Source organism: Hippopotamus amphibius, chromosome 5 (genome assembly GCF_030028045.1).
Source record: "Hippopotamus amphibius kiboko isolate mHipAmp2 chromosome 5, mHipAmp2.hap2, whole genome shotgun sequence".
Lineage (NCBI taxonomy): Eukaryota > Metazoa > Chordata > Mammalia > Artiodactyla > Hippopotamidae > Hippopotamus > Hippopotamus amphibius.
In genome coordinates this window covers 132,167,399-132,298,624 of record NC_080190.1, presented here as the reverse complement: position 1 = coordinate 132,298,624, position 131,226 = coordinate 132,167,399, and the positions used below count along the sequence as shown (strand labels likewise).

The window sequence follows — 131,226 nt, the reverse complement described above, 5'->3', positions numbered from 1 at the left end:
CACTCTCAACTCCCTGTCTTTCTGAGTTTGTAATCAGACACACAGTAACAGTGACAATCATGGGACCTTGCATATTGCCCAAAGCGACAGTTTTACCAGGTGTCTCTGCTCTGTTTTGTTGGTTCTTTCTCCTCCTTTTTGCAAGTTGAGTGCAAAGGTTCCCATCTCTGCACTTTGCATGTTTGAATTGCTCAAGGAAACAGTACAAGAAGGTGATAGCAGTAAAGATTCAGGTTACACAGGCCTGGGGGGAATCCTGGCTGTGCCATTTAATATCATTGTGTCTTTGAAGAAGTTAAAGGTTAAAGCTTCTTAACCATTAGTTTCTCATTTGCAAAATGGGGTTGCTAATAATACCTACCTTGTGAGGTTGTAAGATAAATGTCTTTCAGTCTGCCATACTGTAAACAGCTTGAACGATGGCAGTTTTCACTGTCACACATCTTCCATTCTGCATCAGAGTTGGTTTTATATGTCTGTCTCCCCCAGTTAGAACGGAAACTCCTTACAATCAGGGGCCACTGCGTCTTTTTTCCTTTTTCTACTCACTGCAGTACAGTGCCTGGCATATATTGAAGCTTTTCATAGTGTTTCTTCTTGAATAGATCCTCCCAGTGGCACCGCGAAGTTGACAGGCCATATTACAGCAAACAAGGCCGGGGCATAAGTGACTTGTCCCAGTTAGTTCAGATGTGAAGTGTCTGGGCTAGGACTGGAGTCCAGATATGACTCATTTGCAACTTCTAGTATCCAAAACTGTATCCTATACACACAGCTCTTTCCATCCTCATGGACCATCCCCCACCACCTGCCACACCACACACACCACACACCACACACCACACACACCCCAGAGCACAAACACCCACACATCCCACACCACACCCTTCCCATAGACCACACACATCCCACACCACACACACACACCCCCCCCACACATCCCACACATCCCACCCCCACCACACCCCACACAGACCACATACACACCCCTCCACACAGCACACACATACAACATACACACACAGCAAACACAGTACACGTATATCCCAGGCACACACACCACATATGTACCCCCCCCCCCCATTCTTTATTTATACTCTTCTCTCTTCTCCCAGATTCAACCTTCCTCTTCACTTATTTCAGGTCTTCCCAGACGACTGGCCAGCAGCTCCCAAGCCTCCTAGGCTTCAGGGCCCGTTGAAGATGTCACCCCAGGACTCCCTCAGCTTGAGCCAGGCGTCCCGTGCAGGTTGCAGTCCGGTCTGAGAGGCATTTTGGTTCAGGGCTATGGCTCGAATCAGACAGATCTGGGTTTCAAGCTGGTTTCATTAACATGGATGTGTGACCAGGAGGAATTTGCTTATCCTCTCGGCCTCAGTTTTCCCATCTGTGACGTGGGGATAACAACATCACCTATTTCACAGGGTCGTGGTGAGAATAACCTGAGACCTGCAAACGTTCCCGCCCCAAGAGAACTCCCACTACTTCTGCTCCAGCACAGCATGGGCGCCTTCATTCCCTCACACCCCCTTCAGACACTACTGGGCGGCCAGGCTCCCTTGGGTGCCAGTATATAATTATGACTAAGACATTGTCCTGGTCCTCAGAGTCCTCGTGAATGGTACATTTGACTGTCCCCAAAAGCCAAAGAAGGTGGCATTAGAGAGAGGAAGAAAATGAACAAACTGTGGGAGGATTATACCTGGAAGGCGCTGGATTTGTTGCCATTAGGTAAAATTCAAATGAAAGAAAAATATCATTAAAATGATTGGATTCGATGAGGAAAAGTAAATTAGGCTATTTTTAAAAATTCCGTTTGAGGGAAGTAGGAGCATTGGAGAAAATCTGGCTTTTAAGCATCCTACATTTTTTCTCGATAATACACGAACTACTCAATACAGGGAATGAGGCAGATGGTTGTGAATTCACTTGGCAAAGGCCGTGGAGTTCCTGCTTGTACACAGGTGCTGTGGAGCATACATGGTGGGAGAAGCTGGTCTGCCTTTAAGGAGCTTATGGTATAGTTACGGCATATTGGCGGGAGGGGGGCATGGTGTGAATGAGGACAACTGCACAAAAACCTAGAATATGACACAGAAGATAAGAAGGGGCCACAGAGGCATGTGAAGTAAGGTGGATGGAGCTTGGATGGAAAAAATAATTCCTTGCTTGACTGGTGCAATCATGGAATGCTTCTTGGAGGAATTGGCATTGAGCTTGCTCTTGAAGACTACTCAAGATTTCCACAGGTAGGATTGCTTAAAAGAAAAAAATGGGGAGATTGGCCTATGTAAAGAAAATAACATGAGCAAGGGCAGAGAGGCAGGAAAGGAAAAAAATCTGTTTAGGAAAATAAGAGAAGTGAAATGTGACCAGGAGTTTCCTGGAAGGTGGTTAAGTGAGTGGTTAAATATATGAGACTTGGAGTCAGAAAAATGTAGTTTCACATTCTTACTTGTTAGGTGTCGTGGGTTGAATTGTGTTCCCCCAAAATCCATGTCCACCTCAAAATGCGACCTTATTTGGAAATAGAGTCTTTGTAAGTGTACTCATTTCAGGAGCTTCAGATGCAATCATTCTGGATTTATGGTGGGTCCTAAATCCAATGAGTGATTCCTTTATAAGAGAAAAGAGAGGGAGATTTGGACACAGAAGAGACACGTAGGGAAGAAGGCCATGTGAAGACAAAGGCAGAGATTGGAGTGACGCAGTTGCAAGCAAGCAATGCCAAGGAACGTCTGGGACCACCAGAAGCTGCAGAGGGAAGGAAGGATTCTCCCCTAAAGCCTTCTGAGGCGGTATGGCTCTGCTAACGTCATGATTTTAGACTTTTAGCCTCCAGAACTGCAAGAGAATACATTTCTGTTGTTTTAAGCCACCAAGTTTATGGTAACGTCAGCAACCCTAGGAAATGAAATACATTGGGTTATTTAGGGCAACTTAGCCTCTATAAGCCTCAATTTCTTCATCTGAGAAACCAGGATAATACTCATTTCAAAGGATTATCATGAGGATTAAATGTAAAGCGCTTTATTTATTGTCTGGCCAAGAGGTGGAGAGTGACTAACCAGGAAGATAAGAGGGGAGCAACTGTAGAATACGTCAATTTCCAGGCTGAGACGTTTGGACTTGGTTCAGAAGGCGATGCAGGTGTTGTATATTGCCAAACAGGGTGTGACAGATTGAGTGGTGCTGCTTCAGGACATGCCCTGGGAGAGCTGAACTGGCAGGAACCAGGAGGCACAAAACCACTCCCTCCCTGTGAGGAGACTGGTGAGGAAGCTGTGGGAACACCTGGCCTAGCATACTGAGTACTGTGTGCTGGGCAGAGGGAAGGAAGCCATCCAGCAGGAGAAGCATCGATGTGTCGCTTGGATCTACGAGTGCACATATCTGGCAGGGATATGCTCCCAGCGCAAACACAATCAGGCCTGATGCCTACAACAGCCAGACAGCAATGCAAATAAGAGAGAGAGAGGGAAAGAAAGACAGACAAGTGGGGCAGGCCCTTGGTTACAAGATTATACTGGAGTAAGGGTGTGGATTCCGACTTGGTCACTGTCTAGGAAACAGCCACGAAACAAGACCCAAAACCATCAGTAATTGTCCAGTTTAACTCCTGAAGCTCTGAGGAAGTAAATATTACACACCTGCTTGTCCTGTCATGTGATTAGGGAAAAGGATGCAAACCAAGAACTTGAGGTTTTTAGCAAAGGAGCGCTGTTGTACATGCACGTGACTGCATGAGTGTGTGTGTGCGCGTGCATGTACGTGTGTCTGTGTGTGTGTGTGTGTTGAGGGGCAGAGGTGGGAAGGACTCCAGTTAAAGAAGGAATACTGTAATTACAATAACTTCAAATGTCAACTACACTCTCATCTTGCTCCACTTTTCAGTATATTCCAAAAATGCGGCTGCTGTCAGTTGTCTTATCTACTTCAGCATCTACCTAGGAAACTGAGTATTCAAGAGGTGTGTGCCCTTTCAGAAACTCAAGATGAGTTGTAACATAAATTTGCTGAGATCATGGGCAAATTAGTCGAAACAAAAGTGAGCTTGCATCTTCTGTGGTGCTGATGTTTTTAACCGCTTGATCTGGAGTAGAGAAGCTATCTCTTACTGTTGGGCTTTCAGAAACATGGAAATTCAGGCGGCCTGAGATGTACTCGATCCAGCATCACCCAGAGGCCCCACGGTTGTTGTTTGACTTGCAGAAATCTGGCTGCCTTGTGGGTAATTTGAAACAGTTTTGGAGGGCACTTTCTTGAAGGGTATTTGTAATTTTAGCTACGTAGACATAACACATACACACCTTCCTACCTATATATGCATGTATATGTACACACACACACACAATGCACACCAGCCTCATTTGAAGACAAACAATAATTGTAATACCGATGGCAGATGTTTTAAAATAAATATCTGATAAGGGAATTATGGCCCTCATGTGAATATTGGCAGTAGGTACCTTATCAGGAGTACCACAGACACAAAGAAAGAGCATGTTGCGAATATCAGAAAATGGGCAAGACAAAGAGCTGTGAGGAGTGCAATTCAATAGCGGTCAGCTTTTATTTGATTAAACAACACAATCAGATATACTTGAAAGCAGTACTTTCTTTTTTTTGTAAACATCAGGCTGGACCAGGCAATGAGGTAGGAGTGGAAATCCTATTAACAAAATTCAGAGGAAATTGCCTGTGATTCATCTATTTGATTGTAAGATGGAGCTGGTGGCTGGCCGTAATGTGTTTCAATATTTGGAAACAGCTGTGTGAGGAGCTTGGATTATTTTGAAGAATGATTGGGCAAAAGTAGTTCTGAGCTGAGGTGGAAAAAAATAAGTGAAAACAGAGCCTCCAGATGTCTTTCAGACAAGACCTGCCACCCCATGAAAGTGCCAGCCAGGGAAGCAGGCCGGTGGCTGGGTGGTCACCCGTGTGCCCCTTCACCCAGCGCTGGGGGAGGGCACATTTTCACTGTCCTGTGTCCACTGTCGGAGTCATGGCCAAGACGATGTTGTCCATAAGGATGGCGGTAGCTAACTGTTATGATGTTGCTAACATTTGTTACTGGAGCACAGGGTGCTGGCTGGTGAGCCCCAGTCAACAACGGACCACAAGACAAAGTGAAATAGAGCAGTTTATTACTCACAGGTCCTGGAGGAAGCACAGTGTGCCTTGAGGGGCCACACAGGGAGGTCCAGGCAAGGTGCAGACAGAGTGGCAGGACCTGCGCACATGCCTTTATTGAGATCCCAGGGTGGAGGGCTTTGGAGTTCTTGGGACAAGGCCAGAAGGGTCAATTCAAACAAAAGAATGGGGGTTTTGATAAGCTTCACAGCGGTCTTATCTCAGGGGTGAGGTGGAGACTGTGCTCACAAGGACTGCTGGGAAAGTCATAGCCAGAACTTACATTTGCTTGTGACTCCATGGGCTGTTATCTAGGGCAAGTGCTTGCATGAGGGGGTCCGTGTCAGTTTAAGGCCTCCTGCAGGTCACTTGGCCAAATAAAATGGATGCAGAGGCAGCAATGCCCTGGGGTAGTGTAGCTTAGCTAAACTCTGGACACTAATGTTTGCTGAGCTCTCTTGGTCCCATGGCAGGACAGGAAGACCTGTTGACTCCAAAAGATGACTCCAGGTTAGAGCCTGAGAGGGCCTCAGATGGCAGAGCAATTGAGACTCTGACAGGCGCGATTTGCTCAGTGACCCAGTTGGGCCAGAACCCAGGATTCCTGATCCCAGTTCAAGGCTCTTTCCATAAGAGTAACTGCCCTGCCACCTGAGTGAAAAGCCTTAGATATCAGTCCTGGCTTTGTTAATTATTAGTGAGCCTTAAAATCCTCGTACATAAAATAAGAAAAATGATACCAGCCTCAGTGCTTTTAAGATGACAGAAGGAGATAAGTAAAGTGCTTTGCAAATCTCTTAAAGGGTCTTCAAATATCTACAGGATTATTAAAATGCTTTCACATGTGAGGTGGAATTAGGGATTGTTTGCCAATCAATGGCTTGGACAGTGTTTGAGGGACAATGACTGGTGTCAGTCTGACTGCCCGTGGAGAAGATCTTCCAGAGTAGTTGGGTCTCTTTGTGCCCACGCCCAGCGGATGCCCTGCTGGTGTGGACGCTCACCTACTTTGCTGACATATTGGACTGGCCTTGATCACTGTCCCTTAGAATGTCTAAAGTCAGTTAAAAAACATTAGCCGTTGGGGAAATGCCAATGCTATCTCTTCTGGCAGCAAAAGGAGGGAACTTGTAATTTGATTTTCTTTATTGTGTCTTTGAGAGTCTCTGTACAGACTGGGCAATGAGAAATGCTATCTTAGGTATTGAAGATGAGGACATTTGACTCGTAAAAAAATCAGATTGGTAGTGACCTTGTCCATTTCCCTGCTTTTAGGCGGAACAGGGCTCTACCTGACAGATAAATGAGACCCTAGCGTTTCACAGGGGCTTCAGGTTATAACTGTGAGTATAGGAAAGAAAGGAAGTGGATATGGAGCCCACCTCCTTTGTGACTGAGAAGGAAGATGCAGACTGTGCAGCTGTGAGAGAGGGTGGCTGAAAAGATGAGATGAACCGGAGAGGAGGGTGGGTTCCGAGTCCAGCTGCCTGGGTTTGAATCCTGGCTCCACCTGGGTAACTGGGGCAAGTAACATGCTTTCTCAGGCTCAGTTTTGTCATCTGAAGGAAGAAACTGAGTAAATGAATTAGGATTATCTACTTAGGTTTTTACAGGGAATCATGGGAAAGTGCATAAAAAGTGCAGCCCTGACACGTGATAAAAGCTTTTAGCGATGTTTAATTATTTCCTTTGTTTAAAGAAAACCCAAGAGCCTTCAGAGACTAGTCCTAGGAGGGAAATCTGGAAGCAGGGAGGGGCTCGCTAGCAAGAGACTGTCCTATGCTGTTATCCTCAGTTGTCGTCGCCCCCTTGGGAGTTAATACCATTCTGGTGGGTAATCCGGCCTGAATGCCCTGGCCAAAGGATGGACCCAACTCCCTGTCAAGGGAGTACCCCTTAGCGGCTGAGAACAGGCTAAATATTCAAAAAGACTTCATTAAGTTCTGAGGTTGCTAAGCAGCCCACGTTCTGCATGTAAACAGTACAGTCTATAAAGGCAGAGGGATTTAGCTCCCTGTCCCTGGGGATGTATGCAGGGGGCATATTGTCTCAGCCCTCTTGCCTGGACTTCTTGTTTCCAAGCTTCCAAGCCTGACTCCAAAAGAGGATTCCCTAAGTTCTCCCATTCAGGAACTACCTCCTAGATATCGTGACATCAAGTTCCAGAGAAGCAGATGCCTCCTCTGCTCTCTGCAGTTCAGTGTTTTCCCTCTTAATCCTAGTTTACTGAGTGAGATACAGGCATCTTCCTTCCCTAGATGCCTGGCCTGTGTTTCTTCCCCACGTTAGGTGAGATTCTTGCCCTACTGCAACATGAAGTTTTATCCTTGAAGGTCCAGCCTCAATGCCACATGCCAACCTTTCCCAATATGTGTTCTCTGGACCTCTTGCTCTCCGTGGTATTCAAATGAGTTACGGTGAAAAGGGAGAATTGCAAGGTCAAATGCATTCGGGGAAAATTAGGTTATGGAAAGTAAAATAGGCTTCTTTTTAAAAAAATTATAATAAAATATACAGAACATAAATTTACCATTCTATCCATTTTTAAGTGTAGATTTCAGTGGCATTAAGCATGTTCACATTGTTGTGTAATCATCACTGCTATTCATCCCCAGAACTTTTTTATCTTTTCCAACTATCCATTAAACACTAACACCCATTCCCATTCCCCCAAGCTCCTGGCAACCACCATTCTACTTTCTGTCTCTATGAATTTGATTACTCCAGGTACCTCAGATAAGTGGAATTATACAATATTTGTCCTTTTGTGACTGGCTTGTTTCACTTAGCATAATGTTTTTAGGATTCATTCACATTGTAGCATGTGTCAGAATCACATTCCTTTTTAAGGCTGAGTAATGTTCCATTGTATGTATCCACAAATATATTCCACATTTTGTTTATCGTGCATCTATCAACAGACACTTGGATTGCTGGTACCTTTTGATTATTATGAAAAATACTGTCATGAACATGGTTGTATAAATTTCTTTTACAGTCTCTGTTTTCAGTTCTTTTGAGAATATATCCAGAAGTGGAATTGTTGGATCTTTTAGTAATTCTATTTCTAATTTTTTGAGAAATCTCCATGCTATTTTCCACCGTGACTGCACCATTTTACATTCCCACCAGCAATGAATGTACAAGTGTTCTGATTTCTCCACATTCTTTCCAACATTTCCTATATTGTTTTTTTTTTTTTGATAATAACCAACCTACTGGGTGTGAAGCAGTACTATTTCATTGAGTTTTTTTTAATAAATAAATAAAATTTATAAAAAAAAAGAAAACTGATTTTGTATATTGATCTTGTTCCTAGAACTTTGCTGAACTCGTTTATTAGTTCTAATAGATTTTTGTGGATGTGTTAAGATTTTATATATGTATACAAGATCATGTTATCTGCAAATAGAAATAGTTTTACTTCTTTCTTTTTAATCTGGGTACCTTTTGTTTCTCTTTATTGACTAATTTCCTTGGCTAGAACCTCCGATAAAATGTTAAATAAAAGCAGCAAAATGTATTTATTTTGGTCCTGGTCCTGATCTTAGTGAGAGAGCTTTTAGTCTTTTACTGTTAAGTATGGTATTATTGTGGATTTTTTGGTGGGGATTGTCAAGTGGTTTTTTTTTTTTTTTTCAACTATTGAGATGACCATGTGGTTTTGGTCCTTTATTCTATTGGTATGGTATATTACATTGGTTGATTTTCTTTTTTTTTAACTTTTTATTTTACTTTGGAGTATAGTTGATTAATAATGTGTTAGTTTCAGATGTACAGCAAAGTGATTCAGTTATACATGTACATGTATCTATTCTTTTTCAAATTCTTTTCCTATTTAGGTTGTTACATAATATTGAGCAGAGTTCCCTGTGGTATACAGTAGGTCTTTGTTGGTTATCCATTTAAAATATAGCAGTGTATAAATGTCAATCCCAAACTCCCTAACTATCTCTTCCCCCAACCTTTCCCCCTGGTAACCCTAAGTCTGTGAGTCTGTTTCTGTTTTGTAAATAAGTTCATTTGTATATGTTGATTGATTTTCATACGCTGAGCCAAATTTGTGTTCCTGGGATAAATCCCACTTTGTCATGATGTATAATCCATTTTTTTTTCTTTATGTTCGTGGATTTGGTTTGCTAGTACTTTATTGAGGACTTTGTGTCTATATTCATAAGGGATATTGGGCTGTAGTTTTCTTTTTTTATAATTGTATTGTTCAGGTTTTGGGATCAGGGTAATACTGGCTTCATTGAGTGAATTGGAAAGTGTTCCCTTCTCTGTAACTTTTGGGAAGAGTTTGTGAAGGATTGGTGTTAATTTCTTTTTTAACATTTATTTATTTATTTAGGTGTTATTGTGGTTTTGATTTGCATTTCCCTAATGATTAATGATGCTGAGTGTCTTTTCATGTGCTTATTGGCCACTTATAGATTATCTTTGGAGGAATGTTATTCAAATCCTTTGCTGATTTTCTTTTTTGGCTGCAGCCCTGTGGCATGCGGGATCTTAGTTCCCTGATGAGGAATCGAACCTGTGCCCCCATAGTGGAAGCACAGAGTCTTAACCACTGGACTGCCAGGGAAGTCCCCTTTGCTGATTTTTTAATTGAGTTATTTTGTTGTGGAGCTGTAGGAGTTCTTTATATATCCTGGATATTAATCCTTCATTAGACATATGATTTGCAAATATTTTCTCCTATTCCGTGGGTTGTCTTTTTACTTTGCTTACAGTATCCTTTGATGCACAAACATTTTAAATTTTGATGAAGTCCAATTTATCTATTTTTTTCTTTTGCCCAGGCTTTTGGTGTCATATCCAAGAAATTGTTACCACATCAGTTTCATTTGCCTGACATGCAGCAAGCCAAATGCTGAGATGGAGAGGTTTGCCGCAGAGGAAGGGTTTATTCACAAGGCAGCCAAGTGAGGAGACAGGAGAACAAGTCTCAAATCCACCTCCCTGAAGGTGAGGGCCTTGAGATATTTATGGGGTAAGGAAGTGAGGTGGTCTGAGGAATGAGGAAAGATGACTGGAAGCAAGAAAAAGGTAAAGTAATTGGTGCAGGTGTATCTGAGTTACATGCTTCTTCATGGGATGCATGTTCAGAAAATGGCAGCATTAGCATAATCTAAGGGTGGAGTTTGGGGCCCTCAAATCTAAAGATCATCCATCGGACTCGCGCAGTCCCAGTTGGATTGTTGGTCATCTTGATCGGTTTGATCTGGGAAAGACTAGCTCCACGTTCCTGAAAAATGACTTAACCATTGCCCTTGAGACCCATACATCAGACGTGTTATCTCTAGGGGGCAGTTAAAGGAGTCTTATGATATATTGTCTAAGCTCCACAAAGATCAGAGGGTATGCAATTTGCAAGAACAATTAAGATGAGCCTGATTGGTGAAGGCAGGTTATAGAATATTATTTATTAGGCAAGTTATGGTTTAAGAGATCTAATTGATGACTTCCTTCTGTTTCAAAATCCTTGCTAAATCCAATATTATGAAACTTTTCTTCTATGTTTTCGCCTAAGAATTTTATAGTTTTAACTCTTGTGTTTGGGTCTTTGATCTATTTTGAGTTAATTTTTTATGTGGTATAAGGTAAGGATACAACTTTATTTTTTTTGAGTGTGGGAAATAGGTTTCTTGCATCACCTAGAGTTCATTAGTTGCAAGCAACAGAAACTGAGACAGGCTAATCACTGGAATAATTCTAGATAGTTCATAGGAATTAAGGGAAGCTCTGAATGGTAAAATCTCTGGAAGTATGGAATATGGCAACAATTTAGGAACTCATGGACTTTCTAATGATGCTGTGATCTGAGAGACTTAGTTCCAAAAATGTTGTGTGTGTGTCCTGTGTTGGCTATCATATTTGGCTGGGAGGCCTGTAAGTGGATGTGTGTGTGTGTGTGCGTGTGTGTGCATGCGTGTGTATGTGTGTGTGTGTGTGTGTGTGTGTGTGTGTTGGAGGTGAGGCAGCATTGTTACTAAATTATTTCAACAAATAAGACCAGATGAAATGTAGGATTTGAGTGGGTGGGAAGGAGGGAGGGAAGGAGGGAATGATTCCCCAAAGGAAAATCAGAATGCAGTTACAAAAGGAAGCAGGAAGGGATACTGGGTAGGCCGAACAATAAATACTCACTACTTTTCCTCACTGAAAACTTTCTCAGATATTGATTGATAATGCATGGTGAATCTGGAGGAGGCAGGAATAGAGTATGCAATGTTTCCCATACCTATTTGTCCAAGATACTCTTAGGTGCATCTTATAGGATTGATGTTCTGTAGAATATGTTTCGAAAAATGCTCTCAAAAATGCTAATAAAAAGAACTCTGTACTTGTACAATAGCAAGTTCAGTCCTGGTTGACTCTTTTCTTCAGTGTGGAAATTAGACACAGCTTACCTAAAGAGTAAGGACACACGTCACATACATCCTAGCACTGAGCTGAAGTGGGTCTGGACTTCCCAAGTTCATGCTGAGAATCTAGGGGTCAAATTCAAGTAATCCTCTTTCATAAACACACAGATTTAATGATGACCTCACATAAGCCAAGCAAAAATATAGTTCACAATTTTTTTGGGGGGGGGGTACATATTATCTATGCGATGGGAATACATTTCTCTGTGACACTGGGATGTGAGAAATGATATGTTTATTTTTTGAGATAAAATTAAATATTAGTCCAGCCCTTTCTCAGCAAGGCTGCTCTTTTGGGGATACTCCTTTGGCTTATTTGTGACACCATGGGACCTATTCAAGTCCCAAACAGCTGGTCCCTGGGGAAAGGTTATCTTCATCACTGTTGTGCTTTCTGACTGGGTGCTGGTCCCCCACGTACTGGGTGCTGGTGCTCTGGGTGGGTTCCTGAGACTCCCCATAGTGCTCTTCTCCCCCAACCTCATTCTGGGCATGGGGCTCTCAGTATGGCTTCCCAAATCTCTCAGCATCCACCTCTGTAGGCATCCATGAAGCCAAACCCAAACTCAAGTCCTTTCGCACGTGGGGTGGCACAGTGGAAGGCTGGGGTAGCCCTGCAGAAGCCCCAACCCTTCCCCAGGATCTGGGATTCCAACCCCATTTGACACTGAGTCATTTCTTACTTGAAAGCATCAACACCGCCATCTCCTCCTCCTCTGGCACTCGGTGATCCAGCACTTGGGGTAAGGGGTGTGCAGCCCAGTAATCAACTTCAGTCTCCTGGGGGTTTTGAAGATCCCAGGGCTCTGTCTCCAGAGGTTCTTATTCAGTTCCAGAGCGGTGGGTCCCAGAGTAAACTCCCAGGAGAGTCTGATCCAGCAGGTCTTCTGACCATGCTTTATGAGCACTGGCCTGAACCTGGGAACAAAGGCCTGACAAGGCTCCTGGGGGTAGAAAGAGCTCAGTCTTTTGAGCTGCCATAGCTGGTCTCCCAGCTTCCAAAAATGGACAGAATGCTTCCAAAGTGGACAGAATGCTTCCAAAGTAGCAACACAAAACCAATATGGTTCAATTTCCATATTCTCATTAAATTTGCCATGACTCACCTCTGTAGAGCTGTATTATGGAAATGCCTGCAAACACAGAGAGTAGAGTCTGGCTACTGTGGCCTGGCAGGTATCGGCAGGACCTTGGCCACGTGCTTGGTTTGCTAGCTCTTGGAGTCTGACAGGCTGCAGGCTTGAAGTGATAGGGAGCAGATCAACATGGGGGCTGGGCGGGGGCCTGTGTTCATGGGCATGGCTTGTCTTCCCCAGGGCACAGCTGTAAATCCGTTATTGATTTGGGGATGTTTTGTAACTTTCAGAATGGTGCCTTTTTATTTTGTTGCCAGCCCTCCCTCTTCTTGCTTCTCCAAATTCCATTCAGGCATTTTTATTTCTCTTATTTCACAAATCCTGATGTTTGAGAAATGAATGGCTGTCTACCAGGACTGCAGCAACCCCTTCAGCTCAGGGAAGGGGGAATGATTACTTTTGAAGTCCAAAACTTAAGGCCAGGTGTTGTGGTGATTCGGGGTCCTCTGAGGACGGGTTTCAGAAGGGAGCAATCAGGGCATTGCTGAGAGCCTCTCAAGGTTTGGATCAGCTTTGCATCCCAGAGGGTCAGGTTTGAGGATGAATGACCCACATGCTACATGCAATAAGCAGCGACCAATGAGAATGGGCAGTGGGAATGCTCCTGGTACTGAGGATGGTGTTTTCTAGAATGTGAACCAGGAGACAGGGCACTGGAGGTCCGGGACCAGCTTCAGTTCTTCCACAAATGTCTGGTCAGCTTTATGTCTCAGGGTATTTTCCTCTAGAAAGTGAGGGGGGTTGGGCTAAATCTATTAATTCAAAAATAAACATTTACTGACCTTTCATGATGCACCAGGCTGTGTGCTAGAAGGATGTGACATTAAATAAAGCCTGATGCGTGCCCTTGTGATGATGCTTTCCAAGGTCTCCTGACACTCCTGCTTTCTTTGAGTCTATAAAGGATGCTTACTCATGGCAGCTCTTGAACACTGTGCTTTCACACACAGTATCACAACTGCGCTGTGAGATGCGTCATCCTTCCCACTGCACGGGGGTCAAGTGACTTGTCAGGATAGACAGCTATGAAGCAGCAGAACTGGATTCGAATCCCGATTTTCTGATTCCCAGTCCTGCGTTCTCTGCTCTGTAGCTTGCTGTATGTGACTCTGCTCCCTCTTTCCAGATTTTTTCCACAGAGTGAAATCATAGCTATCATTTGCCAAGCACTTACTTTGGGTCCTGCTACACACATCATCTCATGCAAATCTCATAGCTATGTCATTAGGTACTATTATTACTGTCATTGTACAGATGAGGAAACCGGGGCTCACAGAGGTTGAGTGCCTAGCACAGAGTCATACAGCTTGTCAATGGCATTTGATCCCAGGTCTGTCTGGGGCTGCTATGGTCTTCTGGGATCACTGAGAGAGAGGACTGGGAGGACGCTGGACCCTGTTCTCTCCTGGAGAGCTGAAGATTGTGCTTTTGTGTCCTCCTTGGCTCCCTCTGGAGGAAATTGGGGGAACCAGAGGTCTCGGGGGAGCTGGTTGTGAAGAGGCCTTGGTCAGTGCCTCGCCCTGGGCTGAAGGTCCTGAGTTTGGGGCCTTCATGAGGAATATGACAGACTTCTAAGCCTCCAGAGACATCCCAGGTCTCAGACCCAGAAGCCACAATAGGAGTCAGCATTTTCCAGAAGAGATGATGTGGACTGGCTGGGGAAGATCCTTCTGGGGGCTGAGGCCTCCCTTTCCCCCAGTGCCTGCCATCCTGGGCTCCCTCCTCCCATCCTCAAGACCCCCATAGGCCTTTCTTCTTCCTACAGCTGCCTGTGGTGCTCCCTTCGCTTGAAGGCTCTGAGGACAAATTAACCTCTGGCTGGCGAGTGCCCTCACACAAGGCTTCTGCTTAGCCTCATGCCATTGTGGGAAGGCTGAAAAATAGTGGGGTGCACCCCAATATGCAGATAGGGAGTGTCGGTTTAAAGGGGATGGAACTAGCTCAACTCACTAACCACCAGCAAAGGGAGCAGAGCCTGAAGCCTGGACTTGATTCCCGAGGGCAGGGTGCAGAGCTGGCCCCAAAACATGGGGTAACCGTGGCTCACATCTTATTTTGTTTTTAGGCACTTTATCTCATCTACAATCACCCCGGGAGGCAAGTAGTCCTGTCACCACTCTACAAATGAGGAGCCTCAAGCTTGAAGAGGTTAAGTAACTTGCCCAAGGCCACTGGGCTAGAGGGCCACAGGGGAGGATTCCAACTCAGGACCTTCTGGATCCCTCCAGTGTGTCCCACTGTCCTCTCTCCCTTTACTGCCACATGTGATTTTCCTGACTTTAAGGTTCAAAGCAAGGAGGAGTAAACTGGAGGTGAGTGAAGCCCGGGTGGGTCCTTACCGTGGATGGCTGGTAATTGGAGAACTAATTGCCAGTTGATAGCTGACCCTCCAGGTCCTGGATTTTAATTATCATGTAAGCAGCCATGATAAGCTTAGACTCACTGGTTAGCAACAGGAAGTGTGTAGGATTGGCAGAGGCTTCCCAAGGACCTTTAAGGTAACCAGCAGCTCAAGTGGAGTAAGCAGAGCAGCCTAGAGATGAATCTGCAAGCTGCAGGGCCCCAGGAGAGGGGCTCTGACGACTGGTGAAGTCACCGTTGGGTGACAGATGCTAATGGACAAAGGTCACGGCCTCCGTGGAGATGGGCATGAGGACTGCATCTGTGAGTCACCACGGAGAGACTCACAGGCTTGTCGCTTGGTTCACAGGGACCCGAACCAAGCTGAGGCCAGACCCGCCCTCCTATACAATACATGATTAATTATGAGAAAAGCTTCTTACAAATGTGAGGCTGCAAGCTGGGTTTACAATTAGCATGAAGAGAAGGTGCTTCACATTCAATTAATTTTTATCTGAACTGCCTGATCCCCTGCGGCAAAGCTCGGCTCCCGCTGCTGTAAGGCTTATATTCTCTGCCAGGGCCGGAGGGAGCTGAAGCTCGGGGTCCTTCCACACCGGAGCCAGTATTTGTGACACGTGCAAACCGAGCAGATGGGGGAATAATGAGCTTCACTGTCCTCTTTCCCACCCCCTGGAGATCTGAGGAGGTAAAATCGAACCTGTTCTTTTGGAATTTAAAAGAGAAGTCAGGTGGCACAGTGTTTTTCCTCAAGAGAGCATACTTTTTTTTAGCATTTCCCAGCATCCAGAGATGACGCCGACCCTGCACTGGCAGAGGGGGATGGGCAGGAACACAAGCCGTGGGTTCCTGATGTTTTCTGTGACGCCCCAGCTTCCACACGCCTGTGTCTTGATTTTCCCCTTCCCGGCGCCACACGAGGGTCAGCGCACACGAGGGAGGTGGGTGAGGCTTGCTCTGGGCTGTGCAGCCAAGCACAGGCTCTGGGGAGAAGTGCTGCATCTTGGGGCATAATTGGATCACTGGAGTGAGCAGGGAATGCTAATGTGAACCCCCCGCCCCCACTCCACCCCGCGCTGGTCTCCTGATCGGAGGGCCCAGTCCTACCACATGCGGGAGGACCGGGTGGTCACAGGAACCCAGAAGCTCTGGCTCTTGTTGAAAGCAGGGCGGAAGGGGGGAGGGGCGGGGAGAGGAGGGGGAAGGCGGCGCGTGGCGGGGGGGGGGGGGGTGGGCGGGGCGGAGGGCGGAGCGCGGAGGCCAATGGAATTATTCACCAGAGAGAAAAGTCCCAGGCGGCTGGTTGGGATGGCACTAGAACCGGATGGGAGGATTTGGGGTCCCTTTATTCAACCTTCAAATAAGGCCGGGGTACGGTGGAATGCCACATCCTGGGAAGCCCGGAAGTTTGGAGTTTCAGGAAGAAGGGTTCAGAACTCTTACCTCCTAATCAGATTGACTCAGAAAGCTTGAGTCAGACAGACCTGGTTCCACCTCCTCCCTATTGAGTCATCTTGGGGAGGTTATTTAACCTAATTCTTACCCTTATAACATGAGGCTAATAAATATCTCCCTGTTTGGGCTGATGTGAGGATCAAATGGAAAAATACCAGCATACCCGGGGGGCTACTGCAGGGGTGTCCTGAGCCCTCCAGCCTGAGACACTCACCTTTTCCTTGATATCTTGAAAGTCTTACCTGAGGCCCACTCCACACACTGTGGCTGGTCCCATCTCTCCTCCTTCAGGGCTCTCAGAATTCTTGGGGGGTGAATATTGTTTTCCTCCTGATGACTTCTCACTTTGATTTCCTGCCTCTGCAGAATTTTCAAGCCCCTTCTGTATCTTTCCTGCTGTAACTGCCCTCGTGTGACTCACTGCCCTCTCTGTCCCTTTTATTTACTAGGAAAAGTATCATTAGCCAAGGTGGTTGTGTTTACTGAAGATCTGGGTCTAGTTGGGGGTGGTTCAAGAAGGTTTACAGCATAGACCAGAGAACAACCTAAAGCTGAGTGCTAGGTATTACCCTTCTAATGTCTCTCAGCCATGCCACAGGCTGCCTCACTGGTCATCTGTATCAGTTAGCTATTGCTACATAACAAGTTACCCTCAATTTTTGGTGACAGTTTTGTGCATTAGCAATTGAGGATCAGCAATGTGGTTCTTTTGGTTTCAGCTGGACCCGAATATTGATTGTCAGTTAGCTGTGGTCAGTTTGCTGATCTTGGCTGAACTCTCACATGTCCAGGGTCTTGGCTGGGATGTGTAGGCTCTACTTCATGTGGTCTCTCAACGTGCAGCAGTTAAGCCCAGGCTGTTCATGTGCCAAGTGAATGGTAGCATGCAAGGTCTCTGAGATGTAGGCTTAGAATTGGCACTCCACTACCTTTACTGCATTCTGTTGGCCAAAGCAACTCATAGAATCAGCACAGATTCAAGAGGAGAGGAAAAGGAATCTCCTTTTGGGTGCAAGAGCTTCAAGGCCACATGGCAAAGGTGTGGATACAGGGCAGAATGAAGTACTGTATCCATGTTTTGTAACCTATGGCTCCATCTTTTCCCCTCAGGGTCCCTCCTATTATCTTATTGTTGGATCTTCAGTCTCTCCTCCTGGACGGTCTGGATCTCTTTCCAAAGAGATCTCTTCTCCCCCGTCTGCGTTCCCCAACTCTTCTTCCTATTTGAAGAAGACTTCAACTTCTTGTAACTTTGTTATGCAGAATGTTTATTTTTCTTTGTCGATAATGTTTTCCTTTCCAATCATGTTCTCAGCAAAAATGGTCTTACGTGTGTTGATTAAAGTATACCAGTGGTTCTCAACCTGGGCATCCAAGTCACCTGCAAAACTTTAAAAAATTACTGATGCCTGGGTCCCACCCCCAGGTCTGGGGTAGGTTTTGGACGTTGGTATTTAAAAAAAATCTCTCCAGGTGGTTCTAATATGTAGCTAAGGTAGAAAATCACTGAAATAAACAAAAGCACCATGTATCTCTGTGATGAATTTTGCTCTTCCTTTAAAATATGGACATCTTAGAAGCTTCACATTACTGCTTAGCATCCAGTGCATGGCAGGTATTCACTAAATACAAGCTGTCACCACTGTTACTGTTGCCATCAAAGATAGGACAGTGTGGGGGTAAGGAATGTTGGCTTTGAGGTCAGACCATTTCACCTTTCTCTGCTGCAGTTTCCTCATCTGTAAAATGAGGATAATCAAAATTCTTACTTCATAAATATCTGCTTACCTCATAGGATTGTTGTGGGGATTAAATGTCTTAATGACTGAATTTAGACACACAGTAAATGTTCAATAAATGGTGGGTACTCTGTAATTATTGTTTTATTCTTTTAGCTCCCCATTTTGGTTTTTTTTGCCAAGCTCAGTTTTCTTTTTCTTTGGACCAATTTCCAAATCAAATATGATGACAGTGGCTGGGGACAGGCGGTGGTGCAGTTACACTGGAGCATGCTGGGGTTGAAGGATGAAGAAGAGAGACATTTCCATTGTTCGGGGGAGCCCTCAGCTCTGCCAAGCCTAGATTAGTCAGAGCGTTAAGAAGATTCTCTGGCGAACTTGGGCATCTTCTTTCTTTTTCAAGCTGAAGTTTTCTTAAGCCTAAACATTCACTATAATGAAGGCAGCTTCCAGCTTATGCAATTACTTGAGTAGTGCATAATTGGCACATTTAGCTCAGTTCAGATGTCTTGGGGATAACAGTTGTGAACAAGGATGCAACAATCTACCAGGAGCCTGGACAGGGCCTGAGTGCCAGCCTGGCTGGTGGGGTGCAATCAGCACACTGAGGGGGTGGTGGGTAGGACAGAGGACTTCTTGGAATCATAGAGAGAGTCAGCAGGGCCCTCTGATGTCTAGACCCATGTACAAGGAAACAGAGTCCTAGAAGAATTAAGCATATCCAAAATCACATAACTGTGACTGGTAGAGCTCAGACTAGGGGAATCATGGGGATTTTAACTGTCATTGTGTCCTTCCTTGTGCCAGGCTTGTGTTGGGTCTCTATCTTTACTACCTCAGTTATATTTCACAATTCTGGGAAGTAGGGATTATTGGCTCCATTTTGTAGATGAGAAAACTGAAGCTTCAAGTTATGATGTTGCAGCAACTGAATAAAGACTGAGGTCATCACATAGCAAGCCTGTGATACCACAAAGATTATTTAAGGCATTGGAATGATTAAAAAAAAAACTCCTATAAAACTTCTATTCACCTGGAAACAGATTGCTCACCCATCTGCAGATGCAGAATGAAATTATCTCCATGGTATGATTGTAGGACAATCATAAGTTAAAAAAGAAGTCCTTTCCAAAAACTGAAAATCAGAAAACCCAAATCTCACTTCAGTTTCCTCTCACCTTGCTCATTGATATGTGAAAATAAATTAAAGCTCAACTTAAGGCTTTGCTTTCTGATACAATGAAATCATTCTTGAAAGAAGCTAAAACTCAGTGTGACCTGAAAGAGGCAACGTAGTATAAGGTAATGAGCACTGTGATCTCATTTTAAAGAACCAATTTGTGTTAAATCTTGGCCAGCCCGGGACAAGTCACATATATGGAAAATTCTGGACGAAAGGGCATGGACAGGATCTTATTTGTTGGAAAAAAAGAGTCCAAATTATAAAATATTTAGGAAATATACAATTTTGTTATTATTTATAAACCAATGTATGTGATATTTTTATAAAATAAAATGGGGAAAAAAGAAAAGATAACTCTCAACAGCCCTATTAATGTCTCATAGGCATAAAAAAATTACAAAATTAGGATGTAGTAGAATGGTTAAATTTTTAGATTTGGGAGTTACACTTCCTGGTTTCGTATCCTAGCTGTATCACCTTATTAGTTGTGTTACTTTGTGTAAGTTTACTTAACTTCTCTGGGCCTGTTTTCTTATCTAGAAAATAGTGATGATATGTATCTGCTTCACGGTGTTATTTTAAGATCTGAACGGATTAATGTATCATCTTCTTCCCAGTGCAGGATTCTCTTGATAGAAATCCTCTCTGAATTACTACCTTATTGCTAGTAATATGTTTTTGGGACTAAGATAACCACTTTCCTGGTTTCTGGTCATTATCTTTGCATTGGAATGTCTGGGATTACCTCTTGTCAACTTTAATTTACCACTTGCCCATGGTTGCCTTGGCTTAGAGCGACTGCTCTTGCATTGCTTTTCAAATTAGTCATGATTTGCAGAGCTTTGGCAAATGTTCACTGGCCCACTATTTGCAGCAAGAGGCACTGTGGAGGGGAAGGCAGTTTCTCCTGTGTCACTCCCACCAGAAGGTGGCCATGGCAGATCCGCTTGTGCTGGACGTGGCTGTTGGGTCACATCCCACGGATGGGCGTGTTATTTTCATGTCTGCACCCAGCATACTCACGGCTCAGCCAAACACTCAGCCTCTTACCTACTCCTGGTCCTCCTGGAGGTCAGACAATGGACTAAAGCAGGAATAAGGTTATCTGGGGGCCACAGGGAGAAGAAAGAGATAGACTGCTTCCGTAGCCTAAATACCAACACAAACTTTTTTTTTAAATTAATTTTTATTGGAGTATAGTTGATTTATGATGTTGTGTTAGTTTCAGCTGTACAGCAAAGTGAATCTGTTATATGTATGCCTATATCCACTCTTTTTTAGATTCTTTTCTCATATAGGTCATTACAGAACACTGAGTAGAGCTCCCTGTGCTATGCAGTAGGTCCTTATTAGTTACCTGTTTTATACGTAGTAGTGTGTATATGCCAATCCCAGTCTCCCAACTAATCCTCCCCCATCCCCCTTGGTTCAGCACAAATTTTAAAAGCAAACAGCACAAATGATTCTACTACAATCCTCCTGTTATGTGACTCCAACTCAATGTTTCCACCCTCGAAACACCCAGCCACAAACAAGGGTGGTTCTGACCATGAGCCGAAGACACGGTTTGCGAGATAAAGTCCTGATATGGGTCATCCAGGCTTTACAAGGGGCCGGCAAGAGATCAAAGAGCAGCCTTGCCACCAGCTGCCTGCCTCTCAGTGAGCGTCTCTTTAGAATAGTTCTGTCACAAACTATGAGCAACCGTTAGTCTAAGTTTGGGGTTGGCAGAGATACGAGGCCACACAGATAGCCTGGGTGAGAGCCTTTCCAGGGCCTCAGTAAGAATCTACGACAACTGACAATTGTCAAGAGGGTGTAATGGATTGTCACCAAAGGCGTCCCCAGATCTCTTTAGAAGAGGAGGTGTGGGTTCCAGGCTACAGGCTTGGATGTTTATCTGAGTGAGTATTCCTCCCCACAAGTCCCCTAACCAGAGATGAAATAAGGGAACAACATGTAATATTACACACCATCACAGGTTTCTTCTGTCACAGGCATTTTTCTGATCTTCTTTCTTCCCTAACCTCTTGGGCAGCAGGAAGAGAAATCACAAGTCATATGGAAGCTGAAGCCCTGTGTTCAAATTTAGATTCTTCCATTAACTGATGGATGCTGAGGCAATTTACTTAACTGAAGAGTTTCTTCAACTGTGAAACAGGGATATAACAATATTTACATTGGAGGTTCTAAAAATAGCATCTTAGATAAATAGTGCCTATTTTATGAATTGATGGGTTATTTTTCTCATTAAAGAAAAAATAAAATTGTACACTGAAATTGATATGATGATGCTTTCATCAGGCAAGTGGCCTCTTGTGTCTGGCATTATGACCTAGATACTTCCTTCTTCGCTTCATGATGAATCTTGATCAAGTGTGTGTGTGTGTGTGTGTGTGTGAGAGAGAGAGAGAGATTGTGACAGTTAAGGGACAACTTGGCTGGGCCATGCTGCCCAGATATGTTGTCAAACATATGTGCTTCTGTGAAAGTGTTTTTAAATGTGATTAAAATTGAAATTGGTGTGCTTGAGTAAAGTAGATTGCTCTCCCTAGTGTGGTAAGCCTTGCCCAATCAGCTGAAGGCCTGAATAGAACAAGACTGATTTCCCCTGGACAAGAATTCTGTCAGTCGATGGCCTTTGGACTTGAACTGCAACACTGGCTCTTCCTGGTTCTCCAGGCTGCTGGCCCACCCTGCAGATTTTGGATTTGCCAGCCTCCATAATTGCACGAGCCAATTCCTTGCAAGAAATCTCTTTCTATTGGTTCTGCTTCCCTGGAGAACCCTGACGAATTCTGGTGAGACAATTAGAGTATCAGTGTTCTCTGCTGCCTTGTATCAGCTGAGGGACTTCACTTGACAACCTGCTCATAGCACTTTTTTCATAAAGATTCTGCATTTTAGAAATCCAGTAGTCTTTTTGTCTTGTGCCTGCTTTTCACTGTTTCCTTATTTGGGATAAAGTAAAAGCATGAAGCAGGGAATAGCATGGCCATTATTAGATTGTACTATGTTCAAGGGAATCTTAACTCAAACTAAGACCAAAGACACACATCCACTCCTCTTCTGAAGACGAAATAAAAGACAATACAAGCCAGTTTCCATCAATGTAGCTTTAATATAAGGACCTACAAGGCAAGGGTCATTTTAATAATTATAATATGAGAGTAATAACTATAGCTGCCACTTAGGAGCCCTTACCAATTATTGGGCATATGCAGGACTTTACGTATATTATTTCCTTAAGCATGATAGTAGATTTGGGAGGCCTCCCCAAATGTACCGGGGAATCACTGCAGGCTCCTAAGTTGTAGCGTTTAATTTCTCCCTAGAAATGATACATTTTGAAAGGGCTCTCTCTAGATCATTTTCTACCTTATCCTTTCCAGTTCAGTTTTATCTATCTTCAACTCTTCATGTGGTAGAGTAAATATGTACGGTGGAGGTTGTGTCATCTAGACCCAACGGCAGAAAAGCCAGAATTTTCAGAGAATATGTTTAGTCTGGATAATCAAGCGTTCTGGTTATACAGATTTCACATAACCATATGCAGCTGAACAGTTGTCAGATAAATTTAATTCAATAAAATATACTGTATTTAATGCTCCGCCTCTGGAATAGAATTGCATTTTGATGGGTCATAAACCTCTTTAGGATATTGCGCTGCCTTTGGGTCATCTTCACAGTCATCAGTTCTCACTGTACTGTGTCACTACCTTCTAATCAATAGGATGCTAAATGAATGAGCCTTTATTGTATTTCCTGCCACAGGAGAAAAGGGGCTGCATTTGTCTGTAAAAATATCATTTGTGGTCTATTTAAAAGTGATATAAGGTGATGGGAAAAAGGAGCTGTGAAATATACTTTCTCTTTACTCACTGCCCGCCAGCACCTGCCGGGCTTTCTGGATGTTTTTGTCCTGGATTTGCTGGCAGAGGCATAAGTTGTCTTCTGAACTCACTTGCCTTCTGCAACAGATATTCACCCTTTCCCTGATGGTGCTGTTGCCCTTATTTTGATGGGTAGGATTTTCACCCAGGGAATGCTCTGTGCCTGATGCCTGCAGTGACACCAATCACTGGTGTCCACAACGTGCTGCCCATGGCCTGCCAAACCCAGACAGTGGAGGAAGGGTTGTGCAGGCAGACTTCCCTAAGTTAGAGGACAAATGAAGTCACCTGCCGGCTGTGTGACCCTGAGAGAATAACTTGACCTCTCTGAACCTCATTTTTCTTATCCATAAAATTGGGGTGATAATGCCCGTGCCATGGGAGAGGGGGAGGACTTTGAAGATTCAATGAAGTAATTAACATAAAATGCTTAGTACGTGGTCTGGAATGATCATTCATGAATGGCAGTGAGTCTAATTGCTTGTAACCCCCCATCAGTTCAGATTTCACTGACCATTGGCGACATAGAATCTCAGATCACGCTGTGAAAAGCTAAAGACATCCCTAAGATGTCTGCAAATTCCTGAGGCTTAATCTCAACTGGACAATCTGCCCCTTCCCACTATACCGGCTTTGCTTCCAGGTCACCAGCTCTTGTGTCTACAAGTGCTACACCTTTTTCACTCTGCACCCTCTGGCCACAAATCCTAGCTCAGGGAGAGCCTTTACATCCTTTAGACGCTAACAAAGGAGAACAGTTCTTACATTTCAATACTAATATTGTAGTACTTTGACCTTCAAATTTACCTTCCAATTCAGGAGTCTTCATTTACTTTTTCTGAAAGACCAGATTCAGAATTTGAAATTGGAGGATCAGCACATGGGGTTACGGTGGAACGGTCTCTTCTCTGGCAGCTTTCCAATGAGAATGTGTTCACCAGCTGTCTCTAAAGCAATAAATGCCTTGATTGTTTGAACAAAAAAAATCACTACTTACCTATTATTGGCCCAGATCCTTTGCTCAAAACAAGAACAAGAAGGTAGGGAAAGTCAGGATGTGTGTGTAACTTGAATTTTCTCGTTTTAAAGTTTTCTAATAGAACATGTCAAAATAAACAAAGTAGAGAGAATAATGTAATAAACTCCAATTTGCACTCATTGGCCAATTGCTTTGGCAATTATTGGCTCATGCCCAGTTTTGTTTCATTTCTGCTGCCCTGTGCCATACTGCCCTCCGCCACAGCCAGAATGGAGTCTTCTGAAGCAAATACAAGGGAGCAAACCACTTCATCCATAACTCTTTTTATATGCATTAGCTAAATGAGAACTCTTTAAGAACTGAAATGAGGTAACCATTTTCACATCTAAAAATGGACAACAGTGGAATTTCCCTGTTTATATAATTGAAAAAAAAAGAATTGGTTTGGGGAATCCCACTACTGGGCATATATGCAGAGAGAACCGTAATTCAAAAAAACACATGCACCCCAATGTTCATAGAAGCACTGTTTACAATAGCCAGGACATGGAAGCAACCTAAATGTCCATCAATGGAGGAATGGATAAAGAAGATGTGGTACGTATACACAATGGAATATTATTCAGTCATAAAAAGAAATGAAATTAGGTCATTTTAGAGATGTGGATGGACCTAGAGAGTGTCATACAGAGTGAAGTAAGTCAGAAAGGGAAAAGCAAATATTGTATAATAATGCATATATGTGGAATCTAGAAAAAGGTTATAGATGATCTTATTTACAAAGCAGAAATAGAGACACAGGCAGAGAGAACAAATGTATGGATACCAAGGGGGAAAGGGTGGGGTGGGAGGAACGGAATGACTGGGATTGACACATATACATTATTGATACTACGTATAAAATAGACAACTGATGGGAACATGCTGTATAGCACAGGGAACTCTACCTAATGCACTGCGGCAACCTACGTCGGAGGGAAGTGCACAGGGGAGGGGCTATCTGCATGTGCGTGGCTGATTCATTTTGTTGTGCAGTGGAGGCTAACACAACATTGTAAAGCAACCATACTCCAAAAAAAATTAATAAAAAAAATAAAAGAATTGATTTGGGGAATTCCCTGGCAGTCCAGCGGTTAGGACTCTGCACTCTCACTGCCAAGGGCTTGGGTTTGGTTCCTGGTTGGGGAACTAAAATCCCACAAGCGTCACACAGTGCGGCCCGCCCCCCCCCCCCCCCCCCCCACAGAAAAGAATTGGTTTGTTTCAATCAGGTCCAAATGAGGTCCATACCTTCTCTCAAATTTCTTTTAATCTATAATCTTTTAATCTTTTTTTCCATTTCAATTTATACATGGAAGAAAGGGTTGTCTGTCCTGTAGTTTCTCACATTTTGTATTTTGCAGCCCTGAGTGTCCTTTCATCTGTAACTTGTTCCTCTGACCAACTTTTCCTGTAGACTAATTCTTTAGACCTACAGTTCAGAATGGAAGGTTTGGTTCCACTTAGGTATAGTTTTCCATCAAGAATTCTTCATAGGTGATATTGCACACTTCTCTCAGGAGGCAAGTAGTGCGACCAGTTGTCTGTTTGTTGTAGTTTATCATCTTTGATTAGATCCAATTTTTCAGTAGGAATTGCAAGATGGTAATATTCTAATGCTATCATTTCTTCATTTTTTCGCTGGAAGACTTCTAGAAAGAGAAACTTTTCCTTAAAACTATTTGGTTTCCCTGAGATACAGTTTGTATAGCAAGGGCAGGTTAAATCCTTGATTCTTACATGTGTTCAGAGTAATGAATTGGTTCTCGGGCACGCTCCAAAGGTGATCAAAGTGTTTATGTTGTCAAGTATAATTACAGCCTCATGGATTTTTAACATATTTGATGCGTTTTAGTTCACTGCAGTCATTATTCTTGTTGGTTTTCAAAAATTTCCATGTTTTGCCTCTGAGAGCCTCTTTGTTTGCTTCTGAATCCTTTGATACAACCCCAGTATTTTTTGATAACTTCCTTGCTGTCCATTATGACAAATGTTCTCGGCATATTTTGTACATTTCCTGCTCCAGACCTAGAATCAGCAGTTTCTCCAAAGCGTCTTAGTTCCTTTTGTGAAACACGGTATTTACAGATCACAAGCTGGCTCTACGGCTGCCCATTGCTTATGAGTTGGCCATTGTTTCTAGGCTGTTCAGTGGACAGACGATAAAAAATATTTAGGAGAAAATACATCATGAGTTCCTGCTAATATTTTGAATTTGAACTTAGCGGTGCAGGACTTTTATTTAACTCCTTGATTTTGTATTTGTATATTTTCACTCTTCTGTCTAAAATCTTGGTTCCAAGCAATATTAACATAATTACTTTTGGCTTTACTCTCTCTGTTTCAGAATGATGATATTAATGTCATTGCTAGCAGAATGATTTTTGAAAACAGTGTAAGATTTTTAAAGTGATTTTTTTCCCTTAGGATCTAACCCACTAGGGTTCACAGTGATATTGCTGTTTTTAAATTACTTGGATTAGTTCCTCTCAGGTTATGCTTCCGACTCAATACACAGCGAAGTTCATTTGTTTCATTTGCTTTCCATTTTTAGGAATAGCTTTCTTTTCATTTTGACTTAAAGTTGTTTTGTAGTTATATAAAGAATTTACATGGTTCCAATCTCAAATCTGTACAATCAGTTATATTCAGAGACGTTCTAGCTTCTGTTCTTTTTTTTTTTTCTTCTGTACATTTGTGTGTTTTTAATGAGCATGTAACAGACTATTTAGCAGCTGTTTTTTTTTTGGGGGGGGGTACACCAAGTTCAATCATCTGTTTTTATACACATATCCCCATATTCCCTCCCTTCCTTGACTCCCCCCCCTCGAGTCCCCCCCACCCTCCCCGCCCCAGTCCTCTAAGGCATCTTCCATCCTCAAGTTGGACTCCCTTTGTTATACAACACCTTCCCACTGACTATCTTAGCTTCTGTTCTTGTTGTCTCCATTTTGATCCCTTGCTTCCCCTAAGGTAACTATTAAACAAATGTGGTTTATCCTTCTATTTTCTGAAGTGTAAGCAAATGCACACATGTGTTTATATATGTACATAATTTTATATACATACAAATACATAAATTTTATCTTCCCCTCCTTCATTATTAGATAAATGGTAGCATCCTATAATATACTTTTTCCAATCTTGCTTTTTTCACTTAATAGTTATCCTAGAGATTGCTCCATAATGCTATTTAGAAATCATCCTTGGGACTTCCCTGGTGGCGCAGTGGTTAAGACTCTGCCTGCTAATGGGCACGGGTTCAATCCCTGGTCTGGGAAGATCCCACATGCCTCGGAGCAACTAAGCCCATGCGCCACAACTACTGAGCCTGTGCTCTAGAGCCCGTGAGCCACAACTACTGAGCCTGCCTGCTGCAACTACTGAAGCCCGCACGCCTAGAGCCCGTGCTCCACAACAAGAGAAGCCACCGTAATGAGAAGCCCACACACTTCAATGAAGAGTAGCCCTTGCTCGCTGCAACTAGAGAAAGCCTGTGCACAGCAAGGAAGACCCAACACAGTCAAAAAACAAATAAATTAATTTAAAAAAAAAAGAAAAGAAATCATTCTTGTTCCTTTTAACTGCAATCTGTTCATTGAGTGGATGCACCACATTTTATTCAACCAGAAACTGATTGTGGATATTTTGGTTGCTTCTAGTTTTTTTTGTTTTTGGTAATAACTAGTGCTGCAATAAACAACTTTGTACATACATGTATGGATAATTTTTCCAGCGTATCTGTGGGATATGTTCCTAGAAGTGAGATTTCTAAGACAAAGGGGGAGTGTAATTTTGCTAATATTGCCAAATTCCCATCCACAGGGTTGTATTACCATTTCACATTCCTGCTAGCAATGTATAAGAGTAGCTCTTTCTCCATAGCCTCTCCAACAGGACATGTATTTTAGGTTTTTATTATTCTGATAGTTAAGAAATAGTCTTTGATGTACATTTTTCGTATTTTTAGTGAGGTACAGTGTTTTTCTCATATGTTTTAGAGCCATTTGCATTTTTTCCCTATAAAATAGCATTCATATTGCTTGTCCATTTGTCTACTTTTTTGCTCGTTTTTGTTTCTATATTTAGAAGCTCTTACATATTAAATATTTCAAGCCTTTCTCTGTTATAGGTTGCATATGTTTTTTTTGCTAGTTTATCATATCTTTGTACTTTGTTCTTGGTGTTCGTTTCCATGCAAAATTTTAAAAATTTAATATTTTTAAGTTTATTAGTTTTTTCATTGTTGCTTCTGGATTTTGAGTTAGGAAAGTTTTTCCATTTCCTGATTGTAGAGGAATTCACGCATGTTTCCTTCTGGCACTTATATGTTTCCTTTAAAAATATTAAATCTGTGATCTGCTTGAAATTTATCCTGGTGTGGTGTGAAGATTCAATCTTTCCCATATTCATTCAGGTTTTTGATCAGGACTGGTTAGCAGCAGCCAGGCAAAGACTCAGCTGGTTAGAAGCTGGTTAGAGTCTGGAAGTGGTTGTTCTAAGTTGTTGATTGGAGGCAGCTATAGATCATTTTTTCAGCTCATGAACTTCTGTGGTTCAAAGTCAGAACTCATAAACTTCTATAGTTAAGAGGCAGAACTCACCAACTTCTGTGGTTAAGAGAGCAAAAATTCCTCAGAATAGTCTACCACAAATGGGTGATATTAAGTGTAACTTGCATGGTGCCTCTTCAGACTTGATCATGTAGAGTCTTGGAAAAAAACCCCAAGAACCCAACCAGTACAAAAGTAAAAGAGAAGTTACCACCTTCCTCAACTTCAGGAGAACCTTAGTGAGCCCAGGAGGCTTCTGAAATGGACAGCATGGCATTTGGACAGAGCAGTCTGGATGCATTTGTATAAATATGTCCTGGAGGGACTATAGAAGTAGCTGAATAAATAGGGCTGGTTTAACATTGCCTGCTTGAACATTAGTGAGTTTGCCCGAAGCAAAAATTTTAATTTTGATGTAAGTTCTCCAGAATTTTTTTTAAGACTATGTAAAACAGAGTTGGTTGTATACTGAGGCCTCTTCTGATTGGTAGAGTCACTCAAGGCCAAGTGAGGAGAGAAAGGTGGGGTCACAGTGTCCAAGGTAGAAGCTGTGCCTAGGACATCTCTAGAAATCAGGATCACTGTTCACAGTGACAAAGATCTTGAGTCAGTACATCTGAGTTCAGATCCTAGCTCTGTAACCTACCAACTGTGCGTCCTTTAGTAAGGTATTTGACTTTTCTGAACTTGTTTCCTCAAATGTAAGTGGGGTTAGAGATCATGACCTACCTTTCAGACTTGTGTACTTTAGAGATAATACAAGCCAAGCACTTTGCCTAGTGCCTGGCACAGAACAGACACTTGTTAAATAGACGTCACCAAAGTAACTGTTTAGAAGTAATTCAGGAAGAGAAAGACAGATACCATATGATATCACTTATATGTGGAATCTAAAATATGACCCAAATAAACTTATCTGTGAAACAGAAACAGACTTACAGACATAGAGAACAGACTTGTGGTTGCCAAGGGAGAAGTGGGGTGGGGGAGGGATGGACTGGGAGTTTGGGGGAAAAAAGAGAAGGCATAAACAAACAAATAGAAGAAAAACAAAGTAACTGCTTAATGATCAGACTAAATAGTTAAGCAGGAATTGGGGACCATCCCTAAATTCAGTAGATGAACATGTCAAATGGTAAAAACAATTTCTGGAACAATCAGTTGGGCTACATTTGAAAACAGTGCAAGGTCCCTGCTGGGGAGAGTTGTAGGCTCCACAGAATATGAAGACACTGCTGCAGGGTTATAAAGTCAGGGAAACTCTATAGTCAGCTACCAATAGAAATCAGAGTTCCCACAGCACATCCAGAAGTCATTTGGTGAGAAATATGTCCAAACTGTGTTCACTGGAATGTCTAGTGACTCACTTCAAGCTTTCTCACTGATGTTTGCTGTGTTTTAGCTTTTTAAATAGAAACTTATGTGAGGATTTGAGCTTAACTTTCTGTGGCTTCCTTTGTATTTGGTTTGCTGTATTAATGACACCAGTTTTAGTTTCCTAACAGGCTTTTTGATACCACGAGATAGGGTGATCAAGCCTCCTAGGCTTGTGACAGATGAGGCTAATTGCTGTTGGTTTCTGGTCCGAGTGAGGTTGGGAGGCCGATGGCAGAACACTCTCAAGGCAGGTGAAGTAGAGTTGAAAGGCTCTTTAGAAAAGTAATTAATGGAAGATGTTGGGATCTCCTCTTTCTATCTTCAACATATTCTTAAATATCTTGGTACCATTTTTAGGCAGAGTTCAGAGCTCCCTACAGACACCCCTAATGCACTTTAGTTTTTCACCCCCTTAATTGGGCCACTGCAGTTACAAGCACAAACAGATTCGGGGTTGCGGTATGGAGGGTTTAGTTTAAGATTTCCAAATCCATATTGGTGATAAATACAAAAGTCAAAGAATGGCATTGGAATTGAGATTCAGATCCCAATTTGCTAGTCTCCCAAATCTGTTGTCTGAAATACTCTGACTGAAAGAATAGTAGACTTGTTTAGTAGGGAGCTAAATAAATATAGGGAGAAATAAGTTCTCATTGCCTGCGTCAGGCTCAGGAAACGTGTCATTGACACTGAGACCCCGGGACTGGCTCCCTATTAATTTCCCCTCCATTCTTTCCCTCATGATCAACAAAGAAAAGGACCAAAGGGTCCTGTATTCCAAAGACAGAAGAAAATTAATTTTCAAAGTCCAAGGTCCGTGTTAAATTGCAGAAGGAAGGTCAGCATGTTGGCATTGTTGTACTGGGAGCCACACAATACCTCAGTTATGGAGAGAATGTTCTGTCACTGAGGGGAGGGTACGTGTAGAAGGCCCACTGAGTCAGGGGGATTGGGTTACTGCTGGGGGCAGGGCGTACCTGGCCTCATGACTAATTCTTTGAACAAAATTGGCTGCGAGGCCTGAGTGGTCTGAGCTGAGCTCCAGTAAATCTAACCACTTCCTCATTAGCTCTGAGAGAGGGTGACCTTCCTCCAGCCCAGCTGAGAAAGCAGCTGGATCCAAGCCAGCCAGGTGATGCTCTTGCTCCATGACAAGGGAGGTTGGGGGGACATCTAAGAGGATACTGGTTGGGAAAGAGATCTGGACATAAGCGCTCTATGGGATAAAGTAGTCGGTGTTATCAGTGAATGGAAATAACATCCGGGCAGTTTTCACAGTCGGGGCAGGATTCCCAGTGAAGTAACTCTCAGAAAAGTCGGAGTGGAGGGACTGCCAGTGAGAATGTTATTGGGGTGGAAGTGTTGATGTTTTGACTGTGGCTCTGTGAGCTGATGCATCTGCCTAGCAGACCTGAGCCGCCCATCTGACTGCCACCCCTGGTAGGTAAGTAGAACCGCACAGCAGACGCGTTCTAAAGCAGCTCAGCCCAGGGTAGCTGTGAAAAGCTTTTTCTTTTCTTTTCTTTTTTTTTTAATTCACACCTGGATTCAAGCTTTAGCGAGTCTATTTTTATCTTCTTTGTTCCTACTTTCCTTGTTTGTAAAGTAATAAAAATAATGACCCCAGAGGGCTGTTGTGAGGATTAAATGAGATAATATACCGAGACCAGTTAGGAAAGCGCCAGGCATAGGGCAGACGTTAGATCGGTGCGCCTCAACCTCAGCTGTGCCTTTGGTACCAAAGAGAACCTAGAAATGGTTGCTGGCAGGTCAAAAACACCAATCCTATGAGAATCGCTATGACTCCATGCGGCCAGGGCTAAGAACTTCGGTACTAAAAGTTTCTTACTGGTCTTCAGGAAACTCGGGGATAGAGAAGAGTGGTGGATTTTGGTTAACTTTTAGTCAAGTCCTGTCTTGTTAACTATTAGTTTTCTTTTGTATGAAGTGGTAACTTAGAGAGAGAACAGCCTCTCACCTCCGTCTTGTAAATGTTTGGATATAGTCCTGGTTCTAGGCAATGCCCTCTGTTTCTCATGCTTAGGGAGCAGCATTGGGAAGATGCGGGAGGAAAAACAGTCCCTCTGGAGCCCTGCCTCTGTGCCACACTGCTCAAGCTCATCAGGTTTAAACTAGGGGCAGGGGCGGGGTCAGAGGAACCCCAGCAATTTAATTAAAGATGCTCTGGGGGGCCTCCCTCATGCTCTGTGAGGGACACCTGGCATTTCCTGAGTGTTCGTTGGTGACCCCCCCAAATCTCTCCCCGGTGGCTCCCCTCCTCCTTCCTCTGCACTGTGGGCCGCCCCTGAGGACCGGCGTAGGCAGGGGGATTAAGTGGATCGCAGATGTGAGATTTCAGTTCCTGGATTTTCTCATGTAGCAACTGGAAAATTTCAGGCTTAAGGTAACAGCTTTTCCAGAAATTCTTCTGGGTTGTTACTGACACTAGGCTTAATATTACCCTGAGTGGGAAGACCAAAGGGAGAAAAAATTTCTCCTTTGTCTCCCGAGTTACTACGTTTGGTCGTGTAGAAAGAAAATTAGTCTTCCCTTTCCGGCGGGCAGTGAGTTCAAAGGGTTTCTCTAGTGTTAAACTACCTGACCTGAAACACTAGGAGAGAGACGGAGGGCCTGTGGTCACATCGCACCTTTTCCTTCCTTTTTTACTCAGGACGAAGATAATCTTCAAGTACTCAGATGTTCTTATTCACATTTTTAAAGGTAAAACAAAAAAGAAGGTCAAACAATAAGTAAAATAAGTAAAACAAATATATTTATTTGAGAATAAAATGATTAAAACCCCTCAATTGTGCCTGGACTGAGGTAACTGCAAATATTTAGACTGCAAATATTTAGACAAATACTGTGTCTTGTATTTCATATCAGGGTGCGTTTGATTGAAGGAATTACCCCTTCCTTTTTTTTTTTTTGTAACAGCTTTACTGAGATAAAATTAATATACATAAAATTCACCCATTTAAAGTATAGAATTTAATAGTTTTTAGTATATTTACAGAATTGTGCAACCATCACTGCAATGAACTTTAGAACATTTTTCATCACCACAAAAAGAAACCCCATTTCCTTTAACTAAAACCTTCCAACCCATCCCCCACTCCCTGACTTCAGGTGACCATTAATCTACTTTCTAGTCCTATGAACTTGTCTGTTTTGGACATTTCATATGAATAGAATCATACAGTACTTGGCCTTTTTTTGTCTGGCTCCTACTTCAGTCATTGTAGCACATGCCAGTGCTTCATTCCTTTTTATAGCTGAAAAATACTCTATTATGTGAATATACCACATTTTGTGTATCCATTTGTCAGTTGAATGGACGTTTGGTTGTTTTTACTTTTGGTTATTATGAATAGTGCCACCACGAACATTCACGTACAAGTTTTTGTGTACGTGTAGAAATGAAACATACCTGTTTTCATTTCTCTTAGATACATATCTAAAAGTGAAATTGCTAGGTCAAATGGTTTAAGTTTTTGAGGAAACATCCAGATTTTTTTTTTCCAAAGTGGCTGTATCATTTTACATTCCCACCAGAAGTGTATGCGTTCTCATTTCTCTACATCCTCTCCAGTATGTCCTTTTTATTATAGCTATCTTAATGGGTATAAAGTAGTTTCTTATTGTGGTTTTGATTTATATTTTGTTTATACTAATATGTTGACCACCTTTTCATATGCTTGTTAGCTATTTGTATACCTTCTGTAATAATGTCTCTTCTTGTCTTTTGTCCATTTTTGACTGGATTTTTATCTACTTTATTTTATTTTACTTTATTTTGTTTTGTTTTATTTTATTTTATACATCTTTGTTGGAGCATAATTGCTTTACAATGTTGTGTTACTTTCTGCTGTACAACAAAGTGAATCAGCTATATTTATACATATATCCCCATACCCCCTCCCTCTTGAGCCTCCTTCCCACCGTCCCATCCCACCCCTCTAGGTGATCACAAATCACCAAGCTGATCTCCCTGTGCTATGCAGCAGCTGCTCACTAGCTATCTATTTTACATTTGGTAGTGTATATATGTCAATGCTACTCTCTCACTATGTCCCAGCCTCCCTGCCGCCCCCCCCGCCCCCCGCCAAGTACCTTCTGTATGTCTGCCTCTTTATTCCTGCCCTGTCACTAGGTTCATCAGTACCATTTTTCTAGATTCCTTATATATGTGTTAGCATATATTATATGTTTTTCTCTTTATTTTTGAATAGTAAGAGGTTTTTTTAATGTGTTTTATTTTAGCTACAATTCCCTTCTCAGATATGCGATTTGCAATATTTTCTCCCATCCTGTGGGTTGCCTTTTCACTTTTTTAATAGTGTTCTTTGAAGCACAAATTCTTCGTCTTGATGAAACCTAATTTGTTTTCTCTATGGTTGTTTGTGCTTTTGCTGTTATATCTAAGAGACCATTGCCAAATCCAAGGATATACAGATTTACCACTGTTTTCTTCTAAGAGTTTTATAGAGTTCTTACACTTAGGTCTTTAATACATTCTTAGTTAATTTTTCTGTGTGGTGTGAGGTAGGAATGTGACTTCATTCCTTTACATGTGGATATGCAGTTGTTTCATTACCATTTGTTGAAAAGACTATTTTTCCCAGGAAATACTTCTTAAGGATGACATTTTCAGAGGCAACCCCAATGTTTTGTTGTCTAGTGAGAGACCGACAAGCAGAGAAGGGAAACCAATGTTTACTGAACCTCCAGGGTCCAAGTCACAGAGTCCTCCTAGGTAAGGTTGGTGATTCCCAGGCATATTTATTGCCAGTCTCCTATTTGTACCCTTGACAGGAATTACTAATCGGTCGCAGCACATTCGGTAAACCTTGATGACCACCAGGTCTAACAACCTCCTAGAATGATTGACGAGGTAAGCTAACCTGGGACTGACCCCAGGAGTCAGATGAGGCTACAAATGGGACTGCCAGGGACTGGCTTGAGAGGTAGAAGAAAAACTAGGATAGAGTATTGGTGAGCAAACCAAGGGTAAAGGATAATTCAGGGAGAGCTACTGATAGTGTCAGATGTTGTGAGAGGTCTGGTAAGGTGCAGCCTGGAGAGCGTCTCCAATTATCATGAGGAGGCTGTTATCACCTTGGTGAGTGCAGTTTCGGGGGGATAGAGGAAGTGGAAGCAAGATGCAATGGTCTGAGCAGTGAACCGGATGTGAGCAAAAAACCATGCTGGTGAAATCTGATAAGAGAGACAGAGATAGGGTTCAGAAAACCAACAAGATAATTGTAATTTCTTGGAATTAAGAAAAAAATCTGAGGTCAAATAAAATGTTCAGTAGACTATGAAAAAAAGCCTATGAGGCAAGATGAGCATCTTCGTGTCTGCCAGATTCAGTCTGCATGTACAACATCAACCCAGCTGCAGCAGGGTGTGAGACAGATCATGCAGAAATGGATCCTAAATGGTGGGGGGAAATTAATATTAAGTACAGGCCTTGCTAAAGAATGTTTACTGGCAGATAAAGCACAGAATCCCTAAGTTGTGTTTCTCAGAGAAGGGTCCATATGATTACCCACATAAAGAATCCAGAGGGCTTTAAAAATGTTGACCCCTGGAATTCACCCCAGACCTACTGAACCAGGATGTCATGATATCAGGCACAGCTTTAGTAAACTCTCCAGATTTAGAAAGCTCTAGAAGGCATATGTCCAACCTATGGCTGATGTGGATATTTACTAACCATTCCGGCCATTGGATTCTCTAGCAGTTTCCTGACATGGGTAACTAGAGCCAGATGAAGGACCTTGCCTATTAGGCAATTGCCTGGAGCAACCATCTATAGATGGAGTAAAAATATTCCTGAAATCGGGACTTCCCTGGTGGCATAGTGGTTAAGAATCCGCCTGCCAAGACAGGGGACACAGGCTCGATCCCTGGTCTGGGAAGATCCCACATGCTGCAGAGCAACTAAGCCCATGAGCCACAACTACTGAGCCTGTGCTTTAGAGCCCATGCTCCACAACAAGAGAAGCCACTGCAATGAGAAGCCTGCATAGTCTACAACCAGAGAAAGCCCGCACGCACACAGCAACAAACACCCAACACAGCCAATAAAAAAACAATATATATGTACATATATATATATTCCTGAAATAAACAACTGCAAACTGGATCCACTTCTGTTAAAATAGATAATGGGGGGTGGGGGGCAGGGCAGGGGGATCCCTTTATTAGCCTCACACTGCCTATTTATTTATTTATTTATTTGGCTGTATTGGGTCTTCGTTGTTGTGCACCGGCTTTCTCTAATCTTGGCGAGCAGGGGCTACTCTTTGTTGCTGTGCGCAGGCTTTTCATTGCAGTGGCTTCTCCTGTTGCGGAGCCCCAGCTCTAGGCACGTGGGCTTCAGGAGGTGTGGCACGAAGTCACAGTAGTTGTGGCTCGAGGGCTTAGAGTGCAGGCTCAGTAGTTGTGGCACATGGGCTTAGTTGCTCTGAAGCATGTGGGATCTTCCGGGACCAGGGATCGAACCTGTGTCCCCTGCATTGGCAAGCAGATTCTTAACCACTGTGCAACCAGGGAAGTCCCTCAGACTGTCTTTTTAAAAATATTTTTAGGATGAACACGGGTGACTCTTAGCTAAGATTTCTCAACTGCATTATGTATGATTCAGTGTTTCTTACTTGGCATTGGTGATTTATTTTATTATCTAGGTCTTAAATCATTTACTAATTCCTTAAAATGTTCTGGTTTGGAAAATTGCCCCAAACAACAACATCAACAACAACAAAAAAACCCCAAACGGAAACATGCCCACAGACAAGTTTCTGAGCTATAAAAGTGGGGCATGTATTGCTTACATTTATCAGAAAATGGACACTGTCCTGGCCAGTGAAAGGAGCTAGGGAAAATTCTGCTTCAGTCTAGAACATTCACTAGCTGAAAATTAGTTTCACCTCATCCCACTAAATAAATATGGAACAAAAGATGTAAAATATTGGTTTGAGGGGTACAAAATCATTCACTTGTCTGGGTTCCCATCAGCCTTGGTTGAGCCTACCTGCAATCATGACTATTTGGAATTATTGAATTAAACAGCTGAAAGGAGTTCAATACTAAGACGTATTTTCTGAGTGCTAATGGAAGACAAAGTTTCTGCCATCATTAAGTTAGCCTTAAGAGACAGATACTAAGTAATTCAAAAATATTATTGTTATGTATGTATGTATTATATAACTTCTGTTAGGTAAGGCTGTATGTTGATAGACCCATGATAAAATGTTCTCAAAATACATGATATGTAACGCAAAATCCAAGTTAAAGTGCAAGTGCATGAAAAATGGAAAAACTTAGCATTCATAGACTTTATTTACTTTGAATTTTAAATAATAGGAATATTAGAAATGTAACATACTTTGAATTTTAAGAATCATTCCAAATTTTCATAAAGTTTTTATCTGGGAGGCTATCCAAACTTTATTGCTGACTAGCACTGTCCATAAGTTAAATATTACTTATATATTTTCTAGGGCTAACGTTGGAGGAATGGTTAAGACATTATTATAGATGGAAGTGCTAATATGTTTTAATACCACAAAGCTGTTAGTCAGAAGTATTTTGCCAAATCTTTCCAATTGTTCTCGTGTTTCCATCATATAAATAATTTCTATCTGATAAAGGGAATTAGTAATCTTTATCAATTAGATTTTCCTTATTATTCCTATTATTACTGAGTGTTAAATTATTGAATTAGAAATGCCTCATTTTTGTGTGAAAATGGGTTCCTAAGATGCAATGGTGTTCACTCTGAAACACGGGGCAAAACATGCATGCTCTTAATCTTTGGATTTAGTCTAGAATTATAACATCCAGATAATTTTATAAATTATAAATGTATAATTTAATATATCAATGATGAAACACACAGCTCTGAGACCTTGCTAACCTGTTATCATGGAGAGCACAGGAAAAGCCTTTATAATTCAGAGATGCAGTCACTTGTTAATTTCTCTGATGGATGATTTTGGCCTTTTTAGAATTTAATCCATCTGATTCTCTGACTGGGAAGCTAGAGCCTAGAATGGGGATAAAATATATAGGAAAGTCCAGTTTAGGAACTTCTCCATCTCCCATCAGGAACGGCTTCACACAGAGAGATTTCTTCCTATAGATTTTCTATTACTTGGAGCCAGAAGGAAAATAATTTGGCAGATTCAACAGTTGTGGTGAATAGGTTGGGCTTTGAATCAAACAGACCAGGGCTGGAGTCCCGATTCTGTCATCACAGGCTGTGTGACTTGGGCAAGAGGAAAAACCCCTCTGTGCCTTTCTTCTTTGTGTGTAAGATAGAATCCACTTCAGGCCATGTTGTGAAGATTAAACAAGAAAACATATTTTTTAACTGATATGCCATGAACATAGCTGTATAATATTGCTAAGAAACAATGATTAAAAGTGATACATATATACGCATTCTTTTTTTTGTTTGTTTATATACACATTCTTTTAAAGAAAACTTTATAGATTTAAATGTACTTTTCGCATACATTATTAAAAAGTACCAAAAATTTCCAAAGAAGAAGCAAACTCCTTTCAGAGCAGTGCCATGAGATTCTTGTCATTGATTCAGGAAGTGAAACATACAGGTGGAAGTTATTTGATTTTGTGAGACAAGGTCGTTTTATTCAGCTCAGGGGAGGGCAGAGGTATTAAGAATGTGAGAGCTGCTTAGCCTCACTGATCTCATTTCCCTAAATGTAGTTATCTGGGCTGTGAGACAGAGGAAGAAGGATCCTTCTTGGGCCTACTTGTCCACTGAGTATGTGAACCACGGGCACACAACTAGGTGGTTTCACTTCAGGGTCCCCAAGGTAAGCGAGGCTTAGAGCAATCACTGTCTTTTCTAGGGGATCTGAGAAGGAAGAAGCCCATCTTTACAGTGGGCTGTGCTCTTGTACTTTAATTGTGCTAGATGCACACCTAGAGGCAGATGGAAAACACAACAAAGCTCAGGAGAAGCCCAGAAATAAATATCAGAATGAGTATCACATTTGACACAAAGGTGACCTTGATTCTCATTTTTAGTGTAGATTCCAAGAGTGACTGAGGGGTGGGAATCAGGAATCTGTCTAAAAGAGCCCTTAACTTAAGAAATTTGGGGCCATCGGCTTTCATTGTTTAATCAGAAACCTCATTTTGAGTGAAAAAAGTAGTAACTTGCTCTTAGGTAAATCCATTCTCGGAGTGGTGAGAAAAAGGACTTGGTTTGTGTTGTAGGGGGAAGCTACTGCTGGTTGTTTCATGCAGACTTTGAAGAGGACCCTTGGGTTTCAGAAGCAGGTGCAGCCAGGTTGCACCCTTGGTTGTACCTTCTGAGTCATTTCCCATGTCTCTGTAGCTGGTTATCAATGAACTGAGTCATTGCTCAGACATGGCACCCTGTGCCTGTCTGTGTTTAAGATGGAATCTACACAAATATTTGTCAAGTGAGTCTTCTGTGCTAAGGGTGCGGGAGCAGAATATGGATGAAACTCTCTGATGTCATGGATGTCACACTCCATAGATAGTTGAATACACAGAAAGTTTTTCCACTTTTTCTCCTTGTCTTCTAATTTACCTAACCTACATTCCAAAATTCAGAAACCTCTTCTGAGATGTATTAGAAGTGAATTAACTTCTTTTGGTACAAACGCATTTCTTTCCTGGAGTACAATACCTTTTACGACATCTGACGGTTCTTGAAAATCAATAAAACCACTCGGTTAATGTTTGACTGAAGGTGAAGGGAGAGGCGGGGAAGCAGAGCAGTGCAGACGGGTGTGTCTTCTGGGGAAGATACTCAAGTCCCAGCAACAGTCTCACCAGCCGAATGGAAGAAAATAACTTTTAACAACCATTTTGTTACTTACTTACAGAAAGGTAAGTTTTGACATGTCTTAACTACGTCAATAATGTATTTCTTTAAGAATGACAGAATAGATGGTGGAGGGGAATACTTAAATTGCTGGACAAATTTATTCCTTGAGGGGTGTTATGTAGCATATGCTGGGAAGGGAAGTTTACTTGGGAGGGAAATTTATTCCTAGTGTGATAAGTTTTGCTTACAGAGCATAATTTCTTTCACGGTTTCTTTAATTAGTCTATATTTTGTATAGATTCATTTGATGAAGTGGTTTGGATTGAATCAAGCTTGGTAGTGGAATTAAAGGAAAGAATAAGTTTTTGGATGTTTAAATGTGGATTACATCCATACTTTGTAATTAAAATATAAAAAAGTGCCTAGTCCTAAGATGCCCTGGGGCTTTTATACTCCAGAAATCAGGGCTGGAATCTCATTTGTACAAAGTGTCACCTCTCAGATGTGGTCTTCAAAAACTGAACATTCTCTTACTTCTCAGAGAGCGAGATTCAATTTAGGATTCTTAGGACTGCCTGGGACACAGCAGGGAAGGGGGAATGCATAGGAGGAAAAAAATCCCTTTCTTAAAAGAAATGGAATAAGAATTGAAAACAAGAGATTGGGAAAGCAAGGTTGGTGTGTGTGTTCAGATTCTGGTCCTTCTTTTGGCCACATTGGTGGATGTAACATCAGCTAATGAGTGATCATTTTGAGATGTCAAGACATGTACAGCTTATTGGTGTCTTCAAAGGTCCAGCCCCTGACTCTGCCTCAGTTTTTTCTTCATTGTGAGTGACTTTCTGGGAACAGATGTCTTCTGTGATGGGGGATGCCAAGCAGGAGATTGGAAGCGCAATGCATTCTCTACTATTTTCTTGTCTTTATTTTTCTTCAAAAACTTAGACAGCAAGAGAGGAATAATTTGAAAGAAGAAGAAAGCATATGTGTAGATGACATGGAAAATGAATGGCATTTAGCTCTCACCAGGAAACAAAATGAGTCTTAATGAGTGAGGGTTTATCGTGGACTATAGGGTATATAGTTTATGAGTCTTCAGGGTTGGGCAGATGGGTTAGGCCAGTTTCATCATTCACCAGCCAGTAGGCACTGAGCAGATTGCTTAAGCTCTCTGTACCTTAATTTTCTCATCTATAAAATGGAGATACTTGCCTAACCAAGTAGTAGTGAGAGTAAATTAGATCAGCATGTAGAGAACTCAATACATTGTTTGGCACACAATAGACATTCAGTGAATGTTAACTCTCCTTTCCATGAGAAAGTTCAAATAGGTGATGCAGGTCAAACTAAGAAGTTGCTGTTTCATTCTCTAGGGAAAAAAACCCAGCAGTAATGCTGTAATAACTACATTTTCCATTGTGCGAGGGAGAAACCAATTCTATGCCAAAGAAGTGGGGTCCAACAACATGAGAGGATGAGAAAACACTTGGGTTTTGCTTTTTTTTTAAAAGCCCCTCTGAAGTTTTCACGTATAAGTCTTCCGGTGAGTGGGTGTGGCATCTTTTGAAACTTGCTGAGATGTCCCCTGGGAAAAGTTATTGTCATTCAAGGTGAAGATTGCATTTCCGGTACCTCCTTCCTTCTTTTCTGAAAGGCAAAAGATATCCTAGCAGCAACTTGACTTCCTGTTCCTTTGTCAAAGGAACTCTCTGGAAAGGAGAGATTGCTCCCGCTTTTCTTCCAGGTCGAGAGAGAGGTGACTCTGAGAGAGAAGGAAATCTGAGCACCATTGTGTTCCTTTCTCCAATGGCTGACAAGTGCTTTCATAGCTGTTAGTTTACACAGGTAGAAATATACAGATTTATTTGTGGGCATAAAATTGTATTCCTTCAGAAATCCCTGGTGTCGAATTTAGAGAGGGCTAGTTGTTCTGTGCTCTCCTCAGTGATTAAACAAGGAAAGAGATCCAGAAGTTTGTTAGGGGAATATCTATCTACCTATTTGTAACTTGTGAGAACAAACATGAATGTTTATTTAGGTATAAGAAATATTAACTTAATAAAAGCAGATATTCACCCAGTGGTTGAAGTTTTAACTATACCTAAGATGATTTTTCACTTATGCATGTATAACAGACCAAGCTATCCTTGGTTCTTGTGTATGTGACACAAAGAAAATTTAATTTCTCTTGAAATATTCTGTAAGACTGACACTGAATTCTCTCCTCCGTGATATTCTAAATCAATGATTTCTTACCATATTTTAATTATTTTAAAACATTAGGACTTGTGTTTTTGAGTAAGAGACAAAGAGACATCAAAAGGGTAGATTTATGCCCTTAAAGAATTTTTAAATTAAGGATGACCACATCTTCCTCACGCCAAGGGTTCTGTGCTTGGTCTCTGCAGTCAGGCTGACACCCTTTCCTCAACCTTGCTGAGCTATTTCCTGCCTTGTAGGATGACAACAGGACCTGCATTATAGGATTGTTGTGAAACTTAAATGAAATAAGTCTTCCAAAGTACTTAGCTTAGTAGATGCTCACCAAATGCTAGTCTTTTTGTTTTTTTAAACTTTCAATTATAAAAAACTAGCTAATGAGTGAGATTTCATAGTGGTATGGCATCCTTTATGAAGACAGAATTAAATTTATTTTCTCCTCACTCTCTTGCCATCCCAGTTGTCAATTATGATTTAATTACAGAAATCAGAAGGTCAGCTTGCCACACTTGAGCTTGACTGCACGTGTTTATCATTAGAGTCCTTGCCTCAAGTTCCCCTCATAAATGAGCTAGTATTACAGCAAGTCTTTTGTCTGGTTTTAAATCTCAGTGTTTAAACCGTATGGGATGGGATCTAACTTAGATTTACCTCATACTGAATTTCTAAGCACAGAATGTGTAATTTTATTATCTTGACAAAATACTCATCTGCGTACTTTATAAGTACACAAAGAAACGTTGTATAGTGCATGAAGAAACACTTTGTCAAAAATAATTAAACCACTTTTTTTGAGAAATAGTGGTTTCTACCCTCCTTTTTAGGCCGGAAAAGACCCTGTGATGTTGTTCTCCTAGATATGGAGGAAAGAAAGTCCTCCCTCTGCCTGCCTGGTAGGATTTCTGGGGTGGAAACCTGTGCACCTCAGAGGTGCACTCAACACTGACATCCTTACTGCCAACCTGCTTGAGACATCAGAGAAGTACCATGGGGGGTGGGTAGCCATCTGTGTCCCCATATGGGGGCCTCCCTTCCCTCTGACCTCCTGCCCCAGCAACCCCTCCCCTTGCTCATGCTGGGGGAGTGCCGGCTGGGACGCCAGACAGCCGGGACTAAGAGTGAGCACACTTCTCAAAACATTCCTTAGAACTCATTATTATTTTCTTTAATAATTACACTTGTAATTTGTATTTAAGTCAATCATAGAAATTTAAAATATTTTAAGAGGAGCCATCTATCCTCTCATAAGGCTATTTACCTGATCATGAACCCATTGATTAAGTAAAAGAATCACCTTCAATTTTGCATATATGTAAATCCAAATTTTCATATGCTGAAAGACTGGCATATTTCTATTGCAAGGTTGAGTGAGAGAAAAAAGTGCCTACATTTATGTGTGCGTGGGGTTAGGGAGGGAGGGTGGTGGTGGGCAAGCCACCCTTCCTTTTCCTTCCTTGGTCCTTCCTTCCTCCCTTCTAATCACTCTGAAGCACGAGGCAGCAGCCCAGATTTTATGCCTGCCTGTTCGTTTCTAGCTTATTAACGGCCACTTTAATTGGGTCCTTAATTTGCCAAGAGTACAAATTGGCGAGATCCTCCTGTGATTTTTTCTAAACCTGAAGTGATTTAACTGGTGCCAGAGATTTGTGAGTGAGGACACAAAGATGGGCATGATTGCTCTGAGCATTACTTGATGAACAATGGTGTGAGCAAGCTTTTAATCTGATCTTGATTCGTATCTGGCCTTGCTGTGTAATTTATGCTGCTCTTAGCAGTATACAGTGCAGAGGGGAACTAAATGGCACACAGGCTGTTTGGTGCTGTTTGGTCCTGGTGGTGTTATGAATTCTAGACACATTCTTTCCTGTCCACATCACCTATGATATTGGACAACAAATTTTGCAGTCCTCTTCTTCTGTGCCTTCTTTGTTCTTTGGAAATGCGTGGTTCAACCTTAGAGCATGGTAAATTAATTCAAAGCCCTTAACTTTTTTTTTTTTAACAGAAAGGATGAGCGATGACGGACTCGATTTAGGGTTTGCCTATCACTTAGCTTTTTGTAAGGGGGGAAAATCAATGCTTGTGTATTGATTTACTCGCAAGTTTTGAGACCTGGGACCTAGAAATGTCCTGTCCTTACTCAGGTAAATGGGGAACTGACAGGAGTGTCTAAAAATGCCTGTTGGAGGCTCTGGAGCCCAGCAGGAGATTCGGTCAAGCTTGGAGTGGGCCCCCTGGGATGCCGTGGGCACTGCATGTAGAGTAATTGGCTAAAGCCCTGTCTGAGGCCACCTCTATCCTGGGATGGCAGTGCCTTTGTCAGTCAAAACTAGAGTTCCTTGACATATGAGTTTGCTAGGGCTGCTGTAGTAAAGTACCACAGGCGCAGTTGCTTAAGCAGCAGGAATGTATTGTCTCACTGTTCTGGAGGCTCGAAGTCCAAAATCAAGGTTTCTGCAGGGCTGGTTGCTCCTGAGGGCCATGGGGGTGGATTTGAGCCCTCTCCTTTGGCTTGTAGACGGCTGTCTTCCCCTGTGTCTTCTGTTGTCTTTCCTCTACCTGTGTCTCCGCATCCACACTCCCCCTTTTGATGAGGACACGGGTCATGTTGGGTTAGGGCCCACCCTGACGACGGCATTTTAACTTTGTTACCTCTGTAAAGATCCTGTCACCAGGTAAGACCACATTCTGAGGTACTTGGGAGTTAGGGCTCCAACATGAATTTTGAGGCAGGGGACACTGTTCAACCCATAGCACTTGGCTCGATTAAAAAATCAGAGACTCCTGAGGTGACGGTCAGAGAGGAAGTGAGAAGGAGAGAGGGTACAAATCAGAAATAGTTGTACCGTAGGAGCCAAAGCTCCTAGTCCGATGGTCCTCCGAGAAGGCAGACTCATGTCAGCATCTGAAGAAGAAGCGCAACTATGGAGTGAAAAAAACTTTTTAAAAAATTTTTGGAAAGATATGTAACAGATTCAGTGCTACCAGATGTCTTATTTGTGAAGATGTTTGTGCTTTCATAGAGAGAATAATAAATGAATAAGAGCATAGGTGTGTAATTAGCCAGGCAATGTGATCTTGGACAAGTCTCGTAACTTCTTTGACCCTTGCCTCTTGATTTTTGATCTTTAAGAGAGAAATTTTAACAGTACCTGCTTCATAGGGTTCTTATGAAAAATCAGTAAGCTAATTCATATGAAAGTCTCAGCATGTGTTGAGACAAAGGGCTTCTAGTAGGTGTTAGCTGCCTTTGTGTTGTTATCCTGGCTGGACACAGTTTCAGGATATGGAGGGGTTTTCTGGGCTATGGTGAGTTAAACGAAGCCACGAGCCCTAATCAGCAAGGCCAGCAGCTGTGAGTCCACACTTGTAAATGGTCCAAGGTTAAAGCAAGTGGTGGTGGCTTTTCAAAACTCCCCCTAAACCTTTGACCTCTGTTGCTAAGGATGTACGTGCCCTCTCAGATAGTTACCATAGAAACGGTCTGAATTTAGTCTTTGTACCTGAGGGAGACCCTGACAAATAGCAAAAATTCCCAGCAGATGGTTGGATCAACCGTTTCAGGTAGTTCAGATAAAGTGTCAGATAAATTATCTGGAAATCTACTCCAATCCTTTGCCAGGTAGGGTTTGTGAAATACTCTATCAAGTGTGTATGGCTTGGTGGTTTTAGGCAATTTCAGTTATAAACCATGATTTCCCTCTAGCATCATCTTGATCCAGGATATGATATTCATTGGTGAAGTGAAATCTGTAAAGAGAGGAAATACAGGCAAGACTTGTTTGAGAGGCTGAAGTCCTCTTCTGGCATAATCCTAGCGGTGGTGTAGTTTGCCTTGGATCATTCAGACGAAGGCTTTGCCTGGCCACTTCATTTGGCTGTGAGGGTTGCTGTGAAGCCTGCTTCTTGAGTACCCCATGGCCAGGGCCATCAAAAGCCAGGAATTGTGACAGGAGGTGTCCTGCAGGGCAATATTTAATTTCTGACCAAGCAGACTCGGGTGGTAGAAGGAATTTTATTTGACAGTGTTCAGAATATTAACTTATTGAGTCCCATAACTCTTAAAATAGCTACTATTATTATCCTTGCTTTAGAAATGAGTAGACACGAGTCCGTGGAGGAGCCAGGATCCAAACCAGCCCATCTAATGACCACATGGTGGGATAGATTTGTCCACAAAGAAGTCACGAGACCCTAGGCATGGGAGCAGAAAGCAATTACTTCTGTTTCCCACCAGAAACCCTTCCATGAGGGATGAAACTAAATGTAAATGACAGAATAAAGGATGAGTGTAATGCTACATTTACTTTTTAGGTTCCATTAAAACACCCTAGACAGTGGCCTGTATGAGCATCTGACTAAAATAAGGCTTTTATTTTATTTTTATTTGTTTTTCTATCATTCAACTTACATGTGTTTGGAAGACTGAAAGTGCTAAAAAATCATGTCAAGTGGAGCTGGTGTATATCAACCAGTTCTTAACCTATTTACTGAACAGAAATCTGCTTGTGTATTTAAAGAGTAATAATCCTTCTTGTCAACAATAAAAAAATTTATTGCTTTGCATCAAAGTAAATCTTTAGATCTCAAATTAGTTTTCTTTAACATTTTCTGTGTATTCTGAAAGCTCTGATAGATTGGACAAATTCATAGAACACCAGTGTTAGACAATCACAAACCTTTTAGAATTTAGCAAACATCTGCTGAGAGCTTAGTAAACACAAACCGTAGTATGAAGAGCTGTGAGAGCTTAAAAAAGTATAATTTTAAAATAAGGCCTCTATCTTCAAGGATTTTGTTTTCTAGTAGAGGCAGCAACACAGACATGTAAATAAGTGATAAAAAATAAAATGCAGGCAGGAGGGGCCTTGAGAGGAAGATGCTTCTGGCTGGAAATCAGGGAGATTTCATGAAGGATGTAGGTTCTAGCTCCATGAAGCAGACGCTGTACCCCTTATTTTGTTTTCCCAGTTCTTTGCACAGTATCTGGAATATAACAGAATTATTAAATTCAGTGATTTTAAAATAAATGGATAAGCTGGGCCTAGATGGTAGGGTATGAGAAGTAAAAGTAGAAGTGAGAAAGAATAATCTCAATCCAGCTTGATGCAGCAAATATCAATTGTCATTTACTCCGGGTGGGACCCTGTGCCCTGTGGGGAGAACAGCCAATGCGTGGAGACAGGGAAGCTCCTGGAGACAGGGAAGCTCGGTGCAAAGTCCAGAGGGTGCTCAGCATTACTGGGTGTGGTGGGTGTGGGAGATAAGGCTGGAAGAGCAGCTTGGGAGCAACATTCAAATGATCTTGAATGCTGAGTGGTTTGAGGAGAAAAATCCTCAGATGTGTCATTTATTAATCTGTATTTTTACTTCTTTTAGGCAAATATTGGTTGCTAGCTGATTATGTACATTTTGCTAATATAAAAATATAGTTAGACTTAAGAATACCAACTTATTCATTTAGATATATTTCATATCGCATTATGCTAGAACCTGGGATTGTTATTTGTTTCTGTGTGTTTCCAAACCACATACGCAGTCTAAAGCAGTAGAAAAATGTCTTGTTTGTGTTTGACAAGGAGCCAATTCTAAAATGATGTTTGGACACATAGACCAGACTACTTCTGTTGCAAAAGCTCATTTCTAAACATTCACAGAATTTACAGAATCTAACTGTCCTGAGGGGTTGTAGTCTTAGCTCTTCCTTAAAATAGCTGTAGATCCTTGGGACAAGTTGCTTCGTTTATGTAGTATGTACAAACAACATGTACATTTTATAATCTCTACACTTATATCTGCATCTCTTCAGCTATTACACAGTGTAGGCCCTCTGCTGTAGGGTATAGCAGAAGAAGCCTCCAAAGACTCTTTGGACTTTGGCATCTGGCAGATCTGGTTGGAAACATGGCAGTGTCACTTCCTAGCTATGTGTCTTTGGGCAAATGGCTTAACTTTGAACCTCAATTTCCTCATGTACAAGATAAGAGTAACATTTTCTAACTCATAGTGTCTGTGAGAAACTCATAAGAGCACTCATTTATTATTGAGCAATTGCTGTGTACTTTCCATCTGAGGAAACTGAGGCACAAAGAGATTAGGTAGTATACCTGTGACCACACAGCTAATGAAAGGCCAAGCTGAGCTTCCGGTCCAGACTGACTCAGAGTTTACCTTCTGCACCTCTCTCATCCTGCTGGAAAAGGCCCCTCCACTAATCTACCCGATAGATGATGCTTTCTAAACGCTCATTTCTATCTTTATCTCCCAGGGCATTTGTGAAACTAAAATGGGATAGTATTTTGATCTTTTTAAAGTTCAAATATAAGCTATCCAAAAGTAAGGAATTAAAAAATTTCAGGGTCTAAACTTTTAGAGCAGTTAGAATCTTATAACCATTTCCCCATGCTGATTATATTAATGATTACATTAATGATACAGAATGTATAAAATGTAGAAAACCTTAAAAAATAAAGAAAAAGATAAAGAGGTAAACCAAGTTTATCCACAATTCCTAGGGTCAATGAAATAATTGGAATTTTAGTGAAGTGAATACATTCTTCATTTCCTTGGTTTTTTGTTTCGTTTTGTTTTAGCAGTCCAATATTATGATAGGCAACAGCCCTGCTTTAGATAGGCCATGTGGAAAATTTATCTCAGATCTTAAAATCAGTTAGTCATGATGTGTCTTAGGGTGAAAGTTATAATTTGTGTGAAATGTGAAGGCACAAGGAAAATGGAAAAACAACATTGAACAGAATAGAAAAGGGGCAGAGTTTGAATTCTTACTGGGTTGCTTTTGAAGTAATAAGAAGTACACTTTTTCCTTAGCTGTACTGCATAGTTAACAGCAAGGTTTAGAAGAGCAAAGAGGCAGCTGGTGAGGTCTTTGAATGAAGGATTGTGAACATTCTTGGGTTCTTCCTGCTTGAAGAATCGCACATATTTGCAGCTTTGAATCAACACCACTAAAAATTTTAGTATCTAGTTCTTGCGGCATTTGCCAAAACATATCTTCTCCACCCATATAATGAATGAAATTGTACTTATTGCCTATCATTTGACTTTTAAATGAAGACTAATAAAGTGAAGCAGTCAGTAAAGATGGAATTAGCACAAGCTTGTTTCAGTTTGTTGACTTGTAATTGCTGTGGACGAGGTATCAGGAAGCTTCTGGAAGACCAGGCTGCTCCACAGAGGAGAGGCTGGCCTTCAGAGATGCCATTCTACTAGGTTTATAACTGAATATCATCCAATGATCCGTTATGCTTGCAGGAACACGGTTTTAACAGGATGGGAACTAATCAACTTATCTATGGTTTATTCATAGGAATTTGAATGAAGAAAACCACAGTGATGCAAGCCTGCCTGCACTGCTTGTGTCTCTTCACACTTTACTTGGTAAGAGAAGAGAATGTTCTTTATTTATTTAGTAGACTATTTCCAGTCATCCTTCTACCACGTACCAGGGAAGCAATGGCTATTGTCATTAAAAAAAAAGTCTATGAAAATTAACTCATTGTGAACAAAGGACACTTTGCCCTGATGGACTATTTTTGTTGAAATGGCTACAAGTCATATGTCTAACCTTCAACCAAGGAGGTGCTTTCTCCTCAGCTCTTAAAAGCCAGGGCCATTTCATGGGCAAGTTTTAAACAAATCCACCTACTTCTCTTTGGACCATTGTGTACAGCTCAGGGAATCTGCAAAGAAAGTATACTGATACATGTGTTAGTCTATGTCCCTTAATCTTGACTTTTTTTTTTCTTTTTTTTTAACTTTGACCACGAGAAATTACAACCGAAATTGAGGAGCATTTTCTCCGTTTTTGACCCTGCTCTGCTCTGTACTTTTCTTCCCATATATGGCGTGGAGTTTTCTGACCAAATTTGTGCTTAGTCACTTGTTGAGCTGACCCTATTGACTCAGGCTTCTAGAAGTTGGAGCTGGATGGAACCTGGGGATATCGGCCCTCACCCCCAGGTAGAGAGAGGGATGTTCTCTTCACTTTCCTCATGAGGCTCAAAAAGGTCATAACCTCCCCAAATCTGTTGTATTATGAAGCAAGATTATGGCGAAACGTTTGCTTTCTCCTTAGAAGGAAGCTACTAGATCCTCATACCTCTAATCTTGGTTCCTTTCTTCTAAAACCCAAATATAACATATCGAATTTCAAGTTCCAGAAAGCCCCTGAGAGCTCACACAGTTCAAAATATTTAAAGTGAAATACAGCCAAACTTGTAAACCTACCAGAGCTTTCCCCTTGGCGGGAAAATCTGCAATTCAAACCTTACGAGCAACGTGCACCCACACGGACCTGGGCTCGGAGCTTGTCGCTAGGACTGCCTAAGGACCGGGGCAAACATCCCTGCTCGACTTCTCTCCTCTTCCTACCCTCTCAAATGACCTTTGCTATCTATGGTATCACAGAATGGTGGTGAAGTCAGTGCCTAGTTCAAACTTAACAGTGCTATTGACTGGTGATAGGAACTTCCGTGAGTTAATAAGATCTGAACCTCAGTTTTATGCCCTGTGAAATGGGCCTAATAAGAATACTTGCCTTTTGTGGCAATTAAATGAGATAATACATTTATAAAGTCCTTGGATCAGTGACTGGCGCGGTCTAAAGACTTGATAAATATTAGCTATTATTACTATCACATTTAAAATATTCAGCCTCTACACTCAAAGGGACCCTGACCTCCATAAGGAGGACTCTGATTTAGTCATCTTTGTAGCCTCAGCACATAGCACAGTGCCAGGAACAAGGTAGAAATTAAATATATAATTACGGGATTTCTATTAGGAAACAACAAGATCTAAGAGAGAGAGAAGACTCTATCATGATAATTTGACATGAGCAGCTTCTTGTCTGAGAAGGGGACATGCATCTTTCTTCCTAGATAAAGGATGAAAATAAGTTTTCCTTTTCCCTTCTCTCATCCTATTGGGATTTCGACCTGGAGTAAGAAGTCCTGCTCAGACCAGTGCTGGCAACAAGGGAGAGCCAGGCGCACAGCTGTCTCTGGGTGAAGGAGGGAGGCTGCAACCTATGCACTGGGATTTCAGGGGCATTGGGATGGAACCATTTCTCTTCTGCCTCCACCTATCCTTATGCCCAGACTCTCTCCTGTGAAGGCTGGAAATTCAGTTGGAGCTTCTCTCCTTCAGCATAAGGCTTTATTCAGCAGGGGTAGCCATTTAAAGTGATCATCAGTCATTTATATTATGAGTGGATCTCCTGTTCTTTTCTGAGAACTGGTTCTCACAGGGGGTTAGAAACACTGCATGAATATATTGTAAGGGCACTGAAGAGAGGGTTTGGGAAAGAGTGCTGAGTAGGGAGGCAGGGAAATCAAAGAGAAGCCAGCTATTTAATGTTTTGTCTGGGACTATGCTTCTTCCAGAAGGAAGAAGAGCTTGACATACATCCTATATAACCAATGCTGAGAACACTTGCTGGAAAGGGCCACGAAGGTGGCCACGAGGCAGGCAGATCTGACAACTGCACATGTCCTTTGCTGGCCTGGAAGGCAGTGGTGCAACGTGGTGTAGAGTTGGGGCTTGGTGATCCAACAGAGCTGGCACCATCCCACCATGGCACCAATTATATGCGCCTCTGCTGTGGGCCTTCTCTGGAGGTCTGGAGATACTTCCCTGATATTGTTGAGGATCAGGAGAAATGACACTTGTGGAGGGTCTAGTTCTATAGCTGCCGTACATACTCAAAAATATCCGTTCCATTCTCTTCCTACTTTTCACCTCTTTATGCAAGATGGTGGGTTTTATTCCTCCAACTCTTTTCACAAGCTTCCACCATAGCATTCTTCCCAGTTCTGGCAGTATGGCTTGATGACTCACGATGTGCCAATGCATTTTGAAATCTTTATAGCTCAAATAGCCGGGTTAATGGTCAGGAGAGAGATTTGTTGCCCTGATACAAGAATCCAAAGCAACTTTGAACCTTGCAACTGAGACTTATCCGTTTTTTCTGATAGGTGAGCCAGCTTGTCTGCCTAGGAAGAATGCAGGCTTGTTTGTGAGATTTGCCTGACTAATGTAGTTTTCCTGTAGATGCCGTCACTGATGTGATCAGCTGAAAGATGGACTTCTTGCTGATATGAGCAGAAAGTTGATGAGGGCAGTTTGCTGTTAAGTAGTAGCCCCTCAAATGGCACTGCTCTCATCCTGTACTAACCATGGCACCCACATCTTGTGCCCTGCCTTACAGAGGAGCTGATGGAGCTGGAGGTGTGGAAGGGAGTGGAAGGGAGGAAGAGCCCCCGTAGGAAGATACACCTTGAAAGGAACTGATGAGCTAGAAGTCTGTATAATTATTGTGTCAGTTAAGAATGCTGTTAGCTCGAGGCAACTTCAGAGTGTCTCCGGTCAATAGGGGTTTATTTTTCTCAGACGAGAAGCCTGAAGTGGGCAGTCCTGGGCAGGTTTAGCAGTTCTGTGATGTTGTCAGAGATTTGGGCTTCTTTCTCTTTGCTCCACCATTATTTGAGCTGGCCTGTCTCCTTGTGGTTTCATGATGGCTGCCACAGCTACAGACACGGGGTCCATTGCCTGAGCAAGAACAGGGAAGGAGGAAGGGTGATGCCAGCCACATCTGTCTTTTTTCATCAGAAAAACAAAAGCTTGACCAGAACCACCCCCCCACCCCTACCCGGACCCAGCAGACTCCACCTTCTGTTTCACAAACCAGATCCAGGTCACTTGGCCACCTTCCTAGCTGCAAGGAAGTCTGCGAAAGAGATCACTTGTCTTCCCAAGGGAGAGAGGTTGGTGATGGCTGGGAATAGCTAACTCAAGGGCCTGCCACAACTCTGAGGGAGAGGAGACCAAATTCCAAAGTCCTCTGTGTTCCTGTTTGTTACTGATTTTTTTTGTTTGCTTGTTTGTTGAACAACACAGATCAACTTAATCAAGATTCAGTGAACCAAGGGATATAGTACAAGATCTTTTCCCCCATCATTTCATCTTAATTGTTTTGGGGTTATTCCCAGTGTTTCTATATGGTAAGAGTGTACTTGCTCCACATAAAGAAATTGAGAATAAATTCTTTTCTTGACAGTTCTTTCTTTTTTGGTTTTACCTGTCCAGTTCCCCAAACCATTAACTTCCCATATCATACTTCTGATTCTAACCTATCGCACCCCTGATTCCCACCACAAGTAGGGGACCTGAAGAACCACTCGGGAAGGAGGAGGGACTGGTATCGAGTGTGAGTGCTAGATCCCTCGTTCCTGAGGGTGCTCTTTGTGGCAGGTTTGTGGCTGGCTGTCCCTTCCTGTGTGCTGCCTGCTCCGCTCTGCCTCTCGATTCCCTTTAGTGATCAGTCGTGGTGGGAGATGAAGGGATGGCAGGAGCTACCGCTGATTGCACCCTCCTGCACATCCGCCATGCCACCAGCTTTCCCCCCAGGCTGTCTCAGCTGCTTTTACTCCCTCTGGTGGGGAGTGGGGGCAGTGGCTAAGAGGGCCAGGTCTGGAGTGGTCGGTTCTAATCCTGCTTCCCATACTACCTGGGCAAATTACTTACCCTCTCTACGTCCCAGTCTCATCACTGGTGAGACAGAGCTAGCCATAATAATCTATAATTGTTGTCGGGATTAAATGTGTTTAGGACAAAGCTCAGCATATACTAACTTAGCAAGTGTGAGCTCTTCTTGCTGTATGCCAGGCAAGCATTGTATTAAACACGTATACGTATTTTTTCCCCTTATAAATTCAATTGTCTTCAAGGTGCCTGAACTCTAGCATGCTGGGAATCTGCCATGGATTTCCTTATAAACTAATAGGAGTGGAATGGAGGGGTTTTAAGAGGCTGGTGTAAAACCATGTAGAATTTAATGGTACAGTGGCATTGTGGAAGGTCATGAGCTTTCCTTCAGGTAGAACCCAGTGTGAGTATCATGCCAACCATTACGGGTTTTACTCTGGGCAAGTAGCTAATCTCTGTGAGCCTCATTTCTAACACGGGAGTGTTAATTTCTCCCCACAGAGTGATTGCTGGAATGGTTAAATGAGAAAAGCAATGCTAGGCTCTTGGCAAATCATTTTGACATAGTAGAGCCTCAACAAATATTAGCCCCCTTCCTGTCTGTTTTGACTAGATTGCACATTGTTTTGAGCCAGGTTAAAATCTTAGGTTTCATATATCAGTCCTGGAACCATAAGAAAATCAACAAGTGACCCATGTATATTCATAGCAGATGGTGATGCTAATTTTCTATATTTTTTAACAGACAACTGGATATGGCCAAGAGGGAAAGTTTAGTGGACCCCTGAAACCCATGACATTTTCTGTTTTTGAAGGCCAAGAACCGACTCAAATCATATTCCAGGTAAGGGCCACTCTCGATCACTGTCATCTTGACTGTGCAGGCTCTCTCAGTGGACTTTTACTGCTTTATCTACTGTACACCCAGAAATAACATAGAGACATAGTAGAGCTCATGATCAAGAATGATCTCAGAAGCTAAGTTAAACACAGAGATAAGTGGCCTCAGTGTAATAAGACATTGTACCTGACATCCTCATTTGGACTTCCTCAGTGGTGTCTGGGGCAAGTACTCCCATCTCTGGGGTGGAGACCGTGGTGCCCGTAGGCTCTGCCTCTCCCCCAGAGTGGGAAGGGAACCAGTCTCTGGAGTGGGATGGCTGTCTGAGCAGCTGTCTGTTCAATGAGCTGGCTGCTTAAAGCATTTAAAGATGTGGGTTCTCTGGGTTAGCGCTGGAATGGCCTGCTTTCATCACCGCCTCCTCTGAGCCCATCCCTGGGCCCTCACCCATGGGTTGACCAAGGCACACTGGGAGGCAAATCATCTCGTTTAGTTAGTTAACTGAGGAAAGCATCAGATTGAAGGGGATGGGGGGCAAGAGACTTCAGCTTTAAGGGCACAGAAATAATCCTGGAAGTTTCATGGAGACAGGGAGAAAAAGATACCGTATTGACTGGAAATCCCCTGGGGAAGCCTGCTTGGCCTTGGAGTGGTTGAGGATGCTTTGAGGAGCCTCTGGGGGGTGCCCATGATCCCCCACCCCACGCGCTGGGGGAGAAACAGACAACTGCTAAACTACCATCGAAGGTGGATGCCTTCTGTTTAACTGCCAAGCTTCTGTTTCGTTGGACAGTTGCCATCCACAGAGGAGAGGCTGAAAGCTGCCTCATCCCACTTTCTCTCATTTGGTACCAAATTAGTGCGGAGGGGCTCCACAGTGTGAGCTGGCGGTGGTGCGCATGTATCTCTGTCCCCCTGCTGTGGGTGTTACGGAGGCTTTGACCTCTCCAGGCAGGGAAGTCAGGCACTGAAGGAGGAGCAGGTGCTTTGAGAGCTGGAGGCTGATAAGAGAAGTGTGTTCCAGCAGAGGCACCGCTTGCACGGCTGCCCTGTGCTGGGAGAGGGCGGGGCGTGCCCGGAGTCCTGGCAGAAGGCCAGCACGGCCAGGCAGCAGAAAGCCTAGAGAAGAAGGCAGGAGAGGAGGCTGCAGAGACAGGAAGGGCCCTGACTTCTAAGGCTCTTAGATTTTCTCTACAAAGCAGCGGACCTGAATCAAATTTCCATTCAGGGCTACAAACTGGAGGGGAGTGGGAAACCAGAGAGGATGCAAGGAACTGGCTGGGAGTCTACTGTGAGGGCTCGCATAAGAGATGATCTCGTTAACCAACATTCTCTCCTTTGTCAGGGGGCACTTAGTTATAGATTTCTCGCTTACATTTAAAAATTTCTGTTCATTTGTGTATTTTTATGCTTCATAAGCTGGTAAGAACGCTATGGGCTAGGCACACATTCATCTTTTTTTCTTTTTGAATTTGATATATTTTTATTTATATATTTTTTATTGGGGTGTAGTTGCTTTACAATGTTGTGTTAACTTCTGCTGTACAACAAAGTCAATCAGCTGTATGTATACATATATCCCCTCCATCTTGGACCTCCCTCCCGCCACCATCCCACCCATCTAGGTCATCACAGAGCACTGAGCTGAGCTCTGTGCGCTATATAGCAGGTTCCAACTAGATATCTGCTTTACGTATGGTACTGTATATATGTCATTCCCAATCTCCCAGTTCATCACACCCCTCTTCACCCAACCCCTGTGTCCACACGTCTGTTCTCTATGGCTGCGTCTATTCCTGTTCTGCAAATAAGTTAATCTGTACCATTTTTCTACATTCCACATATATGCATTATTATACTATATTTGTTTTTCTTTTTCTTACTTCACTCTGTATGACAGACTCTAGGTCCATCCACGTCTCTACAAATGACCCAGTTTCATTCCCGAAGTGCCTACTGTTACAAGGCGCCTATGCTGGGTACTGGGGATACAAGATGAACCCAACACCTTCCCTGCCCCCAGTGAGCTCATAGGGTAGTAGGAGACTAACAAGTAAGCAAACAATGTAGTGAAGGGTTCTGATTGGAGTCAGGTGGGCTGCAGAGGGGACCAAGGGCAGGTGGAGAAAGAGTGGTTGATTTTAAGTGTGGGTGGTAGTGGTTGAACAGAAAAGGTTTCATTGACCCCTAAAATGGGTATTTAAAGTTTAACAAGCACTCACAAACAGAAAGCAGGCCCTGAGTACAGTATGGGAAAAAGCATGGGAGTGTGCATTTAGCAAGAAGATGAAAGATAACAGGGGGTTTAGGGTGGGAGACAGTGTGCAGTCAAAGGTGAGGCTGCCAAGGTTGGGGGGTTGTGGGTGGGGGTCCAGACTGGCTCTTTAGCCTGTGGTAGGCTGCAGGACACCTTTGGAAGGTTAAAGAAGTTGTGAAGGAATTAGATTGTGCTTGTACAGACCTACTCTGTGATCACAGTGAGTATGTGAGGGTGAGCCTAGAGGTGGGAAGACTCTTGGGACACTGTTTGCCATAGACCAGTGGGAGGCAATGGAGGCCTGGTTTAAGTAAGCATAAAGGAGGTGTGGAGGGAAGGAGAGGGGTAGGAACAGTGTGAGGAAGTCACACCCGCTGGGATTGGAATGAGTGCAGGGGGCGAGAGAAGGTGTTTAGGGTAACTCTTAGGTCTCTGGCTTGCTTGACTGGCTGATTAGTGATGTCATTCAGAGAGAGAGAGAGAGAGAGAGGGAGAGAGAAGGAGGGGAGGGGAGGGGAGATTTATGGGATAGTTAGTAAATAAATTTTAGGCCTATTGAATCTGTTGGGTTAGCTAGGTGGAGATGTTTAGGAGGCGGTGGCCATGTAGGTCTGGAGATACAGCCTGGGGAGTCTTCCTCACACAGGTGTTAATCCAGTGCTTGGGTGTGAAAGCCCATTTGTAGTGAGTATCTCAACTGCCCACAAGGGCCAAGTAAGTGATGAATGATGGTATCTTGACATAAGAAAGGTGAAAGCAAAAAATAGATGTAGAAAAACCACCAACTGGGCAAATATGAAATTAAAAGTCTGATACTCTGCTTCAGCATGTGGGACACAGGGAACAGTGGGGACTGTGACAAACTGAGGGTGCATCAAAGGGCATAGGCTTAATTCAATACCAGACAATTTTACAAGTCAGAATTGGTGTACAGTTTACCGGATTTTATGATTTTTTTCCACAGAAGTCAGAAATTTTTATATTTAAAAATCATGTTATAATCTAAGCAAAATGTATTTGTAGGCCAGAGAGTCTGTGGTTACTTCTGCAATCTCTGTTTAGGGAGACAGGGCAGAATAGAGTAGATGTTCTGTAAGTACATGTCCATGTTCCACTGAACAGAATCAGAGCTGTACATAAAGGCAATCTCCAACTTACAAGTATCACAGACCTGGAAACTGCTTCATAGGATCCTTCCACAGTCTCTGAGGAGCCCAGCCAGTAAAATCATTCCTTGGATTACTCCATTTCTTTTTCTGTTCTTTTTCCATTAGCCATGCTACAAAGCTTATCTCTTCTTGGCAGGAAATGATAGCCCAGTTGTCATGGCTGAACATTTCCTGTTTATGGGTGTGTATGTTGGGATGGAGGAGTAGGCAATGAAGGGGATTTCCTTCTAGAATCTCTGAGTCTTTGTGCTAGAAAAGACCTTAGAGACTTTTTATACCAACTGCTTGTTTTACAGATTGGGAAACTGATGCTTAAATAAGTTAATAGCATAACTGATATTAGAACACCAATATTCTCATGTTCTGGTCAAGCATATCATGCTACCTAACACCATATACAAAAATTAACTCAAAATGGATTTAAGACCTAAATGTAAGACCGAAACCATAAATCTCCTAGAAGAAAATGTGGAACACTCTTTAATATAAATTGTAGCAATATTTTTTGGATCTTTCTCCTAAAGCAAAGGAAATAAAACCAAAAATTAACAAATGGAAACTAATTAAACTCAAAAGCAAAAGCACAGCAAAAGAAACCATTGACAAAATGAAAAGAAAACCTACTGAATGGGAGAAAATATTTGCAAATGATATGACTGATAAGGGGTTAATATCCAAATATATAAAGATCTCATAGAACTCAACATCAAAAAGCAAATAACCCAATTAAAATATGGGTAGAAGACCTGAACAGACATTTGTCCAAAGAGGACATGTAGAAGGCCAACAGTCACATGAAAAGATGTTCAACATTGTTAATCATCAGAGAAATGCAAAATAAAACCACAATGAGATATCACCTCACACCTGTCAGAATGGCTATCATCAATAAGAACACAAATAACAAATGTTGGTAAGGATGTGGTGAAAAGGGAACCCTTGTGCACTGTTGATGGGAATGTAAATTGGTGCAGCCACTGTGGAAAACAGTATGGTAGTTTCTCAAAAAACTAAAAATAGAACTACCATATGACCCAACGATTCCATTTCTGGATATATATCTGAAAAGAAATTGAAAACACTAATTTGAAAAGAGACATGTGCCCCAATATTCATAGTAGTATTATGAGGGTGAGTCAAAAATTATCCACACTCTGACTGTAGAATTTATTTTAGTTAACTTTTAGAAAAGACAAATACATCATTTTTTTGGACATAATCTCCTTGCTTTTCAATACACTTTGTCCATCAGTCAACAAGCTTTCATAGTCCCTCACTAAAAAATGTTTTAGGCTGAGCTGCAAGCCGTGAATGCACTGCTGTCTTCACTTCTTCATCAGAAGTGAATCTTCATCCTCGTAGGGCTGCTTTCAGGGGACCAACAGGTGAAAGTCCAATGGAGCAAAATCAGGACTATAGGGAAGAGGCTTTAACACCTCAAAATGAAGTTTTTGCAGAGTGTTAACAGTGTGGACAGAAGTGTGCAGATGTGTACACCCTCAGACCACAAGAAGTGAATCACTGCATGCTGCTCTTCTTTTGTGCAGATCACAAGTGGAACATCCATTTTTGCTCACACCACAGTTAGAAATGAACTGATGTAACACGTTCACACCTGCACAGCAGTGACTGGGGAGACAGTGCCTTGAATGGAAAGTGCTGATAAGACAGTGTGGCCAAGTTTTAATATAACTGGAGTGTGGATAATTTTTGACTCACCTTCATATTTGCAATTGCCAAGATACGGTAGCAGCTTAAGTGTCCATCAATGAATGAATGGATAAAGAAGAGGTGATACATATGTGTGTGTGCATATATATAGATATACATTATGCACACACACACAATGGACTACTACTCAGCCATAAAAAAGAATGGAATTTTGCCATTTGCAACAACATGGATGGAATTGGAGGGTATTATGCTAAGAGAAATAAGTCAGACATAAAAAGATAAATACTGTATGATATCACTTACATGTGGAATCTAAAAAATAAAACAAACTAGTGAATATAACAAAAAAGAAAAGACTTACATACACATAAAACAAACTAGTTTTTACCAATGGGGTGAGGGAAGGCAGGGAGGGGCAAGATAGCAGGTAGGGGATTAAGAGGTACAAACTATTATGCATAAAATAAATAAGCTACAAGGATGTATTGTACAACACAGGGAATATAGCCAGTATTTTGTAGTAACTATTAATGGAATAATGGAATATAACCTGGAAGATTCCACAGGAGTAATCAGAATATAATCTTTGAACATTGTGAATCACTATGTTGTACACCTATAATTTATGTAATATTGTACATCAGCTATACTTCAACTGAAAAAGGAAGGACAAAATGAAAAGTAGGTTACATAGCAAAAAATAAAATAAAATCTGCCCCCCCACCCCCCCAAAAAGCATACCATGCTCTCTCCATCTTTGTATGTGGAAATGATGTGGAAAACCCAGCCATGGTAAAATGTATTTTGAGCTCTTGATTACTGTGGTGGGAAGGAGTTGTCCCAGTTCCCTCATCTGTACCACTTGAAATATTCTTACCTGAAGTTGGGGAGGCGCAAAGCAAGCTTTTTGCCCCATGAGGTTTATCCTTCAGTTATTAACATATCTTACAAAAAAGAAAGAAGAAAGAGAGAGAGAGAGAAAGAGAGAGAGAGAAAGAAAGGAAGAGAAAAAGAAAGAGAAAGAGAAAAAGAAAGAGAGAGAGAAAGAAAGAAAGAGAGAAAGAAAGAAAGGAAGAGAAAGAAAAGAGAGAAAGAAAGAGAAAAAAGAACTAGACTTCTTTCACTGACGATTTTTGACTGTGCCCAGCTCTGTGCTCTCAGGGGCTTCCAGATCCAAGAGAGTATGATACATATCTCAGACAAGTAATTTTTTTCTTTTTTTGGTAATGCATGAGATATAGCTCACTTGTCATAAGGTCCACCCTTTTAAAAATTCCAGTTTTAATATGTCAGAAAAATGTGGAACCATCACCACTATCTAATCCCAGAACACTTTAACCAGCCCCAAAGAAATCTCGTACCCACTAGCAGTCACTCCCTACTCTCCTCTCCTCCCAGCCCCTGGCAAACACTAATCTACTTTCAGTGTCTATAGATTTGCCTTTATAGATATTTTGTGTAAATGGAATCATGTAACATGTGACCTTTTGTGTATAATCATCCATATTGCAGCAGGTATTAGTACTTTGTTCCTTTTCAATGGCTGATTAATATCCCATTGTATGAATATACTACATTTTGAATATCCATTAATCATCTGATGGACATTTATGGCTATTATAAATAATGCTGTTATGGACATTCATGTACAATATTTTTGTGAGGACATATGTTTACCATTTCTTGGACATATACCTAGAAGTAAAATTTCTAGGTCATGCTTAATTCATTTTTTAACTTTTAAAATAATTGCAAAACTGTTCTGCAAGACAACTGCACCATTTTACATTTCCACCAGCATTGTATAAATGTTCTGATTCCTCCACATCCTTGCCAACACTTGTTACTATCTGTTTTTTTTTTATTATAGCTATTCTAGTGGAGTAAAATGATATTTCTTTGTGGTTTGGGTTTGCATTTCCTTAATGACTAATGTTAATGTCTTTTATGTGCTTATTGGCTACTTGTATATCTTTGGAGAAATGTCTGTTCAAACCCTTTGCCTATTTTTAAATTGAATTATTTTTGTTTTTGTTGTTGCAAGAACTCTTCATATATTCTGCATAAAGTTCCTTATGATACACATGATTTGCAAATATTTTCTCACATTCTGTAGGTTATCTTTTCACTTTATTGATAGTGTCATTTGAAGCACAAAAGCTTTTAATTTCAATGAAGTTCAATTTATTTTCTTTTTTGTTTGTGCTTTTGATATAATATCTAAAAAACTATTGCCTCATTCAGAGTAACAAAGATTTATGCCTGTGTTTTCTTCTCAAAGTTTTATAGTTTTAACTCTTTATTTAGGCCTTTGATCTATTTTTAGTTCATTTTTGTGCATGGTGCAAGGTAAGGATCTAACTTCATTTTTTTGCATGTTGATACCCAGTTGTTCTGGCACCATTTGTTGAAAACACTATTCTTTCCCATTGAATTATCTTTGCATCTTTGTCAGAAATTAATGTGATCATAAATACAAAACTTTAGAGACTGCCCTGGTGGCGCAGTGGTTAAGAATCTGCCTGCCAATGCAGGGGACATGGGTTTGATCCCTAGTCTGGGAAGATCCCACATGCTGCAGAGCAACTAAGTCAGTATGCTGCAACTACTGAGCCTGTGCTCCAGAGCCAGTGAGTCACAACTACTGAGCCCAAGTGCCACAACTACTGAAGCCCACATGCCTAGACCCTGTGCTCTGCAACAAGAGAAGCCACTGCACTGAGAAGCCCGCACACTGCAATGAAGAGTACCCCCCTCTAGCCACAACTAGAGAAAGCCCACGTGCAAGGAAGACCCAACAAAACAAATAAAAATGAATAAATTTATTACAAAAAGTTTATTTCTGTTCTCCTGATTTTGAATCCATTGATCTAGGTGTCTATCCTTATGCCATTGCCACACTGTCTAGAATACTGTAGCTTTGTAGTAAATTATGAAATTGGGCAGTGTTATGCCCCCCAACTTTGTTCTTTTTCAAGATTGTTTTGGTTATTCTGGGTCTTTTGCATTTTTATATAAATTTTAGGATCATCCTGTCAATTCTGTAAGCAAGACAAAAGTAATTTTGATAGAAATTGTGTTGAATCAGTATCTCAACTTGGAGAATATTACTATCTTAATGTTAAGTTTTTCAATTTTTGAGCATGGGATGTTTATTTATTTAGATCTTGTTTAGTTTCTTTCAACAGTGTTTTGTAGTTTTCAGTTTACAAATCTTGTATTTCTTTGGTTAATTTCATTCTAAAGTGGGAATTCCCTGGATGTCCAGTGGTTAAGACTCCACTCTCCCAATGCAGGGGTCACAGGCTTGATCCCTGGTCAGGGAACTAAGATCCCACATGCCGTGCAGCACAGCCAAAAGGAAAAAAATTATTCTGAAGTATGTTATTCCCATTAATTGCATTGTAAATGGAATTGTTTTTGTAACATCATTTTCAGATTTCTTTTTGCTAGTGTATAGAAATACAATTGATTTCTTTGTATATTGACGTTTTATCCTGCAACATTATTGGGCTTGTTTATTCACTGTAAAACTTTTTTAGATTCCTTAGGATTTTCCATATATAAGATCATTGTCATCTATGAGTAGAGATACATTTACTCATTTCTTTCCAATTTGGATGACTTTTGCTTCTTTCTCTTGCCTAAGATCTCAAGTACAACGTTATTTAGAAGTGACGAGACTGGGCATCATTTTCTTGTTCCTGGTAATGTGGGGAAAGCTTTCAGTTTTTCACCATTATGTATAATATTAGTTGTGGGTTTTTCTTAGATGCCCTTTATCACGTTGAGGAAGTTAGCTTCTATTCCTCATTTGTGTATTTTTTTATCATGAAAGGATGTTAGATTTTGTCAAATGACTTTCTGCCTCTATTGAGATACTCATCTGTTTTTGTCCTTTATTCTATTAATATGGGCTATTAAATTAATTGATTTTAACATGTTGAACCAGCCTTGTATTTTGGGATACATTCCACTTGGTCATGATATATAATTGTTTTTATATGTTGCAGGATTCATTTTGCCAGTATTTTGTTGAAAACTTTTGCATCTATATTTATAAGACATATTGCTCTGTAGTTTTATTGTTTTTTTTTTTTTCCTGGTTTGCATATAAGGATGTTACTGGCCTCATAGAACAAGTTGGGAAGTGTTCCATTCTACTTTTTTGGAAGAATTTTGAAGGTTTGGTGTAATTTTCCCATACTTGTTAGATAGAATTCACCAGTGAAGTTATCTGGTCCTTTGTGGGAATTTTGGGGGTTACTAACTCAATCTCTTTACTTGTTATAGTTCTATTCAGATTTTCTATTTATTTTCTGGTCAATTTTGGTAGTTTTTGTCTAAGAATTCATCCATTTCACCTAGGTTGTCTGATTTGTGGGAAAAAATTGCTTGTAGTATTCTATTTAGTCCTTTTTTTCTCTGTAAGTTTGGTAATGATGTCCCCTCTTATATTCCTGATTTTAGTTGTTTGATTCTTGTGTTTTTTTTTTTTTCTCTCTTGGTAAGTCCAGTTGAAGATTTGTCCATTTTGTTGATCTTTTCAAAAAACCAACTTTTGGTTTTGTTGATTTTCTCCTTTGCTTTGTATTCTCTATTTTATTAATTTCCACTCTAATCTTTATTTTCTTCTGCTTGCTTTGGGTTAGTTTATTTATCTTTTTCTAGTTTCCTAAGGTAGAATATTGATTTGAGATTTTCTTCTTTTATAATAAAGGCATCTACAGCTATAGATTTCCTTCCATGTACTGCTTAATCTGTGCCCCATAACATTTGGTATGCTGTGTTTTCATTTTCATTCATCTAAAAGTATATTCTATTTTCCCTTTCAATTTCCTCTTTGACCTATTGGTTATTAGAATGTATTTTTATTTCCATATATTTATGTTTTCCCAAATTTTCTGCCACTGTTTGTTTTTAGTTTCATTCCATTGTGGTCAGAGAACATAGTATGATTTCAATTCTTTAAATTTATTGAAACTTGTTTTATGATCTATCATATGATCTAGCCTGGAGAATGTTTACTGTGTATTTAAGAAGAATGGGTATTAGGCTTTTGTTGGATGGAGAGTTCCACAGATGTCTGTTAGCTTCTAGTTGGTTTATAGTGTTATTCAAGTCTTCTATTTTTTCATTGATCTTTTGTCTATTTGTTATATTCATTATTGAAAGTGAAGTTTTCAAGTCACCAACTATTATTGTTGAACTGTATATTTTGCTGTCAATTATGTCAGTTTTTTTTTCATGTATTTTGGAATCTGTTGGCAGGTGCATATGTGTTTATAATTCTTATAGTTTCTTATGGATTGACCCTTGTTTCATTATAGAATATCTTTTTTGTCTCTAGTAATAATTTTTATCTTAAAATCTGTTTGTTCTAATAGTAGCGTAGCTTAATTTCACCTTCATTTTGAAGGATGGTTTTGTTGCATATGCAATTCTTAGTTGGTAGTGTTTTTCTTTCAGCACTTTGAATGTGTCATTTCACTGTCTTCTGCTCTCCATGAGAAATCAGCTGTTCAGTTCATTGAGGATACTTTATATGTGTTGGGTCTCTGCACTTTCAAATTGTCTTTGTTTTGTGTTTTACTATGATGTGTCTAAGTTTGAGTCTCTGAGTTTATTGTATTTGGAGTTCAGTGAACTTCTTGGAAGTATAGATTCATGTTTTTCTCAAATTTGGTAAGTTTTTGATTAATCTTTCTTCACATAAGCTTTCTGCCCCTTTCACTCTTTCCTTTTCATCTATGACTCTCATTATGCATATTTGCTTGATGATGTTCCACTGGTCTCTAGGGTTCTGTTAATATTTCTTCTTTTTTCTTTCTGTCAGGGTGGATAACTTCAACTGATCTATTATCAAGTTCACAAATTCTTTCTCCTGCTAGCTCAGACTTATTGCTGGGCCCTTTTTCACTTCAGTTATTATATTTGTCAACTCCAGAATTCCTTTTTTTAAAAAAATAATTTCTACATCTTTATTTTCTCTATTTGGTGAGACATTGTTCTCATGCTTTAGTTTTTTTTTAATAAATTTATTTATTTTTGTTTATATGCTATGTTGGGTCTTCATTGTTGTGTGCAGGCTTTCTGTAGTTGTGGAGAGCAGGGGCTACTCTTTGTTGCAGTACACAGGCTTCTCATTGCAGTGGCTTCTCTTGTTGTGGAGCATGGGCTCTAGGCACTCAGGCTTCGGTAGTTGCAGAGCATGGGCTCATTAGTTATGACTTGTGGGCTCTAGAGGGCAGGCTCAGTAGTTGTGGTGCATGGGCTTTGTTGCTCTGCAGCATGTGGGATCTTTCTAGACCAGGGCTCAAACCCATGTCCCCTGTATTGGCAGGCGGATTCTTAATCACTGAGCCACCAGGGAAGTCCCATACTTTAGTTCTTTAGAGAAAGTTTCCTTTAATTTTTGCACCTGTTTAAAATAGTTAATTTAAAATCTTATTTAGTAAGTCTAACATCTAGACTTCCTTGGGAGCGGTTTCTATTGACTGCTTTACTTTACTCTTATTTGCATGTCTCATCATCTTTTGTTGAAAAGTGGATTTTTAAAATAATATGATGTGGCAACTCCAGAAATCATATCCTATCCTCTTCCCAGGATTTGTTGTTGTTGCTGTGTGTTTGTTTAATAACTTTCCTGAATTAATTCTGTAAAGTCTGCATTTGCCATATGTAGCCACCAAAGTTTGTTCATTTAGCTTAGTATTCATCTAATGATTGAATTAAGATTTCCTTACAAGCCTAGAACAAATAAATCTTCCAGCCTTTGCCAATAGGCTCTGTGTGCACGTTGGGCACATCTTCAAGGATGCGGCAAACGGTTTACAACTCTGGCTTAGCCTTTACTTCCTACTTACACAAAGCCTCAAGGTCAGTCAGAGGTGAGAGATTAGGCCTTCTAAGGTTTTTTTCTGGGCATGTTCACAGCCCTACTTATGAATGTGTCTTTTAGACTCCCAGAAAAGTATCAAAGATTTTTGATGCCCCCACCTCCTCTCCCCAGGACATCTCATTCTCAAGCTTTACCTTTTAAGTGTTTTGGTTAGAATTTTGTTTGAGTCAACTGTTATCACTGTCTCAGGCAGCTTCAGTGTTAAGCAATTGCTGATGATTATTTTCAGCAAATTCCCCAGAGAAAATTTGTTTGCAGTAAGTGAGCTCTTAGTTGGATCAAATAAAGACAATCTGCATGAGTGACTGTTTTCAAGGAGCTTCCAGATAGGTTAGATAATAACAATTCTTTGGGGATAGGACTTCTGGGAAACTCCTTCTGCTCCCTACATAGTACTGTGGTTGTGAGGCTGTTGATTTTCCAGGCCATTGCATATCTTGAGAAAGGATAATGGAATTAGGGCACAAAGTACCTACAAAGCTTGGTTCTTACTGATAGTAATTTTCTTAAATAAACAGTCCTTGGATTTTGCAAGCATTTGGTTGATTTCCAGCATTGGGGGGGGAGGGGGGTTGATATTTACAATTTTTGTCAGTTTCTCATTACTTTTGTAGAGGGGAAACTTTTGTAGATCCTTACTCCACCTTTCCACTGATGTCCAGGCTTTTTACTTAAAATGAAAAATAGTAACACTTTCATTTATTATATAAACAACATAACATCAACAAGCATACACTCACAAAAAACTCTTCACCCACAGTCCTACCCATTTAACACATAAACTTTTTTTTTTTTTAAATTCCATTTCTTGCTTACTGACATGAATGCTCTTAGTACTATTACAATCATAATCTAGATTTACTCATATTCTCCTTTGGTTACTTTATACCATATTGTTGTTTCTTTTGCTGCTTCATTATTTATAGAACAAACATTTTAATGCTTAAAATTCATTAAATTTATGTATTATATAATTTTATTATCTTTCTTTTTTTGACCATTTAGGAGTTTTCAACTTCACCAGTATAATAAATAAGGCTACTATAGTATAAGCATGCAGTTTATTGTTTTGAAAATATTTCCTTAGGATAAATTTTATTTAGTAATGTTTGCTATCAAATGCTACAAACATTTTATGCCTCAAGCTACTTGCAAAAGGATTATACTAATTTATATTTTCATTAATAATATATGTGTTTCTTTATATCCTTTACAACAGCTATTATAATGTTGGCTATTATTGATTTTTAATTTGCAAATATACAAAAATATATTAAAATTACTAATGACATTGAACAATTTTTATGTCTGCTTTGTTTTAAGTGAATTTTCTATTCTTGTGTTCTTAAAAGTACTATAGCCATCCCGTGAATAATCATTGATATTTTCTTCACTTCTGAAAAGTAAGATTGTCATATAGAATCTTATCAATTAAAGACATTTTTAAGTTGTTTTCTCTAATATTAAAATGTCTCAATATCTGTCACAATTTTTAGAATTATTAGATGACATCTTTTTTTTATCCTAGCAATGAAGCTACCCTTTTTATTGTTTCTTAGAAGCTAGTAGTATTATAGCTTTCAGATGTTAGAAAAATCTTATCTAACCCCAGCTATAATTTAAAGTGTCATTCGGCTTTTGTCAATGCATTGAATTATATCATGTGTTGTTTCTTGAGGGAAATATATTTTGAATGTTAGTTAATGTTCAAGCAAGCTTTTTAGAATGTATCACTTTAAAAGCTTAGAACTTCTTATTTTAGTGATTGTGCAAATGAAAATGTTACCTGAAATTGGTGACTTACTACAAATTCTGCAACATTGTTCTTCCTTACAACCTAATCTAATTTTTGATTTTTCCCAGTTTAAGGCCAGTCCTCCTGCTGTGACTTTCAAGCTAACTGGCGAGACAGATGGCATAATTCAGATACAACCAGATGGACTTCTGTATCACAACGCAGCCCTGGACAGGGAAACAAGAGCTGTTCACAAACTTCAGGTGAACTGAGACCAGGCAAAGAACACTAACTCCAATCTCTCTGAGCACCCTTTGTCCTGTATCACTGGCCCCTTCATCCCTAGCATAGAATACTGTTTTAGCTCTCCTGACACTACTGACATGCTTTGCAAATCTCATTTATTATTTATTTATTTATTTACCAACTAGAGAGGGTTGTGGCAAAGATATCCTCTTCTTCAGGCTTTTTGACCAGAATAACCCAATTTATATTGCCAAGGCTCTCAGATGGCGTTACTCATCCAAGTATGGCCATACGTAGGCACCTGTATCAAAACCAGCCAGTACTTCTCTGATATTTCACTGGTGTCTGCCTATGGCTGTTGGGTGGGCTCTGGACCTACAAAGAATGCAGCATCAGTGCTAGAGAAAGCTCCTGTGAGCCTTGTAAGAACCAGAAGTAACCAACGACCAAAGTCAGAGGCTGACTGAAGAGACCCTCTCCCTCTCTTTCATCCTTACTTTTCATGGTTTGTATCTGAATACTATACACAGGAATGGTAGAGAACTAGTTGTGGGGGAGAAAAGCAAGCTGAAAGATTTCTGTTGGTAAATTTTATTATTGGCTCTGCAGATTGACCACTAAAATGCCTCTGTAACAGGACATGGCATTTTCATGCCAAGGGTCAAAGTGTTCTTATTTCACTGATTCCAGCTATTTAGAAAAAAAGCATGACCTATGTCCAGCATACCCCACTGCTGGGAAAACACTGTCATGATTAGCTTGGTTTAACTGATAGGGCCTCTATTTTAGCAGCTCACAGTTTGGGCTTTTATGGGGGCCTTCCTCTCTACAGTTACCAGGTTATTGGTTATTTGGGCTCTAATTTCCTTCAAGTGACTTTTGAGTGTGTGATATGAGGTTCAGACTCACCAAGGAGGTTTCCTTTTCTTGTCAACATCAGGTCTCAGCCCTGGATGTTCATGGCAATACAGTGGAGGGCCCAGTCCCCATCATCATAGAAGTGAAGGACATCAATGACAATCGACCTGCATTTCTCCAGCCAAAGTATGAAGGCTCAGTAAGGCAGAACTCTCGCCCAGGTAATAGGCAGGAGCCTGGAGATATTTGTGGAAAGATGGAAGGGTAACAGGCAGAGGGACAGATTTGTGTGGCTAACATGTATAGCTATCATTCATTAAGCACTTACCACCTTATTTAAATTTTATTTACCATATTTAAATTTCACAGCAATCCTCTGGGAGTTGTTTTATTATCCCCATTGCCCTAGGACACAATTTATCAACCTTGGCAGTATTGACAGCTTGGGCCTGATACTTCTTTTCTGTCGGGGCAGTTCTGTGCATTATAGGATGTTAGGCAGCATCCCTGACATCTATCTACACACCAGATGCCAGGAGCAACCCTTCCCTTCCAAGTTGGGACAGCAAATATGTCTTTAGACATTGCCAAATGTTCCCTGGTGGGGGCGGGGGGGCGGCAGCAAAATCACCCCCAGTTGAGAGCCAGCATTTTAGGGTGAGAATTTAGAACACCTTACAGCTCTAGAACACTCTAGAACACTCTGGAAAGGTAAGCTTACTCTTCAACATCCTCCCAGGAATCCACGTTTTCATGGTCACTGCTGGCTCCCAGTTCTTTTTCTTCTCTTACTTCAGCTCCTAGCTATGGCTCATCCCTTCACTCTTCTTTTACCTTTCATTTCCACAAAAGCCCCTCATCAAAGCATAGGTGTGTATGGCAGGCTTTACTGAAGATTGAGAGAAATGAGGGAGCATCATGTCATAACAGTGCACAAAATAAACATGAATATTAGACTTTGAGTTCTCAGAAAGACTTTTGGCCATTTCCATCAACTCACTGTCAAGTTTCCCCCCTCTGTGTTAATCTTCTCTCTCACTCTTCAATGCCCACTTCCAATAACTTAGGAAAAATATTCCTTCCACTATATTATGTGGAGCAATTTCACATGTCTCTGTCCCTGAGGTTGCATATGAAAGGTTTGCTACTAAACTCTGCTAAGTAATAATCTTCCAGGTCTTATCCTTCACCAATAGGATTTTCTAATTCAGTGGTTCTCAAACTTTTCGGTCTCAGGACCCTTGTATTCCCATCAAAACTCTTATGGACTCCAAGGAACTTTTGGCTATGTGGGTTATATCCAGTGGTGTGCTGGTAAATTTTAATAGCTGTCTCTCTGGGGGGAAAAAGCCCCTGATTTGTAGCATTTGTCAATTTCTGTGGTATAAGTACTCCCATCATAACCTATTTTAAGCTACCAATGGTGTTAATAATTGGCTCACAAAATTCCTGGAAATTCAGTTGGGTCTCACAAGTTGGCTCCAATGCATCACTGGTTATATCTATCATTATTTATCATATTTGAAATTAAAACTGAAAAGTTTAAAAATATTTATTTAGTAATTGATTTAAAGTAATAAGCATATTTTAATAAAAATAACTGTATTTTCAAAGACAAAAGGAATTGTTGAGAAGAATGGCATTGTTTTAATCTTTGCACATCTCTTTAATGTTTGGATTAATTGAGAACAGTTGGATTCTCATGTCTGTTTCTGCATTCATTTTGTTGCCATATGCTGTTTTGGTTGAAACATTTAAAGAAAAACTCTGCTTAGACAGCATTAGCAGCATAATAGTGTTTCAGACAATTGTGGATATTCTTTGATACTAGGCCAAAAATCAACAAGTTGTGGTTTCTTAAATGCTGGTTGCAATGTGGAATCCGAAACCATATCAATACATTTTTGGGGAACTCCTTTATGCTAAAACCCATCAAATTATCTTGTGATTTGAATGAGTCTTTTACACTTGTATGACCCTAAAAACAGTCTCAAAGACGCCTAGAGGTCCCTGGACCATACTTTAAGAAACCTCCTCCTAGGGGAAGGGAGCAGAGTAAAGACTTATTCTGCTTATTCTGCCACTGATATGAATTATGGCACCTTCCTCCATTCAATTTCTGCCCTTTAGAAGGCAAATGTATCTATGGTTGGTTTGGGTTTCAACTGATATCTTTTTTTTCTGGGTACATGTTGTTAAACAGGAAAGCCCTTTATGTATGTCAATGCTACAGACTTGGATGATCCAGCCACACCCAATGGCCAACTTGTTTATCAAATTATCATGCAGCTTCCCAAGGTCAGCAATGTCATGTACTTTCAGATCAACAACAAAACAGGAGCAATTTCACTTACTCCAGAAGGTAAGTTAAGTGATGCCCTCATAGGACTCCCTGAGTCAGTAAAAAGGACCTAGATCTGTATCACCTTCAGAGACATTTCCTTTTATCTTCTCTCCTACTTCCCATAGGATCCCGGGAATTGGATCCTTTGAAGAATCCTTCCTATAAGCTGATGGTCTCAGTGAAGGACATGGAAGGTCAGAATGAGAATTCCTTTAGTGATAGCACATCTGTGGATATTACTGTGAAGGAGAATATTTGGAAAGCACCAGAACCTGTGGAGATTGAAGAAAACTCGACTAGTCCTCATCCCATTAAAATCACTCAGGTAGTGCCCAAGGAATGCCTAGAGCCTACCCAATCTATGCACTCACATTGTAGGGGCCCACCCTCATGGTCTTCACTGACATTTTTGCATAGCATCACCATCATATATACGTATATTTAAAAAAATTTTTATTTATTTATTTTTAAATATTTATTTATTTATTTATTTTTGACTGCATTGGGTCTTCGTTGCTGCGTGGACTTTCTCTAGTTGCGGCGAGTGGGCGCCACTCTTTGTTGTGGTGTGCAGGCTTCTCACTGTGGTAGCTTCTCTTGTTGCGGAGCACGTGCTCTATGTGCATGGCTTCAGTAGTTGCAGCACAGTTGTGGGCTCAATAGTTGTGGCACGTGGGCTCTAGAGCACAGGCTCAGTAGTTGTGGCCCACGGGCTTAGTTGCTCTGCAGCATGTGGGATCTTCCCAGGCCGGGGCTTGGACCTGTGTCCCCTGCATTGGCAGGCGGATTCTTAACCACTGTGCCACCAGGGAAGTGTAGCATCATTATAAAGCAAACTAAATAGACAAAGTCTCTGGCCCCAAGTCTCTGGAATTTGCCATCATGGGTAAACTCTGGACTTTACCAACTTGGATCCAGATATATATGAGTTTTAAAAGAGAACTTCACTCACCTTCACCTTCTAAGGGAATAACACTGTTATTTGTTGTTCCCTGTCAATAGTGTAGGATATGGCTGCCCTAGAGTGGGTTGTATGTGGTACATGTATATATGTACAACATGATTTGGATTTGGGGCTGCAACTTATTTTTGAAAGGCTGCTTCTTATTCCTGTGGGAAAAATCTCTATGCTAAAGGCTCATCCCATCACAGGCTGAAGAACAGATATAAGACTAGCCAAGTATGAAAGCTGAGTAAACAACCTTTCTCTTGGAGCCCACCCCTGCCAACTCCATCACCTGTGGGTACCTGTCCCCTCCATTCAAATCCTCCCCTGGTCCCATGTTCATGGGCTGGTATCTCACCCTGAGCCCCTTCCTCTTTCTTTAGCTCCTGGAAATCCACTCTGGGATCCACCCAGATCTGATCTTTTCTGGAAGATCAGGAGGTTTCTTGACACGAAACTGTGAGTTAGTGGGTGAGCACTGGATTTGGAAGCAGATAAACTGTTATGAGCTCCAACTTCTCACCAATAAAATGGGGATAATAACAACTGTTTGGGTTGTTGTGAAAATTAATTAGTATCTGTGGAAGTGGATAAAAGTTTATATTGATGTTATGAAGGAGTCATAGTCTGTAGTACACATAATTTTTTAAAATGACACTCTTGTTGTTAAGGGGTCATGGAATGGCCCATCCCACCATATCTACTGTCTAATTTAAAGGATTTTTATTTATTGAACTTTGAATTAGTGAATTTCATCTTCAGGGGGAAAAGAAATGAAAGCAAGAAGTATTCTGCTTTACCAGCTAAGAAAGTGTTCAGGACTCATTACTGTGAGAATTTCAGATTGAGTTCCTTTACTAAAGTCTTCCTATTTATTATTTAGGTTGCCTCCGTAAGGATTTATAAATGCTAAAAAGAACACATATACTTATTTTCTCTTAGGGCTGTCAAAGAAAAGAAAGTCTAAGGAGCCACACCCAATACCCAGGCTTGGGGAAAGTACTTTGTGTGTCTTGAAACTGAGGAAGAAGGGGGACAGCTCAAGAGAGAAGGACTTAGACTGAAGTTTTAGGGCATGAAAGGAGCTCGTTTACAACCAAGAACATGGTCTTTGGCTTGGAAAGAGGGTGTGCTTAAATAACTAGAAAGCGATACCCTTCCCAAGCTGGTTGAGATAATAGTTTAGTGTGGAAATTTCGAATAGCTGTAGGAGGTTAGGCAAGTCACTTAAACTTTTTGTGTCCTAGTTTCCCCATTTATAAGGTGAGGGTAACAATAGTCTCTACCTCATGGGGCTGTTTGAGGATTTAATGAGATAACATATAAAAGTTTTAGAATTATGTCTGAAATGGGGTAAAACCCTCAATAAGTATTGTAATTAATAGTAGACTTTCAGATAGGCCAGGCTCTGTTTGTAGCATGTAGACGGGTCTTACTATTGAGTTTATTGATTTTCTTTTTCTTTCTTTTTTTTTTTTTTTTGCCAAGTTGTTTACAAAACAACGCTAGGAGTTGGTAAATATTCTTATCCCTGAAGTCTTTAAGACTAAATATTTAAGGGAAGAATGTTCTTTTTTATGTATCATTTGTCTTAGATAATAGCATGGTAAAGAATTGAAAGTGTCTCTTATCATCTTCACTGGTGAGTTTTGGGATCTCGTCGTCCATCATGGCTTAGTGCTCAGATAATGCCAGCTACTAAGTACATTTTGTTTCTTAAATTGGTGTTTCATGACACAAAACCTTCACATTCAGATTTGCAAAAGAACGATCTACAAACTCTTTAGAGGGTTCACAAAGAATTGCTTTAGGGAAGAAAAATACCCCTATGTGCTTATTTGGAGCAATATAACTTAGTAAAAATGGGGAAAAAAGGGAGGGAATTTTTTAAGTTGAAAATGAAAAATGTAATTTAGTAGTTCATAAGAAACCACAGACATCCAAACAAGGTTGTCAGAAACTTCAAATTGAGAACCAGAAAATTGTTTTTATTTCCTTTCCAGTTCTCTCTGTCTGGATGTATCTTTCCTCACAACTCACTTTGGGTCCTGCAGGTGCGGTGGAATGATCCAGGTGCACTATATTCCTTAATGGACATGGAGAAGCTGTCAAGGTTCCCATTTTTAATCGACCAGGAAGGAGATATTTATGTGACTCAGCCCTTGGATAGAGAAGAAAAGGACGCAGTGAGTAAAACTAGGAGGAGTTTCTTGTCACCTGTGAAACATTTTACCTAAACTCCCTCCCCACCCCCCCAAACAAAACTCCCCAAACTGTGTTCTGAACCTCAGGGCGTTATTGCTCTCAAAGGCATGATAATACCTCCCACAAATTTGACCCATTTTATATTTTCTCCTTTCCCAGTTCTAAGCGAATTGAAGATAAGGGGATAAATGAAATAGCATTGAAATAGTTGTTTTCTTTGCCTTTTAAAGAGGTTGATGAAGGAGTCATGTTTTAACTCTGATCTTGTTGTAGTATGTTTTTTATGCGGTTGCAAAGGATGAGCATGGAAAACCACTGGCAACCCCACTGAAAATTCAAGTGAAAGTTAAAGACATTAATGATAATCCACCTACGTGTCCATCTATAATGACTGTACTTGAGGTCCAGGAGAATGAACAAATAGGTAAGAAACCATCTATCTGTCCTCCCTGTGTTAATTCGAATCCCTTTCTCTTCTCTGTCAGGTAAAAGGTGGGTAGGTAAACCTGATTGGGGATCAGTTGTCTATGCCCAGCACAGCATAGAGGTAGAATGGAGTTTGTGATTCACACAGGTACAGTATTTAGTTTCAAGCAATATCTGGGAAGTGTTCTAAAATTTGAGATTTTATAACTACCACCCCTATTCCTAGCACTGTTACTGCCACTATTACTACTACTACTACTACTAGTACTACTACTGCTACTACTACAACCCTCACCACTACCACTAGCACCATAACCATGTACACTAGTATCCTATACACATGTATGTTATCTTATTTGCAAGGCTTTTCCATAGATTCTTTTTTTTGTTTTTTAAAGATTTATTTTATTGTTTATTTATTTTGGCTGTGTTGGGTCTTTGTTGCTGTGCACGGGCTTTCTCTAGTTGTGTCAAACAGAGGCTACTCTTCATTGTGTTGCACAGGCTTCTCATTGCGGTGGCTTCTCTTGCTGTGGAGCATGGGCTCTAGGTGCATGGGCTTCAGTAGTTGCAGCACACGGGCTTCAGTAGTTGTGGCACATGGGCTCAGTAGTTGTGGCACATGGGCATAGTTGCTCCTTGGCATGTGGGATCTTCCTGGACCAGGGATCGAACCTGTGTCCCCTGCATTGGCAAGCAGGTTCTTAACCACTGTGCCACCAGGGAAGCCCTTTCCATAGATTCTTATTTGCCTTCTAACAAACTCAGTGACATAAAAATCCCATCAAATTTGCTAAATAATTTAAACAAGCATCCACACCCAATATTGGATACCCTGCAATTGACCCTTGATTGTCCCTCTCTAGGAAGCTGATAATGGCTCATGAGGCTGGAAGATGAAGTTCAAGTCCTAACTGTTTTTGTCCTTTTGTTCTTGACCTGCTTTTGTTCCTTGTACTGTGCCAGGGTATAGGGACAACTTCTATTGGAACACTGTGATTTCTGGGAGTTTTATGACTTTGCTGGATTTGGGACATCCATTGTCTATTACCCCTCAGTGTTGAGCCCATTGGCTGAGCAGGATGGCATTGCTTGAAATGTTTTTGTCTGTTTTGTGTAAGTTGCAGGGCTTACAAGGTTGGCAGTTTCTCACAACTACAATTCCCAGGGCTTGGCTGCCTTTGTGAGTAGATTCTCACCTGCCACATGGACATTCTCATCATTTTCGTTTGACCTCTTTACTCTTCTTGTCACACACTTTTGACACAGTGAGTGCTGTCTTGGTGGCTTGGTGGGCACTGCTCACATGGCTTGCTTGCCCAATGCTCTTTTTCCTTCTTGCTGTCAAGAGTCATATGTAGGTTACCTAATGTCAGTGTATTCTGCTTAGGTCTTCTCTTTTATTTATTCCAGTTATTCTTGCATCAACAGGAAGTGTTAAGTGACAGTTTGAAGGATTTTAGTTAGTTATAAGGAAGAATCTTCTAACGGTGGCAGTGGAGTAACAATGAAATGTGTGACGATAGCCAAGAAACAATTATGGAATCACCCTTTTTGAAAATATGGGATAGTCTGTGATGCTGAATGAAAGCAGAAGACCTTTGTAGGGGATACCTCAAGTCTCTTTGCATAGGGTCTAACATTTGGTATGTTAGTCATCTATGCTGCATAACAAATTGTCCCCAAATTTAGCAGCTTAAAACAACAAACATTTATTATCTCACAGTTTCTGTGAGTCAGGAATCTGGATGTGGGTGAGTGTCTTTGATTCAGGGAGAGAGAGAAAGAGAGATCGTTCAAAAAATGGCAAATAAGATGGAAGTCAGTCTTTTTATAACTTAATCTTGGAAATGACATCCCATAACTTTTGCCATATTCATTAGAAATGAGTCACTAGGCCACATTCATACTCAAAAATAAGAGGTTACACCAAGTCCTCAGTGTCGGGGTGGGGGGATTGCTGGGAGCTGTCATAGAGGCTGCCCTCCTTATTTGGGAGGAGGACAGTACTAGCTTTCTGTGACTGGTGAGGATGTCATTGTCGGTAAAACAGATTGTTCAGTGGTGCAGCATGCCCTTTGCCTCTGCAAAAGTGAGGATTTATTTTGTAACAATATTTCACAAAGTCTTGAATTGTGGACTTAACGGACCAGGACATCTTACAAATCAACACAGAATGAGTCTATTCTATATATGTAGCCTAAAGGGGTACAAAAAAATGCCTCTGCCTTTTGGGGGCTTACTGTCTAGCTCTGTAAAATACTAAATTCTTCCTTAGTATATTTATATTCTCCTGTTTGGTGTCTTATATGGGCCAGAATCTAGTGGGAGTCATGTCCCCAAATCTCAGCAATACCAACATTAATTCTGAAATCCCACTTGCTACCAAGACCTTTGTGTTCATGCAGGAACTTTATCCTCTAGTAAAACCCCACCTCCCAAAAGTATTTCTGAGTGTCCCAAGAGAGGCTGTATGTACCTCTGAGTCCGTTTGGGCTGCCACTTGTTCCTGGCCTTTGTCACTCCGAGACACAGCACTTCTTTCTCTCCTGGCTCATTCATAACGTTCTGAGCTCTCACTGAGTGGTGTCCCCTACTGGAATTTCCCTGTCATTGACGTCAGCAGTCTACATGGTGCCTCTGACAGCGGCAGGTTTCCTCTGTAGTAAGAGAGCAGAGTCCTCTGTGTGATGCTCACTTGCTGAGGGGAAAGGTCTAAAGCAGGGCTGCTTAGACACCAAACAATCACAAATTTAGTAAGATACTCTTTCATTCCAACACACAGATGCTTTTCTCACAAGGGCAGATGCATTTTCCAAAGGTGATTTGGTGTTTATGAAGATGCAGAAATGGCAGCTGCCACAACCCTAGATACGTGTTCTCTTCTGCCCTTTTGCTTACAATGCCCCTCTTCCCCAGCCCACGAGACATGCCTGCACATGCTAGCTCCATTATAGACATAACATAGGGACTTCCTGTCTCCCCTCAAAATGCCTCCAAATCTCCCTGTAAATCAGTGGATGGAAAGTAACATGGGGGGAGGGGATGAAACCGAACTCCACAAATGGGGAATACATATTCAAGTTTCAGCTCCCACATGGGATTCTGGCTGCGGCGCATAGAGAAACTCACAACTCCCATTTCACGGAGCAAGATGACCCAGCACCTATCAGAGCTCACCCAGACCTGGGTGGAGCACTGAGTCAGAGCTGGACTTCTGGAACTCCCTGGACTGAGACATTCACAGAAATAAAACTTAGGACCATAAACTGCAGCAAGGCAGAGACAGTGCCGGCCTGCTCTCTGCCCTGTGCTGTCTTTATCTTTGGGGTGGAGTCAGCCCACAAAGTTTGCTTAGAAGGAACCATGTTTGGCTTGTCCTTGTTTGGTTTTACCATTTGTTTGTGTTTTAGTGTCTGAGGGTGGCTGTAACAAATTACCACAGACTTGGTGACTTAAAACAACAGAAATTTATTTGCTCCCAGTTCTGGAGGCTGCAAGTCTGAAGTCAAGGAGCCGGCCAGGGGAGAATTCTTCCTTGCCTCTTCTGGCCCCTGGATTCGTTGGCTGCTGGTGGCGGCATCGCTTCAGTCTCTGCCGCCTCTTCACATTGCCTCCTCCTCCGTGGGTGTCTCTGTGTCTTCTCTTCTTCTTGTAACAACACCAATCCCTGCATTTAGGGCCCACTCCAAATCCAGGGTGTTTTCATCTCAAGATCCTGAATTGTGTCCTCCCAGAATTTACCTGGTGAAGTTCTAACCTCCAGCATCTCAAAGTGTGACTATTATTTAGAGATAGGGTCTTTAAACAGGTAATTAAGTTAAAATGATGTCATCAGCATGGGTCTTAATCCAATGAGATTAGTGTCCTTCTAAGAAGAGAAAATCTTTTGGACAGAAACAAGTGCAGGGGGAAGACCATGTGAAAGCACATGCAGCAGACAGCTACCTACAAGCCAAGGAGAAAGGTCTCAGAAGAAATCAACCCTGTTGACACCTTGATCTCAGACCTTTAGTCTTAAGAAACTATGAGAAAATAAATTTCTGTTGTTAAAGCCATCCAGTTTGTGGTACTTTGTTATGGCGGCTCTAGCAGACTAAGACACTTCTCCATACACTGCACTACTGAAAGGGTTAGAAGAACCAACATCAATCTAAGAACTTTAGTCTGCTACTCAGAGTTACTTCCAGTGCTTTCTAGGATCCTGATTCTCCAGTGAAACCATTTTTTAATAGAGTAAAAAGAGCCTGTAATGGACGGGTTTCCTTCTTTCCTTCTCTACAGGGAGCAGTATTGGGACTCTTCTTGCTCATGACATGGATGAAGAAAACACTATCAACAGTGTTTTAGGATACAAAATTGTGGACCAAACCCCCAAAGTTCCTGGAGATGGACTCTTCCTGGTCCACACCTACTTAGGAACGTTCCAGTTAGCCATGCAGTCCTTGCGGAAGCAAGACGCTCCACAGTACAACTTGACAGTAGAGGTGTCTGACAAAGGTTAGTATCACCTTCACTGTATCAAGAGTGAAAACACTTGTTTTTTTTCTAGTTGTGATTTGTTAGGCTGCTGCAATGCCTGGGTATATTACAGAAAGATGCCATGTAAGAGTTCTTGCTTCCTACTTAAAACATAGCACAGAGGCAGCTGGTCCAACATGGTAAGGGCCAGAGTCACAGCTCAGACAATGTTATTGTGTTGGTCCCCTGAGAAGCAGATACCCAAGAGGGGATTAAATATATAAGGATTTTACTAGGGGAATTGCCTGTGAGGACAAATGGAGAGGGATACAGAGAAGGCTGGGAGAGCCATCAGACCTCCAATACAAGCCAGACCCTGAGTGAAGGAGAGAGGGAAGGAAGGTGGTGGGAGTACCATAGACCACTAAGCAGTCAAAGGGAAGTTCGGCAAGGTCATTAGGGGTTCAGAGTGGGCTGTGGCAGGAGTCTGTGGTCTCCAAAAGCAGGCCTAGCTTAGCCTGCCGGCCTTGCTCAGTCACTGGCTGGGGGTAGCCAATGGGGAACAAGGCCTTGGTGTAAAGGTGGTGGTGGGTTTCAGAACAAGGCAGCATGTTGTCAGCTAAGATCCCTGTTGTAGGGGCTGGCAAGGCATGTTGTCATGGCCACCATGATCACAAACTAGAAAATCAGTTGTATTTCCCAAGTCTCCCTTTAAGACTCAAATGATTCTGCTGTATGAAAGTGAAGGAAAAATGCATCTTTTGGGAAGTCTCCTATTAGCTTCTAGTTGGCCATTTGACGATATCAGGAGACATTCTTCCTTACGCCTTGCACAATTTCAAAGCAAGTGGTTTTTCACCTTTGCTAAGTCATGAGACCCTTTGAAAATCTGATGGAAACTATGAATTCCTAAACAAATGCGCACATTCTCAGACAAGTTGCACAGACATACAAACACTCACGAACTCAGAGACAGGCTTATATTAAGATCATTCATACTCCTAGGTTAAGACTCTTTCTTTGAGTTAACTGGCACTGAATCTTAGATTACCAAAGAGTTCAATAATTGTTATACCTAGGAGAGAGAGATGGTATAGGTGTGCTGAAGTAAAGAGTATCATTTCACTCTGTGTTTCACATTTTTTTTTCTTTATTCCGTTGTTGAGGTACTGATGAGAACTGGGGTTTAGCAGGCCCCTGAAGCAGAATGTTTGAGACATAGTAATTAGGCATATATTGAGGGCCTAATGTAATGTCTAGCATTATGTTAAGAGGTACAACTGAAGTGGGAAGAATAAATCATCCTTGTCTGCGATGAGCTGACAATTTCACACCATTAGCCAGCCATTTTTTTCAATTGGGGTGTAGTTGCTTTACAATGTCGTGTGAGTTTCTGCTGTACAGTGAAGTGAATCGGCTACATGTATACGTCTATCCCCTCTTTTTTGGATTTCCTTCCCATTTAGGTCACCACAGAGCATTGAGTAGAGTGCTCTGTGCTCTAGAGCAGGTTCTCATTAGTTATCTATTTTAGCCAGCCATTCTTTTAGCAGTTATTGAGCACTTACCTTGATTGAGGCACCATTCGAGGTATTGGGGATACACAAATGAATAAGACCCAGTGTCTGTCCTCAAGGAGCACTCATGGTAGAGGAGATGGACATGTGAATAAATAAATTGCAAGAAATATGCACAAGGTAGCCCACGAAGACAATGAGGGAGTCAGTGGAGAGGGAGAGAAAGCGGATAAAGCTTTCTGGAAGAGGTGTCGTTGATCTGAGTCTTGATGGATGAAAATGACGAATGACAAAACAGTGTAAATGCATGGGGACCTGAAGCAGTTTGAGGCTGTAAGAGCAAAAAGTGGAAATCGGATTACAAATTGTCTATGTATATGAGTACATCTATAGACTATAAGGATGGGATTATGCAATGTATTTATATATACATATTTATGTGTGTATGTGTGTTGATGGAATTAGACATTCAATCGTGTACCATAGAAAATTAGATGGTAGGCTCTAATCAACATAGTTTTGCATAACATCTGGGAAGGTCTGTTAACCGGGAGGCCCACTGCTGGTCCAGATGATGTTTGTGCAGAGCAGGGAGCCAGTGAGTTCAGGCCCTGGGACCTCCCAAAATCTTCAGCCATTCTTGCTGCCCACAAATGTTCTGGGGACTGGACCCAGCTTTAATTAACATCCACTTTTTTATAACACTGTTATCATTAGGTTACATGCCTGGCCTCATGTCCAGTGTGTTGAGCACTAGATCTGCAGCTAGGCTGCACGAGTGTGTTTGTCAGGATCTCCGCAGGCCCCCTCAAAAGGAGTTTAAAGAAGGGATTATTTGTAAAGGCTGGGGGTAGGAGTTATGGGAAACCAACAGGAAGTGTGAAGCACAACGGGCAGCCTTTCTTTACCTGAAGGTGAGAAGGTGCGAGGGAGGCGAACATTCCCTAGAGGAGTGAGGCCTGCTTCCGGCAGTGGGGAACTAGCCCCTGACCCCGTTCCTCCTGCCCTTCCTCAGATCTCCTGCCAGTGCTCCCACTGGTAGAACCCAGATGCTACCCAGAGGGCCAGGGTGCCCACTGATGCAGTTCCTCTGGGGCACAGAGCAGGTGATGGGCAGAGAGTGGATGGAGAGGGCAAAAGATTGCATGGATTTGAATTCTGGCTCGACTACTAGTTAGTTATATGACCTTGGTCAGGTTACCTACTTCTCTGTCTTTTGGCGTCCTTGTTTGTGAACTAAATGAGAATGATAATAGTACCTGCGTCACAGAATTAGAATGAAGATGAGATGAGGCATGCCAGCAAAGCACTTAATACGGTGCCTGGTACGTAGAGAGTGCTAACAATGTGTGTTATGGAGAGAAACTTGGTTCTCTTGCTATCTGCATTTTATAGATAAACTAATTACTGCTCAGAGGTTTTGAGTGACTTACCCAAGCGCTCACATATCTGATAAGTAGCAGAGACAGAATTTGAATAGTGGGTTTCCAGAGCCCGGAGATTTAGCCATTGTATGATACAGTACTTCATGGTTAGAACAATGGAAACCCCAACAAAAAAAACTATCACGTTGGTTCTCACTGTGGATATTTCCCTGGGGACCCCATCCCCACCTGTACTCCATGCTCATCTTGGACCTAGGTTGAACCTGCTATCTCTGACTAGGTCTCTGAATCGTCAAACCCACCCCTCTAAGCCTGTGCCATTTCCAGGGTTCTATGAGCTACCTCTGCCTCTGCAGGCTGGGCAGCCAGGCCTTTTGAAGGGGGATAATTGTACCTTTCCTCCCTCACTTGGGCCTTCCCTTTATGGGGGCAGAAGAGATATAGGGCAGTAAGTGCTGGAAGTGTTCAGAGAAGGAAAGACAACCCTCTGGGATGCTCAAAGAAGGCTTTCTAGAAGGATAGTTTTGCACAGGGATTTGAAGGCTACATACGTTTCACTAGTCAGAAAAGAGAGCCCGCCTTACAGAAAAGAAACCATCTTGCTCAGGAAAAAGCCTTACCGAGGAGGGGGCAGGTGGAGGAAGTGGGAAGCTCAGGGGAGACTCTTGTGGGGTTTTCTTCGGCCTCCCCTTGGTGACCCGCTCATGGGTGCAGGTGGGGAGCAGAGAATCCTGTTGCCACACAGATCGCATGTCAATAGTAAAATTGTCACTTTACGTGCCAATTGTTTTTCTTGCAGGTTTCTGACTTTAATGCATGATTTTCAGTGAAAATGTTTGTGACATGACTTTAATTTTCAGATTTCAAGACCCTCTGCTTGGTACAGATCCACATTATTGATATCAATGATCAGATCCCCATCTTTGAAAAAGCAGATGTGAGTAGTTGCCACCTTGTTTTTTCTTTGCTTTGTTCATATTACCTGACCCCTACTTCTGGAATAAAAACAGTTAGCAGTTGGGGAAAATGCCAGACTTAATATTTTAGTCAATGCACTGGTAACAAACTCAAACATCATCTTCAATGGAATTCTTCAGGGAACAGTAACATGCACTGTTATAGTATCTGGGAGCATCTGTTTGTAAACTTTTGCCACCAGCTCATTTATTTCAAGGACTGCTTGAAAGCTACAACCACAATCCTTGTCGAATTGAAAGGAGTTGAGTGGCTTCTTGGAGTTTGTTATTATCTATTTCATGTGTAGTAGGACAATAAATAGATTACTGGTAGGTCTCAAACAAGCATTTTTAGTTAATATTTAAAATTTGGAATATTGGCAATTTTCAATAATTGGGTAAGAGAAAAGGGGGAGAAAAGTTAACCTCTGGTTTATGCCAAAAAATGTGCTGAAGACATTTGCAAGAATTAGAAGAACTGGGCAAAAAGAGCAGGAGAAAAAAGAGCAGTTGAGTATATCAAGAAGAATTGAAGTTAACTTATTGTTAATGTGGGCTTTAAGCTTGGAGGTAGTTCTATCATTGCTTCCCCTGAAATGGATGCCTCTATTTGTTTATTTTGGAGGAGAGAGAAGCCCTTTTGACCAGATTGTTATGTTAGAAGTCAGTTATGAGGCAGCCCAGAGCCTTGTGATGATGTTCATAAAATAAAACAGGGATAAGGCTGTGACAAAGGAAAGGAATGGATTTATGGGAGAGTTTGAAGAGGTAAAAGGTGTGACAATATAACTGGTGCAGCAGGCACTGAGGTTAAGCAAGCATGAGATTAAGAGCCTGTTTTTTCTCTGCCTTCATTCTCTTGGGCATTTGATCCTTTCCATGTGCTGTAGTTTCCTTGCATTACGTGTAGACAGTGTTTTTTGATTGAGGATAAAAGTTCTGCTTTGGGCATCTCAGAGCATGGAAAGGCAAACTGGGCTCTAGAAAGTTGAGTCCAGTTCTTTCACTGCTGTGTTCCTCTCCTGGACCCTGCCTGTTACCATCTTCATGACCATGAGGCCAAGAGACATGATCTGCGGGATTTTCAGTGGAGGAGTGGGAGCTGGTCTAGGCTGGTGTTGAGAGTGCCTGGTTTGGAATTGGACAAACATGGGTCTGAATCCTAATTCTGTGACCAACTAAGTGTGTGGTCTTGGGTGGGTTTTACCTCTCCAATCTTTTGCTCCCCTGTCAAATGGAGATGATAATATAGCTACTCAGTAGGGTGTTTTGTTTTGTTGCTTATCTTTATTGAGCACTTATTACGTGCCAGGCATTCAGGGGCTTTATATGCATTATCTCTGTAAATCCCCACAGCAAACATGAAGTAGGTTCTATTACTATTATTATTATCATCTCCAACAGACAGATGACGAACCTGAGACTTTAAAAAGTTAGATAACTTATTTCAGTTCACCCAGGTAATAAGGATTCATACCCAGGCCATTTGACTCCAAAGTTCAGGCTCTTAACCACTATTCCCTGATTGATTTAAGAATTAATTAAAATAATGTATGTGAAGTGCCTGTCACATTGTAGGTATTCAATATATAGTAGCTACTGATTTGTCTTATTACTACTATACTGATAATTGCAGTTATTAAACATATTGGATTTGGGTGGAGGAATCTGTTTTAGAATCCTTTCAGTAGCTCTCTGAGATGTCATGATTCTTGGTACAATGGGATATCAGTCTACGAGTATGACTGATGTTAAAATCAACTGCAACCTACGCATCACTAGGAAAAACATGCTTGGTAAGTATTGCTGCAAACTATGACTTGTATCCATTCTGAAACCAAAGAAACAAGTTTGCCCTTTGATGACAATGGACATTCTCACTGTTTCCTTCCCGTTTCCTTCTTAGTATGGAAATCTAACTCTTCCTGAAGACACAGCTGTTGGATCTGTCATCTTAACCATCCAGGCGACCGATGCTGATGAACCACTTACTGGGAGTTCTAAAATCTTGTATCGAATTACACAGGGAGACAGTGAGGGACGTTTGGAGATTGAAACAGATCCTGAAACCAATACCGGATATGTCAAGATTAAAAAGGTAAGTAGCCCACTGAATGGAATTTGTCCCTTTCAGAGATTAATTTACTTAGGGCCATTTGAGGACCTATAAACAGAAACGACATATTAGCAGTGTCCTCTCAGGTATGTGATGGGCTTTTGGAACACCCTCAGTCATTCCTGTCCTTCTGAAAGACAGAAGGCCAGGATTCTTGCTCTGGGTCTGTCACTAACTGACCAAGTAACCTTTGCAGAGGGAGGTAGGATTGCCATATAAAATATATAAAATACAGGATAGATAATTTTTTAGTGTAAGTATGTCCCGTGCAATACTTGGGACATACTTATACTAAAAAATTGCTTGTTTTTTATCTGAAATTCCAATTTAACCAGGTGTTCTATATTTTTATTTGCTAAATCTTGGGTGAGGTGGTGCTCAGGGCTTAATTTCTCCCTTTGCAAATGTGGGTATTAGACTAGATGACCCCTATGAGCCCTTTAGGCTGTAGACTCTTTATTCTAATGGGCCAGCCATGGGCTTCTCTTTAATAATGACTAGAAATTGGTAGGTCTCCTTTAATAGACATGTTTTAATAAACAAGTTTATTCTTTCATGCCTTCTTCTTTGCCCATCCCTTACTTTAATCTTTTATGGTATTGCTAAGTCCACTGGCTCTCCCTTTGTAAAGACTGGGTAGTTTGGAGCCAAAATCTTGATTATCGTGATCCTTCTCTCTCTGCGGAGGGTCTTCCCATCCGTCACTCAATCAACTCCCATCCCCCACTGTGTACACCTGAAGTTTGACCCTTTCTTCCATGGCTGCCTCATTTATGCTCATTTACATGCTTTAAAGCATGTAAACGGTTTACCAGATGACTCAGTAGGAAGTGGTTATCGATGTTATCCAATATATTTAGACTTAAAAGCGTCAGAGCAACAACAATAGAGACTCTGCAGATGTGGTTGAATGCCGAAGGTTTGTAGTGCAGTGTGTTGGAAGCTGCAGAAGAAAGCTCTAGAGGAAAGTTTTGACCCAGAATAAAGGAAAGCTGAAGTAGAGGCTAAAAATGAAGACAAAATAGAATAATTTCACAGTAAATGGATAGAAGCACAGGGAGAAAAGTGCAAGTGTTGAAGGAAACCATAAGGCAGAATCTCAGAATTCTGATATTATCATGACCATATACCCCATCTCTGACAAAGGGCCTCACTGGGTTTTAGCTGCAAGGTTTGTGTGTGGACCTAGTCAAGCCATTAGCACTTTGTGTGAGTCTGACATTCAGAAAAGGTGCCATTACATCTTCCCCCTCTATTCATGGCTGCCTACATGGAGACAAAGAACCTAGAAGGAAAGGCCAGTTGTCAGTTTGCAGTGAGTGGTCCAGGCAGCATGCATGATGCTTTTTCAGGAGGTAGGGGCAGATAGCTCCCATCCTCCCACAGGACCAGAGCTCTCTAGGTGTCTACGAGGAGATAAGGACCTGTCCATCTCAGTATGAATGATTCCCGCATGTCAATAATTTTTCATGGTGGCTGATTGTGAGCCAACTAAGTTAATTTGACCATTTGTGGCTAATGTGCACCTACAGGGAAAAGTTGGTAACCCTGATGATTAGCAGTAGGTGAGGGCTGTAAGTATCCTCCCACACACCTTTGACATGAGGAGGTATGTGACGGTGTAGCAGGGGTCTAGCCAAAATCTTTGTCACATCCTTATTTTGTTTGTGGTTATATTCCAAGTGTCCAGAATATTGCCTGGCACATAATGGAGGTTCAATAAATATTGGTTGCCTGAGTAAATAATTGAATTCTGTCCCACATACAGTTAATAACACGCAGGGACAAAAACCATCATCCAACTTGTGCTTTAGGCTTGTGATGTCCCCAGCTCTCTGTCCCTCAGGCACTGTGATCACAGCACTCCAGTGAGAGGATTCATCCCACTGTCTGCAGAAAAGGTGGTGATTGACAGAATAGAACTGGAGTCTTGAAATTCCGAAGGCTCTAAGCTGCCGGACTAGCCAGACACTGCCCTCGTGTTCATTTAATGACCAAGAGATAGACTATATTTTTAACCAAACCGCATGTCTTGAATACCACTAGTATCACAAAACCTCTTTGGAAGATTGCTTTGCTAATTAACAAACCTTCTAGTGCACTTGAGATAGTGCTAGCTCGAAGCCTGTGGCAGCTGCCTCTGGAGTGTGGATCTCTGATTAGGATCTTTCAAATGCTAAGTGACAGCCAACCCAGAGGTGTGGATTCTTGATGAGGATACACCAGATGTTAGCCAACTGTCCCCAGGATGTGTGTACTCACCTTGACAGATGCATGTATTTACACAGTTTTCGGTATTTTAAGTAAATTAGACTCTATTATGTGGTTTCTTACAGCTTAGCTTTACTTCTAATTCCCTCCCCATTAAGCCAGCCATTGCTTCAGAACCATTGTGTTAATCATTTTTAAAAAATTTTAAATCCTAATGTAAACTATTTTTTATTTCCTGATATTTTCTTAATCACAATTCTATCAGCACCTGTTCACCTGATTGCAAATGTGCTAATGGCAGGTAAAATTCATCGAGGAACGCACATTCCACAACCGAAGCCACTTTCGCTTCGTGAAACACTGCTGCACATGCTCCTTTGCTTCTCAGGCTGACTCTGAGGGAGGCAGAAATAAGCCCCAGTGTATAGATGAGGTTCAGGCCCACAACAAGATACAGAGATTCCCCAGGGATGGCAGAGCTGGGAACTTGACCCTAGGCTTCTGACTCCCTTTGGGAAATGATTTCTCTTGGGGCCCGGAGTTGCCATTTACTAGCTCTATGACCTTGACTAAATGTAACCTCTCAGACTTCAGTTTTCTGATCTGAAAAATAGGTGAAATGGTAACACCTTCTTGATAAGGATGTTGGAGGATTCAGTGTGAAAATGCATATATAGCTCTTAACACAGCCCCAGCAGGTAGCAGTCCACTTAATGAATGTCCAGCATTATCTTAATTCTAATTAATTAGAGTGAGGGCAGAAGCCAGGATTCTGCCTGTGGACAGATGTGTTTTCCCTTCTTGCCAAGGGGGCCAAACTTGCCTAATCCAAGAGTCAAGTGGTGCCTGCTAGGGACTGCTGACTCAGCTTTTCTATAAGAGGGCTTGGAAGTCAGTAGTTTTAGCAAGTGCCCTGCAAAGTATTTCTCCTCTACTCTTGCATTACTACCACACTTCACTTTTGACACCAGGTGTGTGGGTTTTCCACACATCAAGCAATTCTCCAGCACGAGCCTGATGTCCTACAGTTTTACTCATTTCTGACCCTGTGTGCCTGGAGATTGCATCAGATCCCACAGGTTAAGGGCTCAGTCCCACAAGACTGCCCCTACCCCTTCAGAAGTCAATTGCAAGTCCCAGGTTGTCACCTGTACCTGTGACTGACTTGCTATAAATGGTTCCCATGACTCCCTCCTTGGGTTCAATCATTTGCTAGAATAGCTCACAGAGCTCAGAGAAACATATTTACCAATTTATTATACAATAAAGGATATGATAATGGATACAGATGAGCAGCCAGATGAGGAGATACACAGGGCCATGTCTGGGAGGGCCCTGAGAGCAGGAGCTTCTGTCCCGTGGAGTTGGGGTGCGTATCACTTTCCCAGCACGTGGATGTGTTCTCTAACCCAGAAGCTCTCTGAACACCTTACTTTGGGGATTTTTATTGAGACTTCATCATGCAGACATGATTGATTATTGACTCAATCCCCTGCCCCTCCCCCCTTCCTGAAAGTTCCAAGCTTCTAATCATGGCTTGGTTTTTCTGGTAACCAGCCCCCCATCCTGAAACCATCCAAGGAGCCACCAAGGGTCATCTCATTAGAATAAAAGTCCCTCCTACCACCCAGGAAATTCCAAGGGATTTAGGAGCTCCGTGTCAGGAACCAGGCGCAGAGACCAATACATATATTTTCTGTTGTTTCACTTGCCAGAAGTGATGCTTAGGATTAAATAAGTTTTAGAAGTGCTATCCTCTCTCTGTTCACTGCCACCCCAAGCTCTTGCCTGTTGTGTGGTAGATCATCATATTCTTGGGGCCAAGCAGGTGTCAGGATTCAGAAAATCTATTTCTTTGAGCCTTGCCTGCTCATCAATAACTCTCCTGGCATCCCCTTTCTTGAAATTCAGGGGTTTGTCTTGGCTTTAAGTTTTTTCTTTTTTTTGGATACAAATTTTGTCACTTCTTCATTATGGCTGGTCCTTTTAAATTTTCAGTACGTGACTTATTTTTAAGCACCCAGAGTATCATCTGGAAAACTAATATGCACTTTTTCCTCATCACTGATGATTGGTGAAAATGTTAAATTATCTCCAGTCTCAACTCCTTTCCTTCAGCACTTTATCTCTGCTTCCAGGTTGAATCTAAATCACGGGGTTTAACCTTTCAAGCAGGTGTGTGCAAAAGAAGGATTGTGGCATGAGCGTGTGTTTTCAGCTTACCTGATGAGTAAGTTGCCCAAATGGGCCTGAGATAACCCTAAAAGGCCATGAGGGTCTCTTGACTTGGCTTTGTAGGCATGTGCTCATGTCATGAAAGACAATACACATAGTTTGACAAGGCTTGTCCTTGATTAAACTCTGCTGATTTTCATTTGCTAATTTGGTAACTTCCATTTCTAATTTTATCCCTGGAAAATTTCGTTCGATGTTTTTCCTGGTGTGAAAGTTAAGTGGACAGAGTGATGGTAGGCTGATTCTTCCATTCAGCAAATGTTTAAGGAGCACTGACACCTTCTCCTGACTGGTCTCCCTGCCCAGGTCAGATCAGTTCAAATCCATCCCTCCCATGGCTGCTCCCAGAGTTAACTTTCTACAACGCACTTTGTCAGTCTTGTGACCACCACCTCTCTCTACTCATCAAGGATAAATTCCCAACTTCTTAGCTTGATGTGCCCAGTCTTCTCCGTCACCTCTCTCTTCTCTCAGCTTCACATGTTCTGTTCTGGTAACACGGGCTGCTCCTCATTTGCAGATACACCTTCTCATTTGTTTACCCCTCACCTCTGGTGGCCACATGAATGGATGGGAAAGCCAGGGAGGGGACTTAGGACCCGTCTGATGGTAAGGATGGCATGTGCATCTTCTGCCTGAGCACATGGAGTGCTGTGCTGCCTGTCTGAACCTGGGTCTGGCTGGACCCACAAGGAACAGAGTGCTGTGTCCTTGGTCCACACAGCAAGCTTGCTCTGGGGGCTGCTGTCTTCCTGCTCCATCTACTAGACTTGCTCAGTTTGACACTCCTGCCCTTATCCCCTGAGATGATGAACAGAACCCTGGGAGTTGGATGCTCTGGCTTGCGCACACCTCCTTACAAGCCGCCTGGGTGAGGAGCCCTATCAAACCATGGGGTAGCGATCAAGAGGTCATCAGCAGGCTGTAGGAGCCTATCTCTATGAAAAACCTCTCTTTTTTACATCTCATCTGGCTTAAAAAATTTTCTGTATTTTAATGAAGGTCAATTGATTCTCAAATTACCTTGATTCTTCACACAGAATTCTTTCCCTTCTATGTGAGTAAACTTTCTATCATATTTTCTTTTGAACTAGAAATTGGGTTGTGCTGTCATGTGTGTTTGTTTGTACATGGAGGAGAGGGTTTCTAGAGAGTGGGGATTTTCTCCAGAATTTCTTTCCCACTGGAGCCCACGAGGGCTTCTCATTTCTATATTTCCTAATGGATATACTATGGCCACTGCATGTCAGGGAAGTGATGAGAAGCAAAGAAGAATATAACACAACTCCTCTTCTCAGAGAGCTCATGGTCAGTAAGGATCTAGAATAGATAAGTGAACAATTAGAATCCTGTGTTAAGTACTATGAGATTACAGAGGACATGGAGCTCATTCATTTGGGGAAAGAGAGTGGGGTTCAGGGAAGCCGATATGGAGATGACAGCACTGAGCCAACTTTTGACTTAGGGGGTAGAATTTTTTCAGATATCAGGAAGAGCAGACCAAGCTAATGCAATCATGTGTCAGTTTTTCCTTTATGAAAGGTTACTACCATTTCTTGTTTAACTGATGAGAAAGTGATATAAACTCGAGTTAAAGAACTGATAGCACACCAAGAGATCCTGGCTCCTCCAGGCCTGGAAGAGTGAATAAAACAGTGCAGTTCCCATAACCTATAATGTGCCTTTTGGGCTTTGCTTTGGTTCCTTCAACTTTTTGAGGTCATGGGCACCTTTGAGACTCTGACAAAAGCTACATATCCTCTCCTTACAAAAAATTTCACATATGCACATATGTACTGTTAAACCACAAAAATTCAACTGAGTAAATTTAAGGATTAAATTGGCTTTATTAAATAATTCACAAATCAAGTGTCATTCCATTCAGCAAATAGAAAGGAGCTCCACCAACCTGTAGAAAAGGAAAGATTTTTAAAGGTAGAAAGGGTGCAGGAAAATGAAATTATTAGCAAAGAATGCATTGTTTCAGGCAAGATTGCCCTCCTAAGTAGAACAAAAGGGCCTATGGAGTGGATTACCTCACTAGTGCTGACCAGGTAATTCAAGACTGACCAGTTAAATGTTGCTTTCCTGGAGCAGGGATTGAGACTGAAACAGGTTAGTTATTAAGTTTTTTTTTTTTTAAGATTTATTTTTTAAAAATTATTTATTTTATTTTTTTGGTTGCATTGGGTCTTTGTAGCTGCACTCTGGCTTTCTCTAGTTGTGGTGAGTGGGGGCTACTCTTCATTGTGGTGCGTGGGCTTCTCATTGTGGTGGCTTCTCTTGTTGCAGAGCATGGGCTCTAGGCACATGGGCTTCAATAGTTGTGGCATGTGGGCTTCAGTAGTTGTGGCACGTGGGCTCAGTAGTTGTGGCACATGGGCTTAGTTGCTCTGCGCCATGTGGGATCTTCCTGGCCCAGGTATTGAATTAGTGTCCCCTGCATTGGCAGATGGATTCTTAACCACAGTGCCACCAGGAAAGCCCCAGTTATTAAGTTTTGATTTGCTTACATGGGGTTTAGCACAAGTTACTCCATTTTAGGCTGTTTCTTTTTAACCAGCTTACCTGAGAGATGTGATCAAAATTTAAGGCATTAAATGCCACTATCAGATACCACTCTGTAGCTCTCAAAGGTGCAAATATAATTTTTCTCTCTATAATTATTCCTTCTCTAAAAAATATTTTTAAGGATAATCCCAGTAAAACTTAATTTGTTTGTATTAAATTTGGCTTGACTGTTTACATAAGTGCAGCAAGAATAGTGATTGGCCATATAAACTCTTTTTAAGATTGCTTTGCTGGAGCCTTGGAAGCAAGGTACTCTCTGAGTCTATGTACATGTCTCTCAAATGTGACAATTCAGTCCAAGCGTTGGTAATACAGTCAGTGTTTCCAATTGTGTTTGTTACAAGGAGAACAGCTTCTTATTGAACTTATGTGAATGACTACCTATAGTGCCATGAAAAGAATACATTAAGAGTTTCTGAATTCTGGATAGATCATGTAGGAAAAAAATGTTATTTTCATTTACAAAGGTATACTTTATCAATTACTGTAAGTCATAGATTGCTTAAGAGAAAAGATTTCTTTAAATCTGGAAAACAAAAACATTAAGGAACCAGCAGTGTCTTAAAACAAAAAGTCACACAAATCATATTCATCCTCCTCAGTTTATTTAGTCCAATGTAATTAATACTTGCTCTATTTGAATCTAGTTTTTCCACTAGTTGTGGAAATTCTTACACAGTTTAGTTTTATGACTTTAAAATGATCAGAAACCTGTATTCTAGAAAACCTGTCAGAGTCTTTTTTATGGATTTCTCTGAATGTGAAATAATTTTGTAGGAACACTTTTGCAATAGGATCAGAATAAAACAACTATCTGTAAATGACAAAATGTTTAAAATGCCCGTTATTAAAGATCTGATGAGAATTCATTACAATCGAATTGACAAGGAAATTTGGTTATTTTTGTAATATGTAATGTTTAAAATAATAATTAGAATTATGACTGATAACATCATACTAGGAAATAGATGTCCAGGAATTTTATACCATTTCTATAACATAACATGTATGTATACAAATAAAACATAAAGAATGCTTAGTATTACTTGTTTGACAATGTTTCCCATGTAATTTAACATATCAAATAAGCCTAATTTGTGTAACATCTCTTTTTTATAAGGAGAAAGAAGAAATCTTTTCTGATTTTTCCAAAGGCCCTCTGGAAAATTATCAAGTCATTTCCAAGTCAAAAACTTCACTTATAATTTGATTTTGGGAAGTTTCCCAAAAAATTCAAAAGTTTTGGACATGACTAAAAAGGATCACAGATCATTATGAAACAATACTTAATTATCCAAAGTGACAATAAAAGATTTCAAGAGCAAATGCAACAAGTTACATATTTCTGAGCCAAACTTTGGTCTTTTAATATTGAGAAGACTCAATTTACTTAAGTTATCAAAGGCCTGATAATAAAGATATAAAGCACAAAAAATTATTTTGATAGAACACAAAATCTTTGCTTTCCAGGCAGGTTATTTTAAAGATAAAAAACTTTGTTTAAATTCTTATTAAGAGTAGATCTTATTCATTAGTAGAACTAATAAAATTTTGTCCTTTTAGCAGATGAAAGAAAATTAAGTTTCACTTTTACATAAGTATACTGTTGGTATTAATGCTTATTTTAAAACCTGTAAAATAACAACTTAATTGTTAGCCCACTTGACCACACAAGATTTCCTCTTTTTTCCCTCTCTCTTTTTCTTTTTCTCTCTTTCATTCTTCTTAACCTTCTATGTTCATAGTTTGTCCTTTATTTTTCTCCTTCCCATTTTGAAATAACTAGCTTTACTTTAGAACAAAATCACGTTTATTTCATTCAACAAAATGTATCTCCATACCTCATACCCTTTTTAACAACAACAAAAAAACCTACTCCAAACCAAAAAACACATCCTGTTTTCCTTGCATAGAGAGTTGTTTCTTTTTATTTTAAATTATTTATATTAGAATTCTTAGCTCTTAGAAATCTTAATTTACAGTGAAAGCTTAGTCAGCAATTGTGAACTGTTACACCATTCTTTAGATTAGCAAATTTATGAATACATTTCATAATTTTTAGAAATACATACTTCCTAATAGTAAAAATTTTTAATGTGACACAAACCGTATTTACTAGCAGATCCAAATATCTTTAGTTCCCACTTAAGAAGCCCTCCTTTGGGGGCTGTCCCACTCTTCATCAGGTCTCTAGGATTAGGACTTTTTCCCATAGAATTATGGACTCTGCCTTAAGAGGAATCTTAAAAGAATGTAAACCAATTGTGTGGGTGATATTTTTAAAAAACCAATTGCTTACATGAGATTTGAGTCCTTTTATGCTGGCCTGAAATATATTGTTTAAGCCTATTCTTGAAAGCTTCCAGAGTTGGGACCTGACTTTTTTGAAGCAACTCTTTCTGTTTTAAGTAGCCCTAACTGTTAAATTCTTCCTCAAACTAAACCAAAATTGGTTTCTTGATTTTCATTCCTGGTCCTGTTCAGCATAGCTTGAACCAGAGCAGATCATCGATCTCTTGATTGTCTCTGCTAACCTCTCCCACCCTCCATGAATTTAAAGTCTTTTATTTCGAAGTTCGAGTCTTGAGGTTTTTGGGAAATCATTCTCTGCCAATATGGAAATCTCTGTGTAAACATTTCCCAGTGACTTCCAAGAACCGTCTTGAGAGAATCAGAAAGTTTCTGCTGAATGAATGAATTATCCTAGGGTTAAGTAAATTTGAGGAGTGCTGCATTGATTTCCTTTTCTAGGAGAGTCAGAACACATATTAGTGTATTAAATGTCCTGATAAGTCCTGCAGCAAAACCTTTTCCATGGCTCTATTATCCTGAGAAGTTTTTGCCAACACTAGATTAAGAACTGTTGTTCTGTAAGAGAGTTTTTTAAGGAGCATAGGGGATGAATCTTAAGGGAGCTAATTATCCCCCAATTAATTTTCCTTCTTTTTTTCCCTACACAGCCTCTTGATTTTGAAACAGTAGCCTTTCACAATATTGTGTTCCAAGCAGAAAACCCTGAGCCTCTGGTGCTTGGTGTACAGTACAATGCCAGCTCTTCTGCTACGTTCAGACTAATCGTGACAGATGTGAATGAAGCACCACAATTTTCTCAACAAGTATACCAAGTGAAAGTCAGTGAGGATATGGCTAAAGGCACTAAAGTGGCCAACGTGACTGCCAAGGATCCGGAAGGTCTGAACATAAGGTAGAGGAGAGCAGTGCTGGGCAGGCCTAGCTGTGTGCTGTGACCATGGCCAGTGGGGAGGAGGAAGGGCTGGAAGGAGCAGAGAAGGTGGCCTGACTCCAGGGCTCCCCACTAAGGCAGCAGCCAGCGATCTGAAGCCGTGTCCCCATGCACTTGGTGAATCTGCCCTTTGTTCTGGCCGGTGCCAGTACCCTGGGGAGCATCAGTGAGAATCCAGACTTGGGCAAGTGGGAAGCAGGTCAGATTCTACCCCAGCCTGCCTACTGCAGGTCCCAGCTGAGAGCTGATGAGTTCAAGAGGTGGGGTCTGGAGACTGGGTTGCCCAAAGATAGGCCCTGTGTCTGGACCTGTCACGAGGCTGGGGTCTGGGGAAGAACTCCAGCCCTTAAGGCAGACTGGAGTCATAGACAAAAGAATAATGTAAAAATCCTACTGGGCAGACTTGGCCACCTGACAGGGTGAAGGGCATCTTCTTGATGGGGCCTTGGCTCTGCGGAGAGCAGGTCTGGGGCAACAAGACTCATTCCAGAGCTCAGTCCTGGAGAGGTGTGTACATGGGCTAAGATGATTAAACAAGATGGGTAAATCTTTCCATGTTAGCAATTCTCAATCACTTTTTTTCCAATGTGCTAGAACACACACAGATTTGCCTTAAATATGTGCAATGATAATTAATTTTTCTAAGACAACATATATGTGTATGTGTTCATAGCTGTATCAATATCTATAACCCTTTGAAGATCAGCTAGTTAATAAGCACATGGATAGGACTTGGAATTGGATCTTTTGCTTCTATTGTATAACATCAGCACTACTGTCCATGTCATGACAGATATTTTAGCATGACTTTAAACCCATGCATGTGATTATGGAGACAATTCCTTAAGTGTCTCTAAACATTTGAGAGGAGTCTTGCCTCCCATTGGCTGATCATTTAGGCACTTGGAATCAGTTCCAAGACCTTTTTCTGGTTGTCTGTCAGAGTTAAGTTCCCACAGACTGTTTTGCTCCGCAAACACTTGTCGACTTTCATAAAGACAAATATGAGAAAGGAAAGAAGAGTTGAGTTGTACTGTATGGTTAGTATAGATACTACTCTATACATCAGAGTCACAAATTATGATGGGGCACACAATGTTCCTAATTTTACAACCATTTACTGTTTAATAAATGCTTCTATCTCCCTCATGAGAATGCTATGAAAGTCCTAGTCAAAGACAAGTGAATTTATGAGTGGAGAAAACAAAGGCATTGGAGAACATTCCTCAGATGCCAGGAAAAGATATAATGTATGTACTATTAAGTTAAAATCAGGAAGATGAGGAAGAAGACTGAGGAGGGGAGTGTGCTATAAGAGACAAATGAAAAAAGTACTTTATGAATGAAGAATAATCAATAGTTCGGATGCTAGTAATAAGTCAGTTAAAGCTATAGTAATCAAGATAATATGGTACTGGCACAAAAACAGACATATAGATCAATGGAACAGGACAGAAAGCCAAGAGACAAATCCACACACCTATGGTCAACTAATCTATGACAAAGGAGGCAAGGATATACAACGGAGAAAAGACAATCTCTTCAATAAATGGTGCTGGGGAAACTGGACAGCTACATGTAAAAGAATGAAATTAGAACACTCCCTAACACCATACACAAAAAGAAACTCAAAATGGATTAAAGACCTAAGTGTAAGACGAGACATTATAAAGCTCTTAGAGGAAAACTTAGGAAGAACACTCTTTGACATAACTCACAGCAAGATCTTTTTTGACCCACCTCCTAGTGTAATGGAAATAAAAACAAAAATAAACAAATGGGACCTCAAGAAACTAAAAAGCTTTTGCACAGCAAAAGAAACCATAAACAAGATGAAAAGACAACTCTCAGAATGGAAGAAAATATTTGCAAACGAATCAACGGACAAAGGATTAATCTCCAAAATTTATAAACAGCTCATGCAGCTCAATATATACATATAAAACCAAACAACCCAATTAAAAAATGGGTGGAAGACCTAAATAGGCTTTCCTCCAAAGAAAACATGCAGATGACCAAGAGGCACGTGAAAAGCTGCTCAACACCATTAATTATTAGAGAAATGCAAATCAAAACTGCAATGAGGTATCACCTCACACTGGGCAGAATAGGCATCATCAAAAAATCTACAAACAATAAATGGCTGGAGAGGGTGTGGAGAAAAGGGAAACCTCTTGCACTGTTGGTGGGACTGTAAATTGATACATCCACTATGGAGAGCAGTATGGAGGTTCCTCAAAAATCTAAAAATAGAATTACCATGTGACCCAGCAATCCCACTACTGGGCATATATCAGAGAAAACCATAATTCAAAAAGACACATGCACGCCAATGTTCATTGCAGTACTATTTACAATAGCTAGGTCATGGAAGCAACCTAAATGTCCATTGACAGATGAATGGATAAAGAAGATGTGGTATGTACACACAATGGAATGTTACTCAGCCATAAAAAGGAACAAAACTGGGTCATTTGTAGAGACATGGATGGCCCTAGAGATGGTCATACAGAGTGAAGTAAGTCAGAAAGAGAAAAACAAATATTGTTCATTAACACAAGTATGTGGAATCTAGAAAAATGGTACAGATGACCCGGTCTGCAAGGCAGAAATAGAGACACGGATGTAAAGAACAAACGTATGGACACCAAGGGGGAAATGGGGTGGCGGTGGGATGAATTGGGAGATTGGGATTGACATATATACACTAGTATGTACAAAATAGATAACTAATGAGAACTGCTGTATAGCACAGGGAACTCTACTTCACCTCACTGTACAGTAGAAACTATCATATCATTGTAAAACAACTATACCCCAATTGAAAAAAAAAAAAGAATTAAGGATGATTCCAATGTCAAGCTGCCAAAGCCTGAACAATTTAATTCTTCTTGCTTTCAGATCCACAAACTTAGAATCCGTGAGCACCCAACGGATCCTAACCCAGTCTATCAGTAAATATTAGGGATTCTTTCCTTCAAATGTATCCAAAATCCACATATTTCTCACCACTTGCGGAATGGTCCAGGCCACCATTATCATCTCCACCACCCCTCCCTGAGTCCATTCACTGAAATCAGGGTCTGGGTCTTTAAAAAAGTAAATCAGATCATGTGACTCCTCTGAAAACCTTCCGAGGGGGTTCCGTCTGACTTAGAAATCCCGACTACATAGGAATTTTTAATTTATCGACCATACACAGAACCTAACACGGTGCTTGGCATATAGAATATTCTAACATTGGGAAAAAATTAATTTGAACTGACACATCATAACTTTTTAATCATTCTCCTACTCCTGGACATGTAGATTGTTTCAAGTATTTTTTTAATTATAAAAGTTTTGAATGTATGCGTATAATTATTTTTTAAAAACTTCTGTTGAATTGTTTTTTATTTGGGGAAAGTTCCAGAGGTGCGATTCTTTGATCTAAAGATATAGGCATCCTTATGGCTATGATGTGTTGTTACCAATAGGCTGTAGCAATTGGTTTTCTTGTGGTTGTAAGCTTGTCTCTCTCAAATTCACCTTTCACACAGCCTACCAGTGATTTCCATTGAAGACACAAACATGAAGAGGTCACCTTCCTGCTCACCACCATTCCATGGCTGTCCACTGCTTCCCAAGGTCCAGCTTTCTCCTGTCCCTCTGGTTTCATCTTTTGCCACCCACGGCGTCCTATTTTTGTCCCATCACTGCTGGAATGTCTGATGTTCCCACACCCTAAGCTATTCCTCGGCCTGTCTGCCTTAGTATATAAATTCCTCCTGCTTGAAGCGTCATTCTTTTTCTTGTTTTAGTTAACATCTACTCTTTCAGAACGACTTCTCTGATTCCCATTAACTTATTTGGGATCCTGCATGGCCTCTTTGTATTTATCACATTTTACTGGAATTATCTGTCTCTGTGTCTGTCTCCTCCACTGGCCTAAGAACCCCTTTTTGTAATCTCCTCTCTTGGTCCACAGCCTGATATTTGCGAAGCCCTCAGTAGATGTCTGTTTAATGAGGAATTCGCTGTGCCACCCACCAGTAGTCTCTGAGTATCCACCCATTCACACGTTTCCACCAATGAGTATTCAAGTTTTCTTAGAGGGGGCAGTTTGCTAACCAGTTATAAAAGATAATTCCAGGTTGTTTTAATTGAAATTCTTTGATTGCCAGAAAAGTTTAACTTTTTTTTCCACTAGAGTTTGTACCTTTTCTATTAAAACAAGTACAAAACTGCTTTGTAAAGAGGAAAAAAATCCTCCTTTTGAAGGCAGATGGTGTGCAAATAAAGCAGTAATAATATCAGATCATGCTTCTTTAAATATGTCGCCAATAATATACAAGGGATAGTGCTGATATAATTGCATAGTGATGCATAAACTATCTTCACATTTTCATGCAGAGTAACTTGGGCTTTCTTTTGCTCTTTTCTCTTACTAAAGTTATTCACTGAGAGGCGACAAGAGAAGTTGGCTAAAAATTGACCCCATCACTGGAGAGATCTTTAGTGTGGCTCCGCTGGACAGGGAAGCTGAAAGTCTGTATCGGATACAAGTGGTTGCAACGGAAGTAGGTGAGCCAAAATAAATAAATAAGTAAAAGGTAACAGAAACGGTGAGGGGCTATAGCAACAGAAATGGGAGGGAGGGTGAGGTGGGTGGGAAATTCCACTTGGTCAAATTGTCAGAATACCTTACAGTGAAAAAATGAGAAGGGTACAAAAGTGGAGAGAAGTGCTCACACCTTCTTTGGATTTTGTTCAAGATGAGAACCACCGTGCCTGGCAGCAGGGCTCTTTCGGGCAGGGCGGCACCTGGAGGCTGGCTAGGCTTCAGGGCTGCTGCTCACTCTGTGGTGTCCTGAAAGGACCACAGCTTCTAGGAAGATTCCTGTGTCCCCACTGAACTACCTCTCTTCCTCCAAAGTGGCCGTGGGTTTCTCCAGGGAGCGGGGTCAAACCACTGCCTACTGACCTAGACCATTATTTGCTTCTACAGGCTTAAATTGCAGTGATTGAGGTCTCATCCTTTTGAAACATAAAATGTTGTATGTAATGTTCTCAACTTTATATGTGCCAGCTTGTTCAGTGCAGACAGGAATTCAGATTCTGATCTGATTCTTGCAGATTCTGATTTGGTAGATTTGGGGGGCCCTGGATATCTGTTTTGATGAAATAGGGCAAAGTTTTGCAAGGAAAGATTTATTATATAGATAAGCCAAGGATGTTTGAATCTTATATAATCCAAAAAAATGAACTCACAGGGATAGTATGCATACCAGTGATAAGGCTTGAGATTAAAACATTGAGTTTCTTTACATCTAAATGGAATTTTCCAACTTAGAGATGGGATTCAGTTGGTCTTATGTTGGTCAGAGCCTCTAATTAGATAGTAAATATATCTGCCTGGCTTACCAAAAAATGAGAATTGAACAAATTATGACTAAATAAATGCAATTTTAGATCAAAGGAAGAAACTTTCAAAATGTGAAGCCCAGGGTTGGGAGCTGGAATGGGGAACATTCCATTAGGTGGGAATAGGTAAAAATGGTCCCTGTCTGTGAAAAGATGAAGGAATATGAAAGTACTGTAGTTGTGCTAAACCAGCGAGGGTAGACATGCGGAAGCGTGCGCCAAGTTTGGAATGGTTGTGCGTGAGTGCGCGGGCCTTGCTGAGGCAGGTCGGGGACTGGCTCTCTCTCTTGCTTCTAGTTAATGTGCTCCTAGCATATTCCACTATCACACTCTATAGATTTAACTCGATTTAAAAATTCCTGATTTAATCAGAGGGAAGTTTCTGGCTAAGTCTTTGTGCTGTGCCTTCTGCTGAAATGTACTGTGGGTTCAGCACTTCACTTTGGATGTGTCCTAGAGGCCTCTCACATCTTAGGAGTTTCATGAATCAAAACTGGGGTTCAAAACCCTGCTCTGTTTGCAGTTGTTGGCCCTGAAATGATACACGTTGATGAAATGACTTCAGGAGCACGGTGGCTCTTCCTCCTTTGGTTAAGGAGACAGCTGACAAAAAAGCAGGCAAATAGGGTTTACTGGAATTGAAGCAGATCAGAGTCAGAAATTGTGAAAACATCAGGGAGGATGAGAACAGTCAGTGTTTGCGCTATACTCACAGTCCTATTCTAAGCACTTACCCCTCATACAACAGTGTGGGGCAGGTACTATTATTGACCATATTTGATGTATGAAGAAACCAAGGTACTGAGAAATTAAGTAACTTGCCCATGATCACACAGCTACCAATTGTTCAGGCTACAGAGGTCAAAATTTTCACCACAATCCCACAGCAAATAACATCTGTACAGCTCTGTACGATTTTCTAGGAATACTACATGTTGAATCCTCATAAAATCACATTTTACAACTGATGAAATGAGGCTTAGAAAACTTAACGATATGCCTAAGTCAGTGCTGAGAAGCAATCGAAGGTGTGGGCTCTAGAGTCAGATCTCCTGGGTTGGAAGCCTCTCTACTGCTGTGTGACCTTGGGCAAGTCACACAACTTCTCTGAACCTCAGTCATCTGATCTGTAAATGTATGCCAGAGTTGTTTTGAAATAATGTATATAAAATATTAGCATATAATTCTTAGTTATTATTATTATCAAGACTTTCTAAGCAGACAATGAAACTAGGTCTCAATTATTTATTTATTTATTTATTTATTTATTTATTTATTTATTTATTTATTTTTGCCTGCATTGGATCTTCCTTGCTCCGCACAGGCTTTCTCTAGTTGTGGCGAGCTGGGGCTACTCTTTGTTGCTGTGCATGGGCTTCTCATCGCTGTGGCTTCTCTTGTTGCGGGGCACGGGCTCTAGGTGCACAGGCTGTAGTAGTTGTGGCACTCAGGCTCAGTAGTTGTGGTACATGGGCTTAGTTGCTCCGTGGCATGTGGGATCTTCTTGGACCAGGGCTTGAACCTGTGTCCTCTGAGTTGGCAGGTGGATTCTTAACTACTGCTCCACAAGGGAATTCCACAATTGTAACTTTTTTTAAAGAAAAGGAAATATGCTTCTTATTGAGCGGTAAATGAGAGAGCAGATACCATATTTGAATGATTCAATTCCTTAGGTGGATCCTCCTTGAGCTCCACAGCACAATTCCATCTGACCCTCACGGATGTGAACGACAACCCCCCGCGGCTGGTCAAGGAGTACACAGGCTTGTTCTTCTGCTATCCACCCAAAGCACCCGGAAGTCTCATTTTCGAGGCCACTGATGATGATCAGGAGTCACTTCGGGGTCGACATTTTACATTTTCCCTTGGCAGTGAAAGCTTACAGAAAGACTGGGAAGTTTCCAAAATCAATGGTGCGTTGTCAAAAAACATCGAGAAAAACACTGATGGGTGATGAAGTGAGTTTTTATTTGCCTTGGTGTGCGTGCAGCGCTCAACACAGCTTTCTTCCATGCTCCAGGAAGGAAATTCATGCTGTGGAAACTTGCACAAGCAAGCTCTCCAGTGGATTGAAAGTCCCCAGGGTTTGGAGGAAGAAAAGATTGATAATACACAATGTCCCCCTTAGTGTACGTGAATAGTTGGACAATCAGAGCAGCATTGAAAAATTTCCAGTGGCAGCTGAGAAACAGGTTGCATCGTGATTTTTATAAAGAGCTTTATTGAAATATAACTGACATACAATTAACAGCACATATTTGAAGCTCACAATTTTATAAAAATCTATCTATATATACATATATACATGTATATATATATACTCACCATTGAAGCTATCAGCACAGTCAGATAAGAACAGTTCCACTACCCCCAAAGGTTTATTCATGCTCTGTTGCGATCTATTTTCCACCCCACCCTGTCCATTACCTCCCAGGTAATCACTGATCTGCTTCCTGTCACTACAGCTTAGTTTGCATTTTCAAGAGTTTTATCTAAATGAAATAACAGTGTGTATTTTTTTTGTTTGGCGAATTTCACTTAGGATACTTATTTGGGGATTTCACCATGTTGTTGCATATGTCAACATTTCATTCCTTTATATTGCAGAGTAGTATTCCATTGTGTGACTATATCGTGATTTATTATTCATTAACTTATTATTACTTAAGTTGCTTCCAGTTTTTGCTATTTCAAATAAAGCTGCTTTGAACATTTGTGAACAAGCACTTTGTAGGAACATATGCTTTCATTTTTCTTGGTTAAATACCTAGAAGTTGTGATATGGTAGCTATGTGGTCAAATTTTTAAGAGACTATCAAATTGCTTCCTAAATAGTCTGTAACATTTTACATTCCCACCAGTGAATGAGAATTCTTAGTTGCTTAGTATTCTTCCCAATGCTTGCTATGTTCAGTCTTTTTAATTTTAGCCATTGTAGTGGGAGTGTATTTCATTATGGTTTTAATTTATATTTCCCTAATGACTAATGGTGTTGAACATCTTTTCATATGCTTATATGCCATTCATATATATTTCACTGGTGTACTGTCTGTTCAAATATTACGCCTGCTTAAAAAATTTAGCAGTTTAGCTTCTATTGCTGAGTCATAAACATTCTTTATATAGCTTAGATACAAGTTCTTTGTCAGATATATGTTTACAAATATTTTTTCCCAGGCCATGGCTTACATTTTTATTTTGATTAACAGTGCCTTTTGAAGAGCAAATTAAATTTTTTGATGACATCTGATTTATTGATTTTTTTTCTATAATTTGTGACTTTTTGTGTATTAAGAAATTTTTGCCAAGGTCACTAAATTTTTCTAATTTTTTTTCTCCCAGAGGTCTTATAGTTTTGACTTTTATAATTAGCTCTATGATCTATTTCAAGTTAATTTTTTGTACATGCACGGTAAAGGTCAAGGTTCATTGTTTTTAGTATGGCTATCTAATTGTTTAAACACTATTTATTGAAAATATCCTTTTCACATTGAATTGTCTTGGCAGCTTTGTCAAAAATCAAGTGACCACATATATATGGGTCTATTTCTGGACTTTTTTTTCTGTTTCATTAATCTCTTTATCTTTATAGCAATACTATAAGGTTCTGATTACTGTAGCTCAGTAGTAAGACTCAAAATCAGGTAGTATAAATGTCCTCACTTTGTTCTTTTTCAAGATTATTTTGCATTTCTATATAAATTTTAGAATTAAGCTCGTCTATTTCTACCCAAAAATCTATGCAGATTGTGACTGAGATTGTGTGACTCTCTAGCGGAATTTGGGGGAGAATTTACATCTTAAATTTGAACTTTCCAATCCATGAATATGATTCTGTCTTCACTTATTTAGGCTTTCCTTACTTTCTCTGAGCAATGTGTTTTAACTTTCAGTATATGATTCTGATAGAATTTCCCCTAAGCATTTCATATTTTTATGCTATTTTAAATATTTAAAAATTTTAAATTTTTAAGTAATTCCAGGATATAGAAATATAATTAATGATTTTTGTATGTTGATACTGTAGCCTATAACATTGCTGACCTCACTTGTAAGTTCTCTCTCCCTCTTTTTCTTATGTTTCCATAGATTTTTCTACATAAACAGCCATGTTGCCTGTGAATTATAACAGTTTTATTTCCTTTTCAATCTGGATGGCTTTTATACCTTTAGCTTGCTTTCTTACTGGCTAAAATCTTCAGGACAGTGTTGAAGGAAGGTAATGAGAGCAGAAACAACTTGGCTTGTTCCTAATCTTAGGGAGAAGGCATTCATAGTCTTTCACCATTAAGTATAAAGTTAGTTATGGGTTTTTGATAGATGCCCTTTGTCAGACTGAGGACTTTATCTCCTATTCTTAACCTGCTGAGAGGTGTTTTTGTTTGTTTGTTTTTTGTTTTTTGAATTAGGAATGGATGCTAAAAATCTCAGGTGTTTTTTTCTGCATCTATTGAGATGATTGTATGGTTGATTTGGATTTTTTTTGTTGTTTTTTCATTTTATTGTTTTTGTCTGTTAATTGGTGAAGTATATCAATCAACTCTTGGATCTTAATTCACCCTCTTCTTCCTGGCATAAAACCTACTTGGTGGTGAAATATTAGCATTTTTATATATGGTTGGATTTGATTTGGTAAAATTTTAAGGATATTTCTAACTATATTCACAAGGGATATGGGTCTGTATTTTTCTCTTCTTGTAGTGTCTTTGTCTGATTTTGGTAACCGAGTAGTGCTGGCTTCATAGAATGAGTTAGGAAGTGTTCTACCTCTTCAATTACCTGGAAGAGTTTGTGGAAAATTGTTTTTTATTTCCTCCTTAAAGTTTGATAGAATTCACCAGTGAAGATTTCTGGCACAGAGTTTTCTCTGTAGGAAGTCTTAACTACAAACTCAATTTCTTTAAAAGATATAGGGCTATTCAAGTTATAGATTTATTTTTGGTTGAGCTTGTTAGTTGGTATCTTTCAAATAATTTCTCTATTTCATTTGTCTAATTTATTGGCACAAAGTTATTCATAATATTATTTTATTATTCCTTTAATATCTGCAGAATCTGTAGTGATATCACCTTATTCTGGTATTGGAAAATTTTGCCTCTTTTTTGGTCCTGATCAATCTGTCCAGAGATTTCTAACTTTGTTGATATATTTTTAATGAACCAGCTTTTGGTTTCATTGGTTTTACTCTGTTTTTTTGTTTTGTATTTCATTGCTGAAATCTTTATTATTTCCTTTATTTTTCTTACTTTGTATTTAACTTGCTCTTCTTGTTCTATTTTTATTAAGATTGAAGCTGAGGCAATTGAGAACTTTTTCTTTGTTAACATAGGCATTTGGTGCTATACATTTATCTCTTAGTGTCATGTTAGCTGTATTCCATAAAGTTTGATGTGTTTTTATTTTCATTCAGTTCAAAATATTTTCTAATTTCCCTTTAGATTTCTCCTGTGATATATGGGCTATTTAGAAGTGCGCTATTTAGTTCTCATATATGTGGGGATTTCCCACATTTTCCTGGTTACTGATTTCTAATTTAATTCCATAGTCACCAGAGAACACTTGACTAGAATACTTTTAAACTTATTGAGACTTTTTCTTTTAGTACTTTAAAGATATTGCTCCACTGTGTTCTGGATTGTATTTTCTTTGTTCCTTTGAATGTAATGTGTCTTTTTTCTCTGGATGCCTCTAAGATTTTCTTTTTCACTAACTTTAAGTAATTTGGATATTATGTGCCTTGGTGTGGTTTTGTTCATTTTTCTTTTTCCTAAGATTTGCCTGTCTTCTTGGATCTGAGATTTAGAGAGTTCATCAAATTTGGAAAAAAGTTAGCAATTATTTCTTCAAATATGTTTTCTCTATCTAATTCAGTATTTGCGGCCACTACATGGAATGTAACTACCAGGAGTAATGACAACCTACTATATTTAGTATTCATTTCTATAGAGAAGTCATGAATTGAGACCTTGAAGGATGCTTTAGCATCCTTTTGACATTATGGAGGGTACCTGTGGAGTGGTGATACTTTTGGTAGTTTAACTCATATCTAACTATTTCCCAGTCAACTTTAGTATCATATGCTGCAGGGATGAGCTTTATGCCTGCTCATCCAGGGGTCTGCAGTTGTGTTTTCATGCCAGTCATTTTCTCCCTATTCTGACAGGAACTCATGCCAGCCTCTCCACCAAGCACACGGGCTTTGAGGAGAGAGTTTACAACATCTCAATCCGTATCAATGATGGTGGTCGGCCACCCTTGGAAGGGACTGTCTCTTTACCAGGTAGATATTTTGCTGCAGGCAGCTTGGGATAATGCCTGTCAATACGGTCATTTGTAAGAATTCATGTCTTTGATATGGGATTCTGCAATTGTTCGCTTGAAAATCTATCTTCAAAATATTGTTCTGTTTTTCAGTTACTTTCTGCAAGTGTGTGGAAGACAGGTGTTTCCAGGCAGCAGGTCGCATGCCTGGGATACCCACTGTGGGCATGGCAGTTGGTATACTCCTTACCACCTTTTTGGTCATCGGTGAGTATAATTTCTCAGATTCAAGGATTTTTGTTCTGGGCCTCAGAAACATGAGCTCACGTCAGGGTCTGACTTCATAGGCTGGGCTGGGGCTACTCAAATGGCAACCTAAGCAATAACCAAGAATATAGATCACCAGTAAACCATATCCAACTTTCTTGATTAGGAGCCTCTGCTTTTGTACCACGCCTTGCCTATCGCTGCCTTGCTGGTTAGTTTGGGAAATACAGCATAAGAGGCTTTAAAGAATAAATTATTGTATTTTATGCCGAGTTACCAAATGATGAAGGAGAAAGAAATGCAGTAGCTGTGCATCTGCTGTGTGTCAGGCACTATGCTTGGTGGGGGATACAGTGAGAGACATACATACAGATCCTTCGCTCACAGAGCTTACAGTCTAGTCTACCATTATTGGAATAGGCAGAAGCTAGCCTTCCAGTGGCGATGCCGGCATGCCTGAAATGTTGCAGAACTCCTCTTTTTATGTTTTCAAGACTGTGAATCATGATTCTTTATTATCTCAAAATAATTCCAATAATTCCACTGCATCCCAGGCCTCACTCTGCCTTGGCCCCTGGCCTGGCTAGACAGCAGAGTTTCCTGTCTTCTTTTTTGTAAACAGCTCAGGGCCTACTGTAGTCACTACCCTCTTTCAACGGGTGTCCTCACCACAAGTTAAGTATTAGAAGTATCAGTAGATACTTCATCAGTTTTCATGCACCCGAGTGAAGGGATTTACACAGTTTCACATCCTTTCTCTAGTAAAGGAAGGGCTGGGATTATTCTAAGTCTTCTTAATTGCTCTCTTGGCATCTGGTCTTTTCTGTCACTATCCAATCTACCACATTGGACTCTGGTTCACAGCTCTAAAAGGGATCTCATTTCCTTACACCCTTCCATTCGAATTCCTCATTATTATGACATAGAAGAACCTTATGACATGACTACTACCCATCCTAATATATGCATGGTGACCATCATTTCTCTCTGAGAACCACAGTTTGGCGCACACCTTTTATACTAATTGAGCTGGCTTTTGAGGTTTACTCACTTACCAAACTCCCCTCTGCCTCTCTGCCTTTTCTTATTCTATTCGTCCTCTCATCTTGAAAGGATTTTTGAGTTTATATGCCATGGTTTTCTAACATGACCATTTACTCTCCTAGTTTTACCACAAGTTAAAGATTCAATGAGTTTGGTGACCTACAGATAGAAGTAATAGGATCTTGTAGTTTCATATCCTTGCTTTTTTCAAAATAGGAGGGTTGGGATTATTGCAAGATTCTTGATGGGCCTCTGAGCATCCAGTCTTTTCTGCCATGATTCCTCTTGTAAACTTACTGCCAGGTTAATTTCCTAAAAACAGCTTCTTTTTCCATATAGGTCTCTGGTTTGTAGCACACATTTAGTGCTAAAATGCGTAATGTAATTTTGTAGGAGGTCAGAGATGGGGGAAACCAGCGAGGTTAGGTAGTCTACTCAAGCTGGAGCCATGAGGAAGGCGGCAAAGAAAATGTGATACTTGGTGTGGACACACTGAAAGTAGGCTTTAGGTGGGTGAACGGGTCCAAGGACAGCTTTCTGGCTGTTCTCACAGGACTATTTCCTGTAGGGAAGGAGAAGAAGGACTGGAATGAACATTTATTGACTAAAGTTCAGGAACTCTGCAAGATGCTCACACACTTGGTCTTCAGAGCAGTGCAGGCATTAGATCCTATATTCCTTGATGGAGACCCAGTGATAGCCACCAGCTTAGATATGACTTGGGACTTGTTACATACTTACTGACAACAAGATAAGTGATAAGCTTACTTATCCAAGAAAGCCCATGCCTAGAATCCCTTACTCACCAGGACAACGAAACTTTGTTGAACCACAAACAAAAATGAAATTATATGAGGCATTTTTTCCTACCAGAGTGCTACTTTATAAATCAATGTGATGGTACATTTTAAGATTCCATCTATTTGACTCTGAATTTTCTCTTTTAGGCATAGTCTTAGCAGTTGTGTTTTTCCAGATAAAGAAGACTCAAGGCCAACACAATGTTGAAAGCACTCAGACAGCTGAAGCCAAGCCTCTGAGAACCTGAATGTGAAAAGGAATGTCTGAGTTTATGTACCAAGTGCTATTTCAGTAACACAACCATTTAATCCCATCAATTTGCTTTTCATCCAACATGTGCTCTATGAATTTTTACAGATATACCCTCTTGCCCTTTAATATTTTATTACTCATAGATATTGTGTGTGCTATAGACGTTAGAGATATTTTCCATTTTCTCATGACACTTTTCCACTCTGCAAAAGCCTTAGCTATTTATCCAAACACAAAAATGTATGTGTTTTTCCCTCTTAGGGAAAGAGGGGCTGATGAAATACTCTGTTCATCTCTTCTTCTTTAAGAGATTTATGAGTCACCCGTCACAGAACATCCTGGATTCCATTTACACTTTTCTGATTCCATCCCATGTCTCCTTCCTTCATATCTCCTTTGGTATTTCACTAATTTTAAAACATTTGTTGGAGAAAAGAACAAAGCAAAGTCTCAGGAAAAAAATAAAAGCGCAGACCTGTCCTTTAGTTTGGGCAGAAACTCTTCGTTGTTATTAGCCTTCTTTAGCCCCCTGTGGCTTATGTTCCTTTGGTTGGAGGATTTTGCACTTGGTAATAGCACGAGCCACTGCAGGCCGTGCAGAGGCCTGCTTCATAAACCCTGGTGCAAACACCAACCACTGACCACTGACCATGGTTTACTCACTAGCTACCATGCTCACATGCTGCACATGTTTTCTTTATGTGTATATGAATAAAGTTTTGGTTATTATATATTTAATGGTGGAGGAAAATAAGGAAGCACGAAAGATGTGGTGACAAAAATCAGGAATAAATGTTGGCTTTGGTTTTGTTTCTTGGATCTCTTTGGCTCTGCTTCCTGGTTCTTTGCATTTGTTGAGGGAAGGACTAGATAACAATGGTTCCCTTTTGTTTGTTTTTAAAATTTTGAATAACAGAACCTTAGAGATTTGGTTTTCTAGGCCCTGGAGCTGTTGTCTGGCTCCTGATTTGAGCCTTGAAAGCGATCAACATTATACAACCTCTCAGAATTTTCAAGAATTTTTTGGAAAACAGCTTGTATCTGAAAAGGCACTCCTTCAGTGATGGCTGAATCAGGCCATGGAGTTCTGTTTTTCATAAATTATCCTCTTTGTGGGCTTTTATTATATTTTTTAAAGGCAAAAAAGTAAAACAGAAGAAAATATCCAAACTCTATTTCTAACATTTCAGTATTACTTTCCTGTATTGATATAATGTTATCCTGTGCTTTAGAATAATACTGAGCTCTTTTACCTGTTTTTTTTCACACAAGGCTTATCGGAAGTCTCAAAATGGGTGAAGTTCTCTTGTCTCACTGTACCCTGTAAATAAAAAATGAAAGAAAACAAAAATCTAAGAGCACCATAAGCAAATTACACCCCAGCCTAAGGAATGGTCTAACTTTCTCAGCAACTTCTATAGGTATTTTTCTTGTGTGTTTTTGACCAACAGTCACTGTGACGTGACATTTAGGTCACTTATAATTGCATCATTGCTAACTCTGCTTATTTTCCAGAAATAACTTTATCATTCCTGAAAGACTGAGGCAGTCCCAAGGCAGGTCTGCTAGGGGTCTCAGGGATCCCTCCTGCCTCAGTTCAGGGTTGTCCCCTCTGGACCAACTGTATCACCTAATAATAGACCGGTCACACATAACCTTCTCATCTAAAATCACTGATTAGTATTCACACTTCTTGTACTATTTTTCACCTGGATAGGCCCTCCTTCTAAACTTTCTCTTCCTTCCACTACCAGATCCTACCCATTTTTAAAGTCTTAAAGACCAGTTTAAATACTGGTCCCTTTCGGAAACCTTCTCTTAGGAAACTACAGGGTACCAGGCCACTACCTCATCTAAACTTCTACACTGTGGTGAGGAAAATTCCAAGATCTGTTCCCTCTTCTGGTTCCATTTCCACTGGAAAACATCTTCCCCTCTCATTCCCTCGACTTCTCCACACCTAGTCTGTATTTTGAGTAGAGTCAACTTCCTGTTTTTCCCCATCTCCCCAGACTCACTTCTAGAATTTTGTTGAAACTCTCAGAAAATAGCTCTAAGTGCAATTTGCTAAACTAGTGGAAAATAAGCTTAGAGCACTCTTGTCACCATAAAAGGTAAGCCTACCCCAGAACAAGGACCACAGAGAGTTGAGAGAAGATTTTGAAGATGTTGATTGCCTGGATCCAGCTGTATCTGAAGGCAACCTTGCCCTGGACTTTCCTCAATATATTTCTGCCCTTGAAACCAAAAGAGTGGATATCTGTACCTTGTTTACAGACCTTATGTTCTACAATTAGAGCCCGTTTGACCTCCCCAACTAGTTTGGGACTTCCCAGAATCCTTTCAATGTTTCCATGACAAGTCTTGGCTCATAGTGGCTCCTCCATAAGTTTTTGAAGTAAGAATACATAAATAGATGATTCATTTAGGCCACTTATGCTGTTGTCATTTTAGAGCCACCCATCTGGCAAAATTGAAACTAATCCATTCTCTGTGTTTTGTTATAGTATCCTCAAACAGGCCTTACACTCCCACTTCACCACATTCCTTTTCCCTACATAAAAACTCTGATGCTCTGTTCCAGCATCCTCAGAGCTGAACGCAGTGGTGCATGAAGCCTGTGAGTGACAAAGCCCTCAAGAATTTCTCGATGGTTAAGAAATAACTGTGAGAGTGAGAGGGTCTCAGGGTGGGGGTGGAAGGTATGGGGGCAACTCCTGTGAGCATCTATGTAGAAAGTCTCAGGGGTTTCTGAAGAGCAGTAAATTAAGAGTGGAGATCTCAGGGTGTTGGCCCATGGTCTAGATCAGTGGTCCCCAACCTTTATGGCACCAGGAAGATAGTTTTTCCACAGGTGGGGGCGGGGGGGGGGCAGTGATGGTTCAGGTGGTAATGTGAGCATTGGGGAGCGATGGGGAGCAGCAGATGAAGCTTCGCTCACTCCCCCGCTGCTCACCTCCTGCTGTGTGGCCTGGTTCCTAACAGGCTGTGGACTGGTACTGGTCCATGGCCTGGGGGTTGGGGACCTCTCGCCTAGATAACTCACAGACAGGAAGCTGAGATTATCTCTGAAGTATCTAGGGCAACAAGGAAATAATTTGTTTCCAGGATTCTGTGTAATGCTACCTGCATCATGGGAACTTGTTAAACTTGGACAGTTAAGTTACCTTAAAAGATACAATATCTTACAATTTGATTTTAAAAACTCATCTAGAGTCTGTCATACAGAGTGAAGTAAGTCAGAAAGAGAAAGACAAATACTGTATGCTAACTCACATATACGGAATCTAAAAATGGTACTGATGAACTCAGTGACAAGAACAAGGACGCAGATGCAGAGAATGGACTGGAGAACTCGAGGTATGGGAGGGGGCGGGGGGTGAAGGGGAAGCTGAGATGAAGCGAGAGAGTAGCACAGACATATATATACTACCAACTGTAAAATAGATAGCCAGTGAGAAGTTGTTGTACAACAAAGGGAGTTCAACTCGAGGATGGAAGATGCCTTAGAGGACTGGGATGGGGAGGGTGGGGGGGACTCAAGGGAGGGTGGGGGGGAGTCGAGGGAGGGAGGGAATAGGGGATATGTGTATAAAAACAGATGATTGAACTTGGTGTACCCCCCAAAAAATAATAAATTAAAAAAAAGATAAAAAAATAAAATAAAATAAAAATAAAAACTCATCTAAACTATTTTTAAATGTACAGTTCAGTTGCATTAGTACATTCCAATTGTTGGGCAACCATCACCACCATCCATCTCCAGAACTTTTTCATCTTCCTCAATGAAACTCTACCCCTTAAACAAGAACTCCCCATTCCTTCCTACCCCCAGTCCCTGGTAACCACTATTCAAACTGTCTTTCTCCATGAATTTGAGCATTTGGGTATAAATGGAATCATATAATATTTGTTCATAATATCAATGTTTTAAAATAGATTTTAAAATAGTAAGAGAGAAAAAAAATAGCATTCACACCTCGGAGTTATCTTATGAGGAGACTGTCTCAAGGCTAATGCTATTTTTGATTTTCCTGCATTCAAATGTGTCACACACTGTGTACATTTAAATATACATTTTACACACCTGTGAAGATATCCATACAATGTATACACAATGCACATGGGTTCTCCAAACACCATACACACTCTCATTGCTCCTAAATTTCTTCTCATAAAAGCTTGTCTCATTCTGGTTGAGTTCTGAGACTATGGTCAGGATTTAGATACCCAGCTCTCCATAACAGGGATGCTCAATGGACACATGCTAGAATCACCTGGGGGAGTTTTTTTAAAAATACTCACTCCAGAGCTCCATCCCCAACTGAGTCAGCATCTGTGGGCAGGGTGCCCGAGCTTTAGTGTACTGACAAAATGTGCCCACTTGAGTCTAATGTGCAACCACAGCTGAGACCCCTTATTCCAGACAATCCCCAGAGGGATTAGTACAGGGCTGGTGTAGAATATGATCTTTTGTAGGGTCTGAGTCAACGTCTTTCTTCAGAACATCAGCTCCCCAATCTTCTCAATTTTCTGGGCGCCTTTAACGCCAACCAAGCCTGCTTAGACCCTTTCCCAGGTGCAAACACGGACCCTAACCCAGAGCTCAGGGAAGGTGGGAAGGGCTGCTGTCAAGAGAGCCATTCCTTGGCCCACAGAGATCCTTCAGCTGAGAGCAGCCTGGTGGGTCCAGACCCAGGTCACTCTGCCAGCACGTCGGAGCCTATGAACTCCAACCATGAAGCTGAGAAGAAAGAAGCTGGTTTCACCTGCAGGAGAGCAGCCCCTTTGTAGACCAGAGCAAAAATTACTCTGAAAACACACATTTCGGTAAAGTGATCTTCTTGTGCTTGTGCTTGGAGAACTGGCTATTTAAAGGGAAATTCCTAACAGTGTTAAAAAAAAAAAAAAGAATATTTTTTATAAGACAAACAACTATTTCCCATTTTATTGGCTTTCCACTTTTACCTGCCGGCACGGTACAGGCTCTCTGCTGGACATTTCAGAATGACTACATGCCGTGTGTTAGTCATGTGTTAGCCATCTGGGCCCTTAAGACAAGGAGGAGGCCTCCTGAGATGGTAGATAATTCTGAAGGGTAAGGGGCTACCCTGAAATCAGGTCCAATAACGTCGACGGCTAAAGCACAAGTCTCACCTGAAGCCTACACACGCTATTTGTCTCCAACAGTCGTTGGTTTCTTTCGACAGATATCCAAGTATCTCCACCCCCCCACCCCGCCTTTTTCTTTTTCACGTGATCTTTATCCTGGAAGAGCCGACTGAGTGCGCAGTGGGACAGGAAGGGGTGTGATGAACGGCCGGGCTGTGGAAACAAGTGTTCATCTGATTGAGAGCAAGAGTTCTCATTTTTTCCATTGCAACACTTGGGCTGACCGTTAAGTCCGGGATTCGGCAGGCTGCATTTGGAAGGGGAGGCGGGTATGCACGAGGGCGGTGGGAATAAAAATAGTACCTGTGTGTACCCAGCATTTTAGCTACTCTCTTGAATTAAGCACAGGACCGGGAGGAAACAATATATTTTTAGTAACAGAAGTTAAAATGAGCCTCTTTGGCTCCTGGCCAAGAAAAATCCCAGAGGCGGAATTTCTGGGGACTTTGCTCAGGGACAACCAGTCAGCCATGGCCTTGGTTGGCAGCGAACACAAAGATCCAGGGAAAGGTCCTTTGTGCAGCAGGAGGGGAGAGGCCCTGGCTGAGGGTCCTCACCGAGTCTTGCCTTTTGCTGTGGGATCTCACACAGCCTTCCTGAGACCTGCGAGTCCCCTGAGTTGGCCCTGGCATAAGGTTTCCTCAGGGTCTGAGTTCTTCCCGGGCTGTTCCACACCCCCTCAGCTCAGTTTCTTCTCCTCTGGTGGCACCGGTCTTGTCCAGGCAGGAAATGTGTAGGCGTCACTTGGGCCCAGGTAGGCACTTGTGTGTTCCCCAGGAGGGCCCTCTGAGACGTGGAGGCTGGGACAGAATTAGACAAGGAAAAGATCTGTGGGAGGAAGGGCTTGTGAGGGATATAGAGAAGGAACCGGAGAGGGCAAGGGGAGCCCGGGGCCGCGATGGAAGGTTGATAGGTGTTACAGAAGAGAAGGAAGGAGGAAGGATTGATGGGAAGAGCCTCAGGCCATCGTACAACTCTGAGAGAGCCTGGGCCAGGCAGGTGCTGAGCCCCAGAGCAAAGACTGTTGGAGGAACCCATGTTGGGCAGAAACCACGGGTCTTAGAACCCCTATTCTGACTGGTCACTGTCTGGGGGTGTGATCCTGAAGGTGAAGGCAGCAATCAGCCAGCGTCTGCAGTGGGGGGACCTCTTGAGGGAAGGTCTGAGCCCACCCTCCCATGGCCATCATAGTTAGTTTGTGGTTTTGCTCTTTTGCTTATTTGTCAGATACTTATGGATCCCCCATCATGGCTAGATACTGAGTTGGTCAGTAGGAACACAAACAGCAGTAGCTAATAATCCTACAACATTTATAATGTGCCCTGCACTATTCTAACTGCCTTACAAAATATCGTCACTGAATCCTTACAACAACTGTATCTATTGTGCAGATCAGAAACTGTGACAAAGTTTAAGTATGCACCTTGCTCAAGGTCACATACCAAATAAGTGACCCCAGAAGTCCTCCTCTGAAGCCCATGGCCAAAGCTACTGTAGTTCATCTAATCTAAGGAACCATCTATTGTAGGATGCATTATTATTTTATGTGACACTAAGAAAGAAAAGAGTACTATTAACTAACTTTGCCATGCCATTATTAGTAAGATGCATCCTCAACTTCACAGATGTTAAAATGTGAAAAAAATGTGTCTTGAGTTGATAGTTATTACACAGAGGCACTGTCTCTGTTCTCATGGGCTGCACAGTTGTGCAGGGGAGACAACCCAAACAGTCCTCACACAATGAGGTGAGCATCAAGTGTCACCAAGGTGGAGCACACGGATTGCTGTGGTGATGAGAGAAGAGAGACCTTCACTTCTGCCTGAGGGTTTGGGAACCCATCACAGAAGAGGTACCCAGCTGTGCTTTAGGGTTTCTCCAAATAGAGAAGGGAAGGATGGAAATGGGAAATCTGGGGCATTTTAAGGCCCATGGTTGATAATGCGAAGCTCGTATGTAGCAGTAGCTAATGACAGCTAATCATTAAACACTCACCATGTGCCAGGCACGTTAAGGGCTTTCTATGCATCCTCCCATTTAATCCTCACAGAAACTCAATGAGAAAGCACTCTTGTCAGGAAGAAACCTGAGGCTCAGGCAGTGAACTGATTTATCCCTCAGGGCACAGTTAGAGGGTAATATACTAGGGTAAGGATATCTGGCACGCTGACTCCCTAGTTTCAGACTTTAACCACACTGCCGGACCACCTCTCAAAATTAAGTTATTCTCAGGACCTCGGGACTTCTCTGGTGGTGCAGTGATTAAGAGTCTGCCTGCCAGTGCAGGGGACACAGGTTTGAGCCCTGGTCCGCGAAGATCCCACATGCCGAAGAGCAACTAAGCCCACACACCCCAAAGAGCCTGCTAACCACAACTACTGAGCCTGTGTGCCACAGCTACTGAAGTCCGCATGTCTGGAGCCCGTGCTCCACAGCAAGAGAAGCCACTGCAATGAGTAGCCCCTGCGCACCACAACTAGAGAAAGCCCACGTGCAGCAACAGACCCAACATAACCAAAAATAAATAAATTTTTTAGAAAGGTAAATTAGTCTGATAACACTGTACTGTACTGAAACTTGCTAAGACAGTAGAATGTCAGTGTTCTCTCACACACACAAAAGGTAAGTATGTGAGGTGATGGCTGTGTTAAACAGTTCAACGGGAGGAATCCTTTCATAATGTGTACGTATATTAAATCATCACATTGTACACTTCTGAATATTTACTGTTTTATTTGCCAATTACTATATATCTCAATAAAACTGAAAAAAGAGAAAGAAGCGAATTACTGATGAAATGTGCCCACCAAAGTCATTCTCATCCTCTGAGCTCTCGGTTTCCTGGGAGAAGCACGAGTGAGGGTTGGACACTGTCAAACACAAGGATTGAAGAGAGACCTTTGGGAGACCTGACTCTGAAGTTGGGCAGAATTTTCTGGAAGTGGTCAAGACTGGGATCTCAGTCATTTCAACCATCAAGTATTTGCTGAAAGCTCATCCTGAGCAAAGGTCTGTGCTGGGCATCAAGGGGACTGTTGCAGGAAGTTGTGCGCTGAGTGCCAAGTGTTGAATGAATGAAAAATAATGTCGAATCCCTTGGCAGGGCTGCCTGACCTGGCCCCTCCCGCCTCTGACCTTGTCTCCTGCCTCCTCCCTCTGGCTCACCATGCTTCAGTCACACTGACCATCTGGCACTTCCTTGAGGAGGCTGGATTCCTTCCGCTTCTGTTCCTTTATGCACGCCTCTGCCCGAACACTCTCCCAGCTCCAGCCTCTTTTGTGTGGCTGGCCTTTTCTCAAGCGGTCCTGTCAGTGATTTTCTACTTGTTAATTTTCTTCCTAGCACTTTTCAAAGTGTATAATATGTCCTTTATGAGTTTGCGTCTTTGGGGGTCCCAGTGCTGAGCATGGTGCCTGGCACCATGTCGTAGATGCTCCATATTTGAATGGATGAAGGGCTTAGCTTAGAATCTAATCATAGAGCCAAGATGTACATCTATGACACAGAAAATAGCTGCTGAACTTCTCAGGGAATGGAGAGATTCAAGTGGGTGGAAGCTGTCAAGGACATGCAAGCACTGAACAGTGTGGGCAGAATTCAGAGACTTAGGGATGGCCCTGGAGAAAAGCCAGCTGGGGGAGGAAACAGTCCGTGGGAGAACAAAAATTAGTTTTCTCTTCTCTGCAGGTTTGACGCACCTTCCTTTTCAGTATCTGGAATCACCCTAGCTTTCCTTACCTCCTGAGCTCTCCTACTTACCAGAACATGGGTGAAGGCTATGGTGGCCAGCTGTCTAGCCCTCTCTTCCCAGAGTGCTTGGGTCAGTTTCCTTGGGGGACCAAACACGACATTGAGACTGAACTCTCATATGGCCTAGGAACGAAGATGTTCGGGGGAGACCATTATGGATGCTGTCCTCACTCTGTGCATCATGGACAAGTGATTTCCAATGTCCAGAGGGACCTCAGAGGGCTGGATTTTAGAATCCCTTCAAGGATTTTAGAAGCAGAGATATAGCTCACCAATTATAGTGTCTTTAGTCAGCTATTCCTGTCCCCCGCCGCTCACACACACACAGATATAATAGAGCACATCATTTGATTTACTCACTTAATAGTTGTACTTGCACAAACTTTGGAGTTCATGGATTTCCACACCATACATTTTCTTACCATTTTATATATGTTCTGCCTTATTCATTTTCTCTGTCTGGAAGGATGTCTGTCTATAGCGTATCCAGTCTTATTTTTGTTATTTTTGTTATTTATTCATGTGTTTACCTCCTCTCACCCCACCCCTATCAAGCGCACACTCTGAGCAACTTGAGGATAGGAGACCATGTCTTATTATCATTGTAACTCTGCTGCCAGCAAAGCATCTTTAATAAAAGTTTCTTGGTAAATGCTGAATTAAACTGAAGAGTACTAAGGGCTTCCAGAAGTTCAGTTCTCTTTTTAGCAGAGCAGTTTGCCTCAATTCACCTGAGCCCAAGGTTGTTGCCTGTTAACCATATAAACCAAAATCCATGTCATCTTTGTCAAAAACTATTAAAGAGCAAAAATCTCATTTTAGCTTTAATTGATCTGTGACTTAATTTGGGAAGCCTAGCCTTACCCAAGATTAGACATTATTGAACAAGAATACAGAGGAATGAACTAAAATAACGTTCTGCTATCATGGAACAACAATTTAAAAATCTAAGCAAAACGGTTTTCCACAAACCTCAACCCTGTAAGAAGTATCTATTTCGGAATTTGTAGGGACTATTAATGGCCACGTTTCGGCCAAGGACAACACCATGTAATGGAGCTAGGAATGAAGTCATTTGGGTATGTGTTTTCTGGAACTGTGCCCTGAATAGTTTTCTTCTTGACATATGTCCAGCTCTTTAATACAGCTTAACATTAGTAATGCTCATAATTTCTTTATAAAATCATGTTTAGAATATAAAGAGAGCGTGGAAAAATGCTCAGAGTGAGGGAAAGGAGAGAAAAGTAAGGAAAAAAGCATTTGTTGAGGATGAGTGAGCATTCACCCTGGAAGTACATGGTGAAGACTGCTGTGTCAGCAAGAGCCTTATCCAAAAAGCCATCCCAGTGATTGACATGATATTTGCTCCCTGAATTAGGACACTCAGAATGTAGCTAAGGATTATCTTCTTCAGATTCATGCATTATTCACTTAATCCGCAAATGACTATTTATTACTTTTTTATTCCTATGAAGCAGGCAGAAGCAGTGGTAACAACCCCTATAGTCTTTGTTCATGCAGTTTCCTCTCCATTAATTTCACTCAACAGAACGCTGTCAAGTCTGCAGAAGGAAGTGTGCATGTTCCCAGACTCCAGGTTCAGGGACTCTTCTACCAAGTGATTATTAAGTACATGTTTACAGTAATATTTATCCACCTTGGGCTGCTCCTGTCTCTGGTATTTCACCACGATCGGAGACTGATCCTAAGATCAACTGGGAGATATTTTAAGGAAATGAAATGTAAAATCCCTTTGTGGGGCCAGAACTATGAAGTTACGGAGACTTGGTAAAAGCTCCCCAGCAGCTGGGAACGTTCAGCCAGAGAGTGATACAGAATTCATAAACCATGTTAAAAGTTTTGGTGCCCTGGAAAAAGCTCTGAAATGTTCCAATCATTAAATTACTCAACTGAAATCACTTTCAGATGAGCAAATTCAGAACAAACATTACCAAGCTTTTACACTACAGCCTATGTTCCAAAAGTAAAATGGAAAACAATAAAGCAGAATGGTCTGCTTTTACCCCCATCTGCTTATGCAGGTGATTTCAGATTTAATACAAAGAAATCTCCAGCATGTCTTCCCTTAGAGCCAATAAAGTGGATATAATAAGCTTGGACCACTGATTCCCAGGACTTTAATCTTTAAATGGTTCTGCCAGTTAGAATGATTAACGTCAGGTCGCTTAATACGTGGTAGATGTTCAGTAATGTTCATTTCACTGATACTTAAACACAGGGATAAATAACATCTGATGAAGAGAATAAGGTGAAACTCTTAAAGTTTGGCAAAGTAAGATAGCCCTGTGAAAGAGAATAAAAACAGAGGTCAAAAAAGGAAGACAAAAACTTGCAGACTAAAGTGTTGACAAAAATCAGAGAAGAAAATTATAAAAAGGAGTAAGTGGTTGACAAGATCAAATGTAGTGAGGTGCCTTGGACTGATAAGTGTCAAGTTTTTAATAACAAAGTGATAATCTGGATGATGATAGTTGCAATTTGCATATAAGACCAATTAAGTAGGCAGCCTTTAACACTGCCTCCAAATCCCTGCATTCACACCCTTGTACAATCCCCTACCAGCAGCTGGGCTGGATTTAGTGACACAATCCTAGTGAATAGAATCTGGCAGAAGTGATGGATGTCACTTCTGATATGAGGTAATGGAGAGACTGTGGCTTCTCCCTTGGGCTGCCCTCTCATTCTCACTCTCTGATTTGCTTGTTCTGGGGAAGCCAGCTGCCACATAGCGAGCTGTCTTAAAGAGAGAGTCATGTGACAAAACACCTAATGTTTGTGGCCATATCCAGGGTGGACCTGAGGCCTGCCAGCAGCCATGTGTATCCAAGCACATTCCTGCAGTCATTTACTATGTTAGGAATATGTATTAATAGACAAGGATTACTTTCATTTATTTCAAGAAGTACTGCTATGCTATTGCTGAAGGTCACATGGTAGCCATTCTCTCACCTAACAGCAAAGAGTGGTGGCCCTGTATGGGTTTAAGGGTAAGTATGGAAGACATCTTTCCTAAATGAGTGAGCTAAGAAGACGGACGTCTCCTTACATTCAATTTACTCGTTAGTCTCCTAATTCATGATTTCACCTATTGCTTCAAGGTCTGTTTAGAAAATTCCAATCTGTTTTGACTACATAGACAAAATAGAAGACTAAGAACCAAAACAAAATATTCCAGAAATTGTGATATTTTGAAATGGAATTTGGGACTTCCCTGGTGGCACAGTGGCTAACAATCTGCCTGCCAAATGCAGGGACACAGGTCTGGGAAGATGCCAAACACCGTGGAAAAACTAAGCCCCTGTGCCACAACTATTGAGCCTGTGCTCTAGAGCCCGCAAGCCACAACTACTGAGCCCGTGTGCCACAATGGCTGAAGCCCGCGGTGCCTAGAGCCTGTGCTCCCCAAGAAGAGAAGCCACCGCAATGAGAAGACCATGCACCGCAATGAAGGGTAGCCCCTGCTCTCCACAACCAGAGAAAGCCTGTGAGAAGCAACAAAGACACAATGCAGCAAAAAAATTAATTAAAATAATACAAAAATAAAATAAATTAAAATGGAATTTGTTTTAAAGTCACTTTCTCTTTTGAAAAAAAAATGCCTGAAGAAAACATTTTAAGAGGATTAACACAGCTATTTGGATGTGGTTATTTTGATATAGGAATTATTCTGATGTAACTGTTTTGACCCCAGTATTCTGATGCTTCATCAAAATGAAAAATTACTGTTTATTTTTTAAAATTATCAAGTGATACACCCATCAAATTATGGATCTTTCTATTGTGATCTTCACCCACCACAGACAAATTTGACCTTAATTTCCAGGTAGGAATTGATGATGGGATGAAAATTGGGGAATGAGTAAGGAAGACAACTTCACAGTATTGCAGAATGATATTTATATATTTATCTTTTTAAAGAAATTTTATTGATATATAACTGACATACAATAAAATGCATATATTTAAAGTGTACAATTTGATATTGTTTTCTTATTAGTCATGTATATATGGCAATCCCAATCACCCAATTCATCCTATGTTTTTCTCTAGGAGGTTTATAATGTCTGGCCTTATATTTAGGTCTTGAATCCATTTGGAGTTTATTTTTGTGTATGGTGTTAAGGAGTGTTCTAATTTCATTCTTTTACATGTAGCTGTTCAATTTTCCCAGCACCACTTATTGCAGAGATTGTCTTTTCTCCATTGTATATCCATGCCTCTTTTGTCATAGATTAGTTGACCGTAGTTCATCTCTGGGCTTTCTATACTGTTCCATTGATCTGTATTTCTGTTTTTGTGTTGGTACCATATTGTCTTGATTACTAATAGCTTTGTAGTATAGTCTGAAGTTAGGGAGTCTGATTCCTCTAGCTTTATTTTTTTTTTTCCTCAAGATTGCTTTGGCTATTCAGGGTCTTTTGTGTCTCCATACAAATTTTAAGATTTTTTTGTTCTAGTTCTGTAAAAAATGCCATTGGTAATTTGATGGGGATTACGTTGAATCTGTAGATTGCTTTGGGTAGTATAGTCATTTTCACAACATTGATTCTTCCAGTCTAAGAACATGCTATATCTCTTGATCTGTTTGTGTCATCTTTGATTTCTTTCATCAGTGTCTTACAGTTTTCTGAGTAAAGGTCTTTTACCTCCTTAGTTAGGTTTATTCCTAGGTATTTTTTTCTTTTTGTTGCAATGGTGAATGGGATGGTTTCCTTAATTTCTCTTTCTGATCATTCATTGCTAGTGTATAGGAATGCAAGAGATTTCTGTGTGTTAATTTTGTATCCTGCAACTTTACCAAATTCATTGATTAGTTCAGGTAGTTTTCTGGTGGCATCTTTAGGATTTTCTATGTATAGTATCATGTCATCTGCAAACAGTGACAGTTTGACTTCTTTTCCAATTTGAATTCCTTTTATTTCCTTTTCTTCTCTGATTGCTGTGGCAAGAACTTCCAAAACTATGTGGAGAGGTAGTGTCAAGAGTAGACATCCTTTCTTGTTCCTGATCTTAGAGGAAATGCTTTCAGTTTTTCACCATTGAAGATGATGTTTGCTGCTGGTTTGTTGTATATGACCTTTATTATCTTAAGGTAGGTTCCCTCTATGCCCACCTTCTGGAGAGTTTTTATCACAAATGGGTGTTGAATTTTGTCAAAAGCTTTTTCTGCATCTATTGAGATCATCATGTGGCTTTTATCCTTCAATTTGTTAATGTGATGTATCACATTGATTGATTTGCATATATTTAAGAATGCTTGCATTCCAGGGATAAACCCCACTTGATCATGGTGTATGATCCTTTTAATGTGTTGTTGGATTCTGCTCGCTAGTATTTTGTTGAGGATATTTGCATCTAAATTCAACAATGATGTTGGTCTGTAATTTTCCTTTTTTGTAGTATCTTTGTCTGGTTTTGGTATCAGGGTGCTGGTGGCCTCATAGAATGAGTTTGGGAGTGTTCCTTCCTCTGCAATTTTTTGGAAGAGTTTGAGAAGAATGAGTGTTATTTCCTCTCTAAATGTTTGATAGAATTCACCTGTGAAACCATCTGGTCCTGGACTTTTGTTTGTGGAAGCTTTTAAATCACAGTTTCAATTTCATTACTTGTGATTGGTCTGTTCATATTTTCTATTTCTTCCTGATTCAGTCTTGGAAGGTTATACCTTTCTAAGAATCTATCCATTTCTTCCAGGTTGTCCATTTTATTGTCATATAGTTGCTTGCAGTAACTTCTTATGATGCTTTTTATTTCTGCAGTGTCCCTTGTAACTTCTCCTGTTCCATTTCTAATTTTCTTGATTTGAGTCCTCTCCCTCTTTTGCTTGATGAGTCTTGCCAAACATTTATCAATTTTGTTTATCTTCTCAAAGAACCAGCTTTTAGTTTTATTGATTTTTGCTATTGTTTTCTTTGTTTCTATTTCATTTATTTCTGCTCTGATCTTTATGATTTCTCTCCTTCGACTAAGTTTGGGTTTTATTTGCTCTTCTTTCTCTAGTTTCTTTAGGAGTAAGCTTAGATTGTTTATTTGGGATTTTTCTTGTTTCTTGAGGTAGGATTGTATTGGTATAAACTTCCCTCTTCAAACTGCTTTTGCTGCATCCCATAGGTTTTGGATTGTTGTGTTTTCGTTGTCACTTGTCTCTAGGTGTTTTCTGAATTCCTCTCTGATTTGTTCAGTGATCTCTTGGTTATTTAGTAGCATATTGTTTAGCCTTCATGTGTTTGTGTTTTTTACAGTTTTTTCCTGTAATTGAGTTCTAATCTCATAGCATTGTGATCGGAACAGATGTGTAATATGATTGCAATTTTCTTAAATTTACCAAGGCTTGATTTGTGACCCCAAATGTAATCTATCATGGAGAATGTTCCAAGTACACTTGAGAAGAAAGTGTAGTCTCCTGTTTTTGGATGGAATGTCTTATAAATATCTATTAAATCTAGCTGGTTTATTGTGTCATTTAAAGCTTGTGTTTCCTTATTAATTGTCTGTGTGGATGATCTGTCCATTGGTGTAAGTGGGGTGTTAAAGTCCCCCACAATTACTGTGTTACTATTGATTTACTCTTTAATAGTTGTTAGCTTTTGCCTTCTGTATTGAGATGCTCCTATGTTGGATGCATATATATTTATAATTGTTATCTCCTCTTCTTTGATCCCTTGATCCCTTGATCATTATGTAGTGTCCTTCCTTGTCTCTTGCAACATTCTTTATTTTAAAGTCAATTTTATCTGATATGAGTATCACTACTCCAGCTTTCTTTTGATTTCCATTTGCATGGAATATCTTTTTCCATCCCCTCACTTTCAGTCTGTTTGTGTCCCTCAGTCTGAAATGAGTCTCTTATAGACAGCATACATATGTGTCTTATTTTTGCATCCATTTAGCCAGTGTGTGTCTTTTGGTTGGTGCATTTAGTCCATTTACATTCAAGGTAATTATTAATATATATGTTCCTATTACCATTTTCTTAATTGTTTTGTTTTTGTAGGTCCTTTTCTTTCCTTATGTTTCCCACTTAGAGAAGTTCCTTTAGCATTTGTTGTAGGGCTGGTTTGGTGGTGCTGAATTATTTTAGCTTTTGCTTGTCTGTAAAACTTTGATTTCTCCATCAAATCTGAATGAGATCCCTGTTGGATAGAGTTTTCTTGGTTGTAGATTCTTCCCTTTCATTTCATTTGAAATATATCTTGCCACTCCCTTCTGGCTTGCAGTGTTTCTGCTGAGAAATCAGCTGTTACCCTTATGGGAGTTCCCTTGTATGTTATTTGTCATGTTTCCTTTGTTGCTTTTAATATTTTTTCTTTGTCTTTTATTTTTGTCAATTTTGTCAATGTGTCTTGGCATGTTTCTCCTTGGGTTTATGTTGCCTGGGGCTCTCTGTGCTTCCTGGACTTGGGTGGCTATTTCCTTTCCCACATTAGGGAATTTTTTGACTATAATGTCTTCCAATATTTTCTCCAGTCTTTTCTCTCTCTCTTCTCCTTCTGGGATCCCTATAATGTAAATGTTGGTGCATTTAATGTTGTCGCAGAGGTCTCTTTGGCTGTCTTCATTTCTTTTCATTGTTTTTTCTTTATTCTGCTCTGTGGCAGTGATTTCCACCATTTTGTCTACCAGGTCACTTATTCGTTCTTCTGCCTCAGTTATTCTGCTATTGATTCCTTCTAGTGTATTTTTCATTTCAGTTATTGTGTTGTACATCTCTGTTTGTCCTTTAATTCTTCTGGGTCTTTTGTTAAACATTTCTTGCATCTTCTCCATTCTTTTTCCAAGGTCCTGGATCATGTTCACTATCATTATTCTGAATTCTTTTTCTGGAAGGTTGCCTATGTCCATTTTAGTTGTTTTTCTGGGGTTTTATCTTGTTCCTTCAAGTGGTATAAAGCTCTCTGCCTTTTCATTTTCTCTGTCTTTCTGTGGCTGTGGTTTTCATTCCACAGGCTGCAGGACTATAGTTTTTTTTTAAATTAATTAATTAATTATATTTATTGGCTGCATTGGGTCTTTGTTGCTGCACAGGGGCTTTCTCTACTTTCTGTGAGTGGGGGCTATGCTTCATTGTTGTGTGGGTTCCTCATTGTAGTGGCTTCTCTTGTTGTTCAGCACAGGCTCTAGGTGCGTGAGCTTCAATAGTTGTGGCACATGGGCTCAATAGTTGTGGCTCACATGCTCTAGAGCACAGGCTCAATAGTTGTGGCACATGGGCTTAGTTGCTCCATGGCATGTGGAATCTTCCCAGAGCAGGGCTTGAACCTGTGTCCCCTGCATTGGCTGGTGGATTCTTAACCACTACGCCACCTAGGAAGTCTTATAGTTCTTCTTGATGCTGCTGTCTGCCCTCTGGTGGATGAGGCTATCTAAGAGGCTTGTGCAGGCTTTCTGATGGGAGGCACTGGTGATGGTTAAAGCTGGGTGTTGCTCTGGTGGGCAGAACTCAGTGAAACTTTAATCCACTTGTCTGCTGATGGGTGGCATTGAGTTCCCAACCTGTTGATTGGCCTGAGGCGACCCAGCACTGGAGCTTACAGGCTCCTTTGCTCTTTGGCGGGACTAATGGCAGGCTCCAGGAGGGCTTATGCCAATGAGCACTTCCCAGAACTCTCTGCTGCCAGTGTCCTTGTCCCTGTGATGAGCCACAGCTGCCCCCCACCTCTGCAGGCAACCTTCCAACACCAGCAGGTAGCTTTTGTTCAGTCTCCTATGAGGTCACTGCTCCTTCCCCCTGTGTCCTGGTGTACACACTACTTTTTGTGTGCACTCCAAGAGTGGAGTCTCTGTTTCCCCCAGTCCTGTGGAAGTTCTGCAATCAAATCCTGCTGGCCTTCAAAGGCTGATTCTCTGGGAATTCTTCTTCCCATTGCTGGACCCCCAAGTTGGGAAGCCTGACATGGGGCTCAGCACCCTCACTCCAGTGGGTGACTTCTGTGTTATAGCTGTTCTCCAGTTTGTGAGTCACCCACCCAGTGGTTATGGGATTTGATTTTATAGTGATTGTGCCCCTCCTACCATCTCATTGTGGGTTCTCCTTTGTCTCTGGATGTGGGGTGTCTTTTTTGGTGAGTTCCAATGTCTTCCTCTTGATGATTGTTCAGTAGTTAGTTGTGATTCTAGGGCTCTCACAGGAGAGAGTGAGTGCACGTCCTTCTACTCTGTCATCTTGAACCAATCGTCCAGAATGACATTTAAAATGTAAAATTTTAGTAGCACAATTTTGGCAGGATATTAAAATAATCTGATTATCAATATGGCCTTTTGAAAATGTCAAGTACTTGGAGGTATACTGTTCTTGCTAATCTCTTTGCTTTTGTGATCTTTACTCAAAATGTGTAGTATCCACTAACATAACTCATGTAAATGTGGTTTTCCAGCTTTAAATATAGTTACATGTAATGCTCCCTGGAATGCATTATAATATAGTGGTTATGAGTATAGGATCTGTGGTAGAATACCATCTACTAGCAGTATGACATAGGGGAGAACTATTTAATATCTCTGAACCGTAGGTCTTTCTTTTGGAGAATGGGCTTAAAAATTTGTGTAGATTATACTAGTAGTATTGTTATCAGAAATGGATATTTAAATTGGGCCTGGGAAGGTGGTTCCATTGATAACATCATAAGCTGTTAAAGTATAGAAAAGAGTTATGCAAAGTTGTTAATATCAGGGGTTCCCAAACATGGCTGTATATCAAGAATCATCTGGAGAAAATTCACCTTCCTGTGAAGATGGATCAAGGAGGTTTGGACTTAACTTCAGGCTATAAACAACTAGAAAATTGGGCAAAATAGATGAAACAATTATTTTCATATATTGGACAGCAGGCTGCACATGACTGTGATTCTTGAGAGAAAGAAAAGAGGAGATAAGGTGAACCATGTGAATGCCCCAGCCTTCTGCCCAAAGGCATTTTTTGGACCAGTGACAAAGCAGGAGTGAATCCAGAGAGAGTGTGGTAGACTTGCTGAGTTGAAGAGGTAGAGATAAGAGTTTGGGGAGGTTGAGGTGGCTGAATTTGTGGGACAGAGTTCCAAAAAAGAGGGAGTAACACAGAAAAAGAACTATAAAAATTTGTGTAGGGATTTCCTTGAGTCTTTGCTGAGTATTATGTTGTATAAGGTGTGAAATTCCACAAGGCTGGGCACCAAATGACCAGGGAGTTACAAGCTGAATAATTCCCAAAACTCACAAAGGGAGGGGAGAAATTTGATCCAATCTGTAAGTCTGATGAATCCTTTTCATCATCTACAACATTCAGTGGAGAACCCAGAAGAATCACATCATGTAATAGGGCATTGCTAGTTTTGGAGTGAATAATACTCTAGACCTATCCTATCAAGGCTTAAAAACTGGCTTCAAAAAGAATTAAATAGATTAGCAAATAACTGCTTGCAACATAGAATCCAACAATCTTTAAAGAAGTACAATAAAGTCCAGATGCTCAGCAAGGTAACATTCATAATATCTAACATTAAATAAAATTTCTAGGCATGCTATGAAGGAGGAAAACATGTAGCATGAGTAGGAGTGAATAGAAACAGACTGGGAAATGACATTGATGAAGGAATTAGCAGACAAGAATGTTAAAAAAGCTGTATTTGAGTATTTAAAGACAAAACATAGTGAGATCAGTAGAGCTATAAATAAGAACTCAAATAGAAATTCTAGAGATAAAAAGCACAATATCTGAAATTTTAAAAGTTCACTGGATGATATTAATAGCCAATTAGCTATTACAAAAGAAAAGATCAGTGAACTTGAAGACATAACAATAGAATATATACAAACTGAAGCAAAGAGAAAAAAGACTTTAAAAAATGAGCAACTCAATAGAATGAAAAGTCAAGTCACAGACTGGGAAAAAATATTTGCAAAAGACATATATGATAAGGGTTTGTTATCCAAAATACACAAATAATTCATAAAATTCAACAATAAGAAAATGAACCTGATTTAAAAATGGGCAAAGGACCTAAACAGAAACCACACCAAAGAAGATATACAGAAAACAAGTATATGAAAAGATGGTAAACATCATATGTCATTAGGGAATTGCAAAATTTAGAAAACATTTTGATTTAAATGAAAATAAAAACACAACATATAAAATCTGTGGGACTCAGCTAAAGCAGTTTCTAAAAGGGAATTTTATAACCCTACATGCTTATATTATAAAAGAGGAGGGACAATATCAATGATCTAAAATTTCACCTTAAAAAACAAGGAAAAGAAGAGTATATTATAATAAACTCAGAGGAAAAAGAAGGAAGGAAATAATAAAGAGCAGAAAGCAATAAATTAGAAAATGGAAAAAACAGTGAAAATCAATTCATGCAAAAACTGATTCTTTGAAAAGATCAATGAAACTGATGAACAATTAGCTGGACTGATCAGAGAGAAAGGGAGAGAGAGAGAGAGACACAAATTGCCAATATCAGAAATGAAAGAAGGAACATTACTATAGATCTTACAGACATTAAAATGATAATAAGGTAATATTATGGACAACTTTATATCAACAAATTAAAAAATTTAGACAAAATGGATAAATTCTTGAAAGACTCACATTACCAAAACTGACTCAGGATAAGTATATGAATCTTATAGAGTCAGCCTAGCACTGATTCACTGAATGCTATTGAAAACCACTGGTTTTGATCAGATTTTATCTAAATATATCAGTGGACTAAAATTACAGAAGATTTGAGCAGGATTAGGGTGTCCAAATAAAGCCAAACAGCCCATTAAAGAATAAAATATACAACTGTAGTTGATGTCTGCACCACCAGACAAAGCTCCAAATATTTTTCATTGAGTTGCTGAACAACTTGAGTCAGTTGTTTAGGAGTTTTATAAACCTAGCCTTCAAGATTTAGATGTGAAGGCACTGTGGGTTGGCTTACTCAACAGCCATTCCCAACCCCCTTCTCTCTTGCTTATTTTCTAAGCCTTCCTTGCAGCAAGATAAAGGTGGGCATATGCACCAATCTGGCAAGAGTTATAAGCAGATGTCTGCTAAAGGATGGGGGAAACACCTTGATAAAAGAGAACAAAATTCAGCAGCCATCTTGCAAATGAGAAAATTGGAGGAACAGTACTCCTAACATCTTTTAGCTG

The 131,226-nt window shown here is 40.9% G+C and overlaps 1 protein-coding gene across 2 annotated transcripts; it reads left to right on the top strand.

Moving 5' to 3' along the window:
* The first annotated feature begins 40,079 nt into the window (after positions 1 to 40,079).
* On the top strand, positions 40,080 to 110,972 carry CDH17 (cadherin 17). Of its 2 annotated transcripts, XM_057735813.1 has the most exons (18): positions 40,080 to 40,173; positions 49,659 to 49,729; positions 54,582 to 54,680; positions 68,542 to 68,676; positions 69,600 to 69,738; positions 71,721 to 71,879; positions 71,987 to 72,186; positions 74,862 to 74,993; positions 75,286 to 75,436; positions 79,723 to 79,938; positions 83,662 to 83,738; positions 85,664 to 85,855; positions 95,851 to 96,095; positions 100,567 to 100,697; positions 103,211 to 103,450; positions 107,701 to 107,817; positions 107,952 to 108,065; positions 110,057 to 110,972. In XM_057735813.1, the coding sequence occupies exons 2-18, from the start codon at positions 49,667 to 49,669 to the stop codon at positions 110,155 to 110,157; spliced, it is 2,511 nt and encodes an 836-aa protein (XP_057591796.1). In that variant the 5' UTR covers positions 40,080 to 40,173; positions 49,659 to 49,666; the 3' UTR covers positions 110,158 to 110,972. The 2 variants fall into 2 exon arrangements, with proteins under 2 accessions (XP_057591796.1, XP_057591797.1); XM_057735814.1 differs by lacking the exons at positions 40,080 to 40,173; positions 49,659 to 49,729; positions 54,582 to 54,680; ... (1 more) ...; positions 69,600 to 69,738; positions 71,987 to 72,186 and having other exon boundaries at positions 71,823 to 71,879; positions 110,057 to 110,157.
* The last annotated feature ends 20,254 nt before the right edge of the window (positions 110,973 to 131,226 follow it).

Coding starts and splice junctions, on each gene's coding strand:
- CDH17 (XM_057735813.1), top strand. CDS start 49,667: ATGAAGAAAACCACAGTGATGCAAGCCTGCCTGCACTGCTTGTGTCTC. Junction 75,437..79,722: donor CCAGGAGAATGAACAAATAG/GTAAGAAACCAT, acceptor CCTTCTCTACAG/GGAGCAGTATTGGGACTCTT. Junction 108,066..110,056: donor TACCACCTTTTTGGTCATCG/GTGAGTATAATT, acceptor TTTCTCTTTTAG/GCATAGTCTTAGCAGTTGTG.